Source organism: Henckelia pumila, chromosome 4 (assembly GCF_033568475.1).
Source record: "Henckelia pumila isolate YLH828 chromosome 4, ASM3356847v2, whole genome shotgun sequence".
Taxonomy (NCBI): Eukaryota; Viridiplantae; Streptophyta; class Magnoliopsida; order Lamiales; family Gesneriaceae; genus Henckelia; species Henckelia pumila.
The window spans coordinates 26,235,304-26,379,482 of NC_133123.1; the positions used below are offsets into that span (position 1 = coordinate 26,235,304).

A 144,179-nucleotide genomic window follows, 5' to 3' on the forward strand; every position below is an offset into this window, starting at 1 on the left:
TGTTCCCTACCAATGAAACGTGGTACTCCGCATCGCAAATGCTAGTCTCAAACTCGAGCGATCCTTATCCTTATTATCGGACGGCTCAATCGACTAGGAACGGTTTTAGAATATACAGTGACTATAAGATGTATTTCATGATAGACATCTCCATGTTCTACCACATCTTACATACACTATAGTATATTCAAGGTCTTTATCAAAACAACAATAGTATATCATAATATAACAATATGAAGTAATATAAAGTCATTGCCATAAAAGTGTAAATAATATTAAACAAAAGATTGTTTATACAAAGAGTCATCAAAACCCATAGCCACACAGTTGGCTCACTGGGCACCCACTCTTACAGTACCATATATCGTTATCTTGTGCATAAAGATGAGCTTGCATCCAGATTTTCCAGTCATCGAACTTTTCACGGGAGAAGATGGGAATCATACCGAAGGACGCCATTTGTTTCAGTAGTATGAGCTTCTCAAAGATGAGATAAACCCACTCTGATACCACTTGTTAGGATCGGTGTGGAGTGTTTTCGGGAAGGGGGGAGGGGGTGGGTCATAGGGATGGCAATTTCCTCTGAACCCGATGGGGAATTCGATATCCAACCCGAATGGAGGAGGGCATGGAGGCGTGTTTTTGACCCGATTAAATAAATGGGTAAATGGGTATGGGGATCTCGTATATGGGTATGGAGGAGGATGTAGTAATATCCTACTCATACCCGACCCGATACCCGATTATATTTATATATATATATATATACGCATATTGATTTATATTAATTAAATGCTAATTTAATTTTTTTGTTGAATTATGTTAGTTGGATGGAACAATGAAAATTATTCGTATAAATCTAATGTTATTTTGTAGGAGTTTTATTTTTTATACTCCCTTTGTCCCATATATGTTGTCTTGTTTTAGTTTTCACACGAATTAAGAAAAATTTATTGGAAAAGTAAATTTTATATAAACTTCATATTTTATCCATATTTAATGTATTAAAAAATGATTGCATAATTTTCAAAGTGTAGTTAATAGCGGTATATTAGTAAAGAAGTGTAAAAAAGTATTACTAAATATGATATATGACTATATATTTGGGACAAACAAAAAAAGAAATGTGGACACTATAATTAGGACGGAGAGAGTATAATTTTTAGGTTGTAGATTTTCTACTATGTTTCATTTTTTCTATTGTTCTCTTAAAAATTTTGATATAAAAATCTAGTAAATAAGTATAGTTTTATCAAAATAATTCAAATTTGAAAAAATGTATTTGTATGGAGTAGATATGATAAATGGGTATATGGGTAGGGTATGAATATCCGATCCTCCGACGGGTATGGGGATGGGGATGAAATTCAATACCCGAAGGGTATGGGTATGGGTATGGGTATGGGTATGGGGATGGGGATGGGGATGAATTTAACAAATGGGTATGGGGATGGAGATGCGATATCCTATCCATACCCAACCCATTGCCATCAATAGGCGGGAGGGTGACTGAACACTTCGAATTTATCCTCTCTTCGGGGGCCTGGTATTGGTTTTGGCATTTTTGCGTGTAAATCTCGTTCTAGATGACAAATCAGTAGTCTACGAATAACTAAGGATGGCAACGGGGCGGTCTGGAGTGGGTTTAGCTAAACCCGAGACCCGCCCCGCGAACCCGATGGGTCCAATCCGGGTTAGACCCGTTGGACCCGTCAAAAATTAAATATTTTTAAATTTATTAAATTAAAAAGTTTAAAAATTAAAAAAAATCATTAAATTAAATCTTAAATATATATTGATAATATTTAAGACATATTCTCACAAGTTAAAATTTATCAACTTGTAATTAATTAATAATTATTAGCCAAAAAATATTATAATTATATATTTTTATACTAAACATATCATAATAAAATAAATTCATTTCAATCCAATAATATTATATACTCAAATTATAGATAAAATATTAATATTTAGTATATAAATATAATTATACATTATTAATATTACATATATATTTTATATTTATATATATAAATGTATATTTTAAATATATATACATATATATATATATATATATATATATATATATATATATTATGGCGGGGCGGGTTTGGCCAAACCCGAGAACCGCCCCAGACCCGCTTGTGGACCCACCCCGTCTGGGCGGTTTTGATGCGGGGTCGGGTTTATACCCGACCCATTGTCATCCCTACAAATAATGTGTGAAACAGGCTACTGAAATTTGTTGAAGCTCGAGTACTGATAAAGTAAAACAGTAGCGAAGACATATATGTTTATGAAATTTCGAAAGATAAAACCTTCAATGTCTCACTTTCTTCTATTTTCAAAAGATATCACTAGAATATTTTATTTATACACTCACTTTTGGTACAAATGTATTCTGTAAGGCTTATCTACTGCTTACTGAAACTCCTAGTTCTCACAACACTTTTACAACTCACACACTTTTGAAAGAACTTCTTCCAAAAATTTATAACTCGTGTATTTTGATAACAACACAATGAACCAAATGCAAAAATGATCTTAACAGATCTGTTCTATAGATCCTGAGTGTGCAAGAGTGTTCTTTTCGAGGTAGAGTTCTTGAGACTGATGTATTTGACTTGAAAGTGGATTTCTCTGTAATCTCTCTTCACTCGAGCAAACCAATGATCTTTATAGCTTTTTGTTCCAACGTTAATAAACAACTCTTTAAATTTTTCATTTATTGTATCTATAAATTAGGAATGTGTCTGTCTTAGTACATCACATATTTCATGTTCAAAAGGGATATGCAAGCATTGTTTGGTTTGATGTATTATTAATCTATGTATAACTTATCCCAATCAATTTTCCTTTATTTTCGTCATATTATTTATCTATTTTTAATTAATAATTTTACATCAATTTAATCAAATAAATTATAATCTATCCGTCAAATCAAATAATGTATTAACTAATTTTTTTTATTTATTTTTAATTTACATTATATTACTTATCCATGGATTACTTATCCTATCACTCAAACCAAACGGTGCCCTGGGTGTACTATGAAAACACAACGACTAATAAATGATCAGGTGACTTTTTGTAAAGTAGTCAAATCTGTTTTCTGGTTTTAGCCTACTGGTTCTATCTACTAATGTATTTAAATTTCCAAGACTAAGTTTTTACTGGTTTCTATTGGCTACTGATATTGCTTGTGGTTTCTGTTTTACGTGAGCTTCTTATTACTACTAATGATTGTCTAATGCGAGTGTCCACTGCTACTCGTTTTTATCACAAAAATTAAGTTCCTTAACATCCTCTAACTAACCGTGCCCATCTCTGTGCACATCATTGAGGTGACACTTCATCACATCCAATAGATGAGTGTCACTTCAATGGTGGCCACATTAAATGAACACGGTAAAGGACATTATACCAAAATTATATATATATATATATATATATATATGTGTGTGTGTATAAAATTTTGTTATATTGCCCGCTTAGCGTGCCCCACCATGAGGTGACACTCAAGTATTGGATGTGATATTCAATACTTGAGTGTCACCTCATGATGAGCACGTTGGGTGAAAAACATAGCAAAACTATATATATATATATATATATATATATATATATATATAAATATATAATATAATATAATATAATTTTGATATCACGCACCCTAATATGCAGGATTTACGTGAGTAGTCCAAATAAAGTGGGTTTTAGTAATTTTTAAAAAATAACGAAACGCTAAAACCCACCAATAGGTCTTACAATAAATTGTAATTGGTTCATTTACTTCCATGTGAAGGTGTATCCTTTAAGTTTGTTCAACAATATATTTTTCACACAGAAAAAGAAATTTTAAATCAGATTTCTGAAGTCATGAATAACTTTAAATCTATATTTATTTTTAATGAATTCTATTTATGAATTATGTCATTCTAATTTTGATATGTGAGAGTCGTAGCATAGCAGGCTAGCAGCCAAAAAACTTCAACGACAACTATTAGGCTCCGTTTAGTACGTGTGACAGGATAACAGATGGATTGATAATTTAGTAGATAATGACAGGATAGTTTAAATATGTGATGTCTTTATTTGTTGTTTGGTGTGAATGATTAGGTGACTTGGATTATTTGTATCATGTTTGTTGCACATGATAATTTTATTGATAGATTTTAAAATAATGGAAAGTACCGAAAATACCCTTTGCGAATAAATCATTATTATCACTTTCTTTACATAAGGTTGGAAATAAAGTTGCAGGTCCCAAGATTCAACGGTGGAAAGCCCAATATAAAATCGTGGAAAACCCTTCTCCTCGGCATCCCGAATGCCCATTTCCTTCGGTTCAAAGAAGCTGAACGAAATCCTTGGGAGCGCAATTTGTTCTGTTCTTCGTGCTCTGTAAAAGGTAATCAATACTAATTTACTCCTGTCTTGGCCGTTAATTCAGCAAACTAATTTTTAATTTCATTTAATTAAAGTGTGAAAATTCCTTCCACAGATAGATATGATTTCGGAAGTTTTCTCATGCACTGATGTTAAATGTTTGAGTTTTTGTTCATATTGTGGATTTTTATGTATGTATATTTTGCTTTTTCGTTTTATTAGATTGGAAACGTCCAAATATATTCCCCAATTTGTTTTGACGTTGAAAATTTTTGGTTTCCACTATAGAATGTTTATATGACTAAAATTACTACTTCGTCAATACAGCTGATTATTTTATAGTGTTTTTTAATTGAAGTAAAATTTAGCATTGTGTTATGATGTTTAGCTACATATGGTTTGGAAGTGACCATTTCGTAGATGGTTACGACTACAGATCGTTCTTTTTTTGACATTTTTTCCTTTCATGTTCGTAGCTCTCAACCTGCAGTGGTTATTGGAAAGATGGTAACGTTTTCGTACCATTTGCAACCTTAAAATGCTGAGTTATATTTTATTGTGTATGCCGTGTATTTTCTTGCAATGTTTGTTTCCTTTTACAGGGCAAGACGTATGTGGTATTCAAAGGGCACAACCCAGGACTTTATAGTAATTGGCAGGACACGAAACTGGAAGTTACCAGATTCAGCGGGGCTTCGCACGCTTCCTTTCCCACTAGAAGTGAAGCATTGAAAGCTTTTACTAAATACACGGAGAAGAGGCAAGACACCGAAAGAACGTCTTTTCCAAATCAAGTGTAGTAGCCCGAACCCTAATTGAGTAATTAAAGGATTAATGCTAATCAAATAAATTGGGGATTGGACGGATCGGAAGCTCCGAAGGGACGATTGGAAGCTCCGATCGGGATCGGAAGCTCCGATGAAGATCGGAGGCACCGATGATATTACGTCATCCATGACGTGTGGCTGGATCGAAAGCTCCGATCAGGACCGGAGGCTCCGATCACCCCTATCCGGAGTCATCAAGTGATATTTTGACACGTGGCAGATCAGGATCTTCGGAAGCTCCGATGGCAGGATCGGACGTTCTGATCGAGGTTCGGACGTTCCGATCAAGGATCGGAAGTTCCGATCGTTGTCTATAAATAGAAGGCCGAGGCTTCATTTCTCCTTGCCAATTCCGGATTTCCTCTCTATTTCTAGTCATATTCGAGTTGTTCTAGCCTTCCTAGGCTTGAACCGGGAGTCGTCTAGATGTTCGGTAGTCGTAGCGGAGTTGTGCCCAAGTTCTGGAGGCATCGACATCAAAGGGCTAACGACGGACGAAGGTATAGCTTTTGCTTCCTATAAATATTTAGGAGTATGCTATAGCTTAGTTAAGGCTTTTAGGGCGCTATAATGATAGTAGTATCATTTCGCTGTGTAGACGGACTTTAGGCTTGGACTTAGAGCTGGTAGTGCCTACCTGGTATTTGAGGTACGAAAGTACTGTTCGAGATATCTTGACTGAGTATGCATGTATTATGTGACTGCATGATTTATATGCCATGATATTATGCTGCATTCATTTGCATCTTGCTGTATCTCCTTCGAGATGTCTGTTAGTAGGGTTGTACCCTATCCTGTTAGTGGATGGACTTCCATCGATTTGGGTCCGGCGTATCCACAGTTATCTCGGTATGGGAGCCACCTCCTGAAGCGACGGCACAGCGTGCTACATACCAGGGCCCGGTCTGTCTCTGTTATCTGATCCTTGACCTCGAGTCTATAGGGAGTTCACTTTGCATGCATGTATACTCATACTCTCGCACTGAGCGTTTTATGCTCACGTCTCGTACTCTGTATTTTCTGGACACCCTATTCCATGGGGCAGGTTTGCGATTGGACGAGGAGGGTGGATCCAGGAGGGGCTAGTCAGTGGTTGGCCAGCTGGAGCTTTGTCTAGGCTTTATTACTGTTGTTTTGGGTTTATACAGCTATTCGATTTGGTTGTATAATATTGGATAATTACAGATTCCTTTACTTGGGATTGTATAATGTTATTGGTTTCCACAGTTTTATTCTGATATCTGTTTTATTAAGTTAATTGCATGCCTAAGTTCTGTTTAGTAGGTGATCCAGGTAAGGGTCACTACATTTATGGTATCAGAGCATGCAAAAGATTTCTTGGGATTTAGTCTCATCTTGAGGTATTTTTGTAGATGTCAAATCGTGACGACCAGAGTTCTCATGGCAGTGTTGGTGGGCGTTGGGGTGATGCCGACCGGGAACCTCGTCGAGAACGGCGTCATCGTCACCATGACGACGAGCGTTTCACTGTGCGTCGATTCTTAGCTATGGGTCCTAAGCCCTTAGTTGGAGGTGAGTCTCCGGAGGATGCGGAGAACTGGTTAGACCGCATGGAGACGACTTTTCAGACTTTCCAATGCACCGATGAGCAGAAGGTAGAGACCCTTGGCTATCTTCTGGATGGGCGTGCGCGTAGGTGGTGGAGGTTTACTTCTGCACCTTTTGTTACGGCGAGAGGAGTGGCCACCTGGGCCGAGTTCCGCACAGCTTTCCAAAAGCGGTATTTTCCTCCTGCACTCCGATAGTCGAAGGCAGGCGAGCTACTGAGTCTGCGACAGGGAACCATGTCTATCGATGAGTATCAGCAGAGGTTCTTTGATCTGCTATCCTATTGCCCCGAGATTGCTGATAGCTCAGAGATGAAGTATAATCTGTTCCTTCAGGGCCTTAACCCTGAGATCCATGACCGTGTGGCGGTTGGTGACGACATGTCCTACGAGGGTTTGGTGAGTCGTTGTCATCAGGCAGAGAACAGCATTCGGCGGAACAGGTCTTTCCCTCAGTCGAGGCCTGCTAGTTCTTTGGGTCCCCGTGCCCAAACTTTCAAGAAGTCAGGATCTTCTTCTTCCTCTGGTTCTGGAGGTGTTGTCCGTTTCGGTAAGAAGGACAAGTGTGATCACTGTGGGAAGAACCATCCATCCGACAAGTGCCGCAGAGCTTCTGGAGCTTGTTTCCGTTGTGGAGTGCCTGTGAGCATTGTCAGCGATCGGGACCCCAGGTTTACTTCTAGATTCTGGGGGAGTGTTCAGCGTGCGATGGGTACTACTCTCAGTTTGAGTACAGCCTATCATCCGGAGACTGATGGTCAGTCAGAGCGCACCATCCGTACGTTAGAGGATATGCTTAGAGCGTGCGTCATGGATTTTGGTTCAGCCTGGCAGGATCATTTGCCGTTGATCGAGTTCGCTTACAATAACAGCTATCACACTAGTATTGGGATGGCACCTTTTGAAGCGTTGTATGGGCGACGTTGTCGTACTCCACTCTTCTGGGAAGAAGTGGGGGAGAGACAGGCTGAAGGACCGGAGTTTATCCAGCAGGCGATAGACATTGTTGATCAGATCAAGAAACGGATTAAGACTGCACAGGATCGTCAGGCCAGCTATGCCAATATTAAGCGTAGGCCTTTGCAGTTCGAGGTCGGGGAGAAAGTGTTTCTGAGAGTGTCACCTTTCCGCAAGATTCTCAGATTTGGCCTTAAGGGCAAGTTGTCTCCCAGATTTATCGGTCCGTTTGAGATCTTGGAGAGTATTGGCGATTTGGCTTATCGACTAGCATTGTCACCGCATCTATCCAGTATTCACGACGTGTTCCACGTATCTCTGTTGCGACGGTATGTGGCGGATGAATCTCATATTCTGCAGCGGTCTGAGGTTCAGGTAGACAAGGATTTGACTTATGTTGAGAAACCTCTTCGTATCCTTGATTATAAGGATAAGGTTTTACGGAACAAAGTCATTCCTTTGGTTTTAGTTCAGTGGCAGCGCCGAGGCACTGAAGAAGCTACTTGGGAGCTTGAGGACAGGATGCGTAAAGACCATCCTGAGTTGTTTTGATTTCATTCTTTAAGTTGTATTCAGTTGCAAACTCTGTAAACGTTTGATTTGAATAAATAATGTTTCTGATTTCTGTATTTGCATTCGGTACTTAAGATCTGTTTTCGAGGACGAAATATCTTAAGTGGGGGAGAATGTAGTAGCCCGAACCCTAATTGAGTAATTAAAGGATTAATGCTAATCAAATAAATTGGGGATTGGACGGATCGGAAGCTCCGAAGGGACGATCGGAAGCTCCGATCGGGATCGGAAGCTCCGATGAGGATCGGAGGCACCGATGATATTACGTCATCCATGACGTGTGGCTGGATCGGAAGCTCCGATCAGGACCGGAGGCTCCGATCACCCCTATCCGGAGTCATCAAGTGATATTTTGACACGTGGCAGATCAGGATCTTCGGAAGCTCCGATGGCAGGATTGGACGTTCCGATCGAGGTTCGGACGTTCCGATCAAGGATCGGAAGTTCCGATCGTTGTCTATAAATAGAAGGCCGAGGCTTCATTTCTCCTTGCCAATTCCGGATTTCCTCTCTATTTCTAGTCATATTCGAGTTGTTCTAGCCTTCCTAGGCTTGAACCGGGAGTCGTCTAGACGTTCGGTAGTCGTAGCGGAGTTGTGCCCAAGTTCTGGAGGCATCGACATCAAAGGGCTAACGACGGACGAAGGTATAGCTTTTGCTTCCTATAAATATTTAGGAGTATGCTATAGCTTAGTTAAGGCTTTTAGGGCGCTATAATGATAGTAGTATCATTTCGCTGTGTAGGCGGACTTTAGGCTTGGACTTAGAGCTGGTAGTGCCTACCTGGTATTTGAGGTACGAAAGTACTGTTCGAGATATCCTGACTGAGTATGCATGTATTATGTGACTGCATGATTTATATGCCATGATATTATGCTGCATTCATTTGCATCTTGCTGTATCTCCTTCGAGATGTCTGTTAGTAGGGTTGTACCCTATCCTGTTAGTGGATGAACTTCCATCGATTTGGGTCCGGCGTATCCACAGTTATCTCGGTATGGGAGCCATCTCCTGAAGCGACGGCACAGCGTGCTACATACCAGGGCCCGGTCTGTCTCTGTTATCTGATCCTTGACCTCGAGTCTATAGGGAGTTCACTTTGCATGCATGTATACTCATACTCTCGCACTGAGCGTTTTATGCTCACGTCTCGTACTCTGTATTTTCTGGACACCCTATTCCATGGGGCAGGTTTGCGATTGGACGAGGAGGGTGGATCCAGGAGGGGCTAGTCAGTGGTTGGCCAGCTGGAGCTTCGTCTAGGCTTTATTACTGTTGTTTTGGGTTTATACAGCTATTCGATTTGGTTGTATAATATTGGATAATTACAGATTCCTTTACTTGGGATTGTATAATGTTATTGGTTTCCGCAGTTTTATTCTGATATCTGTTTTATTAAGTTAATTGCATGCCTAAGTTCTGTTTAGTAGGTGATCCAGGTAAGGGTCACTACATCAAGCAAATTCGACTACAACAAATAATTCAACTTCCACAAGTACTTCAAGTTCACGACAACCCCTTGAATCTCTCAACTTAAGGCAACTTATAGATGCTCAGAGACAGTTGGAAAATGAGCAACGAAAACTTTCGATAAGGGTTGCTGAGATAGCCGAGGCAATGGAGAAGAAGTTGCGTTCGATGCGTTTAAGCGATGATATTATATAGAACAAATCCGGCCAATAAACACAAGGTTGTTATGGCCTAAGAATGTATCATTTTGTGTTGGTTTCTTTGTCCAGAAACTAACTGCTACTTATTATGTTATAAATTATCCTAAGTATTGTATGATGCTAATGTATTAAAATAGTAAGAAGTATGCTGGAAATGTAAGTGTTTCCTATATGGACCAGAATGTTCAATGTTTATAAACCTTGTAAGTTATCTCAATTAAATTATGTTTGATCATAGTTTTTTTTTTTATGTTATTCTTGTTTCAGTATGGTTATTGAGCATTAAAAATGGCCCACCTAACAAGCAACGACAACTTGAGATGAAGACTTAACCACAACATTGGAATTGACTAATTCTGCATCATGAATCTACTGCCAAAACTTTGATGGACATAAGACTGCAAATTATCATCCAAAAGATATTACAGCCTTATATTCTGATGCTTAGAATTTAATAGAAGAGATGGCCAACCACCATCCTGTATGGTCAACATTATTACGCAGAGAAATGCAATAATTCCCTTCCAGTTGAGATTGCTCCATGGTTGGTGAGATGACATTTATTTCTCTTAAAATTTCTACTATATATACCACGCATTCTTGTACAAGAATTTTCTCAGATGATAGAAGACACCTAAAAGCTACTTGCATTATCTATAGGATATGTCTAATTCCATCTCTGATTCGGCCTCCACCAAAGAATCAACCAAGAACACTGATGAAAACCCTCCTGATATATATGTTCTGTCCAGTGATGATGAGGATGAACATGTGGAGATTGTCTTAATATCTTCTGATGAGGATGATGGGCTGCCACCTCCTAATACAACTGCTGGCAGTGATCAATACATTGAATGGAAAAAACCAAATGGTGAGAATTTAAAGAATACACCACCAGAAATTGACAGGAACACTATAGAAGATGATGGAGGTCTTGAAAAATCAAATGACTCGGACGATGCAACCACCGAGACTACTGTTGTGATCATCGAAGATAGCAGTTCCGACTCCTACTATCCTCGTAGCTCTCAATCATCTAACTCAGTCTCTGATGTGTAGGGTGCAACTATGGAATGAACATCAACGTAAATAATGTTTGGTGAAGGAGACTCCTCTTTTGTGCCCCATGTTTTGATTGATTATGCATGTAGGTAATCAATATGTGAAGTAACTTTTGTAAGAAGCCTGTGATTTACTTTATGGGGCAGCAGTATATTGACCTTCTGTGAAATATCTGCTCAAGCCAGGCTTCTACTCATCTCAATGTCGAGCATCCAACACTTTTGTATATTTTAGTAAATAAATTACGTTGATGTATATTATATGTGTTGGTTTTTTGACTAAAGATTATGTTGTTATGTAGTCTATGAGATATTAGATGTGAGTAAATGTTGAGCCAAGAATATATATGCGTGACATAGCAAACCAAATATTCCATGCATGAATACAAACACTCAAAAGAGTTCATTGATGTGAATATTGGTACTGCCCGAGGCCTTTCAATATTTGTTTAAAACATTAACAGTGACATAATAGTCTACTGCATTGAAAATGTTAAATAACTCATATTTACTCACAAACCATAATATATAAACATTCTTGTTCAGCAAAACATACAGCATTACAATTCACATCCACTTGTTACAAACAAGTGGTGAACTACCTTAGGCAAGCTCAAACAAGCTTGATAAAGTTGCTGAGCCAAAACAATTGGCAGTGCTAGTTGCACAAGATAGTGCAGCACAAGTGCAGATACTACCATGGTTTTTTGCAATATCATGCATATATTACATAGGGTAGGCCAAAATACAAAATACAAATTCCAAGTATGTTAATCATGAAACTGAGGACGGCCTCCACCATCTTCAATCTTTGTGCAACAGCCTTTGAATCAAGCTAACTCTACCCTCTTCAGGCAGACGCAGAAAGAGGCCCAACTTACTTGGATTGTCCATCATCAACTCTGCCACCAACACTTTTTCATCCATGTTGAACTCTCTCATGTCTCCTAGTGCGTTAAATGCCTTGTCCAATAGTGCAGCCACCTTCTCGTCAGTCCCGAGTTGCTTTACGAGATCCGACATAGTGGACTTAGTAATGTCCGCTAAATTGTTGATAGCATTGACAATACCATCTTCATTTTCAACATTTTTCTTGCGTTTCTTAGAATTCAACTTCTTAGCACTAGTTGCATTGGACAGAGGACTTTGCGAAACTGAAACTGATTCACCTGCACCCTCCATAGTATTGAGAAACTCAGTGGACACATAATCGACATCGGGGCTTACATCATTGACCCTGCTCAGAATTTCTTGTACAGCAGTAATAAATGGCTCCACGTAATTGCCTGCTGCCCTATCGTTTCCAAATATCTCGCACCAGTCATTGAAATACGGCCACGATTTATTTCGCATGAGACGTGCATTACTACCCCTCTGTAAAATAAATGCACCAAATAATAACTCATCATGCATGAATATTGTTAACAAGCTTTAAAAGTTTCCATACCTTAATAATTTCTTCCCACGCATCGTTCGAAGCATCAATCATTTTCTCAGTTTCATTCCAACCTATACCACTGCGACTTAACATGGACATCAAGGAGCCATGTGTTTTCTTCCACACGTGAATTTTAGAGATTATGTGTGGGTTAGCCCGTATGTTTGAACCTGAAAACACTTTGGCGAGCTCAGTCTCCAAGAAAGACAAGTAGCCACAACGAAAACCATTCTCGCTTTTAAAACCTCGATGAACTGCTGTTTTCAAAGATTCGATAAGGGCTTCTTCCTCTCTGACGCTCCAAGTACGACGTGTTTTCTCAGATTTTGTGCCTCGTCCATTCGCATTGAAAGAGCTTGGACCAGAATCCATATCTTTGGACAGATGAAATGTGTGATCACCTGCAAATAAATTGTTTGTCAATAATGCTGACAGAAAAAAAAAAATTAAAGTGTAAATGTTAATCATGAGACTGAACATATATGGAGAATAACATCTAATACAACTAAAATTGGTCAAATATTAAAAACATTGAAAGCATGGATATATTACACATAATTAGTCAACAGACTATCATACACATACATGAGTTTAAACAGGACCCTAAACGTAACAATCATAAGGAATCCAAGACTTAGTCAATAATAGCACGCAATACAAGTCTCCATAATACGATTTAAGTCTACATTTGGTACATCCACATTGCTAAATTGTCTCTCCACGTGTCCCAAGCTTGAGAAGATGTCAAAGTTTCTATAAAGTCATCATTTTGGCCATGCGTTGGACTAATGTTGTCATCTTCTAGTTCTTCAACAGGATCATCGGGCATTTGATTTCGGATGAAATTATGCAATAAAATACAAGCCATTATCATTCTATTTTGAATTTTCAAGGGGTAAAATGAAGGTGATCGAAGCACAGCCCATCTCTTTTTAAGCATCCCGAATGCCCTTTCAATTACATTACGCGCACGACAGTGTTTTGCATTGAAACACTCCTTGTAATTTTCTGGCCCAGTAGATGAATTGGCCTAAGCATCCAAGTGATATCGCACTCTTTTATATGGTGTCAAGAACCCCTCTACGTTTGCATATCCACTGTCACAGAGATAATAGCATCCTGTGACATAACAATGAATGGATATTAGATTACTCAAGGGAACCGTAAAAAGTTCACGAATCTCATTTCTATTAAGACAGTATAACAAACTAAACATATTACCTCTTGGAACTTTGAAACCTTCATTTCTTGTTACAGCATCACGTAGGACCCTTGCATCAGCTGCTGATCCCTCCCAACCACAAAGCGCATAAATGAAATTCATATTATGATCACATACACCCAAAACATTTATGGCAATAGTACCCTTTCTTGTTCTGAATTTGGGTTGCTCATTTTTTGGAACATGCACACTAACATATGTACCATCCAATGCTCCGAGACAACCCTGAAAATTCATTCAAAATTTCAAAAAATAGTAACAAATAGTACGCAAGTGAGTGATGTTTCAAAGTAAACATTATTTAAAAGTTGTACTTTCCCAAAGAAGTGAAATATTATCTCTTACCTTAAACCATTTCCATGTTTCATTTGATGAGTCTTCTCGGATAGGAACTGACTTCACCAGAAGTATAGGATGTAGTTTCAATATTGAGGACAACACTTCGTGGAAATGATTGCTCACTATATGACCACTACGCATGTAATCATGCCCGGTTACTCGGTTTTTTTTATGATGTGCTAAAATAGATAGGAACATAGCAACCTTCTCCTCTACCTTCACATATCTAGATTCGACCAGCCCTCCGACATTACTTAGCAAGTAACACAATCGTGCGAATGCATTCCGATTCATTCGCAAATTCAAAACACACTGAGCATCGCCAATTTCAGTGATCCTATGTAAGTGGTTAATTTGTGCATTTAATCTTTGTGTCATATTGTAAGACACCTCCCTTCTATGTGTGACACGTCTTCGTTTGGCAATTACATGCTTGTAGTGTCGTGCTAAAACACATACCATCAACAAATTCCCCAACAACATACGGTGCACCAGAATGATAAGGATAATGTTTCTACGTCTTGTGTCCATTGGTTGAAGTACTTAAGAAAATATAAAAATCATTAGTTGAGCAGCCCAAGTACAAATTAGGAATACAAAGTTGACTTCATATCAAAACAGCTGCAAAAATAATGCTTCATGTAAGATGCTCATATATCCGAATATGTCTTCTGTAAATCGGTAAACCTTTTTTGTGATGAAGGATGCAGACAACCATCGATTCATTATGTGAATAGATGCGTAATGTAATCTCACAATAAATAATCTGAACAAAGGTGTTAACGTGTTGGAAAACCGACAACCAAAACATAAAACCTAAAGCCAAATTACTCAAAGTAATGAATTTGTCGACAGACAAATTGAAGTTTTCCCACGTAAACAGTGGGTAGATTTCACACGACACCTTTTAGATCGAGCCGGTCAAATATGTACTTTGTGCAGATATATATGTACGTATTTCATACCAAAATTGGAACCCAAATTTGGAACCATTACTCTCAAAGGGAATGTTCGTACCTTATGCAGCGACAAACTTTAAATCCTGCGCTGTTGGCTACGATCTTTGTCCACGGATCTCGTTATGAGTATACTCCATTATCTTTCGCTTTTTCAGATCTGGATCCGATAAGAATGACGACACAACTGGCTTATAAATTATGTTAAAATATTAAGGGGCAATTTGGTAATGTTGGCCTTCAATCTTGTTCACTGTAGACAAATGGATTCCTAAAACCAGCGTTCGGAATGGATTTGTTTTCCACACGTAACAGTAAAAAATCCCGGGGCTTCGAGATTGGAGGGAACGCCTAAATTACGAGAGAAACATAGGTTAAGGGATCAATCACAGCCTTATCATAGACACCGAACACAGCCTTAAAAAAAATATTTGGGTAATAATTAAAAATAATGTTAAAATAATAGTTCATTATTATGTTGTATTTCAAACTTTCAAAATCAAACTTTTAATTTAATCACAATAGCTGATATAAGTAAAAGATATTAGCTACCAATAAAAAGGTTATTTTAAACAAAATATTTATTTTCAATTGAAGTTAATATATTTTGATAATAAACATTTTTGTAACAAAAAAAAGTCTAAATTTATATGAAATGAATGATGTCATTGCGGTTATGCTTTTAATCTCTAAAATATGTATTAGATGATTTTAAAAAATATTCTAAAATAATAAAATATCTTCTTATTTTTTTTTATCTTAATTTAAATATATAAAAATTTAAATATCATAAATTAAAAATTTTGTAACACATTAGGTTTTTGTATTTTATATAAAAAAAACATCTAATAACATTTTGTATATCGTACAAAATAATGAAATATAATATAAATAATATTATTTTTTGAAGTCTAAGAAAATATTTTTTTGTTGTTTTATAATTTATTTGCATATGAAGAAAACCGTGACAATTTTTTAGATAATAAAATTTTACTTGTAGCAAACATAAGGATTATACTTGGGTTTTTTAAGGTGAATAGAAATTTTATTGTACAAGGAAAGTAACTAATTATGACAAAAACTTCTATGAGACGGTTTCAAGGGTTATTTTTTTTAAACAGGTCTTTTGTATGGGTTATCCATTAAAAAATATTAAATTTTATGCTAAAAATATTGCTTATTATTATAAATATGGGTAGAGTTGACCCATCTCACGGATGAAACCCGTCTCATGGAAATGTTACTCACTAATTAAAGGGTAATCTTGTCCATAAAAGAATTATATTAATAAGGTGGAGTATTATTAATATTTTTTAAAGTGTAAATAACATCTCCCTTAAATTATTTAAAACAAAATTTATTTTGGAAAATTAAATAAGTATTTACAAATAAATTTATACAATAAAAACATAAATTTAACTAAGTAAAGTTTCACCAATAATAGTTTTACTTTAATAAGATATTATGATATATCAGTTACAAAAATTATTAGTTTATTTATACAACACCCCAAAAAAAAGTAAAAACTCAAAATTTTAAATGGATGATTGGACACAAAATTTAAATAAGTTGAAATTTTTAATATCACATTTCATAAGATTAAGAATCACATCATTTAATTTTGTATATTAAAAGGGTTAACTTGATCCATATAATAAAGTCAAATAAGATAATCTACATAAAAGCATCATTGTCATCAATTATATTTCAGCACTGTTCTAAAAGGCGCTAGGCTGTTGCTCACCATCTTGCCTTTTTGTTAGACTATGCCTCTAGGCGTTTTCCGCCTAATCTCCCGCCTAGGCAGCGCCCAAGCCGCCTAGGCGGACAAAAATCCGCCTAGGCGGTTACTATTTTTTGCAAAAAAAATAAAATAATAAAAACTAAAAAAGAGAGTGACGATGCGAGAAACAATCACGGAAAGAAAGAAAAAGCGCAAAAAAAAAGTCAAACAAAAAATTAAATCTCATATTACATATGAATACTTGATATCTATTAATATCTATGTAATTGTTGTTGTTGTTATTATTATTATTATTAATAAAATTTTATAAGAGTTTCGGGGAAAATTAGCATTTTAGTCCTGTATGTTGGCTTCATTTTGGTTTTGGTCCTGTATATTGGCTTCTTTTGAAAAAGATCATGTAACTTTGTTTTTATTTTGGATTTAGTCCTACATGTTGATTGTTTTGGTTTTGGTTTTGGTCCTATAAGTTGACTTAAATTTTGATTTTGGTCCTATACAAAGTTATGTTTTGAAAAAAAGTACAGGAATTTGGATTGTTTTGGATTTGGTCCTATTAGTTGACTTGTTTTTTTTATTTTGGTCATGAAAAAGATACGGTTTTGACCAAATTAAGCGTGATAAAAATGAAACATACCTAAAAAGCTCTGCTTTCGAGAAAAGCGGAACAAAAAAAGTCAACCATAATTGAGAACGATAAAAAAATATATTAGAGTGTTACTTTTTAAAAGAACGAAAGTATGTTTTAAATATATTTTTAGTTTTTTTAGCTAATTTTGTTAATTTAGGTTGGAACTTATTTATATGATCATTAATAAGTGCTAACTGGGCGAACACTTAGTGCCAAATAAATAAAAAAATCGAAGTTACAGTTGAGAACGATATAAATAAATGTTTGTTTGTTACTTTTTAAAAGAACAAAAGTATGTTACATTTAATACATTAAATTAACATATTTTAGATTTTATTAAATTATTTAGATTAAAAAAAGTTTAAGCGTAAAAAAATATTTTTTTATTAGTTAGTTGTAATTATCTCAAACCAATAAGTAGATAAAACATGAAAGAATAAAAAATATTTATTACAAAAATAATTAGAGATCAACTTCTAAATTCTAAAACATGATAACATACAGGACGAAAACCAAAAAACAAACCAACTTACAGGACCAAAACCAAAATAAGCCAACATATAGGACTAAATCCAAAAAAAAATCAAGTTAAGGATCTTTTCCAAAACAAGCCAACATACATAACCAAAACAAAAAAAAAAGCCAACATACAGGACCAAAATGCTAATTTTCCCAAGAGTTTCATACAAAAACTGAAAAACATAAGACATAAAATTTATATTTTATAGTAAAACTCATGAATATTTCAAATTATTTATTATTTAGATTTAAAAATAAAAATCGCCTAGGCGGCTAGGCGCTAGGCGGTGGGTCGCCGCTCGCCTACCGCCTTACGATTTTTAGAACATTGTATTTCAGTGGTGGATAGACAACTATTAGGAAAAAAAAATATTTGGGTAATAACTATTTTTGCAATAAAATAAAATTTTCAAAATTTCTAATCTTTGCATTTTTGTTTGTGCTAACTAGAAAATTTTGATTAGACATGCGTATACGACGATTAAAAATAATTTCATAGCAAAATCAAACACAACATTCACGAAACACGTCACAGTTTCCAAATATAAAAACACCATGCGAGTAACAATTTTTCCTAAGAAGCAGATTTAGACACACATTCTAACAACGAGTTCATATAGATGATCCGTAGGAGTGGCATCTTTCTTGGTTGACATTCCCCCATCAGTTACCATTACTCGAAGAATCTGATTACTCGAGCAACATATAACAAACGAATAATTAGTTCAAAAACATTTACAACGAAAATTATCATCGCCAAATTCAATAAGAATATATATTAGGTGACTCCTTGCGCTTTGACTTAAGCATTATAGAACCTTGCGAACTAACCCAGAGGCCAATTTCATGATGTGTAGTGTAAAAAGTGGATGTTAATGGAACCATAATTATCAAACAAGAAACCAAAATGTGTGCACGCACCTGAAGTCCACCTAGCGCAACACAAATTATTACCAATACTATGGCATTGCTCCAATCTTTGAGTGAGGAATCTAGCAACTCAATGACTAATGCCATAAACTGCAGCCAACACAACTACAAACACAACACCGCCAGGAAAACTGCAGCCCGTCTGCCAAGAAGCAATCGATTATTATATTAGAATGAAATTCAAGATAATGAAAAAGCATACAATAAAGAATGCAGAATTTTCACGATAAAAAAGTTGGATCGGTTACAAATGAAACTAACCAGCAGTTGAGAACGTGAGAGCATAAAGAACATAATGTTCTAAACTTGAGACTGATATATTTAACACTGACTAAATGGAATTCCTTTCATATCCATGTCTAGCTACATCCAAAAATCAGCCCAACGGTTTCCCATCCAATTCTTCGGTGATCCTGTTTTCTCTCTTAGTCGGATCACCTCAGTACTAGCTAAAACAACTAGTTTCAACAGCTGTACTAGAATTATAAGAAAGAAAAGGGTTCTTTGAACACATGACAACACATACAAATTAGCAGATAAGGTTGTATACTGTACGCTAAGATCTCAACACTACAACCCAATAATCATTGAGAAAGCATGCACAAAGAAATATTGCCCGTGTTCATTCTACGGGACGAATAAAAGTACGGCAACGATCAGATATAAATGACAACCACAATGATAAGATTGAATCAACACATGTAGTAATATCAAAAGCATCATGTCCATGTTATTCAGAATTCCATATTCGTCACACAACAAAGCAGATGCCAAAATCAAACCTTGGCTTCCCAAGGAACTTCATATCCTTCAATAATAGTTAGAATCCCCTTTTTCACAGCAAATGGTTGGGTTGCATTATTCATTGAACTTTCATGTGCATTCATGAATATCTGTAGGAAGAGCAATAGAGGAGGAGGTTCAATTAGAATACTTAATATTTCTAATTTCTAACAGAAAAGTGAGGAACAAGAAAACAAAAATAGAAAAGAAACCAAAACGTACACAGACCTCAAGTCCAGCAAAAACAAACAAAATTAGTACAAGCATTCTTGCACCGAGCATTTTTGGGATCCAGTAACCTAACAACTCCATGTATACCGTCAGAGCTACAGACCATGCAATTGTGGCCATAGCTCTGCCAACGATTCCCGAGCGCATCTGCCCAGGAGAAACCAATTTATTTACAGAAATTTTCATTAGAATGAAGTTCATTATTGTAAAAAAATAATAATAATAATAAAGAGTTCAAATAATGAAAGGTGCACAAATTACAAGATGGAATTACATAGCAGTAGAGAACATGAAAAAATAAATAACACGTACAATGCTCTGACTTTGAAACGAAGTAATAAATTTAACAATGTGCTAAATGGAATTCCAATCCAAAAGCTCAAAAAGATGCGATTCATGGCATTCTACTGCTTTGGAGTTTTGAACTTTCTACATCACATAATGAAACACCAACAACAAAGTATGTGATTGTACGATAATGTGTCAGGTTAGAAAATTTGGAAGGTCCGAGTAACTTTAGATCTTGGTTGCTGATAGTCAAAGTACCATGATATAACAAGATTGCAGACATAAAAACAGTACTCAATCCCTTCACAAGAAGTTAAAAGGTGGAACATACCTTTCTTGTATTGAAAACGTCGTCTGTCTCCATGTTTTCCTGTATTTGCTGATCTAAACTGCATAAGACAATTAGATGGCCATGAAAAGTTACATGCCCATAAAAACAAAGAAAAAACTTGACATATGAACAAATTGAGGATGCATAAAATATCAAAGCAAAATAGTCGTGCCGCGCATAAATCCATGCTCGGAATAGAATGCACACCGACAGTTAACTCCATCAAATAACAAATGTAGAAACAAAAGCTCCGAGCCTAATTTGCACTTGAACTACTCCAAAAAAAATAAATTATGAACAACCAAATTGGAAAAATAAAATAAATATCATTTGTGGAGCACTTAATTGTCCAAGGACTTAGATCCTAACTCTAACTGACGCCATCTACTAACACTGTCAGAACATGCAAGTGGACCGAGTTGGGAAATTGTCAACCCAACCAAACAACTAGCGGCAACCCATCACTATTTGGGCAAGTTGGAAAATTGTCAACCGGCACACCTATTTTATGTGGTGAGGCGGGCGGGAAGGCCGTGGCCATATCCCATTTGGATAGTTCTATCAGCTACTATTAGGGATGTAAATGAGACGAACAGTTCGCGAACTCATCGGGTCTCGGCTCGTTAAAAGCTCGTTCGGGCTCGTTTAATGAGGCTCGCTAAGGCAAACGAACCAAGCTCGAGCTTTACAATATTCGGCTCGTTAGCTCGTGAACATGCTCGTTAACAGGCTCGTTAACAAGCTCGTAAGTCATCTCTTAGACGAAAAAATAATAGTATTGATATTTAATTTATAAATTTACACTTTAATTATGAAAAATATTGAAAAATCTATAAAAAATTAATTTATTAGAATAAAATTACCAATTTTAATAATAATATTATATATTTTTTAAATATATAATTTAGTTTTTAATTAATTTAATGAATATTTAAATTTATAATTTAAATATATTAAGCTCGTTTAGGGTCGATAAAAGCTCGAATAAGCTCGTGAGCCATGAATATATTCGTTAAATAAGCTCAGGCTCGGCTCGTTTATAAATGAACCGAGCTTCAACATTCAAAAACTCGGCTCGGCTCGTTTACATCCCTAGCTACTATGGGTAAAAAAAAATTTCCCAAAAATAACAATAGACATAAGAAATAGAAGCTCACCTCAAAAGGCGGAATATAAGTGCTACCAATGCTAAGACTGATCCATAAAAATTTAGGAAATTTACCACAAATTGGCCCATTCCTACAGGAGGAACCACTAATTCCAATGCTCTGCGAGAGATTCACTTCATTCAGTATGTTAGATGGTATCCAAGACATAGCTATGCCTCTAAGAGAACAACTAACCTGCATACAATGGTCCCTCCTGCCCTTGAAAAACAAGAACGTTGTAGATTATAAGAGGTTGTAGCATGGTATTTGCCACTCTTTTTAACATTATTATTGTTTTTCTGCAGAACAAGCTTGATATAAATATTAAATTAAAAAATTGAATAAAAAGCTAACCTTCAATATATCTCTTTATTCAATCAACAAATGAGGTAACCCACAAAATTATAAACAGAAATGTGTCGAAAACTAATTATGCAAAGATACATACGTTCCAAAACAAATTATGGCTTAGATGCACAACTGGGCCAAGTCCCCATAAAGTGAAAATAAGAATACCAGCTGTTGAAGCCAATTTGACCATAGCATGACTTCCTTGCCAATTCTTAAATGACCTGAAAAACCAGGAAATAATTGTTTTACAAAAAAAAAAAAAAAAAATTGTTTTACAAACTTGAATATTATTATAGTTCAAGACCAAGAATTTGGAGATGAACACAAGAGTCTCACGATCATTAACCTGTGAGGCTAATTGTGAACCATAGATAGTAAAATTAAACCATGACAAAATGACCACACATAGTTTACTCGATTTTAGAAAGATTCAACCTGATTCTCCAGTTCAGTAAACATGATCAAAACAACTTGTGGAAATGAGTAATTACCCTGGCAAATTTAGTACAGCGTTCTTCACAAAGGAGGTGTTCCAAACCCGGGCTTGGATTTAGAGAACACTTGCATTTGAACATATGAGATCTACGCGGGAAGTTGTAAGCCCGTTCAAGAAATCTCTCGGAACTATCTATACTCCAAGAATGCTGTTCCAGAAATGCATTTGAGAGACATTAACAATTTCCACCGAGAACAACACCAGCACTTGCTTTGTTTTATTTTTTTTGGGTATTATAGTTTTTTAAAAAATATTTTGTTTTAATGGCTCTCTATATTTAGTTTTGAATAAGTGTTTGCTAATCCTGAAATGTATTTAAGAGACAATGGCAACACCAGAACATTATTGATATTTCTTTTTTTTCAATATTGGGGCAGGGCAGGGCAGGGCAGGGCAGGGCAGGGCTACCAAAATTTTTGAATCCATTCAATACAATTCCACAATAACTTACTTTAACGAAAGCCAATAAACTTGGAAGAAAAAACAAGCAAAATGGTTTAAAATATGTTTGTAAACCATTTTAAAATGGTGTTTATGAATGCATGTTTAATGAAAAATTTGGAAATACGAAGTGAGTTTAATAAAATAATGATAACAGGATAAATTAATAATATTTTTAGAAAATAACTAATTAATGATAATAAATTTAAAATAAAAAATAAAAATTAATAAAACAAAAAATGTTTGCTAAATATTTATAATTGGATTTTATTAAAAATTATATATTATGGGTTGAATAGATTTAAAAATTATTTTCACAGTGCTCAAAAATGCATTTTTAATATTTTACAGAAGTATTTGGTGCAAAAAAAATCAAAATCTTTGTCCAATCGCATGAGGGGCATGTGCGCAACAATCACTCATCTGAAGGGGCGAGTGTGCTAATTTTTTAAAAGGTCAGGGTTGAAGATGCCTATTAAAATTTCATAAGGGAGAAGTGTGCAATTTCAATATTTCACAGGGGTTTTTGGTGCAATAATTTTCTCATATATTTTCTTTATGAGACTTGGTTTTTTATTTGTTCTTAAACTAAATACATTAGATACAATTGTTGGTGTATAGATATTTTTATAGGTGACAAATTGGGCATAGTATTGCACATTATTGATTGCAAGATGAATGTCAATGATTGATTATCTCTTTGTTTTTTTTTAAAAAAATTTATTTGCATTTATGTGTGTTATATATATGCGTGAATATAGGCTCCGTTTGGTACCGTTATTAATAATCTATGTATAAAATTTTCCGGTCTAATCACGCGTTCTTCTCATCATATTATTTATCCATCTATTAATTATAATTTCACATCAATCAAAACATTAATTATTTATCTTACATCAATCAAATCATTGAATTGAAATTACTATATTATCCGTTATAAATAATATTATTTATATTTTTTATTATTAAAAGAATAATATGGTAATTTACCATTTTTATATAAAATTTAATCAATCAAATCAAATAAACTATAATATATCAATCAAATCAAATCAAATATACACTATCCTTTCTTATTTATTTTTTATTACATTACATTACTTATATATATATATATATTTTTATGTCATCACTCATATCAAACTGAGCCTAAGTATGAAAATTTTGAAACTGAATGACATCATAATATATGACAATTATTTATGCCACAATAGAACATAAAATTATGGACATAAAAATGTCATGGTAAAACTCATATGAAGACATTTCAAAAAATCATTATAAATAACTGTTAATAATAATTTTTAATTTCTATATACATAAGTATAGAAGACATTTATAAGTGTCACTACAAATTGCATAACGAGACATTTTAAATTGACCTTATAAGCTATCTTTGTGACATTTTTTATTGTTAATATAAATAAAATACATGACACTTGTAATTGTCCTTTTAAATGATTTTAAAGAACACATAAATTTGTCATTATTAACATAATAATAAGCTAGACATATATAAATGTCCTTAAAACATGAGTTTTTCTGACATATCATATTATCATTATATTACTATTAGTAATATCGTGACAAGTTGACATTAATATCTTATAGTGACATTAAAAAATGTCAACAAGTTTATGACAACATTAGAATAGTGGACATTCATTGGAGGTGTCATTAAAACTTTAATGTCATTAAATGTTGAATATAATGACAATTATGAATGTCACTATAGACTTTTTTTCTTGTAGTGTACAAAAACTACATTATCTCTTGTTATGACACATTAATTTTCATCTATTTATATTTTTTAAAAAATTTAAATAAAATTATTGTTTTCAAAAAAAAAAATTAAAATTATTTGAATAAATGAATGGGAAATAACTAATACATTATATTATCTTTTAACTAATTATTATTCTTAACCCGAAAAACTTTATTTTTTTGCTACCATAAATTTATTAGATTTTTATTGAAATTAATTTTAATAAAAAAATCATTTTTTTTCACATACAATGGATGTGTGCAAATTATTAAAATATATTGGGCCATAACAAATTGTACTTGGGCCAATTAGTAAGCCCAATTAGTGTATGCTTTGTATTAGTATAAATACTAGAAGTTAGGCGGTTATTCAATTCATTCGAAACTCATTGTATCTTTTCTTCATCAATGAATATGAATTTTCTCTGTTTCGAGTTCTAATATGTATCAGAGCGCTAGAATTTTCTGCTGCTCTTCTTCTAATGGCGAGAGGTAATCTTCCGGCGCAAGCTCCGCCACAAGCGTCGCCTTCCAATGGTCGTCTATGTTCTGAAGACTCTAGTAGTCCATTTTATCTACAAAATGGTGATCATCCTGGTATAGTGTTGGTTTCTAAACAACTCACAGGTAATAATTATAATTCCTGGATTTGTGCAATGTCTATGGATTTAACAGTTAAGAATAAGCTTCAATTTGTTGATGGTTCACTTTTACGACCTAAGTCCGATGATTTGCTGTTTGGAGCTTGGGTGCGATGTAATAGCATGGTAATATCTTGGATTCTGAGTACTGTGAGCTATGAAATTGCTGATAGTTTGTTGTATTAGACTACTGCACATGAAATCTGGTCTGATTTACGAGATCGATTCCATCACAGTAATGCTCCGAGAATTTTCCAAATTAAGAAGCTATTGAACAGTTTACAGCAAGGATCTTTGGATATCGGTTTCTATTACACTAAACTGAGAATTTTGTGGGATGAGTTAAAGGATTTTCAGCCAGTTACTCAGTGTAGTTGTGGATCCCTAAAAGAGTGGATGAATTATCAAAATCAAGAATGTGTGATGCAATTTCTGATGGGATTGAATGATTCTTACACTCAAATTCGAGCTCAGATTCTGATGATGGAGAATATTCCAGTTATCTCAAAAGTATTTTCCTTAGTTGTACAAGAAGAACGACAACGTTCGATACACAAGAGCTTGTTAGAGACTGCTGTGGACATGCCAAAACATGTGTCATATTCTCCTCAGGTTGCTGCTGTTAAGAGTCCTTTGGGGTATCAGGGAAGTAAGAACATTCGCAACAAAGAAATTATATGTGCACATTGTCATTATACTGGTCATACAATTGACAAATGTTACAGGCTTCATGGATATCCGCCCAGTCACCCGAAGTATAAGCCTAAACAAATTGAAGAGAAACCACGTGCTAATCACACTCTTGCATCCATTGATGAGCATAGGAACAATGGAGCTGATTTTTTGAATCCTGATCAGTGTATACAACTCATTACTTTCCTGAGTTCCAAGCATCAGTCTGGTCTTGATAACACTATGGTTAAGGAGAAGCCTGAATCTTCTGTTTCTTGCTTCACTGGTATACTTTCTATGACTGTGACTAACTCCTCTCTTATTTGTTCTAGTTGGATATTAGATACTGGAGCAACACACCATATTTGTTGTTCCTTAGAGTCTTTCTTCAGTCACAAACCTATCTGCTCTCGAGTAACACTGCCAAACAATGATCAAGTCTTAGCAACACACATTGGGTCTGTGAAACTCTCGGAGAATTTAACCTTGCACAATGTTTTGTTTGTTCCTCAATTTCATCTTAACTTGATATCTGTTAGTTCCTTAACCGCCCAGATGTCCCGCTCAATTTCTTTTTCCTGTGATTCTTGCGTAATTTAGGATCCTTCAACGGGCAGGATGATTGGGATGGGTAAAAGAGTTGCTAAACTTTATATACTAAATGCTGAAAGTTTGATTCCCAAAATCTGTAATGTTTCCTTTACTGATTCAGTTCTTTGGCACTATAGATTAGGTCATCCTTCTTTTAAGAAACTTTCAGTTGTAAAACATGATTTGTGTCCAAAGTCGTTAAACGAAAGTGATCTACAACATTGTCATGTATGTCCTTTATCCAAACAGAAAAGATTGCCTTTTATTTCCCAGCACTTGTTATGTGATCAACCCTTTCAATTAGCTCATCTTGATGTATGGGGTCCTTTTCATCCTTTAAGTATTGAAGGTTTTAAGTATTTTCTTACCATTGTGGATGATCATTCTCGATTTACATGGGTATATTTCATGAGCTCTCGGTCAGATGTCATACATTTGTTTCCTACTTTTTGTACAATGGTTAACACTCAATTTGGTCTCAAAGTTAAATCTGTGCGCTCAGACAATGCCCCTGAATTTAATTTTTATGAGTTTTTTAAGAATGAAGGAATTCTGTAGTGACCCTTACCCAGATCACCTACTAAACAGAACTTAGACATGCAATTAACTTAATAAAACAGATATCAGAATAAAACTGCGGAAACCAATAACATTATACAATCCCAAGTAAAGGAATCTGTAAGTATCCAATAATATACAACCAAATCGAATAGCTGTATAAACCCAAACAACAGTAATAAAGCCTAGACGAAGCTCCAGCTGGCCAACCACTGACTAGCCTCTCCTGGATCCACCCTCCTCGTCCAATCGCAAACCTGCCCCATGGAATAGGGTGTCCAGAAAAATACAGAGTACGAGACGTGAGCATACAACGCTCAGTGCGAGAGTATGAGTATACATGCATGCAGAGTGAACTCCCTATAGACTCGAGGTCAAGGATCAGATAACAGAGACAGACCGGGCCCTGGTATGTAGCACGCTGTGCCGTCGCTTCAGGAGGTGGCTCCCATACCGAGATAACTGTGGATACGCCGGACCCAAATCGATGGAAGTCCATCCACTAACAGGATAGGGTACAACCCTACTACAGACATCTCGAAGGAGATACAGCAAGATGCAAATGAATGCAGCATAATATCATGGCATATAAATCATGCAGTCACGTAATACATGCATACTCAGTCAGGATATCTCGAACAGTACTTTCGTACCTCAAATACCAGGTAGGCACTACCAGCTCTAAGTCCAAGCCTAAAGTCCGCCTACACAGCGAAATGATACTACTATCATTACAGTGCTCTAAAAGCCTTAACTAAGATATTGCATACTCCTAAATATTTATAGGAAGCAAAAGCTATACCTGCGTCCGTCGTTAGCCCTTTGATGTCGATGCCTCCAGAACTTGGGCACAACTCCGCTACGACTATCGAACGTCTAGACGACTCCCGGTTCAAGCCTAGGAAGGCTAGAACAACTCGAATATGACTAGAAATAGAGAGGAAATCCGGAATTGGCAAGGAGAAATGAAGTCTCAGCCTTCTATTTATAGACAACGATCGGAGCCTCCGATCCTCGATCGGAACGTCTGATCCTGCCATCGGAGCTTCCGAAGATCCTGATCTGCCACATGTCAAAATATCATTTGATGACTCCGGATAGGGGTGATCGGAGCCTCCGGTCCTGATCGGAGCTTCCGATCCAGCCACACGTCATGGATGACGTAATATCATCGGTGCCTCCGATCCTCATCGGAGCTTCCGATCCCGATCGGAGCTTCCGATCGTCCCTTCGGAGCTTCCGATCCGTCCAATCCCCAATTTATTTAATTAGCATTAATCTTTTAATTACTCAATTAGGGTACGGGCTACTACATTCTCCCCCACTTAAGATATTTCGTCCTCGAAATCAGATCTTAAGTACCGAATGCAAATACAGAAATCAGAAACATTCTTTATTCAATCAAACGTTTACAGAGTTTGCAACTGAATACAACTTAAAGAATGAAATCAAAACAACTCAGGATGGTCTTTACGCATCCTGTCCTCAAGCTCCCAAGTAGCTTCCTCAGTGCCTCGGCGCTGCCACTGAACTAAAACCAAAGGAATGGCTTTGTTCCGTAAAACCTTATCCTTATAATCAAGGATGCGAAGAGGTTTCTCAACATAAGTCAAATCCTTGTCTACCTGAACCTCAGATCGCTGCAGAATATGAGATTCATCCGCCACATATCGTCGCAACAGAGATACGTGGAACACGTCGTGAATACTGGATAGATGCGGTGGCAAAGCTAGTCGATAAGCCAAATCGCCAATACTCTCCAAGATCTCAAACGGACCGATAAATCTGGGAGACAACTTGCCCTTAAGGCCAAATCTGAGAATCTTGCGGAAAGGTGACACTCTCAGAAACACTTTCTCCCCGACCTCGAACTGCAAAGGCCTACGCTTGATATTAGCATAACTGGTCTGACGATCCTGTGCAGTCTTAATCCGTTTCTTGATCTGATCAACAATATCTATCGCCTGCTGGATAAACTCCGGTCCCTCAGCCTGTCTCTCCCCCACTTCTTCCCAGAAGAGTGGAGTACGACAACGTCGCCCATACAACGCCTCAAAAGGTGCCATCCCAATACTAGTATGATAGCTGTTGTTGTAAGCGAACTCGATCAACGGCAAATGATCCTGCCAGGCTGAACCAAAATCCATGACGCACGCTCTAAGCATATCCTCTAACGTACGGATAGTGCGCTCGGACTGACCATCAGTCTCCGGATGATAGGCTGTACTCAAACTGAGAGTAGTACCCATCGCACGCTGAACACTCCCCCAGAATCTAGAAGTAAACCTGGGGTCCCGATCGCTGACAATGCTCACAGGCACTCCATGAAGTCGAACGATCTCCTGAATGTACATCCGTGCCATACGATCCACATTGTACTCCTGGCTATAGGCAATGAAATGCGCTGACTTGGTGAGTCGGTCCACCACAACCCAGATAGCATCACAGTTCCTCGGGGATACCGGCAAATGGGTCACAAAGTCCATAGTGATAAACTCCCATTTCCATTCAGGAATAGGCAGACTGTGAAGCAATCCTCCAGGTCGTCGGTGCTCTGCCTTGACCTGTTGACACACCAAACATCTCGAAACAAACTGATAAACACTGCGTTTCATTCCCTTCCACCAGAAACGAGTACGTAGATCCTTGTACATCTTGTTGCTCCCAGGATGAATACTCAACTTAGTGCGATGTGCCTGAGATAAAATCTCCTCTCGCAACTCTTCATCATGTGGAATCACAAGCCTACCAGACAAACACAGAAAGCCATCTGACTGATAATGAAATCCAGACGAGCTACCCTCGTTAGCTAGACGAGCTAAACGCTGGGTCTTCGAATCAGACATCTGAGCATCTCGGATCCGCGAATACAAAGCTGGCTCAGATAATATCGCAAACATCTGGATACTCTGCATACCTTTCTTATGCTTGAAGGTATAACCTGAAGTACAACAGTCACTGATCGCACTAGACATCGAACAAGTCTGAAGTGCGGATAGTCGCACCTTGCGACTCAAAGCATCAGCGGTGAGATTAGCAGCTCCCGGATGGTACTTAATCTCGCAATCATAGTCCTTAAGCAAATCCATCCAACGTCTCTGCCTCATGTTCAATTCTGCCTGAGTGAACAAATACTTGAGACTCTTATGGTCGGTGAAGATCTCAAATTTCTCGCCATAAAGATAATGATGCCAGATCTTCAAAGCGAACACAATGGCTGCTAACTCCAAATCATGGACTGGGTAGTTGTCCTCGTGAAGCTTCAGCTGTCTAGAAGCGTATGCGATCACATGCCCATTCTGAGTCAGGACACAACCTAACCCCTGAAGAGAAGCATCCGTGTAAACTACATACCCTCCAGATCCTGACGGTAATGCTAACACCGGCGCAGAAGTCAACCGCCGTCGAAGCTCACGGAAATTCTCCTCACACTCGGAGGACCACTCGAAATCCACACCCTTGCGGGTAAGCTGCGTCAACGGTCGAGCTAACTGAGAGAAGTTCAGAATGAAGCGACGATAATACCCTGCTAGACCCAGAAAACTACGGATCTCAGCAACTGTCGTCGGACGTGATCAATTAAGTACCGCTTCAATCTTGCTTGGATCAACAGAAATCCCCTCCCTGGATATGATATGGCCAAGAAAAACCACTCTATCCATCCAGAACTCACACTTGCTCAGCTTGGCGTACAATTGCTCATCTCGAAGAGTCTGCAGTACCAACCGTAAGTGAGAAACATGCTCTTCCGTATTACGCGAATACACCAAGATGTCGTCAATGAAGACCACGACAAACTTGTCCAAATACTCCCTGAAGACACGGTTCATCAGATCCATGAATATAGCCGGCGCATTGGTCAAACCAAATGGCATCACTAGGAACTCGTAATGCCCATAGCGAGTACGAAATGCAGTCTTGGCTACGTCCTGATCACGGACTCTCAACTGATGATACCCAGATCTCAAGTCAATCTTGGAGTAAATTGATGTGCCCTGCAGCTGATCAAACAAGTCATCAATGCAAGGCAACGGATACTTGTTCTTCACAGTGACTCGATTCAGCTGCCGATAGTCAATGCACAACCGCATCGACCCATCCTTCTTCTTTACGAAGAGAACAGGAGCTCCCCAAGGAGATACACTAGGACGAATGTACCCCTTGTCCAAAAGATCCTGTAGCTGATTCTTTAACTCACGCATCTCTGACGGAGCCAGACGATACGGTGCTCTAGAAATAGGCGAAGTACCCGGCATCAACTCTATGCCAAACTCGACTTCCCTAGCAGGAGAAAAACCCGAAATCTCATCAGGAAACACATCTGGAAATTCATCCACAACAGGAATGCTCTCTATCCCAATACTCTCAGCGGACAAATCAACTGCATAGATAAGGTAGCCTTCCCCGCCAGACTCTAGAGCTCGACAGGCTCTCAAAGCTGATACCAAAGGCATCGGGGGTCGCGCTCCCTCACCATAGAAAAACCAACTCTCACTCCCTTCCGGATGGAAGCGTACTAATCTCTGATAGCAGTCCACTGAAGCTCGATAGGTAGTCAGCACATCTATTTCCAGAATGCAATCAAAGTCGTCCATCGCCAGGACCATGAGATTCGCTAACAGAATGTTCCCTTCGAACTCTAAAGGGCAACCCATCACTAGACGCTTAGCCAAAGCAGATTGGCCCGTCGGAGTAGAAACAAACATCACTACGTCTAGTGCAATGCATGGTAACTTATGCCTCTTAACAAAACGTGCAGAAATGAAGGAATGAGATGCACCAGTGTCAATAAGTACAAGAGCAGGTATACCATAAAGCATAAATGTACCTGCGATGACTTTCTCATTCTCCTCCACAGCCTGATCATGTCTCAGGGCAAACACCTGGCCAGAAGCTCGTGGCCTCAAATGAGAACTCCCAGCAGACTGTCCCTGCGACCTCTGCTGTACGGTAGCCTGAGAACCCGATCCTGTACCAGAACCAGAACCGCCTCCCCCAGACAGTGGACAATCCCTCCGGATATGACCAGTCTCTCCACAACGGAAACAAGCTCCAGAAGCTCTGCGGCACTTGTCGGATGGATGGTTCTTCCCACAGTGATCACACTTGTCCTTCTTACCATAACGGACAACACCTCCAGAACCAGAGGAAGAAGAAGATCCAGACTTCTTGAAAGTTTGGGCACGGGGACCCAAAGAACTAGCAGGTCTCGACTGAGAGAAAGACCTGTTCCGCCGAATGCTGTCCTCCGCCTGGTGACAACGGCTCACCAAACCCTCGTAGGACATGTCATCACCAACCGCCACACGGTCATGGATCTCAGGGTTAAGGCCCTGAAGGAACAGATTATACTTCATCTCTGAGCTATCAGCAATCTCGGGGCAATAGGATAGCAGATCAAAGAACTTCTGCTGATACTCATCGATAGACATGGTTCCCTGTCGCAGACTCAGTAGCTCGCCTGCCTTCGACTGTCGGAGTGCAGGAGGAAAATACCGCTTTTGGAAAGCTGTGCGAAACTCGGCCCAGGTGGCCACTCCTCTCGCCGCAACAAAAGGTGCAGAAGTAAACCTCCACCACCTGCGCGCACGCCCATCCAGAAGATAGCCAAGGGTCTCCACCTTCTGCTCATCGGTGCATTGGAAAGTCTGAAAAGTCGTCTCCATGCGGTCTAACCAGTTCTCCGCATCCTCCGGAGACTCACCTCCAACTAAAGGCTTAGGACCCATAGCTAAGAATCGACGCACAGTGAAACTCTTGTCGTCATGGTGACGATGACGCCGTTCTCGACGAGGCTCCCGGTCGGCATCACCCCAACGCCCACCAACGCTGCCATGAGAACTCTGGTCGTCACGATTTGACATCTACAAAAATACCTCAAGATGAGACTAAATCCCAAGAAATCTTTTGCATGCTCTGATACCATAAATGTAGTGACCCTTACCCAGATCACCTACTAAACAGAACTTAGGCATGCAATTAACTTAATAAAACAGATATCAGAATAAAACTGCGGAAACCAATAACATTATACAATCCCAAGTAAAGGAATCTGTAAGTATCCAATAATATACAACCAAATCGAATAGCTGTATAAACCCAAACAACAGTAATAAAGCCTAGACGAAGCTCCAGCTGGCCAACCACTGACTAGCCTCTCCTGGATCCACCCTCCTCGTCCAATCGCAAACCTGCCCCATGGAATAGGGTGTCCAGAAAAATACAGAGTACGAGACGTGAGCATACAACGCTCAGTGCGAGAGTATGAGTATACATGCATGCAAAGTGAACTCCCTATAGACTCGAGGTCAAGGATCAGATAACAGAGACAGACCGGGCCCTGGTATGTAGCACGCTGTGCCATCGCTTCAGGAGGTGGCTCCCATACCGAGATAACTGTGGATACGCCGGACCCAAATCGATGGAAGTCCATCCACTAACAGGATAGGGTACAACCCTACTACAGACATCTCGAAGGAGATACAGCAAGATGCAAATGAATGCAGCATAATATCATGGCATATAAATCATGCAGTCACGTAATACATGCATACTCAGTCAGGATATCTCGAACAGTACTTTCGTACCTCAAATACCAGGTAGGCACTACCAGCTCTAAGTCCAAGCCTAAAGTCCGCCTACACAGCGAAATGATACTACTATCATTACAGTGCTCTAAAAGCCTTAACTAAGCTATTGCATACTCCTAAATATTTATAGGAAGCAAAAGCTATACCTGCGTCCGTCGTTAGCCCTTTGATGTCGATGCCTCCAGAACTTGGGCACAACTCCGCTACGACTATAGAACGTCTAGACGACTCCCGGTTCAAGCCTAGGAAGGCTAGAACAACTCGAATATGACTAGAAATAGAGAGGAAATCCGGAATTGGCAAGGAGAAATGAAGTCTCGGCCTTCTATTTATAGACAACGATCGGAGCCTCCGATCCTCGATCGGAACGTCCGAACCTCGATCGGAACGTCCGATCCTGCCATCGGAGCTTCCGAAGATCCTGATCTGCCACGTGTCAAAATATCATTTGATGACTCCGGATAGGGGTGATCGGAGCCTCCGGTCCTGATCGGAGCTTCCGATCCAGCCACACGTCATGGATGACGTAATATCATCGGTGCCTCCGATCCTCATCGGAGCTTCCGATCCCGATCGGAGCTTCCGATCGTCCCTTCGGAGCTTCCGATCCGTCCAATCCCCAATTTATTTAATTAGCATTAATCTTTTAATTACTCAATTAGGGTACGGGCTACTACAAATTCTTTCTTATCATTCTTGTGTTGAGAGACCACAACAAAACTCCGTGGTTGAACGAAAACATCAACATATCCTAAATGTGGTTCGAGCTTTGATGTTTCAATCACACATACCTCTCGAGTATTGGCCTGATTGTATTCTTACATCAGTCTACCTTATTAATCGGATTCCTTCACCTGTTTTATCTGATCAGAGTCCTTATTTTCGTTTATTCCACAAATATCCATCTTACAAACATCTCAAAGTTTTTGGTTGTTTATGTTATGGATCCACACTTCCCTCTCATCGTACCAAATTCTCTCCTAGGGCGCTCAAATCTTTGTTTCTTGGTTATCCTCCGGGTTACAAGGCCTATAAGTTGCTAAATTTGGAAACTAATGAGATTTATAACTCTCGAGATGTGGTTTTTCATGAAAGTGTTTTTCCCTTAAAAGACACTCCTTCTAATCCAGATTCTTTTTTTGAGTCTGTCCTTCCCACACAATTTTCTCCTTCATCTTCTGCCTTAGAACCAGCTCATTACACTACCAGATCTGTAGTAACCCAGGTTCCATTTTAAGATAATAATATGTTAAACATGATTAAGGGTTAGTAATTCCGGGATTCATTTGGACTTCGGAAGAGAATTTGGGCTTTTGACTTTGGGCCGAATTGGAAGCTCCGAACCCAGATCGGAAGTTCCGATCCCAGCCACTTTGGAAGCTCAGCGGAAGCACCAAGATCGGAAGCTCCGATCCTGGAACGGACGTTCCGATCTCCAGCTTCCAGCAATGCTCGATGACTCAGCCGCGAGTTTTGACAAGTGTTGGACGTAGAGCAGATCGGAAGCTCCGATCGGGCAATCGGAAGTTTCGATCCTGGCGTGTCACACATGCACGCAGTGAGCTGGATCGGAAGCTCCGATACCGAAATCGGAAGTTCCGATCCTGGCCGGGAATTTTGCCTATAAATAGGGCTTCTCAGATTCATTTCTGAAATACGAATTCCCGAGTTTCTTTCTTCAGTTATATAGTGTGAGTTATACACTTGAAGGCCCTATCGGTTATAATAGAGGTTCTGGAATAACCAAGGTGTGGTTATAGTCATCCGGGACTAGCAACTCCAAAGGACTAACTACGGACGAAGGTATGGTCCGGGAATCTATTTAAGTTTTGGGAGTACTTATTAGCTTAGTTAAGACTTATAGAATTTATGTAGTGATACGGTGAACTTTTGAATATAGGCTTGGAACCTAGGATCTTACTATACTTGAACTAGCCTAGAGGTACGTACACATTGACTGAGATTGCCAGCGAGTATACATGTTTATATGTTGCATTTATTTGGCATTATTATATGGCATGAGATATGATTTACCACTTTCTATATTCATATGTCATGTGCATATACACGTTGAGCCTATACCTTGTTATACCTGACTATAGAGCCGCTCAGCTCTATACTCGATAGTCTGTCACTGAGAATACCGCGATGGCGAGGGCATTTATGTCTGTCTACTCTGGTGTACTAGACGAGTGTGGTTGCACCCAGAGGTTGATCCGTGCGGTGGCAGCACTCATGTGGCGCCGGTTCTGAGCATGACTTTTCAGATGACCCTGTACCAGTCATCATGTTGCATGCATTATATACATATATTTACTAATGTCTATGTACTGGGCGTTAGCGCTCATGTCCTAGTTGTTATCTTGGACACCCTATTTCCATGGGGCAGATCGCAGGATGGACGGAGCTGGTAGTTCAAGGCAGGACTAGGGAGCAGGAGCCTTGAGGATTTTATTCTACAGCAGGATTCGATATAACTGAATACTGTTTAAGGTTTCGATTTGGTTGTATCACTACAGATTTAAGCCTGGATTATGTTACTAAGCTGATATGTAAATTATGATTTTGTTTCCTCACGTTTTACTCTGTTAAGTTATTTTGTTGTATTAACTTTAATACATGCTATTAGTTGCCAGTTAGTAGGTGATACCATGCAGGGTCACTACATTTTTGGTATCAGAGCATGCTTAGATTTTGGTATTAGTACTTGGGATTTAGTTTAGTCTTGAGTAATTCTTGCGCATTTGGGATTTTAATGTGCCATTCTTTTCAGGATATGGCTGACGAGAGTCACGGTAGTGTTGGCCAGGGAGGTGGTCATCATCATCGTCATCACCGCCATCATGATGATCAACATCGTCATCATGAGGGTAGACGTCGCTACTCTATCAATAAGTTCATGCAAGTAGGACCGAAACCCTTGATGGGAGGCGAGAATCCTGAACAGGCGAGGAGTTGGATGTCTAAACTCGATAGTACTTTTCGTGCTTTCGATTGTACTGAGGATCAGAAATTGAAAGTTCTAAAATTTGTTCTAGAGGATCGAGCACGTTTTTGGTGGGATGCCAAGGCTGCTCAGGCACGTACTGAGAGAGGACAGGTGACTTGGGGGGATTTCTGTCGGGAGTTCCAGAAATTGTATTTTCCTCCGGTTGTTCGCCAAGCACGATCTATGGAGTTTCTTACTCTGAGGCAAGGATCAATGACTATTGATCAATATCAGCAACGATTTCTTGATCTGCTACCTTTCAGTCCTCATATTAATGAGAGTGATGCATCGAAGTATGATCTCTTTCTACAAGGTTTGAACCAAGATATCTACTCACAGGTTGTCGTTTGTGATGACCCGGTATCTTTTGAGACTTTGGTGAACCGTTGCCATCTTGTGGAGACTAGCAACAGGCGGGCACAGCTGATGATGCCAGGACAGCCTAGTGGATCTTTTGAGCCTCGAGCTCAATCTGTTGTGCAATCTGGACCTACGTCTTCTTCTACTCCTAGTACTTTGTCTGGTTCTCATGGTTCACGAGGTATGTTCCATTTTGGGAAGAAGAAGAAGAAGGAGGAGTTTTGTAGTCACTGTGGAGGGAAGCATCCTGCAGCTTCATGTCGGAGAGCTACTGGTGCTTGTTATATTTGCGGTCAGCAGGGACATCTACAGAGAGATTGTCCTCAGCGCATGGGTTCTGCTAGTGGATCGGGATCACAGGTTGGATCTCAGGCTTCTATTGTTCCACGTCAGCAGCCAGCACCACAGAGTTCTTCTGGATATCGTCCACAAACTCAAGGGCAGGTGTTTGCTCTGTCTCAGGAACAGGCTACTGAGGGAAGCGATCACATGTTGGCAGGTACCTTTTTGTTATGTGGTATTCCTGCACTTGTATTAATTGATACTGGAGCATCGCATTCCTTTATTTCTAGTCGCTTTGTTAAGAGACATAGATTACCTTATGTATCATTAGATATGAATTTAGTTGTATCTACTCCGTTGGAGCAAGAGATAGTAACTAAGCGTCTAGTGATGGGTTGCCTTCTGGAGTTTGAAGGTAATGTGTTAGCGACTAATTTGATAATATTAGCAATGGCAGATTTTGATTGTATCTTGGGAATAGATATGCTGACTTTGTATCACTCTACTGTGGATTGTTATCAGCGTCTGGTACAGTTTCATCCGGTTGAGGGTGATAGCTGGTATTTTTATGGTGAGGGTGCGCGACCTCCGATGCCACTTGTTTCGGCTCTGAAGGCATGCCATGTCTTAGAGTCAGGTGGGGAGGGCTACCTCATCTATGCAGTTGATATATCCACGAGTAGTACGGGTATTGATCAGTTACCAGTTGTCAGCGAGTTTCCTGATGTATTCCCTGATGAGATTCCTGATTTTCCTCCGGTGCGAGAGGTTGAATTTGGTATTGATTTAGTACCAGGAACTATGCCTATATCCCAAGCACCTTATCGTCTGGAACCGTCAGAGATGAGGAAATTGAAACAGCAGTTACAGGATTTGCTTGATAAGGGATATATTCGTCCGAGTGTTTCTCCGTGGGGAGCACCTGTTTTATTTGTCAAGAAGAAAGATGGATCGATGCGATTATGTATTGATTACAGACAATTGAATCGTGTCACCATCAAGAATAAGTATCCTTTGCCGTGGATTGATGATCTATTTGATCAACTACAGGGTACTTCTGTTTACTCGAAGATAGATCTGAGATCTGGATACCACCAGATGCGGGTACGAGACTCAGATATATCTACGACTGCTTTCAGGACCAGATACGGGCATTATGAATTTCTGGTGATGCTATTCGGTTTGACGAATGCACCGACAGTCTTTATGAATCTGATGAATCAGATATTTCGAAAGTATCTGGATAGATTTGTCATCGTCTTCATTGATGATATTTTTGTCTATTCTCATGACAAGGATGAGCATGCACAGCATCTAAGAATTGTTTTACAGACGTTACGAGATAAACAGCTGTATGCGAAATTGAGCAAGTGTGAATTTTGGCTTGATCGGGTAGTGTCTCTCGGTCATGTGATTTCTAATGAAGGGATATCTGTTGATCCTAGTAAGATAGAGGCAGTGTTGAACTGGTCTCGTCCGACGACGGTTGCTGAGATTCGTAGTTTCTTGGGTCTAGCTGGATATTACCGTCGGTTCATCGAGAATTTTGCACAGTTAGAAAGGCCTTTGACTCAGCTTACTCGGAAAGATGTTGCCTTCATATGGTCCTCGGATTGTGAGGAGTCATTTCACGAGCTGCGTGGACGTCTTACTACTGCACCTGTGCTAGCTCTACCTTCTGGATCAGGAGGTTATGTTGTTTATATTGATGCCTCTGGTCAGGGGTTAGGATGTGTTCTGACACAGCATGGACATGTTATTGTCTATGCTTCTCGACAGTTGAAGACGCATGAGACTAACTATCCAGTGCATGATCTCGAGTTAGCCGCCATTGTATTTGCGCTCAAGATTTGGAGGCATTATCTTTATGGTGAGAAATTTGAGATATTCACGGATCACAAGAGTTTGAAGTATTTATTCACTCAGGCGGAGTTGAATATGCGACAGAGACGCTGGATGGATCTTCTGAAGGATTATGATTGTGAAATCAAATATCATCCAGGTTCTGTCAATCTTACTGCTGATGCCTTGAGTCGGCAGGTGAGACTTTCTGCACTTCAGACTAGTGAAGTATCTCATATGATTCAAGAGTGCTGTTCATTGAGTTTTACGCTCAAGCACAAGAAAGGGAGAAATGGGATTCGTTTGTATACTATTCTATCTGAGCCAGCATTGTATTCTCGGATCAGAGATGCTCAGATATCTGATGTTAAGACTCAGCGATTGGCACGTTTAGCCAATGGAGTTAATACATCTGGATTCCATTTTCAGGCAGATGGTTTATTGTGCTTATCTAATCGAGTGGTTGTACCTAATGATGCGGAGCTCAGGAACGATATTCTATCTCAAGCTCACAGGAGTCGATTATCAGTTCATCCTGGTAGCATGAAAATGTATAAGGACTAGCGAACTAGATTCTGGTGGAAAGGGATGAAAAGGAGTGTGTATCAATTTGTTTCTAGATGTTTCGTTTGTCAACAGGTCAAGGCTGAACACCGACGACCAGGTGGATTACTGCAGAATCTTGAGATTCCCGAATGAAAGTGGAGCACGTAACTATGGATTTTGTTACCCACTTGCCTATGACTATACGTCAGTGTGATGCTATCTGGGTTGTCGTTGACCGTTTGACAAAATCAGCACACTTTGTTCCTTACAACCGGGAGTATTCTTATGATCGCATGTCACGTTTATACATCCAAGAGATAGTGCGATTACATGGGATTCCAGTGAGCATAGTCAGTGATAGAGACCCGCGATTTACCTCACGTTTTTGGGGTAGTTTTCAGGAGGCGTTGGGTATCACTCTGAGTTTGAGCACTACATATCATCCGGAGACTGACGGACAGTCAGAACGGACGATTCGTACATTGGAGGATATGCTACGTTCTTCTGTCATGGATTTTGGCTTATCTTGGCAAGATCAGTTACCTTTGATCGAATTTGCCTACAATAACAGTTATCATCGTAGTATTGATATGGCACCTTTTGAGGCATTGTACGGTCGACGGTGTCGTACTCCGTTATTCTGGGATGAAGTCGGGGAACGAAAAGTCGAGGGTCCTGAATTGGTGCAGCAGATTGTAGACAAGGTAGATTTGATCAAGCATAGGATCAAAGTTGCTCAAGATAGACAAGCCAGTTATGCTAATATTCATCGCAGGCCACTTCAGTTTGAGCCTGGTGAATATGTGTTCCTTCGAGTATCACCTTTCAGGAAGGTGATGAGATTCGGCGTGAAAGGCAAGTTGTCTCCTCGTTTCATTGGGCCTTTCTAGATACTGGAAAAGATCGGAGATGTTGCATGTCGTTTGGCGTTACCGTCAAATCTTTCCAGTATACATAATGTTTTTCATGTGTCGTTGCTTCGATAGTATATAGCTGATGAATCTCATGTGATTCAGTCTACTGATATTCAGCTAGAGCCAGATCTGTCTTTTGTTGAACGACCAATCCGTATCCTAGACAAGAAGGAGAAAGTTCTTTGAAACAAGACTATACCACTTGTGATGGTACAGTGGCAGCGCCGAGGCGTTGAAGAAGCAACTTGGGAAACTGAGAGTCGTATGCAAGCGGAATATCCTGAGTTGTTTGCTTTGTACTTTTGATTTACCATGTAAGATGTAATTACAGTTGTTGTAATAAAACATGGTTTGATGTTTCATATTGTTATCTTGATTTGTCTTTAGATGTTATTTCGCGGACGAAATATCTAAAGGTGGGGAGAATGTAGTAACCCAGGTTCCATTTAAGATAATAATATGTCAAACATGATTAAGGGTTAGTAATTCCGGGATTCAATTGGACTTCGGAAGAGAATTTGGGCTTTTGACTTTGGGCCGAATCGGAAGCTCCGAACCCAGATCGGAAGTTTTGATCCCAGCCACTTCGGAAGCTCAACGGAAGCACCGAGATCGGAAGCTCCGATCCTGGAACGGACGTTCCGATCTCCAGCTGCCAGCAATGCTCGATGACTCAGCCGCGAGTTTTGACAAGTGTTGGACGTAGAGCAGATCGGAAGCTCCGATCGGGCGATCGGAAGTTCCGATCCTGGCGTGTCACACATGCACGCAGTGAGCTGGATCGGAAGCTCCGATCCCGAAATCGGAAGTTCCGATCCTGGCCGGGAATTTTGCCTATAAATAGGGCTTCTCAGATTTATTTCTGAAATACGAATTCCCGAGTTTCTTTCTTCAGTTATATAGTGTGAGTTATACACTTGAGGGCCCTATCGGTTATAATAGAGGTTCTGGAATAACCAAGGTGTGGTTATAGTCATCCGGGACTAGCAACTCCAAAGGGCTAACTACGGACGAAGGTATGGTCCGGGAATCTATTTAAGTTTTGGGAGTACTTATTAGCTTAGTTAAGGCTTATAGAATTTATGTAGTGATACGGTGAACTTTTGAATATAGGCTTGGAACCTAGAATCTTACTATACTTGAACTAGCCTAGAGGTACGTACACATTGACTGAGATTGCCAGCGAGTATACATGTTTATATGTTGCATTTATTTGACATTATTATATGTCATGAGATATGATTTACCGCTTTCTATATTCATATGTCATGTGCATATACACGTTGAGCCTATACCTTGTTATACCTGACTATAGAGCCGCTCAGCTCTATACTCGATAGTCTGTCACTGAGAGTACCGCGATGGCGGGGGCATTTATGTCTGTCTACTCTGGTGTACTAGACGAGTGTGGTTGCACCCAGAGGTTGATCCGTGCGGTGGCAGCACTCATGTGGCGCCGGTTCTGAGCATGACTTTTCAGATGACCCTGTACTAGTCATCATGTTGCATGCATTATATACATATGTTTACTCATGTCTATGTACTGGGCGTTAGTGCTCACGTCCTAGTTGTTATCTTGGACACCCTATTTCCATGGGGCAGATCGCAGGATGGACGGAGCTGGTAGTTCAAGGCAGTACTAGGGAGCAGGAGCCTTGAGGATTTTATTCTACAGCAGGATTCGATATAACTGAATACTGTTTAAGGTTTTGATTTGGTTGTATCACTACAGATTTAAGCCTGGATTATGTTACTAAGCTGATATGTAAATTATGGTTTTGTTTCCGCACGTTTTACTCTGTTAAGTTATTTTGTTGTATTAACTTTAATGCATGCTATTAGTTGCCAGTTAGTAGGTGATACCATGCAGGGTTCACTACAAGATCACTTTGCACTTCATCTAAACCAGCTCATTTGCGTGATTATCACTGTTATACTATTGTATCTTCTCCATCCTCCGCTGCTCATCCTCTCATATCTGTTCTTAGTCCTCATCGGTTATCCCCTTCTTATCTTACCTTTATTAATAATGTCTCATCCTTTACTGAACCTCATACCTTTTCTCAAGCTGCTACTCGGCCAGAATGGTGTCAGGCTATGACTGATGAGCTTCGGGCTCTTGAACATAATGGGACTTGGTCTATTGTTTCTTTACCTCCAACTAAATCTGTTATTGGTTGTCGTTGGGTTTATAAGGTAAAGATCAAAGCTGATGGTTCTTTGGAACGCTATAAGGCACGACTTGTGGCCAAAGGATACACCCAACAAGAAGGAATTGATTTTCTCGAAACCTTTTCCCCTGTCGCTAAGCTTGTTACAGTTCGTACTTTACTTGCTTTGGCTTCTATTAAGGGATGGTTTTTATTTCAACTTGATGTTAACAATGCCTTTTTACATGGGGAGCTTTCTGAGGAAGTTTATATGTCTCTTATTCCGGGTTATCAACGAAAGGGGGAGTCTTTTCCAGATAATGCGGTGTGTAGATTACACAAGTCAATTTTTGGGCTTAAACAAGCCTCAAGACAGTGGTTTTCCAAGTTTTCTTCTACATTAGTGCGTATTGGATTTCAGCCATCTTATGCTGACAGTTCCTTGTTTGTAAGGAAACGAGGGAACATCTTTATAGCCCTATTGGTATATGTAGATGATATTATCATCGCCACCAATGATGCACAAGAAGCTGAAGACTTAAAGGTGTTCTTAGACAACAAGTTTAAACTCAAAGATTTGGGAGATTTGAGATATTTCTTAGGCATAGAGGTGACACGTTCACAGCGTGGTATTTCCATTTGTCAACGTCATTATGCTCTACAAATATTGACTGAATTTGGAATGCTTGGTTGTAAACCACGGAGTACTCCTATGTATGTTAACTCAAAACTTAGTTGTGATGAAGGAGAGTTGATTGCTGATCCAATTGTGTATCGTAAACTTGTTGGACAATTACTATATCTTACTGTCACAAGGCCTGACTTGTCTTATGCGGTGAATAAATTGAGTCAGTTCGTTGCTAACCCAAGGGATACGCATCTTCAGGCAGCGTATTCGGTGTTAAAATATGTCAAAGGCACAGCTGGACAAGGCTTGTTCTATAGTTCTTCTTCTTCTTTGAAGGTCTCTTGTTTCTCGAATTCAGATTGGGCATCTTGTCCAGATTCGAGACGATCTGTTACTGGTTTTTATGTACTCATTGGCGAGTCTTTGATATCTTGGAAGTCCAAGAAACAACAAACAGTCTCACGATCATCTGCAGAAGCCGAATATCGGTCCATGGCCAATGCTACTTGTGAAGTAGTCTGGTTGTTTTCTCTTCTCAAGGAGCTACATATTTCTCATTCTCAGCCTGCTTTGTTATTCTGTGATAATCAGGCAGCAATTCATATTGCCTCTAATCCAGTCTATCATGAGAGAACCAAGCATATTGAGATAGATTGTCACGTTGTACGAGAGAGGATACAACAAAACATCATCAAGGTTCTTCATGTTTCTTCGAATCTTCAGCTTGCAGATTTGCTTACCAAGGCTCTACTGCCAGTTCAATTTCGGAATTTGTTAGTCAAGATGGGAGTGCATAATATATACTCTCCATCTTATATTAAAACATATTGGGCCATAACAAATTGTACTTGAGTCAATTAGTAAGCCCAATTAGTGTATGCTTTGTATTAGTATAATAACTAGAAGCTAGACGGTTATTCAATTCATTCGAAACTCATTGTATCTTTTCTTCATCAATGAATATGAATTTCCTCTGTTTCGAGTTCTAATACAAATACGCTAGTATTATATATATAGTTGAGATTAATACTTTTAAAATATATATATTTTTTTCAAATTGACATTATATTATCTTTCAAATTCTGTAAAATGTAATTGAATAACAAAAATTTCTAACCAAATCGGTATTCAATCAAAAGATAAAAGGAATGATTTGAATTATATCTGGAGCGCTTTATTTATGCAAATGGAACTATGGAAGTTATTTCAAGCAACATTATGAACTAAAGTACTCGTGGTTTTGATTTGAGATATGAAAATGTTTTATAGATATTGAAACATGATGTTTTGACTTGCTTCTCTATTAACTATTAATTAATGCATCTCTATTAATTTAATATATGTAAATTTAACTTAAAATTATTATTTTTTATGAGTATATTATGTAATATATGTTGATCGACCTATTTTATAGATATTTTGTTTGGCCATATATTGCACCACCTTTACTTTCCATATATAATTGCTTCTTTCAACGCGTTTTTCGCTATAATAATTTTTCAATTAACTAAATACACAATACAGATTATTTTAATACTTAATATAGTTATATGTGTTTATATATATATATATATATATATATATATGTTATTTAACTTTCATGATCACTATCACATGCAATACGTACGTGTACGTCGACGTCCCTAATATATATAGCTTGCGACCTGCCTGTGTAAATACACGCACACCAATTACATTCGTTTACTAAAAAACAAAATATGAAGTGTTAATTTGTTATCTTTTTTTAAAAAAAAAATTCAAATTTTGTTATCTTTTTAGAACTATAAATTCTTATATTTGGAAACTTGTGAGCATAAGAAGAGCCGCAGAGACTTCGGTGTGGTATCCTTTGGCATCTTGCCTGTGTCCATGCCGTACTGAAAGTGGGAAAATGAGGCTTCGATATATGCTACAGTGAGGGTTAGCTCATAGCTGTGTGGCTATCAAGTGACCACATATGTTTCTTGTTTTTATATTATTTAATTGAGTAATTATAAGATAATCATTAATATATATATATATATATAATTATATTATGAACTAATTATGATAGCTTTGCTATTTTATGTTGTAATTTTATTGCATAATTAATGAGATGATAACACGAGAAAAAAATGCGATGATTAATTTGTACGTACTTAATTTGACATTAAATTTTCAAGTTTTATAAGATGTTTTGTGTAGTGCAGTGACGGAGTCACATTGATGGCAGTCTGAATAACCAATTTGTAAATTAATTTTGAAATAATTTGATATTGATCCGATAATTTAATTCAAAAAATTTAAAAATTCCATAGCTTAAAATTATATTCCGGTGTAAAATGTCAAAAGTGAAAATAAAGATAAATAGATATAAATAGAAAAGTTTTGGCCGCATATTTTCTTCATACTAATCACGAGTTATTAATCATGTGGATTTTAAAAATTCCTAGTAACAGTGATATATAGCTTCCGACAATCATTGAAGGACTTCGATATAATGTGTTTTTTTTTAAGAAAATAAATAAATATTTTGTGCTTTTTATTTTTAACTTGTCTTTTTTTTTTTCCCAAACGTATTTGATCCTATCGTTTTGGAAAGAAAAATGAAAAAAAAATCGTAAAAAATTTCATGTTTTCTTTAGAACAGTACTACTCTTAAAATGTATTTACAGATAAATATTTATCTTCAAATATGTGAGACACTCAAATATATATATATATATATATATATATATATATATATAGAGTTTTGCTATCTTGCTCATCCACCGTGCCCATCTAATGTGCCCACTATGAGGTGACACTCAACTATTGGACGCACAATTCATCACATCAAATAGTTGAGTGCCACCTCATGATGGGCACATTAGGTGGGCACGGTGAGTGAACAGGATAGCAAAATTGTATATATATATATATATATATATATATATATATATATATATATATGATATATTCATCTTCTTTTTTCACAGTTAGGACACTGGTGCAGACGAAAATTATATGGGTCCAAATATATTTTTTGGTTACGTTAGCTCAAATCATTTGTTCCATTTTTTGTTCTCTTTTTTAAATTATAATATCATATATCAATTTGTTCGGTAAGATTCATTGAAACACCGGAACATGCGCTGTCTACTCATTCATTTAAAAATGACCAAACAAGAAACTCCAATAAAAAAAAAATATAATTAATAATGCTCAATTTTAACTTATCTCAATTAATTTCGCCTTATTTTCGTCATATTACTTATCTATTTATTAATTAATAATTTTATATCAATTACTTATCCTATCATCCAAATCAAACGGTGCCTAATATTTAAAATTTCACTTCAATTCCATATTTCTTTGTACCATCTATCTAAATTATATATCCTTTATATATGATTGAGTGACCCCAACCACCATTATAAATTATTAGTAATCATTTGCATGTGGATAGATATTTTTTTTGTTACATTATTTTTTGGTATTAAACATATTGTATATAAAATATTTAAACATTATATTCAAAATTAAGGAATTTCATAATGCTTTTTAATAGTTTTTGATACATTTTTTAATACAATTATTTAGACAGGATTGTTTTTTTTGGGGTCAATTTTGAATGATGTCTTATAATATTAATATATATTGATTTTATAGATTAGGATTGATCTGATTATTCCGTGAAAACCTTGTTATTATTAAAATATTTATTTATTTCGTTACTCTCGTTTTTTTATGAGAAATATCTGACTTTGCTACCCGATGATAGAGAAAAAAAAAACTTCATCACATATAATAAAAAATATTTATTCGAGTATAAATAATTTATTAGAGTTTGGTAGTCAATCATACGGTTCCAAATCAAGATATTATTAATTTCATTTTCCTCGTATTCTTAAAAAATAATTGTATTGTATTTTTAAGAATTATTTATTTCCTTGCAACATATTTAAGCAGTGGAACTGCAAGAGCAGTGCCATTTCGATCATTTTATCCATTTTTATTGCTCTGTTGATTGGATTTTCAGATTTTCTTCTCTCATTCTTAATTCTTTCTTCCTCAAACAGATCAGATTTCTGCACAGCTCTTAGGATTTGACCGCCGGATTATCAGATTCAGAACGTTTGTTCTGGAGTTTGTCCGGTGCTCTTCGAGCTCCTTCACCGGATCCTCCGCGTACAGGTTTGATCTAGTTCTGTGTTATTTCGGATTGTTTCAGCTACGGTTGATCTGGGTTTCTGATTTTGAATGATTTCGCTGAGTTCTTGTTCGATTGCTTTTAGTTTTTCTGATTTTCTGAATCCCCATCCCGAAATTCTATGTGGGCCTTTGATCGCCGGTAGTTCCTAGACTTCTTGCTGGTAGCTAGTGTGGAGTTCGTTGGATTGTTGATTACAAATGAAGAAGCATTCCGATTTTGAGCTAATATGTTTGAGACTCTGAGTCAGAGAAAATTCATTCTCACGTACTTTGTGACAATGATGTTTGGGTAAATGCTATCCACTCGGCCGCCCCAAATAAATTATTCAAATGATTTAATAATTGAATTCCATGCGACAAATCATTAAAGCATCAATATTGTGTGGAACACTTTGAACAAGCTGCCCCTTTCCAAATTTTTTTCTCAAACTTAGCTGGAAGAAGCCGTCAACCAAGCGTAGGTTTGATCCAGCAAAAGTGGGTAGAACTAGTTTTTAAAGTTCTGGAGTCCTTAATCTGGTAATTGAGTCTTAACAGAGAAGTGAACTAGACCCTTTTTTAAAAAAAATCTTTTCTTGTTAGAAAAGCCTGAAAGAAGGTGCTTTCAGTTTGGACATGAATGCTGATATGCTATGTCCATCACTTCGGACATGAATGCTCTATTGTAAATTTGTAGTATTGAGGGGATATTGAAGCAATACATCAGATACATTAGTATTTTAAATTGATTCTGCACAATTTTGAGTTTACAATGTAGAAGACTTGTCATGAAATTCTCAATGATGGAATACAAGTGATGATTTAAATGTTAATATATAAAACAAAAGTTTTGGGGGTTTGGGACTTGAACTCACTCATGCTCGAGGACATCTTGGATGTTCATCCAGTAGTTAGGGCATATAATTATTATTATTTTCTTTCTCGATGTTTATTCGAGCTTCAATTCCTCAATGTAAACACTCGATATAAATGTTAATATATAAAACAAAAGTTTCACAACAATACTAATGTTTAGTTTCGTTTTCGGCGATGAGGTTCTGGAAATAAATTAAACATAACCTTCAATAATACTTCACTTTTTATAACAAGTAATACACATGAATAAAATTATTAAATTAATGAACTTATTGAAGCTTATCCATTTTGAAAACTAGCTTATCCATTTTGAAAACTTTCCTTGTTGAACTGATATTTAAATTGCAAAATTGCATCATTTCATATTTCGAATAAATAATTTAAGACAGGACTATTGCATAATGAATTTTTCATGCCCCTGTTTTTCAAATCATCATACTTCTTCCTCCTTTTCATTTAATAACCACCCAGCATTGTTTCACAACGTATCGACTTTCAAAATCCACATCTGAAAACAATTTCAAAGGTATTACACAAAGTATTGCCAAAGCCTTTTTATTATTATGTGCTGAAAGTGATATAAAGCCATTTCACATAAACATTTCTGCCCATATCTGATCTGGAGTTAAAATGATTGGACAGGGATAATTTTTTCATCATCGTTCCCAAAATCATTGGAGCAATTTAGATTAAATCATCCCACAAGAAGGAAATAGCTAGTTTTTGGATTTGCTGTATAGATGGCATCAGTGTTTTTGTACCATGTCGTGGGAGATCTTACAGTGGGAAAGCCTGAGCTATGCGAGTTTGCTGATACGGAGACATTGGAAGCTGCCATGGGCGCCATTGGGGAATCATCGGAAGGAGGCATTCTGGTGTGGAAGAAGAAATCACAAAAGAGTGTGATGGAGAATGCTGAAATAAGGCAACAAAGGTTTGTTGGCATCCTCAATGCCCTGGATATTGTGGCATTCTTGTCCAGAGAAGATTCTTTGTCTGATCAGGATAAAGCCATTAAAACCCCTGTTTCCCAGGTTGTGGTCCCCAACAATGCTGCTCTCAAGGTTGTTGATCCTGGCACAAGGTTGGTCACCTCTCCCCTTACTTCTCCGTTTCATTTTATAATCAACTTCCTGTCCAATCTCCTTTTCCCTTCTTCTTCTCAGCAATCCAGTGATGTGAAAGATATGTTGATTCTTTTAATTCCTGTTGTCAGTTTCCCTGCTCAATTGCGACCATAAGGCTTAAATATCATCCTTTCTTACTGTGTAAAACCTTATGGTTTTCAAATATACGGTTATTCTGGCATGCGTAAGAATTGAAAATTTTTAGTTGCTTTGATTCCACGAGTCAAATTTTCTTGGGTTTTCATGTTGTGCTGTATTTTTCACTGCTTCACGCATCAAAAGGGTACACATACATGAATCCAAATCTTGCATATTTGTTTTGAACAACATCATAAAAGATTAGACGTAAACTTTTATGCCTGTAAAACTTCATGTGGAAGTCCAGAAGTGAGAAAATCTCCAGTGGTTCCTTGTTTTCCAGATTAATAGATGTGTTGGAGATGATGAAACAAGGTGTGAAGCGAGTCCTTGTCCCCAAAAGTTTAGTGTGGAGAGGAATGAGCAAGCGCTTTTCCATTCTTTACAATGGAAAGTGGCTAAAAAATGTAGATCCTTCCACAGGCAACAGTTTGAACGCTGTTGGTAATGCCACTCGACCATCAGCTTCAACATCCTCCATCCAGGACAAATTTTGCTGCCTATCAAGAGAAGATGTGCTTCGCTTCCTCATTGGTTGCCTTGGCGCCTTGGCCCCTTTACCTCTTTCTTCTATTTCCACCCTCAGAGCAGTCAACCCAAACTATATCAGCATCGAAGCATCGTGCCCAGCAATTGATTCCACCAAAAAGCTTCCCCGTGAACCTTGTGCTGTGGCAGTTGTGGAGCAAACACTAGACGGCCAACAAAAGATCATTGGTGAAATATCGTCATCTAGACTATGGAAATGTGATTACTTGGCTGCTGCTTGGGCACTGGCTAATTTATCAGCTGGACAGTTTGTTATGGGAGTTGAAGATAACATGCATTCGAAATCGCTTCCCTTGCTTAATGAAATGGCTGCTCAGACCGATCTAACCAATGGTGGTGAGGCAACTAAGTCGAGAATATTCAGTAGCAGAAGTATGGGGTTTGTTAATAATTCGTCCAATCCAAATTTCGGAGTTGGTAGGAGCATGTACCGTGGTAGAACTGCTCCTTTGACCTGTAAGGTGACGAGCTCATTGGCTGCTGTCATGGCACAAATGTTGTCGCACCGTGCAACCCATGTGTGGGTAACCGAGGCGGAAATAGAAGATAGTTTAGTTGGTGTGGTTGGATATGCTGATATCTTGGCTGCAGTGACCAGACAACCTGGGACAGTCGTTTCTGAAACCCACCCCACATCATGAGCAGCACTCGTTTTCGAGTCATACTGTGATATACATCATTTCAAGCTGGTAAGTCTCCCGACTTTGGGACACTTGAAATGGATAAGTTTTGCATTGTTGATGTTTATATTTCCTCCTTGTTTGTAGAAGTGAGTTGAGTCATTGAATTTGTTTTATTTGTTCCATGGGATGACAACTTTTTAGTCTTCATTATTTTGGACCAAAAGTGTGTTAATTTCTCTTGTTTGATGCTATGTGCTAAAAAGGTTCGTTGGCTTTTGATTTATTTTGACGTTTTTGGTTCTCGACATTAATTTATCATAAAAACTAAGCTAAAAGGGTATGTTGCTTACATGCATTATCCCAGCTCAATTTCTCACCAAAATTTGGTACTTTTTTTGAGTCGAAACCAATTTGATCTAATATTGGGTTCGCATGAGTTCGCGCATTAGTTTTTTTAACGATGAATTAATGTCGGGATCAAAAACATTTTAAAATGCTTTATTCAAGGTACCTTTTTGGCAAATGGCAAACAAGAGAAGCCAAAACAGTTTGGATCCAAATAATAAGAATGAAAATTGGAATCATCCCTTTTGTATGTTGACCGGAAAAATAAAGATTGGTTGCATTATTGTGTATTTTTCTTTTTCTTTTATTTTTTTGTTCAAACATTCAGACTTGAAAGTCTTGAGGGATGTACATTGTGGAAATTAAGTATTGAAATATATCATGAAATTTCACATCTATTCATTTTAAATAAGCAGAATTCTACTTTTAACGGTTGCCTCATTATAATGACTAATGTGGCGCTATATGCTTTGTTCAACCGAAAATTTGGTCTTGAAATATATAAAATCTGAGGAACATCTCACGTGAAAAATATACAAGGCATGTTGATCTATCATTTTCATCAATGATTGAGAAAGAATTCATCTGGCAATTCAGTTTGGTTTTTGGTTTTTCCAGTTTCGATTTAAGGTTTTTCCAGCTTTAACCAAAATTTGATCACCCCTAAAATCAATCGTCTAAAAAAATCAGAAGCTCCAAAGTCTTAAAAAATTTCTTTCTGTGGTCAAAAAGATTAATCCAAGCAACAACATATTTGTTATTGAACGAGAATATTTCAATTCAACTGTAGAAAATATGCTGCCACTTATGAAATCATACATCAAAGTTCTTATCCCGACAGGCCACAAACAAATGGCATCTCAGAAAGGAGAAATTGTCACCCTTTAGGTGTGGCTAGGTATCTCATGTTTCAGAATAAACACCCGTTTGCACCCACAAGTATCCTTGCAAGGTGGTGAAAACCACATCTTTTTTTCGTCTTTTTTTCTCGTTTGATATTGGACTAACTCGAAAAAAACTCATGTAAGTTCCCTTATCATCAACCGTTAGATTAAATGTTTAGGCACTGTGAAGGTGGAACAGGTCTGTATTTTGTACACAAATATCGTTCTCACACTCTTCAAGGTCTGTCTCTAGGAATGTTACCTTCTTTGAATCTGAGCCTTATTTTCCCCCCAACTCAACTTTAGAGGGAAAATGCATGACAGCATATATGAGAAGATGAGTATATGGGTACATCTTTAAGTTCTAACCATAACCCCCCTTCTCCAAATGTTCCTGTAGCTATATTATATCTCTCAAAATCATTCGCGACACTACGCCGGTCAAAATTTATGATTTGGAAAAACAGAGAAGTAAGCTCTATAAAAGATTGCACTGAACTGCTTGTTAATTCTAAGAGATGTCCTTATTCATCTAAAGTGAACACATCCAAGCCAGACTGTGCATTGCCAAGAGTTTAACCAGAATATTTACTCCAACAGGGTGAACAGAATAATACATTTATACAACATATGAATCTGCAAGTACATTTCTCCTCCCACATTTGTACAACAAAACAACTTGATGTGATGCAAAGTTCAACCTTTTAAAGAGACAAAATCAACTGCAACCACAACATGAGTTTTTATATGCATAAAATCAACCGTGTGATAACACATTATAAACAATACCGCTAACGCATTCTCCATGACATCGTGTAAGTTTTCTATATGTGCCCATGCACCATAATACAAGAAGTTTCCTAGGCTAAATTAGACCGAGAAAATTAAAAACAAAAGGTACTCAAATACAAACATCATAGGAACTACCATTTGCAAAATTGTGAAGGAAAACAAACGCGAAAAAGAAAGAGGCACTCTTTCAAGTTCCAATAGCTTGGTTGGTTCACTTCTAATCCAATATCCGAGAACCCAGTCCCGCCATTTTAGCATCATCATTCTCCAATTCATCAACCTTATGTCATGTTTTTGCACAACTCACTTCACCTCAGATATCAGCCAAACGTCACTGCACCAGAAATCTAGAGCACAAACCAAGACTTGCGATTCTTTACTCGTTGCACATCCGGCTATACACATTTTGAATAGAAACAAAGTTCTTCCACCAGCACTCATCAGGCCAATTTACACACTCTCACCATTAACTTCATAACCCCGTCGACTAAATTGTCTCGACGTCGAACTAAACGAAGGTAGCAAGCCACTCCTCCGACTCACTCTAGAACCCAAACTAGAATTAGAGGATCCACCTCGACCGAAACAAGCAAACAAATTATGCAAAACCCTCCTCAATCCACTTCTCTCCCTTGGCACGGTTCCTCTAGACCCCCACGAAATTCTCCTTGAAACCCCATTATTATTAAAACCACCATCCATTTCTGTGTAAACCACAGGTAACTCCCTCTCTCCACCTCCTCTTCTCCCTCCAGAAAATCTTCCAACAGCAAACCCTCCACCTGGTAATCTCCAAATAGTCAGTCCCACGGTCTCATCATCATTCGCCACTTCATTCGCACCCCTGTCCCCTCCCGCCACATCATGATTTCCGTTGACGTTCTCATTATCAGTGGGCAACTCATGTCTACAGACAGGACACGAATTTTTCAAGGAAAGCCAGGGCAAAATACAATCTTGATGGTATAAATGATTACAGGGCATTTCACGAGCTTCAACCCCCAGCTCAAAGGACTCTTTACAAACTGCGCAGTGTGATTCAAGCGCTATGTGCTGCCCAATTATCTCGACTGTGGGCATAGATTCAATGGCAGCTTTAGAAGCAGGCGGGTTTCGATCGATTCTAGCAATCCCATTAGACTCAATTTGTGCGAGTTGTTCGAGCAATCTGTCAAAACCCGACCCAAGTAAGAACTCCGATATACTGGCAGGCAACGGCCTTAAACCCAACCCAGCTCCATCATCATAATACAGCTCGAATCCAGCCCCGCCATCATTAAGACCACGGAGAACTATAACCGGATTGAACGGCGACCTATCTCCTCCGCTCCTACGGCTCCGTCTCAACCTCGAGCTCAAAGCCGGCTCTGCAGCAGAGCTCGAATCGGGGTTTCGCATCACGTCCAAGGAATCAGCAGGAAGAGGGTGTCTCCTCGAGTCGCCGGAGAGCGGAGATCGAGTGGGAGTGTCGATCACTTCGACGAATTCGCCGTTGCAGTGAGTGCAAGCGACGGAATCTTGGGTCAAAACCCTAACGAAGCGATTGCATCTATAACACCAGAAATTCGAAGACATGGACAGCTACAGGTAGTCTTCTTAAGTTTCAAAATCCGTGTCTCAGATCTGAAAAAATTCGAACTTTGCTCCAAAATATGATTGAAATCGAAGAAAACTCAGAGAGAGAGAGAGAGAGAGAGAGAGAGAGAGAGAGAAAAGTGATAAATAAAACTCCAGCGAGAATGAAAGGATATGCGTGGAATAAAACTGCGTACGCTATACTGTGTTGTGTTAGTTGACGACAACATATGCCTTCTCATGGAATCTGTTCATGCTATGAATTTGACACATAATGAGTACGAACCACGAGGGAACTATATGTATGGACCTTGTTCAACCGAATAGATCGGATCTATTCGGCTCATCCCATTTTGATCCACCTCCCACGGGTTGCTAAAATCATGACCCGACTTGCATTTTTTTTTAATGATGGACATATAGGATTGGCTAGATAAAAATTGACATTTCTACACGTGTAATATTGGATTTTATTTAAAAACAAACAAACAAAAAATTATGAACGTACGTTGGACAATACGAGTATTAACTCAATGATAGGGTCGACCTTACCGTCATGTACCATGTTTTTGGGAGTAATGTGGGCTAATTGCATGGGTGCCCCCTATGAAATTTTTAATAGGCATAAAATTCCCTATGAATATTTAATTAGCTATTAAGCCCTCTTCCTTTTGAATTAATAGCTCACGTGCCCCAATCTCAGTTCTATTATATTTGTAATTATCAAATGACATTTATACCCTTCATATATAAAGGTGAGAATGCAGTCATTTTCCTCACTTTACGCAAACCCTATCTCCCCAAATCGAGAGTGAATGAGACGAAAACCTAACTGAATGCTACCACTTTTTCTCCATCAACTGTTCGTGGTCAATATTTGATAATCTCTGTATGAAAAAGTTCTCAGTGAGTTTTATTCTCGTTCTTGCTTTATTTTTCTATTCGTATGGATTTGTCCAAGAAGTTCGAGGTCTGGTATGGAGGTAGGTTTGAGTTAAACAAGAAAGCTTCGTATCCAAAGATAATTTATAATGGTGGTTCGAAGCATGTGTTTGAAAATGTGAACTTTGATAAGTTTAATTTTAGAGATTTTCACGGTCTTTATCTCCTATGTGGTGGTAACAAAGTGAATGTGAAGTATTTTTTTAGAATTCCTGATATTGTAATAGAGCATGGCCTAGTAGAAATATTCGGAGATAAAGAATTAGCAGATTTGTATACATATTGCAAAGATTCTGATTTTGTGAAAATCTGGATTGAGGAGTCAATGACACCACCTCTTGAAGTACGAGACCCCAATGGGAACTCAGTAAGGGTAGAAGAATTTTTGAATTTAGGACCTATAGGCTATATTGAATATTCTAGTCATGATAATCATGAAGTTTATGATAAATCTGGTCCTGAAATTTGTGATAAATCTGGTCCTGATGTTTATGATAAATCCGGTCCTGAATTTTGTGATAAATCTAGTCCTGATGTTTCTGATAAATCTGAGTCTCATCCAGATTTTGAACATAATGAATGGGAATGGGGATTCATTGGGTCTAGTGAGTTTGATGACTCATCAGATGAAAACTACATCATGTCAGATGATGAAGGTAGTGTTGATAGTGGTTTATTTGCTGAAAATGAGGGAACTCGATTGGCAGGGTCAAGTCAAGGGAGAAATAAAGATAAGAAAAAAAAGTAAAAAGGGTAAGAAAGCTGGACTGACAGGATCAATTCAGGGGAGAAATGCAGATAAGGGGAAGAGTAAGGTAAGTGGGAAGAGAAAGGTAGATGAAAATGATAAGGGAAAGAGTAATGTAGGTGAGAAAAGAAAGATAGATGAAAATGATATTGATTTACAGTGGGATAGTGAAGTTGGTGGGGAATATGAGCTACTAAGTGTTGGGAGTTCAGATAATGAGGGCCCTAAGCATCCTATTTATAGTGAAGGACAAAGTATGAAGAATTTTGATCTTGTTGTGGGAATGAAATTCAAAAATGCTCATGAGTTTAGAGAAGTTCTTAGAGACTACAGTGTTAGGGAGGGTTATGAGTTGACACTAAAGAAAAATGAGTCTTATAGGGTGACAGCTGTCTGTAAAAAGGGTTGTGATTGGAGGATTCATGCATCTTCAGTCATGGGAGGCCCCACTTTCCAAATTAAAACAATTAATGGTGAACACAATTGTGCAAAATCTGACACCAACAAATTTGCTAACTACAAGTATTTGGGGAAAAGGGTTGAGAAGATTGTTAGAGATAACCCAGATATCAACATTGATCAACTGAAAAATACAATTACGAGGAAATGTGAAGTGGAATGTAGCAAATGGAAAGTTTTAAGGGCAAAGAATTATGCTATGCAGAAAATAAGGGGTGTTGATAGCCTTCAGTATCACCTACTGTGGGATTATTGTGAGACAGTGAGGAAGTACAATCCAGGTTCGAAGTTTATACTTAGGAAGAAGGAAGACTTTGAAACACCAACTTTTGAAAAGTTGTATTTCAGTTTGAATGCCATGAAAAATGCCTTTTTAGAAGGGTGTAAACCTATAATAGGTTTGGATGGTGTTTTCTCAAGACAATACATGGTGGACAGATGTTGGTAGCCATAGGGAAGGATGGGAATGAAAACATGGTTCCAATTGCATTAGCTGTAGTGCAAGTGGAGAATAGAGAAAATTGGACTTGGTTTTTAAGAGAGTTACTGGAAGACATAGGAGGGTTGGGAGATGGAAGATGGACATTCATATCTGATAGACAAAAAGGCTTGGTTGAGGCTGTGAAAGATCTGGCACCGGATTCAGAACACAGATTCTGTTTAAGACATATGTACCAAAACTATAAAAAGAAATATAGGGGGCTGAAGTTAAAAAGACCTATTTTGGAAGGTTGCTACTACAGGGAATAAGAATGAATTTGAGGTTCACATGAACTACATATCAAAGGTAGATCCTAAGGTTAATGCTACTTATGAGACAGCTTGTGAGTGGCTGCAAAAAATTCCACCAAACCATTGGGCCAGAAGTCATTTTCAAACTACTTGTCAATCAGATGTTGTAGTCAATAATTTATGTGAGTCCTTTAACAGTTATATTCTTCATGCTAGGGATAAGCCCATTATAACAATGCTAGAGCGTATTAGGAACAAATTGCTCGAAAGAATACAGAAAAAAAGGCAGGAATGAAGAAATATATGAGAGAAATATGCCCAAACATAATGAAGAAGATCAATAGGAATAAAAAGTTTTCTAGATTATTTGTTGCTTTGTACTGCGGGGAGTCTGAATATCAGATTCAATGTTTGTCTGTCCAAGGAAATCTGAGTCAGTATGTGGTTGATTTGTCGAAGAAAACATGCACATGTGGAATGTTTCAGCTCTGTGACAGAAAGGAAGACCTGCAAGATTGAGAAGGAAAGATGTTGATGAGGGCAGTAGAGTTTCCACAAGGAAAGGACTTACACATAAATGCAAAAAATTTTTGGAACTTGGCCACAATATCACAACATGTATCAATCCAATTCACTCAAGATCTAATTTATACAAGGTAAATACTAAGAATAACACTTAAACATATTTGATGAAATGTTTTTTTTTTAACTTGGCCACAATATCTGTTTTGACCATTATAACTTCTAAAATTGCAGGGGAATGAAGATGAACGATGCAGCATGCAATTTGATGATCAAGATTCACATCCATTTTCTAGTGCTTCCAAGAAAACAAATCGTGCAACGATTAGACAATCAAAACATGGTTCAAGTAGAGCTCAACATGAATATTCTAATGCATCTCACTCAATTCCTGAGGTAATTCTTCAATTGGATTATATATTTTTTAATATATGTTAGATTTATCAAACTGGAACAAAAACTTGAGGGCTCAGTATTCACAGGATTTGGATAATGTTGGGAGAAGAGTGCAGATGCACCAATTGTCCAGGGAAAATGACAATGTAATGACAAATGGAATTGGAAGTATAAGAACAAAAAGTGCTACAATTGAAGGTGAAAATTCAAGTGTAGATAAAGTCTTCACATCGGCAGCAGTTAATGAAGCTACAATGCAAAGCGCTAATGCAATAGCTCATAAAGCTGGGATTGGAAGTGCAGTAGCATCTCCAAAGATAAACTAAGGGAATGTAGCAATTTCTGCTATTTTGTATTTTGTCATTAAATGGATTGCCTTGATTTTGAGTACCAAAAATTAAACTGGTAGTAAGATGTGCATGAAAAATGCTTATTTTTTAGTGTGTCCCTTGATGTTAGTTATCAAACATTAAGTTGAATGTTGAGATATATGTGAATTATGTTTCTTTTGTACCTTTTCATTCATTTATTTCTTACAAACCCATCGATTATTTTTCATGAATACGCTAAATAAAAACCAACTGATATACTTTTAAATTGAAATAATACACACAAACGTTATACAATACTCACAATCCAAATGAAATTCACACAAAGAAAACCACTGTCATCTTCATTAATACAAAAGCCAAATGAAATTTCATACAACAAAAACCATCATCATCTTCATTAATACAGAGGAGTGCACTTATTAGAAGATTACATACTGCATATACCCAACAATTCACTTAATCAGTAGAACAACTAGCACAAGAAGAAAGAAAACACAAGAAACCCAAGCAACAGGAATATATCCAGTCGCAAAATAGCCATGTATTGGCACCGATCCACTGGACATAACTTCTCCTTCTTCATGAGCTTTCTTCTGGTTATCAAAACCCCCATAGCTGTAGTGAGAGGCATCTTTGAATTCACTGTAAGATTCTTCTTTGCTGCCATTAGGTATCACATTATAGTTCTCGGGCTTGCACCAACGAAAAAATCCACATTGATTTGTTGAGCAACTGTAATATAGCATGTCTTTGGACTTCTTCTTCTCCGACATAACAACCCTAATTTCGGCCATCATTTTGCAGGAACACAATGGAGGTGTCGGGTACCTAACATCAAAGCTCGAATTCATAGCTGATTTCCGCCATTTGCATTGAGAATCCATTAAAGTATCACTTCTCCAAATATTTCTTCAACCTACGAAATAATTGAAATGAGAGCAAGTGACAATAATTCAATAGGTTTATCAAGGGCAAATAAGGTAGTTCACGTGAAAAAATCATCATAAAATGATAAACACACGCATATACAACCCGTGTATTCACAACTTCAACAGAAGGGGTCACGTGAGCTATTAATTCAAAAGGAAGAGGGCTTAATAGCTAATTAAATATTCATAGGGGGTTTTACGCCTATTAAAAATTTCATAGGGGGCACCTATGCAATTAGCCCGGAGTAATGTTCACATTGTCTTCTTTTCTTTCTTTGCGTAGAGTTGAACATGATTCTCACGGATTTTGGTCCAATGCGAAATTGCTAACCATTTGATCTAGGAAGGAGATTATACCCAGCATCGAACAATCCAACCCAACCCAACTCAACTCAAGTCCAATTAATTTGATTGCAAAAGTTTACGCCGCCGCCAAAATTGGTCGATAGTATTTTTCACACGTAATATTTGTGTTTATTACATTATAATATTAGGCACCGTTTGTTTCGAGAATATGATAAGTAATATTTGGATAAGTAATATAATGTAATATAAAATAAATAGAAAATGATAGTTAATTTAATATTTAATTTGATTGATAGATTATAGTTTATTTGATTTGATTGGTTGAATTTTATATTAAAAATATAAATTACCATTTTGTTCTTTTGAGAATAAATAAAATATGAATAATATTATTTATAAGAGTAATATATTAATTTAAATTCAATGATTTGATTGATGTATGATAAATGATTAATGATTTGATTGATGTAAAATAAATGATTAATAGATGGATAAATAATATGACGAGAATAACGCAGGATTGAATAAGATAAGTTGTACAAGTACTAATTTTAAAATATGAATAATATTATTTATAAGGGTAATATAGTAATTTAAATTCAATGATTTGATTGATATAAAGTAAATGATTAATGATTTAATTAATGTAAAATAAATAATTAATAGATAAATAAATAGTATAACGAGAAGAAGAAAGGATTAAATATGACAAGTTATACAAGTATTATTTGTACTTGTACCAAACAAGCCCTAAAAGATAATCTACATGTAAAAAATTGTCAATTATGTTATTAAAAAAGTAACCAACTTCAAGCAATTAAACATGGTGAGAGTTAATTATAGTTTTTCTGCATTATGTCATGTTTATCATGCCATCAGGCATCAGAAATATGATTTTTTTTATTTTTCTAATTGAAAGGTTCCTCTTATTTACCGATTTATTTGATCCTATCCTCGAGCTAGCTAATACACTTTCTATTGATCCAATGAATGTAAAGGGAACATGTATGTAAAGCTGTCACTTTAGATATGCACAACTCTACTGCCCGTATAATTATGCTTAATTAGGAGCTATTTGCTTTATTCAACTCGAAATTTGACCTTGAAATAATTAGAAATTGTAGAAGACATCTCTTATTCATAAAAAATCTCACCTCAAGCATCATTTTAGATGCAAATTTAATGTCAGCTTTTGTGGCCAGTGAACCTTGAGAAGATTCAAATCAGAAGCTCCCAAAGTTCAAATTTTCATTCAATGGTAAACAAAGATTAATCCTAACCACAACACTTTTCAAATGGACACTGGCCGAGAATATTTGAATTTAACCATGGAAGAATATTTAACGACTTGCGAAATCTTAGTCAAAGTTCTTGTCGGGACGCACCACAAGCAAATGGCATCTCAGAAAGGAAAAATTGTCACCTTTTTAGGTGTTGCTAGGTCTCTCATGTTCCAGAATAAATATCCCCAAGCATCTTCGCAAAGTAGTGGGTAACCCTCTCCTCCTTTCTCATCAATCAAATGCCTTTCAAAGTTCTTAAATTTCCCAACTAATTTAAGTGTTCTAAAACAAGCCTTATCGTCCATTCGCTCCTTGTCCTCGTTTCCAAAGTTCTTAAATTTCCCAACTAATTTAAGTGTTCAAAAACAAGCCTTGTCGTCCATTCGCTCCTCGTCCTCGACACGAGAAGTATTTGGTTGTGAAGCGTGCATTCATTCTCGCAATCCAACTCAACCCAAACTTCATCCCCCAGTAAACAAATGTGTCTTTATCAGTTATTCTATTTTGGGATAGTTCAATGTTAACATGTAGGCGGTACCCTAACAGATATTCGAACAAATGTGTCCTTTCAGTTATTCTATTTTGGGGATAGTTCAACGTTAACATGAGTACAGTACCCTAACGGATTTTAGATCTCACATAGGACATCGTATTCCCCTCTTTTTTACTACTATCCCAGGCACTTCAGAAAATATTTCAAAACTTAACCTACAAGACCATTTATAATACATTTCTACTATAGATAAATCTGCAAGAACATTTCTCCTCCCACATTTGTACTCAAAACAAAGTGATGTGATGATCCAAAATTCAACCTTTTAAAGAGATGAAATCAACTGCAACTACAACTACAACTACAACTACAACTACAACTACAACTACAACTACAACAACTACAACTACAACTACAACTACAACACAAGTTTTTATCTATAGAAAATCAACCGTGAGATAACACAATACATACAAATAGGCATCCTCCACAACAATGTACAAGTTTTCTATATGTGAAGCCGCCAATAACTTTGCCCATACACCATAATACAACAAGCTTTCTGCCTAAATTAGACCGAGAAAATTAGAAACAAAGGTACTCAAATAGAAACATCAAAGAAACTACCATTTGCAAAATTGTGAAGGAAAACAAATATGAAAAAAGAAAGAGGCACTCTTTCAAGTTCCAATAGCTTGGTTGGTTACCTTCTATTCCGATATCCGATAACCAAGTCCTGCCATTTTAGTATTATCGTCCTCCGATTTGTCAACTTCATTTCATGATTTTGCACAACTCACTTCATCTCATATATCAGCCAAATATCACCGCATCAGAAATCAAGAGCACAAAACAAAACTTGAGATTCTTTACTCAGTTGTAAATCCAGCTATACAGATTTTGAATAGAAACAGGGTTCTTCCACAAGCACTCATCAGGCCAATTTATGCACTCTCACCATTAGCTTCGTAACCCCATCTACTAAGTTGTCTGGAAGTCGAGCCAAATGAAGATAGCAAGCCATTGCTCCGACTTGTTCTAGAATCCAAACTAGAATTAGAGGATCCACCTAGACCGAAACAAGAAAACAAATTATGCAAAACCCTCCTCAATCCACTTCTATTCCTCGACACGATTCCTCCAGAACCCCACGAAATTCTCCTTGAAACCCCATTGTTATTAAAATCACCATCCATTTCTGTGAAAACCACAGGTAACTCCCTCTCTCCACCTCCTCTTCTCCCTCCAGAAAATCTTCCAACAGCAAACCCTCCACCTGGTAATCTCCAAATAGTCAGTCCCACGGTCTCATCATCATTCGCCACTTCATTCGCACCCCTGTTCACTTCTGCGGCATCATGATTTATGCTAACGTTCTCATTATCAGTCGGCAACTCATGTCTACAGACAGGACACGAATTTTTCAAGGAAAGCCAAGGTAAAATACAATCTTGATGATACAAATGATTGCAAGGCATTTCACGAGCTTCAACCCCCAGCTCAAAGGACTCTTTACAAACTGCGCAGTGCGATTCAAGCGCTATGTGCTGCCCACTTATCTCAACTGTGGGCATAGATTCAATGGCAGCTTTAGAAGCAGGCGGGTTTCGCTCAATTCTAGCAATCCCATTAGCCTCAATTTGTGCGAGCTGATCGAGCAATCTGTCAAAACCCGACCCAAGTAAGAACTCCGATATGCTGGCTGGCAACGGCCTTAAACCCAACCCAGCTCCATCATCATAATACAGCTCGAATCCAGCAGCAGCTTCTCTTCCAGCCCCGCCATCGTTAAGACCACGAAGAACTATAACCGGATTGAACGGCGACCTATCTCCTCGGCTCCTACGGCTCCGTCTCAACCTCGGACTCAAAGCCGGCCCTGCACCAGAGCTCGAATCGGGGTCTCGCATCACGTGCACGGAAGCTGCAGGCAAAGGGTGTCTCCTGGAGTCGTCGGAGAGCGGAGATCGAGTGGGAGTGTCGATCACTTCGACGAATCCGCCGTTGCAGTGGGTGCAAGTGACGGAATCTTGGGTCAAAACCCTAACGAACCGGCTGCATCTGTAACACCAGAAATTCGAAGACATCGACATCTACTGGTCTTGTTATTTCCAAAATTCTTGTTTCAGATCTGAAAAAATCCAAACTATCTTAGTGAATTGAAGAAAACTCATACACATATATCTACTTTGTTTCGAGAAAATGATAGATGGAAAAGAACGGAAATTGGATACGGCTGCGTATAGGAGTGGACGACTTGAAGTTGACAAATGCAATCATATGGGCAAGCCGCCGTCTATGTTGATGGTATTATTATCGATTTGGTTTTCAATTTATGAAAAATGTAATTTCAGACGTTTTATTTTGTTTTGGTTTAGTTTTATAATATAATGAACCGGTTTATAATGTTCGGTTTGATTGCTTGATTAATAATACATAACACAATAAAATATAGAGATGTTCATCGGCCGATTCGATTTCGTTTTTGGTTTTTTATTTTGTTTATTTCGGTTTTAGTTTTAGAAATATATAATCCGATATTCGAACAATTTTGCTTCGTTTCGGTTCGATTTTCTATCAAAACGGTTCGATTATTTCGATCAATTATTTCGGTTTTAATACGATTATTAAAATTAATAATATAATTATATTGTAAAATATATATAATATGTTGTTTTTAAAATGATTTCTTAGTAAAAATTTTAAAAATAAAATTTAAATGAATTACATAAACAAAAATGAATTAAAAATTACATTAAATAATCATCAATTAATTAACTATAAATTACAAAAACAGCTATGAATTACATAACAAACAATCAACTAAGAATTATTCAAAATGATTATTAATTCACTAAATATCATCTCAGTTATATAAATTCAAATATAAAAAAATTTTAATTTAATGAAAATTCGATTTTGACATATATAATCCAAAATCGAACCAAATAAACTTCGATTTTAAGATTTATATCCGAATTACATAATACAATCAGTTCGATGTTTGATTTTTTCGATTTGAATTTACGATTTTTTTTTTTGTTTTATCCGAAATCTGAACACCCTTACTTACCTGGACATTGGCTAGCATCCACACTATTACGTTAGTTCAAGTTAAATGTGTAACACCCGGTATTTTTAATTACTTAAATTCGCCTGCATAATTAGGATATTTAATTATTTAAATTTATGATTTATGAGTTAAATAATTATGTGAATTATTTATGCATGATTTAATTTATTTTTAAGCATTTAACCCATAATTAGTGATTTTTATGATTTTTAGTATTTTTATTATTTAATCGCGTAGACGGGACCGTGGACGGACGAGATGACAACTTTCCACCCAAATTATTTTGTGAGCCTTTTTAGAGCCCAAAAATATTATTTTGAGTTTTATTATCCCAAAATTTTAAGTATTTAATTTTATTTAATTTTAGGGGTCATTTTTTATCCAAAATTAGTCAAAATATTAACTTTTTAGTATTTTTAAAATTCCCCTAAAATTATATTTCGGGATTTATTTTATGTTTCAGATTTTTTTAAGGTTTCTTTTAGAGTTTTAGTAAGTTATATTTTATATATATATTATATCCTTAATTATATAATTAATTACCCTATTTCTATTAAAATAAAACCTAAATCTACCCAACCCCACCCAAAAACCTCACGTCACTCTCAATTTCAGCCGCCACCCCCACTCACTTTCTTCATCCTCTCGACCCAGCAAACCCAGGAAGCCATAGCCAAGGATCGTGAAGCTCCAAAAGTCCCGTATTTGCGTCCCGTCGTCCCGGAACCGCCCCACGCTCGTGTTTTCTCGTCATCTTCGGTGAAAGGCATGATTCCTTCGCATATTTTCGTACCATATCAGTTATTATTCGTGTGTGTAGTGTTATGCATCAGAAAATTTCTTGAAACTACAGGGAATTGTTACGGGTTGCTTGTTTATGCATTATCTTCCTTTGTTTCTTGAATCATGGCCACGTTTTTGGTTCACCATGGATGACAGGGCGGCTGGTCAGGGTCCTAAGGGGTATGTGGTCGGCCTGGACTCGTGTGGCTCGAAGAGCTCGAGCCAAACGAGCCCAGGGTAGTAGGTTCAGTCATGCGGCCGAGAAGGATGCAGGTTAGGGTTTGGGATGAAGTGGCTTCGGGTTCGACGTGCAGTCGTGCATGGGGCTGGGACTGGGCACAGGTTAGGTCCGCCCGGACGTGGGCTACGTCCGGGCGGCGGCGCTCCGGCCAGGGGCGGCCGGAGCCGGCCGGCAGCAGGCCAAGAGGGCCTGCTGCTCACGGCCGAGGGACTATGGGAGAGGGGGGATCGGGTTGGGCTAGGTTGGGGGTCTGGGTCGGGTCTGGGTGGTCCGGGTCGGGTCGGTTAGGTAGTGGGTTGGGTTAGTGAGTCCGGGTCCGAGTTTGGTGGGCCGGGCTCGAGTATTTTATTTTTAAAGTATTTTACGAAATTATGTGTTTTTGAGTCAAATAAATTGAAATAAAATTATTTGGACTCCCAAATAATTTTATTTGAAATTTTTAAAATTTTAATTAAGTTAGTCCATTAATTTCATGGGTTTTTGAGCCCATAAAAGTTATTGGGCCAGTCTATGGGTTTTTGGGCCCATTGGGCCAGTTTAAGTGTTATTGGGCTTAGCAAAATATTAATGGGCTTAATTAATTTAATTGGGCTTAGAATAATTGTTGGGCTTAAGTATGTTAATGGGCCAGATTTAAGTTAATGGGCTTTAGTGTTAGGGCCAGCAGTCCAGAACCATCCATGAGAAAAATTTCGTGTCCTGATTATATATTTAATTATTTTTATGCATTTAAGTTATTTTAATATATATGTTAGTAAGAAAATTAAATTAAATATATATGAAGGACACACAATTTATTTAAGTACATGCATTCATGAAATAAATTTTATGCTATGATTGAATTTCTATGGTTGAGCAAATAAAATATTTTAGGTGGAAATTGAAGTAGTGTGGCCATTTATGTATGGGCAGTTTCTGCCATTTATGTATGGGCAGTTTTCTGCCATTTATGTATGGGTGGTTCGCCACCAGCCTCGTACGATGGTTTCCTAGACTGATCAGTCGCACTATGGGTCACACTTACGGATAGGACCATACGATGTTCAGAAAACAAATGCTCAACAACTTATGTATGTATGATATTATGTATGTTTATTTATGAAATTTATGTTATTAATTTTTAAGCATGCTCATTCATGTATACGTATGTATTAGTAGTAAATTGATTTAAATTATTTTAAACCCTTGTTAGTATGCATGTTGGGCCTCTAGGCTCACTACACTGATATGGTGCAGGTGAGTACGTAGAGGAGCAGGTTACTCCTACCGGTGGTGAGGATCTATGAGCTGTGCTACAGTAGCCCCGTGACCGTGTCAGCTTCTGAGTCACCGTGCTTGAGTGTCATGAAACCTTTTATTATTTTTAGTGGTTGAGGTTTATGGAAATATTTCATTAAATATTTTTAGTGCATGCACATTGCTATTTATTTTATTTATGCAGTATATTTTTAATTCTAGGGTTGACTCAGTTGTTTAATTATTTTAAAGAATGCATTTTTATTTAAGTATTTAAATTGTTTATTTATTTAGTCATGAATTTATTTTTAGTATTTTTATTTGGTGCATATATGTATGGGCATATATGTACTTATATTTAGTTAGTAGTATAAAAAAAAAAAAAAAATTCCGCATATTTATTTATTAGAGAGTTAGGGTTGTTTCAGTTGGTATCAAAGCACGGTCCTTGGAGGGGTCACTACTGCTTTGCGAGCTCAGAAATCCACGCTACCGGTCTGTAAGTTTTAAATCTTTATAGTATGATTTAAATTTCTAGAATTTAAGTTAGCCTTAATTTTAAACACTTAGTTATGCAAGGCGATTTACGTTAATAAATATGTGGTGGTGCAGAATGCCTCCCAGACAGGTGAATCGACGTGGGAGACCTCCACCTCCACCTCCACCTCCACCGCCACCTCAGCAGCACCCCATGACAGCACTGGAGCAGGCCAGTGCCACGATGATGGCGGGTATTACTGCCTTGCTGGAGCAGCAGGCTGCCCGTCCCAGACTGTCCCACGAGGAGGACGTCGCAGAGAGGTTCCAGAAGAAGGGGCCTAAGGAGTTTGTGGGGACCACCGATCCGTTGGTGGCTGAGGGATGGATTCGCTCTCTTGAGTCCATCTTCGATTATATGGGGATCACAGACACCGACAGGGTGAGCTGTGCGACGTACATGATGCGAGGCGATGCAGCCCTTTGGTGGGAGGGTGCAGTCAGAGGAGTCCATCTACCTACACTGACGTGGGCTGAGTTCAGGCGTATCTTCTACGCCAAGTACTTCACCGAGGATGTGCGCAGTCGCATGATCCGAGAGTTCATGAGTCTCCGTTAGGGGGACAGATCTGTTGTGGAGTATGTGAGCCAGTTTGAGAGGGGCTGTCACTTTGTGCCCATGATTGCTGATAGTCCGCAGGAGAAGCTGCGACAGTTTGTTGAGGGCCTGAAGGCTGAGATCAGGCATGACGTACGTATGGCAGACGTCTTTACATATGAGTCTGCAGTCAGCAGGGCCTTGCGTTCCGAGGAGGGACGGAGGGAGATACAGAGAGAGCAGCAGGGTAAGAGGCAGTTTGTGCAGTCAGGGTATCAGCGACCATCTTCGCAGCCACCTGCGAAGAAACAGTCTACAGGGCCATCTAAGGGCCCGAATCAGCAGAGGCCTCAGGGGAAGCCACAGCAGCAGACTAGGGGCGGGGCCCCTACTCCAGGGAGATATCCAGTGTGTCCGAAGTGTCAGAAGATGCATTCCGGGCAGTGTCTTATGGGAGCAGGAGTCTGCTATCGTTGCAAGGAGCCAGGGCATCAGATTGCCAACTGCCCGCAGAGGCAGAATGTCAGTGGGCGAGTTTATGTGATGCAGGCTGAGGAGGCAGACCCAGATACCTCCTTGATCACCGGTATACCTAACCCCTAGAACTTTTTCAATTCTTTGCTTTTGTTTAAATTGCGATTATATCTGAATGCCTGTTACATGAGTTTAATTATCAGCATGCTAGAATAAGAATTTTGTTTCTTTGTGATTAGAATTAAGGATTTTAGTGTTTTAACCTTGGGAGCATAGTGGTGTGAATTGTTGGGAATCTTCTGCGTGCAGGGAGAATTCTAGTTGGAGGCAACTCCACGTTTGCGTTGCTAGATTCAGGAGCCACGCATTCGTTTATCTCCCGAGATTTTATCAGACGGATAGGCATTTCACCGGAGGTTGTAGACAGTGGTTACGATGTTACCATGCCATCCGGACAGATTATCACTACCACTAGTGTCATCAGGGATCTGGCATTGGAGTTGCAGGGACACTCCATTCGAGCAGATCTAGTGGTTCTTCCATTGACTGGGTTTGACTTGATTTTGGGTATGGACTGGCTATCAGTTAATGGAGCTTCGATTGATTTCCGACGTAGGACAGTGTCAGTGAAGCCAGCAGGAGGTGAGATGTTTACTTTCTTTGCATCTCAGTCTAGCAGTATTCCTCAGATGATATCACTTGTTCGTGCGAGGAAACTGTTGCGCAATGGATGTCAGGGTTTTCTTGCTAGTGTGGTCACTACCTCAGATGTTTCTAGCAGATCTTTATCAGATATAGAGGTGGTACGTGACTATCCAGATGTTTTTCCTGACGATGTTGCAGGAGTTCCACCAGTGAGAGAGGTGGAGTTCAGTATTGAGTTGTTTCCGGATACTGTGCCTATCTCTAAGGCACCGTATCGACTTGCTCCTACAGAGATGAGAGAGTTGAAGGAGCAGATTCAGGAGCTGTTGGAGAAGGGCTTTGTTCGTCCTAGCTTTTCTCCATGGGGAGCTCCAGTGTTGTTTGTGAAGAAGAAGGACGGCAGCATGAGATTGTGCATTGACTACCGAGAGCTCAACAGAGTCACAGTGAAGAATAAGTATCCGCTACCGAGGATAGAGGATTTATTCGATCAGTTGCAGGGAGCTTCGGTATTCTCCAAGATCGATTTGCGATCTGGCTACCATCAGTTGAGAGTCAGAGATTCAGACGTGTCTAAGACTGCCTTTAGGACACGATATGGGCACTATGAGTTCTTGGTGATGCCCTTTGGGTTGACCAATGCTCCAGCAGTTTTTATGGATCTCATGCATCGTGTTTTCCAGCCGTATCTAGATCAGTTTGTCATTGTATTCATTGATGACATATTGATCTACTCGAGGAGCATTGAGGAGCATACACAGCATTTGCATACAGCCTTGCAGACTTTGAGGGAGCATCGACTGTTTGCAAAGTTCAGTAAGTGTGAGTTTTGGTTGGAGCAGGTGGCGTTTCTAGGCCACATTATTTCTAGGGATGGGATTGCAGTGGATCAGTCCAAGGTGCAGGCAGTGAGGGATTGGGGGATTCCAAAGAATGCTTCGGAGATTCGTAGCTTCTTGGGTTTAGCAGGATACTATAGGAAGTTCATCAAGGGTTTTTCCTCTATTGCAGTACCCTTGACTTCCTTGACCAAGAAGAACGCGAAGTATAGTTGGAGTCCAGATTGTCAGAGGAGCTTTGATCAGCTGAAGGATGCACTTACTTCAGCACCTGTGTTAGCTATGACAATGCCACATGAGGAGTTAGTGGTGTACACCGACGCGTCCAAGCTTGGTTTGGGCGCAGTACTTATGCAGAGTGGCAGAGTTATCGCATATGCGTCGCGACAGTTGAAGATTCATGAGCAGAACTATCCGACGCATGATTTGGAGCTTGCAGCAGTGGTATTTGCGTTGAAAATCTGGAGGCACTATCTTTACGGCGAGAAGTGCAAGATTTTCACCGACCATAAGAGCCTCAAGTACTTCTTCACCCAGAAGGAGTTGAACATGAGGCAGCGCAGATGGCTTGAGCTTGTTAAGGACTATGACTGTGACATTAGCTACCATCCGGGTAAGGCTAATGTAGTAGCAGATGCTTTGAGTCGGAAGTCGTCAGTGGTATCATGTTTGACTGTACAGTTACCACTACAGACCGAGATTCAGAGATTTGGTTTGGAGTGCTATCCGAGTGGCCATGCACCGAGCTTGTCAGTGTTGACGGTGCAGCCAGTTCTGCGAGATCGGATTAGAGAGGGACAGTCTACTGATGAGGAGCTACAGCGATGGAGACAGGGAGATGAGGCCAGAGGTAATCTCTTGTATACAATGGAGGATGGCATCGTTCAGTACCGTGGGAGGATGTGGGTACCGAACGTTGATCAGTTGAGAGCCGAGATTCTAGCAGAGGCCCATGCATCTCCGTACTCCATTCACCCCGGAAGTACGAAGATGTACCGAGATTTGCAGTTATTGTATTGGTGGCCTGGGATGAAGAGTGACATCGGGAGAGTGGTGTCAGAGTGCTTGACTTGTCAGCAAGTCAAAGCAGAGCATCAGCGTCCAGCAGGACTTCTTAGACCTCTCCCTATTCCGGAATGGAAGTGGGAGAATATTACGATGGACTTTGTGGTTGGCTTGCCGAGGAGTGCCAGAGGTTGCACAGCGATTTGGGTGATTGTGGATAGACTCACCAAGTCAGCTCATTTCTTGCCGGTGAGGACTAACTATACTTTGACACAGTATGCAGAGCTTTACATTAGAGAGATTGTTAGACTGCATGGCATACCAGTGTCTATTGTGTCAGACAGAGATCCGAGATTCACATCTGCGTTTTGGAAGAGTCTGCACACGGCTATGGGGACTAGGCTTCTGTTCAGTACAGCATTTCATCCCCAGACAGATGGTCAGTCCGAGAGAGTGATCCAGGTTCTCGAGGATCTTTTGAGAGCTTGTGTCATCGATTTTCGAGGATCTTGGGAGACTAGACTGCTATTAGTGGAGTTTACCTATAACAACAGTTTTCAGTCGTCTATAGGTATGGCTCCATATGCAGCACTTTATGGGAGGAGATGCAGATCTCCGGTGCATTGGGATGAGGTTGGTGAGCGGATTTTGTTGGGACCGGAGATTGTGCAGCAGACAGCTGACATCGTGACGCAGATTCGAGATAGGATGAGGACTGCGCAGAGTCGGCAGAAGAGTTATGCAGATGCCAGACGACGCGATTTGGAGTTCGCAGTAGGTGATCACGTATTCTTGAAGGTGTCACCTATGAAGGGAGTAGCGCGTTTTGGACGGAGAGGCAAGCTTAATCCGAGATATATAGGGTCATTCGAGATCTTGGAGCGAGTTGGCACGTTGGCCTATCGTTTAGCTCTACCTCCAGGGCTAGCGGCAGTGCACAACGTTTTCCATGTATCCATGCTTCGGAGATATGTCTCCAACCCGTCGCATGTGTTGGATTTCGAGCCCTTACAGTTGCCACCAGATCTTGTGTACGAGGAGAGACCAGTGCGGATTTTGGCTAGAGAGGAGCGGAGGCTTAGGACGCGGGTCATACCGATGGTCAGAGTCCAGTGGCTGAATCACTCGGAGGAGGAAGCTACTTGGGAGACCGAGGAGGATATGAGGACTCGCTACCCGGAGATGTTCGGGTAAGTACTTTAATTTCGAGGACGAAATTCAATTTAAGGGGGGGAGAATTGTAACACCCGGTATTTTTAATTAACTATAAATTACAAAAACAGCTATGAATTACATAACAAACAATCAACTAAGAATTATTCAAAATGATTATTAATTCACTAAATATCATCTCAGTTATATAAATTCAAATATAAAAAAATTTTAATTTAATGAAAATTCGATTTTGACATATATAATCCAAAATCGAACCAAATAAACTTCGATTTTAAGATTTATATCCGAATTACATAATACAATCAGTTCGATGTTTGATTTTTTCGATTTGAATTTACGATTTTTTTTTTGTTTTATCCGAAATCTGAACACCCTTACTTACCTGGACATTGGCTAGCATCCACACTATTACGTTAGTTCAAGTTAAATGTGTAACACCCGGTATTTTTAATTACTTAAATTCGCCTGCATAATTAGGATATTTAATTATTTAAATTTATGATTTATGGGTTAAATAATTATGTGAATTATTTATGCATGATTTAATTTATTTTTAAGCATTTAACCCATAATTAGTGATTTTTATGATTTTTAGTATTTTTATTATTTAATCGCGTAGACGGGACCGTGGACGGACGAGATGACAACTTTCCACCCAAATTATTTTGTGAGCCTTTTTAGAGCCCAAAAATATTATTTTGAGTTTTATTATCCCAAAATTTTAAGTATTTAATTTTATTTAATTTTAGGGGTCATTTTTTATCCAAAATTAGTCAAAATATTAACTTTTTAGTATTTTTAAAATTCCCCTAAAATTATATTTCGGGATTTATTTTATGTTTCAGATTTTTTAAGGTTTCTTTTAGAGTTTTAGTAAGTTATATTTTATATATATATTATATCCTTAATTATATAATTAATTACCCTATTTCTATTAAAATAAAACCTAAATCTACCCAACCCCACCCAAAAACCTCACGTCACTCTCAATTTCAGCCGCCACCCCCACTCACTTTCTTCATCCTCTCGACCCAGCAAACCCAGGAAGCCATAGCCAAGGATCGTGAAGCTCCAAAAGTCCCGTATTTGCGTCCCGTCGTCCCGGAACCGCCCCACGCTCGTGTTTTCTCGTCATCTTCGGTGAAAGGCATGATTCCTTCGCATATTTTCGTACCATATCAGTTATTATTCGTGTGTGTAGTGTTATGCATCAGAAAATTTCTTGAAACTACAGGGAATTGTTACGGGTTGCTTGTTTATGCATTATCTTCCTTTGTTTCTTGAATCATGGCCACGTTTTTGGTTCACCATGGATGACAGGGCGGCTGGTCAGGGTCCTAAGGGGTATGTGGTCGGCCTGGACTCGTGTGGCTCGAAGAGCTCGAGCCAAACGAGCCCAGGGTAGTAGGTTCAGTCATGCGGCCGAGAAGGATGCAGGTTAGGGTTTGGGATGAAGTGGCTTCGGGTTCGACGTGCAGTCGTGCATGGGGCTGGGACTGGGCACAGGTTAGGTCCGCCCGGACGTGGGCTACGTCCGGGCGGCGGCGCTCCGGCCAGGGGCGGCCGGAGCCGGCCGGCAGCAGGCCAAGAGGGCCTGCTGCTCACGGCCGAGGGACTATGGGAGAGGGGGGATCGGGTTGGGCTAGGTTGGGGGTCTGGGTCGGGTCTGGGTGGTCCGGGTCGGGTCGGTTAGGTAGTGGGTTGGGTTAGTGAGTCCGGGTCCGAGTTTGGTGGGCCGGGCTCGAGTATTTTATTTTTAAAGTATTTTTCGAAATTATGTGTTTTTGAGTCAAATAAATTGAAATAAAATTATTTGGACTCCCAAATAATTTTATTTGAAATTTTTAAAATTTTAATTAAGTTAGTCCATTAATTTCATGGGTTTTTGAGCCCATAAAAGTTATTGGGCCAGTCTATGGGTTTTTGGGCCCATTGGGCCAGTTTAAGTGTTATTGGGCTTAGCAAAATATTAATGGGCTTAATTAATTTAATTGGGCTTAGAATAATTGTTGGGCTTAAGTATGTTAATGGGCCAGATTTAAGTTAATGGGCTTTAGTGTTAGGGCCAGCAGTCCAGAACCATCCATGAGAAAAATTTCATGTGTCCTGATTATATATTTAATTATTTTTATGCATTTAAGTTATTTTAATATATATATGTTAGTAAGAAAATTAAATTAAATATATATGAAGGACACACAATTTATTTAAGTACATGCATTCATGAAATAAATTTTATGCTATGATTGAATTTCTATGGTTGAGCAAATAAAATATTTTAGGTGGAAATTGAAGTAGTGTGGCCATTTATGTATGGGCAGTTTCTGCCATTTATGTATGGGCAGTTTTCTGCCATTTATGTATGGGTGGTTCGCCACCAGCCTCGTACGATGGTTTCCTAGACTGATCAGTCGCACTATGGGTCACACTTACGGATAGGACCATACGATGTTCAGAAAACAAATGCTCAACAACTTATGTATGTATGATATTATGTATGTTTATTTATGAAATTTATGTTATTAATTTTTAAGCATGCTCATTCATGTATACGTATGTATTAGTAGTAAATTGATTTAAATTATTTTAAACCCTTGTTAGTATGCATGTTGGGCCTCTAGGCTCACTACACTGATATGGTGCAGGTGAGTACGTAGAGGAGCAGGTTACTCCTACCGGTGGTGAGGATCTATGAGCTGTGCTACAGTAGCCCCGTGACCGTGTCAGCTTCTGAGTCACCGTGCTTGAGTGTCATGAAACCTTTTATTATTTTTAGTGGTTGAGGTTTATGGAAATATTTCATTAAATATTTTTAGTGCATGCACATTGCTATTTATTTTATTTATGCAGTATATTTTTAATTCTAGGGTTGACTCAGTTGTTTAATTATTTTAAAGAATGCATTTTTATTTAAGTATTTAAATTGTTTATTTATTTAGTCATGAATTTATTTTTAGTATTTTTATTTGGTGCATATATGTATGGGCATATATGTACTTATATTTAGTTAGTAGTATAAAAAAAAAAAAAAATTTCCGCATATTTATTTATTAGAAAGTTAGGGTTGTTTCAAAATGAGCATGTCAAAGGTAACGATAGTAATAAATCATGAAATGTATTTATTTTTTCATGTGTGCACATATATTTTGAGTCACATATAAAATTAGAAAGATCTTTTCACACTAGCTTTATAAAACGCAATGAATAAGTTTTGTGTGACAAATTCGTTCGAACAAGTCATGGTATAGAGAATCAAACTATTTATTGTACACATATCTATAATCTATGTAGAAATGTCAAAATGAGTTAGATTCATCGGTTGACACATCCCATCATATATTATAGGCGGGTTGAGTTGATAATTTACCAACCCACCAAATGGCGGGTCAGGGGTGTAGGTTATTGCGGGTCAGCCCGTCCTAAGCCATCAAATTACACGTAAACTCGTCGAGTTGGCATGTTCCGTCACCTAAAATAAGTAGGTTGTGTTTTGCTAACCCGCCTAAAAGGTGAATCACCCCACCTAATAGTGGGTTGTGGCTGATTATGGGCCGACCCACCTCGCTAGCTTATTTTGACACATCTTATGTTCACTTACTTCACATATTCCAATAACTTTGGAAGCACAATTTTATGTGTTTTATATTGATAGTGTGTGTCCTTGATTCCAGAATCGTATAGCATTACATTTAATGATAATATTCATTTACTTTAAATTTCTTTAATAACACATTTTGTAATTGATGATATTGATCATATAAGTACAATAATTTTATTTTTAAAAATTTATTATTATATCAAATTCAAAATAAATAATCTAATTTTTTTTTATAAAAAAAAAAGTGAATAACTGATGTAATCAAAAAGTTGGTCGAGTAAAATGATAAAATTAATCATACAAGTGATTGGCATAGTGGAAGGGAAAAAAATGAATATTAATAATCTAAAATTCTTAACTAAAATATATTATAATTTGTAAACAAATCTGAAAGGAAATTAATAAATTAGCCCCAATTGAGGAATGAATTCATAGGTAACGGCTAGTTGTCTTAAGCAAGGAGCCTACCAGCTCACTAAAGAGAGTGGGTGACCGTTGCAGCTGAGCTTATTCAAACTCCTTCCGCCATTGCCATTCTCTTTCAACAGCTATTCAAGAAAAGAGAGAGACCTCTCTATCTCAAAGGAGGGGCCTTTCTCGCACACCCAATTTTGTTAAGAAATCAACAGCCCGCCAATTATCTAAGCTCAAAAGCAATCAAGAAAAAAAAAAAGGCAAAAATGGATACAGCGCAGAGAAGAAAGAGTGGCATTAATCTGCCGGCGTCTATGTCCGGAACATGTTTACGCCTGGAAACCTTTTCCAGTTCTTCTATAAACCTCTCGTCCCCGATAAAATCGATGTCACCGAGGACTATATCGAATTTATCGGCGTCCTCTTCGCCTTCCAAGTCCACTTCTTTGTGCAGTGACAGGTTCATTCCGTGCAGATCTTCGTCGAGACTGCATACGTTTGGGCTGATGGAGAAGGCGTCCCCGGTGAAGGAGGGAGGAGGAGGAGGGGGAGGGGGAAGTGAAGCGTACTCCAGGTTGTTGAAAACCGAGCTTTTTGGAACTGATTTTGGGTGTGATTTTGCTGCAGGTACTGTGAAAGGAAGGTCTCCCATGAGTCCGAGCAAGAACATGCTGAGGTTCAGGACAGAGCAGCATTCTTCTGGGCCGAATTCTCCGTTTTCGCCTTCGATTTTGGGGCAGGAAAATGGGCTTTCCAGTGAGGTTTCTACACCTCCAAAGCCACCTAGGAAGGTTCCCAAGACTCCTCACAAGGTACATTTTGTTTGATTAGTTTTCCCATGGAGGATTTTATTGATTGAAGAAACCTGATAGATTCAGATGACACGAATCAGTGCTTAGATGCAAGAATAATGAGCAATTAGCATAGGTTCTGAAACGCATTAAATTGATGGAAAAATTTAATTATAGATTTCACCTTTTATGGATCAAGTTTACTTATGAAAGAAAGGACAGATCTAGCTTAGGCTAGTTTAAGATTTCATCCCACCTCAATTTTGTTTTCTTTATAAGTTTTTAGCTTAACCCGCCGAAGGCCACCCTTTCTACACCCAAAGTTCATAACTCGTTCATTTTAGTGCACAATTTCATTGGATAGCAGCACTTTTTGTAATAATATATAACTTATTACATTAAGTTCAAGTTCACCACAACTCTAGTTCATGTATCCGTCCTTCTGCGAAAGCTAATGCCAATAATGATTATGTTATGATCTACGCATTGGGTTAGCACTAATATAGAAAAATTAATTAACCAAAACAAAGTAGTTGATACTTGATCGAGAGGGGGAACCTGACTTCAGTAACAAGATTAGATTTAAACCTTGAATTTTTTGTCCTCATAATCAAGAAACCCAGTCTTCCGCCACAAATTCATACTGGTAACTAAAAATATGTGTGCAACCAAAAAAACTTCGCAAGGATTCATGATAATATATGGTTGATATAAGCAGTGCACATTTGCAGGTTCTTGATGCACCTTCCCTTCAAGATGATTTCTATCTCAATGTGGTAGATTGGTCTTCTCAGAATGTCCTTGCTGTTGGATTAGGAACTTGTGTTTATTTATGGAGTGCTTCAAACAGTAAAGTGAGTTCTTTCTGTTCCCCCAACTTATTTTTTCAAATAAATTTATTATCCCTATCATATAGTTGAATTGTGTATTAATCATCGAATCTTGATACCATTTATCGATTCATAGGTCACAAAGTTGTGTGACTTGGGACCTAATGACAGTGTCAGTTCGGTCCAATGGACACGAGAGGGGTCTTATGTATCGATTGGCACAAATCTTGGTCAAGTTCAGGTAAATTCTCAATCCTTTGTGAGCATAGCTCTTGCTTAGGTGCTTTTTGCTTACTGGCATTGAGTTTTTTTTCCGGGCTATAGGTCTGGGATGGAACTCAGTGCAAGAGATTACGAACTATGGGAGGACATCAAACAAGAACCGGAGTGTTGGCTTGGAGCTCACGCATATTATCCTCTGGAAGCAGAGATAGAACCATACTTCAGCACGATCTTCGTGTCCCAAGTGATTATATTTCCAAGCTCGTGGGACACAAATCTGAGGTGAAAACTGCAGCATTCCATTCATTGATAATTAAGCATTTGGCATTATACTGCTTGAAGCTAAGGCTGATGTTTGTCTTCAATTATTGTAGATATGTGGGCTGAAATGGTCACATGATGACAGAGAACTTGCATCTGGTGGCAATGACAATCAGGTAATAATCATCAGGATTGCAATTTGTCAAAAATCCGAACCTACAAATATTTTATAACTTGGTTCCTATGTGATATTGTGGATTCAGCTATTAGTGTGGAATCAGCATTCGCAGCAGCCAATCTTGAAGCTGACGGAACATACTGCAGCTGTGAAGGCCATCGCATGGTCACCACACCAAAATAGCATTCTGGCATCTGGAGGAGGAACTGCTGATCGGTGCATTCGATTTTGGAATACAACCACCGGCAACCAACTAAATAGTGTAGATACCGGAAGCCAGGTTCGTTCTTAATACCATATGCATATGTGTAAATAACATGAAGATCCCAGGTGTTGCAACATTCTAAATAATATTCTTGACTTGAGAATCCACCCACAAAATGTTGAATCTAACCATTCACCAATGATTTTCATGGCTTTTTTATGTTTCTTGCTGGGATTATTCTGTCTTTTAGGTATGCAATCTAATGTGGAGTAAAAACGTGAACGAACTAGTGAGCACACATGGATATTCTCAGAATCAAATAATGGTGTGGAAGTATCCATCCATGGCAAAGGTAAAAATAAAACCGACGTTTTCATTTCATCTTACTCCATGTTTCTTGCAAAAACTCATCCAATCTTGTTTTTTCTCCCTTGATAGGTTGCAACACTTACCGGACATAGTTTGCGTGTACTTTACCTAGCAATGTCTCCTGATGGTCAGGTAAATCAGTCACTGTCTCCTTCGCGGCACGAACACATAGTACAGCGAGTTTCTTAACTTCAATCTTTTAAAATGTATATATAAAATTCTCAACTTAACTTCTGCAGACAATAGTAACTGGAGCAGGAGATGAAACTCTCAGATTTTGGAATGTTTTTCCATCGGTTAAAACGCCAGTAAGTGCCAATTTTTTTGTGTGTTCATCATATATATCATGTGTGGCTCTTGTCTGATTCTTGAATCCAAAACTATGTTGCTCATGCTGCCGCGTTTTGTGTATTTCAGACACCGGTGAAGGACACCGGCCTTTGGTCTCTAGGAAGAACTCAAATCCGATGACTGATGAGTGATGCTGCTTGTAACTCCAAAATTGTATAGTGATTCTTTATTTGATTCGTCAACATGAGGCGCCTGATTCATGTTTTTTTTTACCCTTCAATAAGGATTTCAGAATGTCACACAGGTTGTTGAAAACCAAGCTCATGAGCTATTTTTGTGGAACATAAAAAACATATAGAATTATATTTTCGGTTTTGGTAGATTATAATTTATAGATGGATCAGTTAAGTATAATGCAAAATATTAGAATAAATATCAAATTTATTTGAAAATAACAACGTAGCGTCTTTCAAATATAAATATAACGAAGTTGGCTTTTTTTTTTTATCGGGTAATCAAGAATTTGAATTTAAAGTTTCAATTTTAAGAGAAGACAGCTTTGTAACAAAAAAAATAGTCACGTAATCCCAACTTTAAGAAATAGAAGTGTGGAATCCCAACTAATTAAAATCAAATGTTCCTGCTTGCAAAAGTAACGGAAATGAGAAGACAGCTTTGTAACAAAAAAACAGTCACGTAATCACTTTTTTTGCGAACGAGAAAATTCGATGCTACCTCTACTTGATATATCTAAAGAGTATCCGAAGCTCAGCATCGAATGTTTCCTATGACGACGAGATCTCACGATAACCCTCATTTTTTTCTTTATAGCCTTCATAAAATAAAGCTCAGAAAAGAATGTTAATTTTTCCCCCTTCCATTTCAATATGTTTATTATGTGCATAATATAATTTAATATAACCAGTTCGATGTTGCCAAATTCTGCGTGACTTTTTATGAAATTTGCCAAACTCGATAATTATTTTTCTCGTGTGGAAAAGTTAAAGTTCCTTAATGACTAATTGCCTAAATTATGCAAAAAAATTTCCCTGGTTTTACGCTTTGTTTGGTCAAGTAATCCAAAGGTTTAATTTAGTCCTTGGCCGCCTAATAAATGTTCGAAGACGAGACATTTGACCAAACTAAATTTCTGGGGGAAAATTTTTCTTCAAAGCACCCAATTTAAAACTATTTAATATGGAATTTCATTATACGTAAGTAATATTATTGGATCCAATAGTTCATAATTTTACGAAAACCTATAATTAGTGTTAATAGTACAGTTTTAACTTTTAAACTTTAAACAATTGCAAAATATCTCTCTTTCACATATTAATTTTATGTGATTAATCTCTAATCGAACCCAACCGAACCCATAAAAAGTATTGTTTTTTATGTTAAAAAAATTACTTTTCATTGATATATAAACCGGATCGATCCGTCTCACGAATATAGATGTGTGAGACTGTCTGACAAAAAACTTATTCTTGAATAGTATGATAGTTTAAACACCAAATTTCATAATTTCCAACACTCTCCCGGTTAGTTCGATCCGAAAAATTCGATGCTACGTGTCAGTTTTTTATTGGCCACTTTTATGGGACCCATGTGTGGGTTTCACATGAGTGGCCAATAATAAACTGACACGCCACCCTGAGAGTACTACCCTCAGGGTGACATCGACATATCCGTTCGATCCTACCACCTAGTGGAAATATGTGATTGGTACAAATCATGTGGGTCCCACATAATCATGTGGGGCCCACATAATTTGCACCAATCACAAAAGGCCACATCACCCGTGGGGGGTAATATGCCATGGGTAGGACCAAATTATCCCCAAATAACTATGCTAGTCCAATAATAATGATGATGACAACTTAATTGGTGAGGTTTTTATTTTTAAACATTTATATATATAATTTAGAATTTTAACCAATCTTTATACAATGACGAGTGGAAATTTGTTCTACTGGACAAGACCCCGAACTCGAAACATTTTTTTTGCAATTGAGAGCTCAACATGTATGTATGTATGTATCTAAAATAAAATTAAATACACATTTTCACAACATTTATTAATATATAAAAGTAACTGATACATAATCTTCAATCAATTAATTGCTTTTAAGAGAAATTTTTTAAAATTAAAATTCTTTATGATTTTATGCATGAACACAGTTACACACATGACGGGCGCAACCAAGACATTGTGGTTGATTTAATTAGAAGTGCAAATCCTCAGGTAAATGATGCATTTATTTACAAAAGCTATACCCATATTCTAATTAAGTTTTAAAAAAGCTCATATTCTAATTGAGTTAATAAATTATTTGCACAATCAAATTTTTATGTAATCATAGCATGAGCAAAATTGATGATACTCAATTAAAATGTAACAGCATATCTATAATAATAAAATATTTTAATTAAGTTAATTAATTATCTGAGAGTATCATAACTTAAAGCAGTGTTTTTTGAACCGGATCGGACTGACCGATTCGACCGAAAACCGGTCGCCGATCCGGTCCGAAACTTCACCAAGAATCTGTTGGACCGGTCAATAACCAGAAAACTGGTTCAACCGTTTGAACCAGTTTTTCGAATTTTTTTTAAAATTTTAATTTTTTTTAAAACTTTAAATTTAATTTTTTTTAATATATATACATGATTATTTGGAATGTATACTTCATTAAAAAAATTATTTTAATAATTATTGGTTTTAAGTTTTTTAAAATTCAAAATATATTATTTATTATATTATATTATATAAGCGATTTTTCGGTTCGACCGTCCGGTTGAAACGGCCTGATCGGTTGGATCATTTTTTTAGGTAGACCGGTTTGATCACCAGTCCGATTATGAAAACACTGTCTTAAAGCATAAGATATTTATCGATATACATATATATTTGTTTCATCAAATATTTGACTTAAATTCTACAAAAAAATTAAAATTATAAGTAATTGTGTTATCCATATATATATTTTGTCAAACAAAAAAAATGTCATCCATATATTATAATTATATCTTACGAGTCAAATAATGTCTAAAAGTATTTTTATTATTATTACGCTAAAAAATATTTTAATTGTTATTACAATTAAAATATTTTTTAGACGTATATTTTGTAGGACTGAGGCTTGTCGCTTGGAACAACTCAAATTTGGTTCAATGGTTCTACAAAGTCGGGACAATTGTACCCAACAATCTCCCTTTCAATAATTGCACTTCTTGCAATCAATGAAAATTGAACTTGTGACTTTAATTCTGATATCAATTGTAGGATCGAACGCTTGCCCCTTTACCAAAAATTAGCTATAGCTAGTGGTAATGATGCAACTCAAATATTTTAAAACACATAGCAGCCCAAATATCATGATTCAATATCTCTACCAAATAAATACAATTATTGCATCAACATATTTTATAATCAAAATACTGGAAGTTAAGATTTCGTGACCTGACCAAGGTCCCGAAATTTTTAATTTATCGCTTCAGTCTAAAATATAGTTTCCACAAAAGTATATTATAAAATTTTACATTAGTATTATTAATAATTTATTGCGCATTTAACGAGAAAATTGGAATTTAATTTATGGACAAATACAAGAATTTATTAACGTGAATTTCCTCATAAATCAATGCCGGATTTGGGGCGGCCAATGGGATTTGATGGGCCCTTTCCCTCGTCAAAAAATGGTATTCATAATTAAATACCAATTATAATATAATATAGGACAAAACTCGAAGAATTATATTGTGCCATATATATTTATCATCTGGAATCTGGATTCCATTTCGAAAAAATTATGAATCATTTTATGAAAATTAATTAATCTCCAAAGCAAATGATTATGTTTCTTTTAAATTAAAATTATGTCACGTCTATATTAACCAACAAATATATAAAAAATTTTTTTGAAGATACAAATATATAAGTTTTTAAAATAAGTTCCATTAGCCTCCACTTTCTTAATCAAGAAGATCTTTCGACCATTTATAAAGATATAGAAATAATTATAATAATGGTACTTGTATTTCGTTAATACAATTGAAATAAGGGCGTTTTAGGAAATAAATTTCAAAATAATCATTGTTTCTTAATTCAAAAGAGATCTTCAATGTCCGTAAATTAAAAAAAAAAAGAAAGAGAGATCCTCAATGATTCTAAATTCAAGAGTTATCTAAATTGGTATATTGAAATGGATTAAGAATATTTTTCTTGTGAGAACAAAAATTAACATTTTTATTAATTAGATTGAATCGAACAAGAAATTTATCTTATAAAATTAATTTGTGAGACTGTTTCATATATATTATTGTGATTTTTTAAGATCAAATCTTTTGTTCCAAACACACTTGGACGCAAAATTTTTTGATAATTGAAGGGATCAAACATGGCATTTAAGTAAAGCTATTAAAGGTTCAAAAAGAATATAAAGAGAATTGAAAATCTTGGAAATTTAAAATGGCACAACTTGATATTCAAGCAAAGCGGCGGAAACCGTTTCATATTATTATACACAAATGGCCCATTGAGTAAATATGTTTCCTATGGCAACACATCTTTTACTTCCCTTTAATACCCCTTCAAAAACACCTCAATCCCATCTCTCTTATCAAAACAATTCTTCATATCCAAGGGCAAATCTGTCATCGACTCGTCGAAGAATCCCCTAGGGTTGGATATTCAAAAGGCATACGCATTAATTTAGGCAAAACATTGATTGTGGTATTTTTCTCCTCAATAAGTAGCAGCATTCCTCACACTTGAACAATCTATGTTACATGTTAGAAACCTAAGACTAAAGACTGTCCCCACAAAAAAAAAAAAAATGGATTTACTTTGTGTTTCAACTATCATTTCTAATACCCTTTTCCTCATACTAGCATCGAACATCGTCGAAGGCCGGATCCCCGGTGTCTACACCGGCTCGTCGACGTGGCAGACCGCTCACGCTACGTTTTACGGCGGCAGCGATGCCTCAGGGACAATGGGTATGTCTATTAGGATTCGTAAAAACATTCATATTTATTAATGGTGACACATGCGATGTGTGTTATTAGGGGGTGCTTGCGGGTATGGGAACTTGTACAGTCAGGGGTATGGAGTGAAGAATGCGGCGCTGAGCACGGCGCTATTCAACGAAGGATTCAGGTGCGGCGCTTGCTTCGAGATCAAATGCAGGGATGAGCCTCAGTGGAAGTGGTGCCACCCTGGGAGGCCTTCCATATTCATCACCGCCACCAACTTCTGCCCCCCCAACTGGGCCCTGCCCAACGACAACGGCGGCTGGTGCAACCCCCCGCGCCCTCACTTCGATCTAGCCATGCCCATGTTCCTCAAGATTGCCGAGTACAGGGCAGGGATTGTCCCTGTTTCCTATCGAAGGTCAGTTTATATCATTATGTCATCAAAGACGATTTCCACGATCGTTATGTTATAGTATATTGAACCTATGCCAACTTAATTCTTGAATTTTGAATGGGTCATGAGCAGGGTGCCATGTCACAAAAAAGGGGGAATAAGGTTCACAATAAATGGGTTCAAGTACTTCAATCTGATACTGATCACAAACGTGGCCGGAGCCGGTGACATCGCGAATGCTTGGATCAAAGGGTCGAAAACCGGGTGGATGGCGTTGAGCCGAAACTGGGGCCAGAATTGGCAATCCAACTCCATCTTGGTGGGACAGTCGCTCTCGTTTCGCGTAAGAGGAAGCGACCAAAGGACCTCCACCTCGTGGAACATCGTACCCTCTAATTGGCAATTTGGCCAGACCTTTACCGGCAAGAATTTTAGAGTTTGATGATTTTAATATATAAGATATATATATGGTCCCCATTTATTTAGGATATATATATGGAGAAGGACAAAGGAACACAAATCATTTGGTGTTTTGGTCAATTTTTGGTTATTGTGCTTTTGCTGTATTTCTCATAAAGGGGATTCGTGAAATGTGATTAAAGTATATTAAAAAAAAGTAGTTGTTTGGGGGCTTGAAGTGGCTGCAAAGTGGAGTTGGCCCTCACCTCATTTTCTCTCTTTTGTTTTCTTCATCGGTATATTGAATACTGCTTCCGTCCCACTAATTTAAGCTTTGTGTGTTTTAACCTGGATTAAGAAGATGATTAGAAATGTAAATTTTATAAAGTAATTTTTCCGTTTTTCCCTTATTACGAAGATTTTAATATGATTAAAAAAATTGTATTAATAATTAATGATGTTAATTTAAAAAGGCTAAAAAAACTGATAAAAGAGTTGAAAAAAAAGATTAAATATGAAAATTGGACTATGTACTCGGGGCAGATATATAAACGGAATGGAAGGAATATTATTTCTATCAAGAGTGTATGGCTTTGATCATTAAACAAACAATAGTGTCGCGAATCGCGATACACACACTCAGATGTGCTGTGGTAGAATTTTATTTTTGTTAATTCAATTTTTATGTAAAAAATCGACACATTATTATAGAAAAAAGATAGTATGATAATGAATGATTAAAATCGTCGGAAGGTCGATACAGTTATAAATAGATAGATAGATAGTATACAAAATATTGAAATTACTATGTCATATTCTTTGCCTCGCGCATAGGTTGTTAACAATCATACCCTACAACAATTCCATTTTCTTTAAATTTCCATGGAAAAAGTTGAATAGAACGATTAAATAGCAACAAATATAAATTTATTATTAACAAATAATTCTTGAATTTATTTAAAAATTTCGATTAAATCCAGAGAATCGAAATCAACAAAATATAACAATAATTGAAGAATTACACATATTCTACAGTCTCTCCACCAGACTATTGCTTATGATCAGTGTCTTCCTGTAAAGGCCAAAAAAAAAAAAAAGTAAAATTAATTATATAACTAAAAAATTATTTAAATTGAAAACATTTATTTATTCGATTAATTAACCTTTGTTGTAAAAGTGATTCCAACTTTGATTTCACCGTGATAAGTTTGATTGGCAGAAATAACTCTGTACTTGTGAGTGCCCATCTCTGCCTTGCCATCTTCCATCCCAATTTCAAACATTTCCTTCAAATAGATGCTGCATTTTTGGATTTGTAACTAGTATAAATAAATATACAATGTGGTATCTCGATTCAGGATTTGGATCCCCTACCATGTATTTGATGCATGTATACCATTTTTTTTAAAACATAAATTCGAATATCAGATAGTTGACCTTATCTTTAATGGCGAGTTTGGATATTAAAGTTGTAATGTAAAAAAAAAAAAAAAACTTATATTAGTCCATATTTTTTTGTGTGTTTTTGACCTTAGGATAAATGAAAACAAATTGGAATTTCGGCGTTTGGATAAATGCGAAAAATTGAAAAAATGGACCTGGTTAACCATTATTTTTTTATAAAAAAAATTGACTTTCCTAGTAATTTAAAACGGAGACGAAACTATGATTTTTATTCACTGTAGGAAAAAATATACCATAATTAATAAATAAAAAAAACAATGGTTAATCGATAGATGAAATAATATTTCCTAAGTGAATAAATCAACAGGTGCTAATGATTATGAATATATATATATATATATATATATATATATATATATATTAAAGTGAATAAAATCACTATCGAAAATTTGAGTTATAATAAAAATTAAGCTACATATTAAAAAAAATTATAGAAAATAAATAATGAATTAATCATAAAAAATAATTATTGTTATTTTCAATTTATGATCAATAAAATATTATAATTTTTTATCGTGTATTATAATATTTATTTAAAAATTTTATGATTTTAAATATCGTGAGGTTTTATAATTAAAATTCGAAAAATTATGAATGTTAAAATTTTTTATTTTATTTTAGAAATAGAAAAATATGTTTGTATATATATTATTTTTAATATAATAAGTATGTATGAGACTAGTATTATAGAATATTTTATAAAAATGAAAAAAAGTGTGTAGATTGAAATGTCAATCCAAATCTTTAGGTTGAACCAAAGACAATTATTGATTTTTTATTGTTGTACCTTAGGCTTTAATTATTATACTTAATAGAATTTCATAAACTTTTTAAAAGTCTATTGACATTTTGAATATCTCTAGACTTTTATAGAGTTTTTAAAAGTCAAATTTGAATACCACATGACTTTTTTAAAACTCATCTTGAATACCACTAAACTTTTATGGAGATATAAAAGTCTAAATTGAATACCTCTAGACTCTTAAACTCCACAAAAGTCATTAAAAGTTTAGAACCAATACACTTCCCAAAATAACATAAATTAGGATTTTCCCGGCTCTTTTATTCCATCTTCTCTCTTTTGTAATGAAACGTTTTTAATATTTGACAAATTAACCCAAATGCATCCTTGACCTAAACATCGGGGAAAATATGCGAAAAACAACTATTTTCCATTATTTTCAAAGATATCAATATTACAAGATCTATTATTTTATTTCATCGCAGCATAGTTAGATGAAATTTTATTAAGAAAAAAACGAGAATTATTTTTTAGAAGTTCACTACCTAATAATCTAGTCTTAAAATGAAATTTTATAGCTTGTAATTAAGTTTGTAAAATAATCATTTGATTTGGTTGGTAGGACTAGGGTCGGTGATTAATATATGGCAGTACTGAGGGGGAGCAATTATTCTTGTTTGGTGGGGAGGAAGCTAAGTAATTTAGAAACTCAAAACACGTGAATTATTAGTTCATGAAAATCATTTCTTAAAATAATAATATAAAAATATTAAGAAAAAATTTGTAACTAGGGTAGGTGTCGCCTCTGTGAGGGCTAATTGCATTCACACCCCAGTGAAAAGTCTAAAAGACATAAAACACCCTGTGTAAAATTAATAGTATGTTAGACCCTTATTTTAAAAAAATTAGCATAAAAACCCCTATGAAAGGGTATAAATGTGCCCGAGTTTGTATAACATAGGGGTGAAATGTGCTACATTTTAAAAAACTGAGGGATGTATTAGCCTATTAATATTTTTTAGGGGGTTTTATGTCTTTTAGACTTTTCACAGGGGGTGTGAATGCAATTAGCCCCTGTGATCAAAAATATGTATTGAAAATTAGGATGTGAAGAAATGTTTTTTTTTTAAAATATATATATATATATATATATATATATATATATATATATTTTAATATAGATTTCAAGAAAGTACAATATATGACTAAGTTATAAGCATTTTTTTGGGGTAAAAATAATTATAATATATAATATAGGTACCATTTATTAATTATTAATATTAAGTGTAAGAAATTCAATGATTCTAATATACTTATTTCTCGTCATAATTCGGGAAAAAAAAAAGTTCGTGTTATCTTTCAATTTATTATCATGATATATATTATACATATTTTTTTATATATCTTCTCGTCCCACGAATCGTAACTATAAGTTAAGATTCTTACGTTGCTTGGCCAAGAAAGCCATCAGGTGTGAAGAATATGCAACGGTCCATTAACTTGAAGACAAGCTTGGGGTGTTCGTGTTCGTTCCCTTTGTTGGGAAATTCTACTTTAAACCTGAACTTCTCATTCCACAGTACTGGATGATTGCCATGTCCTGGTACATATAATTACTTATTTGGCAAGAAAATAAATAAATAGGTTGCAGATTTTTTAAAAAAATAAAAAAAATTAGTTTAATTAGAGCCTTTTTTATATGTTAAAATTCTATAAAATATCATATATATATATATATATATATTTATTATTGATCATCTCTAATGAAATGTTTGTACCTCGAACAGTACAACTCTTCTGCTCTTGATCCTGGTACTGAACCAAAACATATGGATCTATTTTACCTGTGAAATGAAATATATATTGTGTATTATGCACCAAACAAAATCGATTTCAAACAGTCGTGCGCGGACTTGTACGTAGTCCAAATCACATAGATATATACTATCTCTGTTTTTTTTGAAAAAAAAAAAAAAAAAATGGATATAGAACACTACATATAAATAACAGTACGTACCACCGAAACAGTCTGTATTTTTTAGATCTCGAGCTCCCACGAGAGTGACCTCCATTGTCCCGATTGTCATCTCTGTATCAATTGGAACTATATAGAAATTAATATCGACAAAGAAATTTTGGAAGATAGATGATATATATATGTGATGCAATAAAAAAGATTGATAGAAATTATGTTTTTCTATCAATAATGTCTTGTTATTTACAAAATGTTTGTATGTGGTTTACTTTTCAATGGAAGGATTTATGAAGGAGATGATAGCATCCGTATGTTTGAGGCCTAATATTTATATGGAAGAGATACTGTGCGTAAACACGATTATTTCAATGTTATCTCAATTAAAAAAATGTGTATATATATATAGACCATTTAAAAACATGAAGTCAAATTTGGACCAAGCTAGCTTGACGCGTCGGTATTTGAACTTTTTTCTAAGTTCATTTGGAACATTCCATAGACCATACTCTAGGTGATCAAATTCATCTCATAAATTATAAAGAAATAAAGAGAAAATTACATTTGGTCACGTCTATTTGTTTTTTTTTTTTTTTATGAATTTTTTTTTTGTAATATATGTCATGAAATTTTAGTTTTAGTAGGTATTTAATCATTTTTCATCGAAAATACTGATGTAACATTAAACATGTCGGTGTTGTATTGGACCACACTTGACACCTCGGCATACGGTGCAACTCTGCATGTACTTGTGAGTGCTCGTCTCTGCCTTGGCATCTTCCATCCCATTTTAAACATTTCCTTCAAATAGGGTTTTGTTCATGTCGTCCGATGTGTAACCCTATAATTGATTAAAATCAGTGGGGCCCACTGATATTAACCAATCAAAATCCGCCACGCTACCCATAGGGCACTACCCTGTGGGTGGCATCGACTTAAATAGTGAAAGGAATTTTAATTCCTTGAGATTCTCGGCCTTAACTATATTGAATATAATGTGATTTTGCTTTCTAACTAGACAAATAATTTAATTTGGTAAATATATTAAGTATAATTCGATATATATGAGAATTATATTTATCATGCTTAAATTATATCTTGATAAGGAAAAACTTTGATATATTTGATATTATCAAGATATGATTTGATTTGATAGCGTTTTATTCCTACTTAAAATTGTTTTTCCATTCTTGTAGGACTATATCTAAGGAAATCTTCAAGACTTGGATTCCAATCTATAAAAAAGGGTTTTCTTCGCACAAGAAAAGAGAGCTTCAAACGTCAATTCTCATAGCACTTATTGGAAAATTCTGATCGAAGAGTTGAAGGTTTCTGAAGACGTTTTGTAAGCATCGTTATTGCTTGTTTCCGTGTTGTCGTTGGAGTTGAAGACATCTTAGACAACACTGTGGGAATAGTGTTGTTCGAAAATATTTGTTGTTCTTTAAATTTAGGCTACGGGAGTTGCATCTATTTGTTTTAATCTGATTTATTTATGATGCAAATTTGATTTCTCAACTATTTGTTGTTCTTCAAATTTAGGCTACGGGAGTTGCATCTATTTGTTTTAATCTGATTTATTTATGATGCAAATTTGATTTCTCAACTTGTTGAGAAATTTAGGATTTATTGACTTTTCGTAAAATCACTAGTATTGTTTTGAGACTGATCTTACTTTTTCTAGTGATATTTAGCCCTAAGACAGCCGCACGAGTTTTTATACCCATGCAAAATTATATACTTGTGTTTTATTTACGCATTAATTTCCGCTGCACTGTGTTGTCTCTCATGTTGTAATACCAAAGTACAACACTGCCTGTTTTACATACAAACTGCGTACACCCCGTATTTCAAATAGAGTTATTTGCACCAAACACTCCTGTGAAATATTGAAAATATACACTTATCCCTGTGAAATTTTAATAGACATCTTCAACCTTCAATATACACTTATACCCTGTGAAATTTTAGTAGGCATCTTCAACCCTGACATTTTATAAAATTAGCACACGTGCCCCTTCATATGAACGATTGTTGCGCACGCGTAATTTTTTTCTAAAAAAAATATTATTACATTATTTTGATATCATTATTTTATTAAATCACTTCGTGTTTCCAACTTCTCCATTAAAAATGCATTTATAAACAAGGATTTAAAACCTAAAAATACCAAAATGATAAGTTCATGCATATTACTTTTTCAATTCAAGAATATATATATTGAACCAAATTCTAAATTTTTCGAGAATGTGTATTGCACAATTTGAAGTAAATAATAAAAAAGAATAAAGTAGTTATATAATGAAAAAATTTACTATTAAAATATATTTTTCGTATACCTAATACTAAGATAAAATAATAATATTTTTCATAGTTATTTAATTAAAAATATTATTTTATTCAATTAAATATATAATTAATAGTAAATTTTATCATTATATAACTATTTTATTTTTTTAGTATTTATTACAAATTTTGCAATGCATCTTTTCAAAAATTTAGATTTTGGTTCAATAATATATAGTCGTAAATCGAAAAATTAATATGCTTGAACTTATCATTTTAATTAGTTCAATATTTTGGTACTTTTACGTATTTAAATCCTTGTTTATGAATGCATATTTAATGAAAAATTTGGAAGCATGAAGTGAGTTTAATAAAATAATGATATCAAAATAAAGTAATAATATTTTTTTAGAAAAAAATAATAATAAATTTGAAATAAAAATAAAAATTCATAAAATGTAAATGTTTGATAAATATTTTATAATTGGATCTTATAGGTTGAATAGATTTAAAAATTATACTTTCAATGGGTCAAATATGTAACTTTAATATTTCACAGGGGTATTTGGTGCCAAAAAATATCAAAATATTAACACATTCACATGATGGACGCGTGCGCAACAATCGTTCATATGAAGGGGCACGTGTGCTAATTTCATAAAAGGTCAGAGTTGATGATTCGTATTAAAATTTCAATAAAAAAAATGCATATTTTTAATATTTCACGGGAATATTTGGTGTAAATAACTCTAAAAAATATACAACGTGGAATCGATATCATTTGACATCATTTTTTAAAACCAGAAATTTTACTAGTTATATGGGTACTAATATCAGATAGTTGATCTCATTTTTTTTTTGAACGAAGTTGATCTCATTGTTAAACAAGCATTAATTAAGGGTGAGTTTGGATATAAAATTTTTAATTTTAAAAAAAAATACTTAAATAAATCTAGATTTTTTGTGTTTTATTAAAAAAAAAATAAAAGCAGTTTTTGTGTTTGGATAAATGGAAAAAATTGGAAAAATGGGTGTCAACCATTTTTTTTAAATGACCTCTCAAAGTAATTTGAAATACAATATCAAGGAAAAAAAATTTTACGTTATAGGAGGCCAATTTTTTTTAAATTTTTTTTTAAAAAAGCATATATTAAAAAAAATACACCGGACAAATTTTGAAATGATTTTTTTTTATTTTTAAATTGGAAAAAAAGCTCAAGAGCCAAAATTATAGCTTCTAATTTTCTAACAAACAATACTCTTTATAAGAAAAGAACTTATTTTCTAAAAAAATAAAAATATTTTTAGTTAATTAATTTCTCCAACCAAATGGACTTTAATAAATCACAATAAATTGGGGATTTCCTCGGTTCGTTCATTCCCTCCTCTCTTTTGTAATGAAATCGTTTTTAATATTTGACAAATTAACCCTAATGCATCCTTGACCTAACATCGCGAAAAAAATAACTAGTTTCCATTATTTTCACAACATCATATTATAGTTATGATGATAAAAAAGAAAAAAAAAAAAACTATTTGCGTTTACTTGCCTTGATAAATGAGGGATAACATAATTAATACCGACTAATTCTATGTTTAGTTGCAAGATTGAAAATCATTATAAATCCTTAAGCCTGTTGTTAATAATGAGATTTACGAATGATTCTTATTCTTAAATTTTAGAAGGGATTATAAATCTTTTACATGGTGAAAAGAGAAAAAAAAATCAAACCCAAATTTAATCCGTCAAACTAAACATATTATTATTTTTCCATAACCACTTCATATCCTATCAAATTATATTAATAATCATATTTTAATCTATACTTGCAAAATTTCATCTCTTAAAGTAATCGTGATACCCCGATAAGATAGCCCGGATTATCTTAAAGACCCGGGTGATTGTTTTATAATCCGGGTGGTAAAATGCTCACCAGGTGCTCGTGAGAAGTCGGGACAGTCGGTCTTTGGTACAATAGACTGGGTCGGTGGAAGAAGGCCGAGGACCAGGAAGGTAATAAATCCCGAATTTGGCAGCAAGACCCGGGTTTTATATTTTCAGAGGCTAAGAAGAGGCCGCGTCTACCTTGCGTGTATTGACTTTTATTACGGATAAAGGCATCAGTAACCACGTGTTGGGGATCGATATCGTGTGTAGGGGGGGGGGGGGGTGTGAATACACAATAATGATAGTGTTTAAAATCTAATGCAATATGGTTGAGTAAATGTTAGTTCACTCGACCAGTTTTCTTTTAGCCTGCTAGAGATATAAGAGCAACTAAGATTAGTGCGGAAATAGCTCTCAATATGCTAGATGATATCCATGGAATGATGCATTGCAATAACGTAAGTAGACACAGATATGTTTCTTGGATGTTCGGAGCTCAATCTCCTAAGTCACCCCTTCTTCCACCTCGGAAGGATTCACTAGAAGACTTTGATTATTACAACGTCTTGCAATACACCGGATCCAAGTTAGGACTTATCCAATGCCTAATATGGAACTCCTAGATTCATATTGATAAGATTTAAATCTCTTATCAAACTTTTCTTCAGATGGTGATGATGATTATCTTAGTATCTCGAGGACTTAAGACTTCTCAAATCCTTGTATCAGGTAGCGTTCTTCAAACGATATCTGGATTTGAGCAACCCTTGAAAAGATCTCTTCGAAGATCAGATAAGGCTGTTTAAGCTAAGGGTTTTCTCTTTGAGCGGTCGAGTATTCAAGATAGGTTCGAGAGCTCAGATAGACAGATTCTCAATAAACGTTGTTGTGTCGTGTGTTCTGTCTACAGAGGCTTTGATATATATAGCATTTGTCTTCAACGTCTTTATTCTTTTGTCCAACGGTAGGATTGCCCTACTGATAAAGCTTTCTGAATATTTCGTACTGGGAGCGCCTTTAATTGTCTATTCAATGTGTCGCTCACATTAAATGCTATTTAAGGCTTTCTTACTTTATCAGATGAATCCTTAAATGCTTCGTCCTTTGCTTTTCAGTTTTCTTGTCACTTTCTGAGATCTGGAAAACTGTAACTTCAAAATGTAGCGTGTAGCTTTCTGTATTTGAAGTTCGGTAGATATCTCAGTCGGTAGATATGTCTTTGTTCGGTTGACGTACAACTGTTTTGCATTATTCGTTGGTTGACAAGCTTTAGCTGACGTCGGTAGATGAGTTCTTTGTTCGGTTGACGTACAACTGCTTTGCATCCTTTGGCTGACGTCGGTAGATATGTCTTTGTTCGGTTGACGTACAACTGCTTTGCATGCTTTGGCTGACGTCGGTAGATATGTCTTTGTTCGGTTGACGTAGCTGCTTATACAAATAAATGGCGACTAAACAACAAAGTATTGTTTTGTTATCACCAAAATTCAGGATTCAACAATTTCTCCCTTTTTGGTGATGACAAAACCTAGGCCCCAAAAATCATTTAAAGAAGATAGTAGACGAAATGAATTCATTGCGAAGATGAATTGCATTGAACAATTAATGTTACAAGCAATCATTGATAAGTAGCAGTGAAAACCTATTACACTACATTGCGTTAAGTAAATAAAATGTACATAAAATGTACCTTACTTCCTTTGCATTCTCTGTGGAGAGGTGTCAACTGATTTTCTGGATACTTCCCCCCTTTTTGACATCACCACGGGTGAGATGAGAGATGATCTCTCCTAGTTGAGCACCGACAGTGGTTTGAAAAGTGTCAATATGGGAGTCGATATGAGCGGTTAAGTCAGCCTGAAGAACTGAGATTTGCGTTGAAGTATGCTCATTCGTGCGATGAACAGTTTGAGAGACCTGTTCGACAATAGTACCCATAGCTTGAAGATTGCGTTCTTTGTAGTTTTCAGTTCAGTGACGCATCTGCCGAGTTCAGAAGACAAACTGTTAAGACGAGACATAATCGCTGATCTTGTGTTGTCAATGCCTGCGTCTTGTCCTTGTATGCGATTGCTGAGTCGCCGTGTGGTCACGCGAAGATCTTCTACGATGCGTTCCAAAGCATAATTCGCTGGTTCAGAGTCAGCAACTGAAGTTGAAGCAAGTGTGGCAGTTTGATCTTTTGGAGGCGAGACTTTGGTGGTCTCGATCGATGAACGGACATCGATTCCAATCACCTGATCTGTTTGGTGAATTGGACTGGAGGGCTGCGAGCCGTCAGTCATCGATTGAGGCGAGTATTCAGAATGGATCTCCAGAAGAGGAGATGTTGGTTGTACATCATCAAAAATTGATTGCATAACATCTGAGACTGATGTGAGTGAGATCTCAGGAAGATTATCACCAGCAACTGTTGTGATTGGGTCAATCAGTCGAGGGTCTGTGATGAGATCAGCACTTGAAGTAGGTTCAGCGGCTGATGAGGAAGCAAACGGAAAATATGTCAAGGGACATTCGTCTTGTGCCGCAATAAATTCCTGTTCCTCTGCTGAGAATGCGAAGTCAAATGCTTCCGAGTTATCATGAGAATCTAGAAGAGGGATCATGGCCTGAACTCCGTTGTTATACTCCTGTATGTATTCATCGTCCGGTAGTGGGATGGAATATTTGATCCGATATTCTCGTAAAAAGGTGTCAGTGACATCAACTGACTGCTTAAGACGTAAGATGACTTCAGTGTCATTTTTGACAGTTTTGCTCATCGGCTGATAGTGCTTTCTCTTTTGGCAAGAATATATCGGGCGAGACTATCACGGAGCTGAACGTCCACCAACTTATATCTGCCGAGTGCTGTTTCAAGTCTTGATGTGGCAGTGAGAATGAACATCTTGTCTTTTAATTTAAAAAGGTATTCCAGTTTATTCTCAAGCAAGATCTGAGAATATGAAGCATTCAGACGATAGTGCACCCATTCATCAAATTCTTGTAGTTTGAACCGCACAGCCCGAAGAATGCTAAAAATAATGATAAGAACCTCCATTTTCCCTACCGATTGAGCTTTTTGAAATGGGATGAGAGGTGCTTTTCCTTTGCCCTAAGGGTCGATTGAAGTTGTGGTCAGTACAGAAACGAGGGTTCCTGGATAGTGATTCCTTTTGGTGGAGGAATCTGGGTCTTCACAACCAACTCTTGTGTTCTCAAGATTTGCTGACTGATGACGGCAGCAATATCAACTGATGAAGTCGGTGAGGATAGAGAAATGGGTAATGTGTTAACAATGGTGCTGTAAATTGGTTCGAAAGTTATTTGGGGAATTTGGATTGGGTGAGTAGGTAGTGTTTCAGATGTTGAGACTTCAGTGGTTGTTGTGGCCAGTTGAGACGTTGGGGTGTGAACTGTAGATATCAACTTGATCCTCTTTGTTTCGGGTGATATGGCTTGGGAGCCATTTTTGCCTTTTGGGATGGAGAGGGGTGAGCGAATACTTGAACTAAGGGAGCATTGTCACTAACCTCATCCTCCAGATCAGAGTTCACTTGAATAGGTTGTCTGATCGGTCGAGTACACTTGACTTGGGGAGCTGCAGTGCTTTTGGCAGTTTGTTGATCTGCCCCAATTTCTCATTTGATAGTCCTGAGCTGGTCAGAAGTCACCTGATTCTTGTTTAAGAACAGAGGGATTGTGACTGCATTTAACCATTTGGCTGCATGAAGGACTTCATAGTCTGAGGAGTCAACGTCTAGAGCTGCAAGTAGATAACATATCTGTAGTGCAAAACCTTCCGATTGTCCTTTGCCTCTAATCATTTCACATAAAGTAGAGTAGAGAATCGAAGACCAGTTAAAGTTCAACTGGGAGGCAATGGAGGCCATGTACTGAAGCTTTTCGAGAGTAATCTTGTCGTAGGAGCCAACATTGGCTAAAAGAGTTTTTGCGACTATGTTAGCCAATAGTCGGTATGCTGGATTCACGCTTTGTTTGAGGTCATTAACCTTAATGGGTGAGCCATCAAGTGTGAATTGAGCTGCCCAGTGGATTGCATTACCGTCAGGTAAGTCTGCGCATTTCATCAAATCGGTTGTGAGCAAGTTAAAAGTATCGCCGAAGAAACATTGATTGAACTCGATCTTCCGTCCTCTGATGATACATATGATGCTTCCATGATGTAGTTGGGCGGATTCAAAGAATTCCTTGACCAGATCATAGTTGACCGTTGATCCAGAGCTAAGAAATTTGCGAAGTCCTGAAGCTTCAATCATGTTGAACATGGCTGAAATTTCCGCATTCTGGATGGAATGGATTTCATCGAAATTAATAGCCAGAAAAGTCTTTTGGATAGACATCCTTGAGTTTTTCTGCAAAAAAAATATTTGATCAATAGTTTGTGAAGAATGCAGATGCAAAAAGTGAATATGAGTTCGATTTGCAAGACAAGTTTGTATGAGACGTGTGAAATGATCGGTAAATATGGTGCCACATCACCTAAAATTTTGAATTTTAAAATGGAGAGAGAGTGAAAGATACGCGGTAAATTAAAGTAAGTACGATAAATATAATATAATAAAATATAATATAAGGCGGTTGGATTCGAATTTCAATGACTGTAATCATTCTTGATTGTCTGACATCACGATATGTGATGTCTTGGACACGCCGTCGATTTTCAGATTAATGATTTGATGCGTGATCCTTTCAGTAGACGATTGATATCACCCGACGTTTCAGCTTCTCTTTTTATGCCTATAAATATGAAGTGAATATATCAGTCGTGTAGCAATAAGAAATCATTCAATAAATCAGAAAACAATATGCCGGGTTCGGGAGGTGATTTGGCAAAAGAATTCGCCGCTGTTCTGATGAGAGTAAGGTCTCGAGAGTACGAAGATGCTATGTTCTTCCAGGTTGTTGAAGAAATGGAGACGATTGAAGAGCTGTGTCTGTTTCTCTCAACTGGCCATCCTCGCGATTCTGAGAGAGACTATGCTGCCCTTGTGCAGCAATATGAAGACAAGCTGGGGTCTTCTGACCCAATGTTGGTCTTCAGTCTTGAGGGTCTGTTGCTCCTCTTGCTCTACAAAGAGCTAGAAGGATTGGAGCGCATCCGGTCGGATGATCTCGGCTACATTCGCTCTCTTACCAGGGAGCTTACGTTCTTCATGCTCCCTTGGAAGAGTGAGGTGGAGAAGGAGATCGGTAGGGCTCTTGAAGCCTTTAGGGCTCTCATGTAATATGTCCTTATCTTTTTCTTGAAATAAACAAATTTATTTTGTGCATTATCTGCTTTTATGAATCAGTAAGCAATAAGCAATAAAGTTATGTCACATCACACATTAAACGAGATATCATCGAGAAAGAAAACAGATATTAATAATGACAAATCACTGTTGCAAATAATAACTATTTTAAGCTTTTAAATAAATGCAAGAGTGCACAAATATCGATAATATAGGCTTATCAAAAGTCTGAGCCAGTATCTCTTCCAGATTTTCTCGAAGATAAATCTGTGGGTAACTGTTGGCATTCATGACCTTTGGCCTTCGGTATTATTCGCCTATAAATACTGTGATGTAAACAAGTAAATAGATCAGCTTAGTTGAAACAATAACAAATAAAAAACAAAAATGGATGAATCTGATTTCGAAAGACGAAAGTCCATCTACAGAAGCAGAGTCGTGGAAAGAGGCATGAGCGTGTGGCATATGATGGAAGCCATTCGCCATCAATATCGTTCAGGTGTTATGCCTCTTAGTCCAGGCCTTGCTGCATGGTTGCTATGGTACAAGCGTTGCTTGTGAACCCAGAGCACTGGTGTGGTGCTAAGGCCATCTGCTATTTGGCTCATGATGCTGTTGGCAGAAAGAGACGAGATGCATAACATCTATTTTGAGGATGACATCTGCAATGGTCAAGGTTCTCTCTCCGTCTGGATGATAGAGTGGAGTCATGAAATGAGAAGCAGAATTTCTGCGGCTTATGCTGACTTCATATTCACTAGGGGTTAGGGTTAAGCACTCCATGTAATGAAAGTATTTTGTGCTTTAAATGAAATAAACGATTATTCCCCCTAAACTCATGCTTGTCTTAATTTAAATCAATTAAACCAAGAATATTGCGAAAATAAGAAAACTTAGCGTTCGACAATGGCTTGGTGAAAATATCTGCTGCCTGCTGGTCAGTAGATACGTAGATCATTTGAATATCCTTTTTGAGTACGTGTTCACGAATGAAATGATGGCGCACATCAATGTGCTTGGTTCTGGAATGCATCGCTGGATTTTGAGTGATTGCAATAGCACTCGTGTTGTCAAAAATATAGGAGCTTCATTTGACTTGATTCCATAGTCCCTAAGCTGTTGTTGTATCCACATTATTTGAGCACAGCAACTGCCAGCTGCAAGGTATTCTGCTTTAGCAGTAGAGGTGGCAATTGATGTTTGCTTCTTACTGAACCATGAAATAAGTCTATCTCCCAAAAATTGACATGATCCGCTAGTGCTTTTTCTGTCAATATTGCAACCTGCATAATCTGCATCTGAATAACCAACAAGGTTAAATTCCGAGTCTTTGGAATACCAAAGACCCACATTTGTAGTGCGTTTAAGATATTTAATAATCCTTTTGGCTGCAATGTAATGCAATTGCTTGGGTGCTGCTTGAAATCTTGCACATAAACATACATCAGACATAATATATGGTCTACTGGCCGTAAGATAAAGTAATGAACCGATTAGACCTCGATACATAGTTACCTCAACTGGTGCTCCTGCTTCATCTTTGTCAAGTTTAATAGAAACACTCATAGGGGTAGAAATGACAGAGCAATTCTTCATACCAAACTTCTTGATAATTTCTTTGGTGTACTTAGTTTGATTTATGAAGATGCCATTATCCAGCTGCTTGACTTGTAGTCCGAGGAAGAAATTTAATTCTCCCATCATGCTCATTTCAAACTGTTCCTGCATCATCTTAGAGAATTTCTCGCATAGACAAGGATTAGTTGATCCAAATATAATATCATCTACATATATTTGAACGAGTAAGATGTGATCTCCTTTAACAAACTTAAAAAGAGTCTTATCGACTGTTCCTATAGTAAAGGCATGATCCAATAGGAATTGTGATAACATATCATACAATGCACGCGGTGCTTGTTTTAAGCCATAAAGAGCTTTATCAAGCTTAAAAACAAAATTAGGAGTTAAAGAGTTGATAAAACCTGGTGGTTGTTTAACATATACTTTTTTTTGAAGTAGACCATTGAGAAAAGCTGACTTGATATCCATTTGATATACTTTGAAGTTTTTGTAAGCAGCATAGGCAAGGAATATTCTGATAGCCTCAAGCCTTGCTACTAGAGCGAATGATTCGTCAAAGTCAATGTCTTCCTCTTGTCTGAATCCTTGAGCAACCAGTCGGGCTTTATTTCTTACCACTGTCCCATCCTCATTCAATTTGTTGCGAAAAACCCATCAGGTGCCTATGATGTTTTGATTTGTCGGTCGAGGGACTAGATTCCACACTTTGTTTCTAGTGAACTGATTTAGTTCTTCTTGCATTGCTTCAATCCAGCTAGCATCTTGTAATGCTTCATCTATGTGTTTGGGCTCTAGCTGTGAAATGAAAGCTGCATGCAATAGCTCATCAATCAGTTGATTGCGTGTATGAATAGGTGCAGTAGGGTTACCGATGACCATATCAGGTGGGTGATTTTTACTCCACCGAAGATTTGGTCCGATAGGATTTGCACTTGTTTGAGTGTCTTCCTCATCCCTGATTGCGTTGTTAGGTTCAATAGCACCCTCTCCGATTATCTGTTCATCATTGATGTGATCTACTCCTCCTTTATTGGGTTGAATAATCTCTTCTGCTTGCTCATCTCTTGTGTCAGGAGGGTCATCACTATCACTTTCATCCTGTAGAACGGTTGAATTCAGCCTGCTGGCAAAATCTTGAATGTTAGTTTGAGACTTTCCTGCACATACAGTAGTTTCATCAAAAATAACATGAATGGATTCCTCTATAGTCAGTGATCTTTTGTTGAACACTCTGTAAGCTCGGCTGATTGAGGAAAATCCAACAAATATGTCTTCATCTGCTTTTGCATCAAAAACTGTCAGGCGATGTTTTCCATTATCATGAATATAACAAACACAACCAAATACTTTAAAATACGAGACATCAGGTTTTGTGTCATTCCAGATCTCATATGGTGTTTTGTTGTGTCTCTTGTTAATCATAGATATGTTTTAAGTGTGCTGTGTTAATTGCTTCTACCCAGAGTATTTGAGATACATTGGAATCAACAATCATAGTTCTAGCTGCATCCTTAAGAGTTCGATTTCTTCGTTCAGCAACCCCATTTTGTTGTAGGGTTCGAGCAGCAGATAACTCATGCTTGATGCCCTGGTCATCTAGATAGGATTCAAGGGTTTTGTTTAAAAACTCAGTGCCTCTATCACTCCTGATCCTGTCTATCCTAGTATGTTTCTCATTTTGCATACGTTTGAAAATTTTTATCAGGTGAGTAACAGTTTGATCTTTGGATGATAAGAAAATTACCCAAGTAAACCGAGAGTAATCATCCACAATCACTAAGGTATATCTCATTCCCCCTAAGCTCCTGATCGGTATAGGACCAAACAGATCCATATGTAACAGATCCAAGCATTTGGAAGAAGATGAGCATCCTTTGTTTTTAAAAGTGGCTCTCACCTGTTTGCCCTGCTAACAAGCGGAACAAACTCTATCTATTTTAAAATCACCTTTGGGCAAGCCAAGAACCAACTCATGTTTACTCAGATGCTTAATGAACTTGAAATTTAAATGGTTGAGCCGTTTATGCCATAACCACTGCTTATCATTCTGAGCAACAAAACAAGTAGGAACTATCGGTTGTTTACTTTGCCAATTCAGCCTATACGTGTTTTGTTCTCTTAGTCCGGTTAGCATAATATCGCCGTTGCTAGATTTGATCAAGCAAGAATGTTTAAGAAATTCAACAATATAACCATTGTCACATAGTTGACTGATGTTGATCAGATTATAACATAAGTTATCAACGAGCAATACGTCATTAATGATAAAGTTACCATGAGTAATCTTACCCTTACCCACAGTCTTACCCTTCGAGTTATCGCCAAAATTAATCTTAGACCCTTTGTATTGTATGATATCGGATAGTAAATCTTTGTTTCCATTCATGTGTCTGGAGCATACGCTATCAATATACCACGTTGACCATTCTGTTGCACTATTCTTCTCGATTGATTTTACTGATAGTACCTGTAAGAGGAATGTACAACCATGGTACCATTATCTATTTGGGTCCGAATTGGATTAAACCTTTTGGAACCCACACCTGAATTACTCTAACGGTTTTACCCGTGTGAGTGTTTTTTTAAGGTGAGTCGGTCGAGGTACGCGATGTGAATTTGTGTGTGATCTAGGCTTTACAGTGTACTGTTTGAACTTCTGATCTGTGTTATTCAGTCTATATTATTTTTGAATAGGCTTACAATTGAAGTGTTGGTTATGTGTCACCCGATGATTCATGTGCTTGAGTTGACTTGGTTCAAACCTTGATTGTTTGAACTTAGTTTGGTTTCCCATTCTTTGTTCATTCAATCTTGGTTTATTCCATGTATCTTCTTTCCTTGGGATCTTAGGTTTCACATATCCTAGTCCTTCGTGCTTACCTTTTTCATAGCGACTTGGCTGTTTAACATCTATATCTGGTTCAACGTGTTCATATATCGTACTAGATCGAACAAATCTCATCACATTGGGATTGTTCCCAATAGAGTACGATTGAGTATTTTTTTTTGAGCCAGTACATTCATTTGATCCATATCCAAGACCGGTTTTATCACCTGCTTGTTTCTGGTTCTCATGTATCTTATCCAAAGAGACAGAAGCCTTATTCCAAGCATTGATTGTTTTAAGCAACTTTTTATTTTCAAATAAAGTAGCTTGGAATACTCGTTTCATATTATCATTCTCAGTAGCTAACAGATTTAGCTTAGTCTTTAGACCATCAAGTTCTTTTTGCTGTAAACAGCTAGATTCCCTTGATTTATCAATGAGACATGCTTTTTCTGTTTTTGCTTCCTCGAATGATATAGAAAGCTTCTTATACTCAGTGGCCATCTCATTCAGTGCCTGAATGAGTTCCTCTTGTGTAAAGTCAGATGAGTTGAAGTCAAATACCTCAATGTCGTCTTCTTCATGTATGGAGTTAGCCATGAGACATTGAACTTGCTCTTCCTCGCTTTCCTCGGATGAGCTATCTGTATCGGTTGAGTCAGATTCTGTTTCAGCCCATTTGCTTTTCCCTTCGTCTGCAACTAGTACCTTTTGCTCCTTCTTCTTTCGATATGTTCTTCTTTTTTCTTTGCCTTTCATCTTCTCATAGTGCTGCTTTCTTTCTTAATTCTTAGGTTTAGTACAATCTGCAATAAAATGGCCTTGCTTGCCACAGTTAAAGCATGCGGGACCATCCTCTGTATGGTCTTATTTGTAGTAAGGTTTAAACTTTTTATTATTACGCAAAAAATTCCCAAACCTTTTGATGAAGAGAGACATAGCTTCTCCACTCATTTGTTCAGCTGTCTTCTTTGTTGTATCCTCGATCGGTTGAGATAGGATAGTTGTCGTTAGTGCCTTGGTGGGGTTTGAAGCTGATGGTTCTTCCTCTGTTCGGATTCCAAGTTCAAACTCATATGCTTTGAGATCTGCAAACAGATCATGAAGCTCTAGCTTGTTCAGATCTTTTGATTCCCTCATGGCTATGGTCTTGACATCCCATTCTCTGGGTAGTGCTCGCATAACCTTCAAAGCAATTTCACAATTAGTGTAAATCTTTTCAAGAGCAATTAATTCACAAAGAATATTGCTGAATCTTTCGTCAAACTCAGTCATTGTTTTTCCTGGTTTCATCTTGACGTTGTCAAACATCTGTATTGCTACAGTGAATTTGTTTTCTTTGGTTTGGTCATTCCCTTCGCACAGTTGAGTGAGTTTCTCCCAAATTTCTTTGGCGGTTGAGCACGCCTTGATTTTGCTAAACATATTTTTGTCCAACGTCTTGTACAGTATATCTTTGGCTACGTTATCAAGATTTTCTTTCTTCTTATCCTCAGTAGTCCACTCCATTCTGGGTTTCTCGACCATCTGTGATTCTCCTCCTGTTATGGCTACAACATTGTTGACTTTGAGAATCTTCATGGGTCCGTCAGTGATAACGTACCACATGTCATCTCGAGCAGAAAGATGTATCTGCATACGAATTTTCCAGTCATCATAATCTTCTTTAGAGAACATAGAAATTTTATTTAAAGAAGTCATGATGAATATCAATAGCTAAATAGAAAAACCCTCTCTGATACCATTTGTTGGGGATCGATATCGTGTGTAGAGGAGGGGGGGTGAATACACAATAATGATAGTCTTTAAAATCTAATGCAATATGGTTGAGTAAATGTTAGTTCACTCTACCGATTTTCTTTTAGCCTGCTAGAGATATAAGAGCAACTAAGATTAGTGCAGAAATAGCTCTCAATATGCTAGATGATATCCATGGAATGATGCAATGCAATAACATAAGTAGACACAGATATGTTTCTTGGATGTTTGAAGATCAATCTCCTACGTCATCCCTTCTTCCACCTCGGAAGGATTTACTAGAAAACTTTGGTCATTACAACGTCTTGCAATACACCCAATCCAAGTTAGGACTTATCCAATGCCTAATATGGAACTCCTAGATTCATAGTGATAAGATTTAAAGCTCTTATCAAAATTTTCTTCAGATGGTGATGATGATTGTCTTAGTCTCTCGAGGACTTAAGACCTCTCAAATCCTTGTATCAGGTAGCGTTCTTCAAACGATATCTGGATTTGAGCAACCCTTGAAAAGATCTCTTCGAAGATCGGATAAAGCTGTTTAAGCTAATGGTTTTCTCTTTGAGCGGTCGAGTATTCAAGATAGGTTCGAGAGCTCAGATAGACAGATTCTCAATAAGAGTTGTTGTGTCGTGTGTTCTGTCTAGAGAGGCTTTGATATATATAGCCTTTGTCTTCAACATCTTTCTTCTTTTGTCCAACGGTAGGATTGCCCTACTGATAAAGCTTTCTGAAAATTTCGTATTGGGAGCGCCTTTAATTGTCTATTCAATGTGTCGCTCACATTAAATGCTATTTAAGGCTTTCTTACTTTATCAGATGAATCCTTAAATGCTTCGTCCTTTGCTTTTCAGTTGTCTTGTCACTTTCTGAGATCTGGGAAACTGTTACTTCGAAATGTAGCATGTAGCTTTCTGTATTTGAAGTTCGGTAGATATCTCAGTCGGTAGATATGTCTTTGTTCGGTTGACGTACAACTGTTTTGCATTATTCGTTGGTTGACAAGCTTTAGCTGACGTCGGTAGATGAGTTCTTTGTTCGGTTGACGTACAACTGTTTTGCATGCTTTGGCTGACGTCGATAGATATGTCTTTGTTCGGTTGACGTACAACTGTTTTGCATGCTTTGGCTGACGTTGGTAGATATGTCTTTGTTCGGTTGACGTAGCTTCTTATACAAATAAATGGCGGCCAACTAAACAACAAAGTATTGTTTTGTTATCACCAAAAGTCAGGATTCAACACCACGTTACAACGATATGGTTTCTCCAAAGATTACGGAAAACATCTAGTCGTATTTAATGTTATCTCATCACATTTAGTAATAGGTGAGCCCATTATCACCTTTCACAAATATTTACACATACTCACTTTCTCAAAAATTATTAATCCCACTCCACACATCTTAGTCTGACTTAAGCATCGGAGTGACGACGCCGAAAACCCTTCCGGCTCCCCACTTACGAGTTTTTCTTGTTCTGGTGTGTAGATTTCATCTTCAAGAAAACGAGTAAACTTGCTGATTCACTGCACGGGTTCATACACACCACCCGGAAATCACTTTTATGATCTTTGCATCAAAACGCATGGACTAATAGTCTAGCTTTAAAATGAAATTTTATGGCTTGTAATTAAGTTGGTAAAATAATCTACAAGGTATGGAAAAAAAATCATGTGATTCGGTTGGTAGGGTCCGTGAATTATGCGTGAATTTGTAAAAATAATTTTATACAAAACACGTGAATTATTTGTTCATGAAAATCATTTCCTAAAACAATAATATAAAAATATTAAGAATTATTTTTTTAACAAGGGTAGGTGCCGCCTCTGTGATCAAGAATATGTATTGAAAATTAGGCATGTGAAGAAAATGTCTTTTTTAAAATATATATATATTGTTATAAATCATAATAGAAACAGAGATGAGTAAAGAGAATTTATGACATGAGAGAGAATTCATATGAGTCAATACTCAGATAAAATTTTCATTGAACTCAATCACCCTTATTTATAGGGAAAGATTACAACATACAAATATTTACAAATATTATTTTGACATATTTATCTTGATCACATATCTTTAATAAGATAATCATCTATAATAATAATATATTTATAACACTCCCCCTTAGATGATTATTTGCGCAAGCAACCAATTCTTCAAAATCTCCATTAGGCAAGATGGATGCTCGGGACTTCATCGGAACTCGAGTGATGCCTCGTTAAAACCTTGACAGTAAAACCCCGTGGAAAAAATCTGAACGAAGGAAAAAGAGTACATCAACATGTACTTTCTTTGGATGTCATCCCGACAATAGATGCGCTTCGTTAAAACCTTATCAGGAAAAACCCAGTGTGACAAAATCCTAATGAAGAAAAAAGAGTACGACATCTCGCGATATATGTTAATTGCCTCATTAAAAACCTTGTTATGAAAAATCACGTGGAAAAAATCATAAACAAGGGAAAAAAAGTACAACTTTAATTGCTCCCCCTCTTGCAAGCATCACTTTCAATTATTAACTCTTAATATTTTAATCTTATGCACTGATTTGTCAAAAATTGATTCAGATGCTGATTTTGTCATAGGTATGGTACTTCAAGATCAAATATCTTTTATTCTTCAAGTTTGGCAAAAATAATATTTTGAGCATAAAATTCTTCGATGATGTTTCTATATATTGCACCGTCAAAACAGTGTATTCATGACAAGTGCAAATATTTTCTCATAATCCGCTTGACTATTTTGAGAAACTTTACTAAAATTTGCTCATATTGCCACATATCATTTTTATTGAAAATTTTAACAAATTGTAGTTCAAAATAATCATCATTTTGCATAATAGCAAAACACACGAATGATTATATCATTTCGATCCCAAATAATTTGTGAAATCTCACCTTTCAATATACTAATTATTCTTTCACGAATAAAATTATCCAAATTGGATTCATTGAAATAATTGGTCGTTCACGCTTCTAGCGTCCTTTTTCATTTACTTGCAAATAATATAAGATATGGTCCTGCAGGATGTCGATTTATTTCATAACGACCAGCCTCCATTGTTCTTTTCACATTCAGATGTTCACACATTTTCTTTAAAGAGGTTTCGTCACTAAAGACGGTTTATATATATTGTTCAACTTGAACATAAATGAAGCTAAACGATCTTATACACAAGATCAAATAATGTATTTGAGATTTAAACTTTGAAAATCATGTTCACTTTATATTTCATTGGGATCGATCTCAAATATTCTTGTAGCTTCTATTTCCTCTCCCTCACTGTTGGAAACAGTGTTTTACAAGAATAATTAATGAAAATTTCGCGTCATAAAATCTCATTTCTCAAAATAATTGATCATAAGATTCAATTTATTTTCAACATATTTACAATCCCTTCAAGAGATTTATTGTACTGCATTTCACACACAAGCATTAACTTTCAGTACATGAGCATTTGGCATAATATTTATAATATATCTTTCAGATATCCCCAAATATGACGCATTTATTTTCATGGTTTAATAGTTGATTTGAAGCAAAATAAATCAATTAAACCAACATATTTATAATCATAAAATTGATATGCATATCCTCTTTTGATCAAGCTTGTCTTGATTATATATTCTGGAAGTTTTTCTCAATACTTATTTTCGCAAACATTATTTTGCATTTCGTGGGCCCACGTTATTTATTCATTCCAGATAATATGAAGATTCTCTACCAATTTGAGCTAATGATAGTGATATCAAATTTGATAAGCCAATAAGAATTCATAAAATCTTCTCGATTTTTGATTCAAAAACATTCACATTTATCGATCCAGGAACTTTTGGCTTATTCATTAACAATTTTGTGCACTATCAATAGTTTTTCAACTATTTAAATAATTTGAATGATCAATTCAATCCATTATGCCAAACTCTTAAATTATTTGTATCAATGATATTTTTGGATCTCTTTAGCTCTTCTAGAAATATTGATTTGTAATATACTATTTAAACCAAATCAATATCTACTAGATTAAAAAATCCATATACGTCAATATTGTATATCACTATTTTATAATATCAAGCACATCATATCAATTTTTTTCATCGTCAATCAAACGATCTTCAAGATCTTTCATACATTCATATCAACATACGATGAAACATATAATTTGGATAGACATCAACGGTCTCTACAAACTTTTATATCTTGCTTGATAGATATCAATAAAATATCTTTACGTACTTCATGTATACTAGTGATACAAAATACCGATGTACATTTAGTACAATACTTGATTGTGACGTATATCTCAATATTTTGTGCCGAATACAAAATTCATATCTCGCTTCATACGAGATAGCATATTCTTCCTTGAAGAATTAAACTACAGTGTATCAACTGTGTTCATTGACATTGTCACATTCTCTTAAAAGAACGGACAACATTAATCAGACATCTTTCATAATTGTTTTCCTTGAACAAAATATCATAAATAAGATATTACAAGAATTGAAATTGAAAAAACAAGTGTACCTTTTTTCAAATTATTGTATGCACCAAATTGAGCTTTTACTTTCAACAATAACATTCGATCTATCACGAATATCATTTCACATTGAATTTGTATTCCTACATTTGCAAAATATGTAAGATAATATTTTATCATTCATTTAAAGAGTAATAGCTTAATCAAATTTTGAAAGAGTTCAAAATTTATATCCACAATCAAAATTGAGTAATTTAAATTCATTATCAAATTTTATGGAATAAATATTTAACAACGCAATATATTTTGAAAATATAAAAATTAGAAAATTAGAAAATTTTTCACCAAATTGCATATTCAATTAATACAATAACTCATGCAATATATTGATAGAATTTATAATTTATAATCAAAAGTTTATATAATATCTAAAATATATATAATCAATACATTAGGATTCATACTCCGAACCAAAAATTTAAACATGAATCAACCAAATAATAAAATCAAATATGGAATATAAGATAAGATATAAACACGATGCATTTATGACATGATATATAATTATTATCATTGAATATCAAATCACTTCATATGATTTGAATCGATATTTATTCAATATCTTTTGATATATATCTCGTATATTTAATAACTTTACTTGTGGATATTCACAATTTTAAATCAGATATCGATATTTTATTTACGAAATTTCTATGAATTTCTTTATTTATAAGATCCTACAAAAAACATTCAACCAAAGTTAATTTAATATTCTTCAAGAATATGGCTAAATCTTGGATCTTATATTAATATTTTTCATGAATATTATAAAATCTTGCATATCAGATATCAATCGAGATTTCTTCATTTTCTCGATATACAAAATCATATATCACATCCTTATAATGAATCTATTCAGATTCTCAATATATTATATTATAACTATGAATCTCTTTAGATTCTTAATATATTTGATCTTATATCAGATCTTAATCTTGAATATCTCAATATTCAATATATTATATAATGAATTCATGAATATTTTTCGATATTTCAAAATTGTAATCATCAATCTCTCAAAATTCTCAATATATTATATCATGATCATAAATTTTTTTAAATTCTCAATATAAAATCATGTTGTGCTACTTTATAGTCATCAACATATTCATGATATTTCATGGGCACCAATATATCAAAATTTTCATTGTGCTACTTCTAGAGCACCAATGAATATATCTCTCATAAAATTGAGTATCGACAACACGTTGTGCTATTCCAATAGCATCAATAAAACAAAAATTATTTTCATTCTCAAATATTTGTTACAACATCGTGCTGATAACGCGTTATAAATCATAATAAAAACAGAGAGACGAATAGAGAGAATTTTTGACATGAGAGAAAATTCACATGAGTGAATACTCAGGTGAAATTTTCATTGAACTCAATCACCCCTATTTATAGGAAAAAATTATAAGATACAAATCCTTACAAATATTATCTTGACATATTTAGCTTGATCACATATCTTTAATAAGATAATCATCTATAATAATAATATATTTATAACATATATATATATATATATATATATATATATTCTTAATATAGATTTCAAGAAAGTACAATATATGACCAAGTTATAAGCATTTTTTTTGGTAAAAATAATTATAATATGTAATATAGGTACCATTTATTAATTATTAATATGAAGAGTAAGAAATTACATTTGGTCACGTCTAACTTTTGATACTCACACTATCAACTATGTATTTATATAATTATTATTACATTTTAAATATTTTGTATCAAAAATAATTTATCTTATTAAAATATGACTGCTTGAAAATTTATGTAAGATTAATAAGACAAATTTTGCAAAAAATAAAATGACAACATTTGCATAAATGCATAAAATGCATTAAAAAATTATGGAAATGGAAATTATAAAAAAATAAATTTTTTTAAAAAAATTGTAGGAGTTTTTTTTTTCGAAATAAAAAATTATAGGAGTTAAGCTATCTCAAATACTACTTTAATCATATTGACAATTACTTAATGGGTTTCAAACACTGTTCTAAAAGGCAACGTTTAGGCGCTAGGCGTTGACGCGTCATCCACTGCCCCAATTTTAGATAGTGTTTGAAAGAGCTTCTAAGATGCACTTCTCAGTTTTTTTTCACAAAATTTTAAAGTTTTGTGAAATTTTGTGAACGAAAAGCTGAAAAGTGCTTCCTAAAAGTTCTTTCAAACACTACCTTAGATCGATGATGCTTTTGGGTTCTATTTCACTAATCTGCCACTTATTTGCTGCTTAGGCAGCTCAAAATCCGCGCCTAGGTGACCCCCTAGATTAATATATATATATATATATATATATATATATATATATATATTAAATTTTAAACTTTTAAAAATGATTGTTTGACATATTTTTTGATCAATTTGTATAAGATGCAGAGTATCTGTTGAATTTTGAATTCATTAAATAGTAATTATTGGAGAAATATCAAGATTAACAAAAAAAATTAGATATTAGTCCAAAAAAAAATTTAAGGAGAATTAGATATTTAGGCTAAAAACCATCTAGGTGAATTAGATATTTAGGTTAAAAAGAAAAAAAATTCTATGACCTGCCTTGTGGCTGCCTAAGCATCTAGGTGGTAGGTGATCGCCGCCCGCCTACCATTTTTTTTCAAATTAATTGATCTGTATTTTTCTGACCAAACAATATATGTGTTAAATTATAAAGTTTAACTAGTTGAGAAAATTGAAATTTTGGTCTTGCATGTTTGCTTATTTATGATTTGGTTTTCTATATTATCGAAATTTAGTTTTAGCATTATATTTTTGTTTTTGGTAATTTAGTCATTTTTCAATTGCAGTACTCATAATTGATATGGCAGTTGGGGTGTCAAAACTCAACCCAACTCGTCAACCCGACACGAGTTGATCCAAAAATTATCGGGTTAGGGTTGAGGGTTTTTGGGTTTGGGTCGAATCGGGTTGACCCGAAAGATACCCGAAAAAATTAATCGGGTTCGGGTCAACCCCCGAAGATTTTTATTATTTTTATTTTTGTATAAAAGTAGGAAATATTTGCTACATTTTTATAAATTATATGTTTGAAATTTTTTTTATTGTGTATTAATATAATAGATTTCGTTATTTAATGTGCATTTTTATAATTTTTATTTTTTGTAATACGTATACTTTAAATTTTTTACACCTAGATTTTCAAAATTAAATTATATATAAGCTTAGATTTTGTTATTATGTGATTAAATTAAATATTACTATTATTATTGTGTATTTTGAATTTTTATTTAATTAATTTGTTAAAAAAAAATCGGGTTGCTTCGGGTTGATCGAGTTAGTCGGGTTAGCCGGGTTCGGGTTGATAAGTTTTGGGTTGGTTTGGGTTCGGGTCGAGAATTTTTTTAAAATTATTTTTGTCAACCCAACCCATCCAAAATAAATTGACACCCCTACATGACAGTACACACACCGCGTGAGCTCCGTTCGCCACAAATTATTTTCGTTAGAATTTCACGGTGGGGGATTTATAAAGGGAACGGTACTTAAAATGCAATGCAATAGATATACAATCTTCATTAATAAAAATGTTTACAACTTTAATATGGGTTAAATTACATAATAATTTGCACAATATGTTACAAAAGACAAATAAAAAAAATTAAAGAATTACATTTTTTTTTGAAGTCAAGAATTACATTTTCTACAGTCTTAAACAAATCGAACTATATAAATAGATTAAAATATGCTTTCCTTCCATCCACCAAAGTCTTGCTCATTATCAGTTTCTCCCTGTACAAGAATTTTTTTTTTTTTTTTTCATAAGTAAAAAATATTTTATATTTATTTAATTTAAACATTATAGAAGTCATGAATAAAAAATTACCTGTGCAGTAAAAGTGATTCCAACACTAACTTCACCACGGTAAGTTTGATTAGCAGAAACAACTCTATACTTCTGAGTACTAAGCTCAGCCTTGCCATCCTCCATCCCCATCTCAAAGAGTTCCTTCAAATAAATGCTGCATTTTGGAATTTTCAACTAATTATAACACTACAACAAATATGAGTTTTCACGACGCAGAATCAACAACTGCGCACATTAAAAAATATTCACGCATGTAATTAATTAATGTGAGATTAATCTTACGTCGTTTGGCCAAGAAAATCATCGCGAGTAAATTTGTCGCGGTCCATGATTTTGAGAACAAGCTTGTGCTGCTCAATCTTCCCTTTGTTTGGAAATTCAACCTTGAATCTGAACTTTTCATTCCACAGCGGTGCATTGCCTTGCCCTGATTATTTTTCAATTCATTGGTTTTAAAATATATATATCTTTCTATCTTTTTATTCTTTCTATATTATAATAGCTCCATGCCTTAGAATAACTGTTTGGTCTTTATATGTTATGACTGAATTACCCTTAAACCACTTCACCCATTTTCTCCCCCCAATCCCCCACTACACGTTATATTTGCTTTTTAATTTTTAAACTTTTATGTCTCATTTATTATATATATATATATACATATATTAAAAATTCAAATATTTAAAAATAAAATTTAAAGATATGTGTGTTACACACGCAAAACGTATGCCAGATGGCTAGTATATATAAGTTTTGATATATTTAACTATATGTTATAATTATAATATATTAATTGGTAGTACTATTTATAATTCTGTTGGAGGGAGGGACAATAGGAGTTTACCACTAGCCGTACGGCTCTTCTGCTCTTGGTTTTTGTATTGAATCAAAACATATGGATCTATTTTGCCTGTCAAAATTATATTGTTACTACAATGCAATAATTAAAAAATAAACAAATTTAAAAAAAAGGACCATCAATTACAACATGGGATATTAGTTAATGTCTTCCACCCCTTAAGCTTGTACATTTGAACTTATAAATTAATGTAAGAAAAATGGGATGACAAAAGTGTGCTATGAAACAATTAACGATATATTTGAATAATCAACAGAATAACTGAAACAGCGAGGAAGTTTAACTTTTCTTGAATGCTAATTTATATATTTTTCACCCATTTCGACATATAGGATTTAAAGTTTTACATAGCCTAATAAAAATTTGTTCAAACACGCCCTCACACGAGGCATACATGTAATGATGTAACTATATATAGAGGTGTAATTATAACCCGAAAAACGAATTCGATAAGCTCGACCGAAGAACTCTCATATATATAGTAATGACATAAATATACATACCTAAGAAGTCTGTATTTTTTAGACCTCGAGCTCCCACGAGAGTCACGTCCATGATTCCAATCGACATCTTCGGAACCGGATATGGGGAAATTTGGATGCTAAAAATTACAAGTCTAAGCTCTCAAAAATCTTATTGATCGTATTGAAAGATGTGTGAAGGATATTATGAAGAAAGAAATTTGAGGCGCAGTGTTTATATAGAAGAGAGATCTCATGTTAATTCAATTTTGTCATAATCAATATTATAATATGGAAGTGGTCAATATTGGACCGTGCATGGTTGATACACCCGCGCGTTTGGACATTTTCTTATGCTCCTTTCATGAAGAAAGTTCCATGTACCTACATGATTAATCAATGTATATATATATACACACACACATATAATTGGAATCAAAAGTCGTCAAATAAGTATTAATTATAATTTAATCACTCAATTTTATGATTATTGTAAAATTTATTGTGTGGTATTGCATTGATAATCAGTTCTACTTGCCCACTACTTGTATACAACTATATCATAATATGTGTCTCTCTGTGTCGCAAGATGTTCATGTGAATATCGTGTAAGCATTTAATGTAGAACACGTTTGAAACTAAGAAAAATGTATTAGAAAATGACTGATGTGACATTCCATAATATGTTCGTGTGAACATCTCACAATATCCATGATGAGATACCCAACAACGGAACACTCATAATGTCATATGTGTGTGTTTTTGGATAAAAAATCAGTGGAAGATGGAGGTTTGGCAGGACATTTAGCCGCCTTTGGCAGTATATAACTTAACTATATATTATTTCCAATTGCCTAAAACATTTTCCAGATTGGCGTACGATGGCTATACTCTATTATGGAGAATAGTTTCACACATGGATTAGGTAGTTCTTATTTAAATACTAAATTAAAAAGCAAGTATATTGTAAAAAAGTACATTAAATTTTGTTGATTTTCGGCCAATTTATTATCAATAATAGAGTTAGCGCTTATCATGTTTTGTGATATGTTGTTGTTCGTCGTAAAAAAAAATCGACACTTTTAAAAAAATGTTATAAATTATAGTTCTTTTAGCGTGAATATAAAGGCATAACTTTGCACAAAGAAACATCACTACAAAAATAAGTAGCAGTAGAATGTAAGATGCAACAACTAAATAATACAAGTATATATATAGATTCAATGTTAAATTTGTGCTTAGTTCAAAAAAAAAAAAAAGTTAAATTTGTGCATATTTCTTTCTTTTTCCTTCCCCCTTTTTCGGGAAAATTCTACTAGATAAGCTTAATGTGATGCGGGGCAATCTCTCGAACAATTTTGCATTTCCAACTTGTAAGTTAGGTCGTCTTCAATTCATTATTTTATCTTTTAATGCAGGTATTGCACCAAAATAACACAATCTCTATATCAAATATAAAGCACATATACAACCCATCTACTACGTTCGCAATTCTAAAAATAATATTTTCGAAATATTCTTTATATTTTGTTTATAACATTATTTAATTCCATAAAATGTTTATTTAAATATTTATTAACATAATACATTAAATTTACACTTAATCTTTAAAATAATATTCAAGGCTAATTAATCTCATTATTTTTTATTAAATTAATAAATTGCTCAAATTTAATGTCCCAAATTTAAAACGATCTAATTAATTTTAAAACTCGAACATAAATTATATCTCAATTAGCAATTAAACATAAATAAATCAAAGAAAAAAATAAAAAAGGGATGAAAGGAAGAAAATCACCAACAAATATTCGAGCGCCAGAGCAGAAGGATTTAAGTTCTGTCAAATGTCAATAATTACATAACAGTTAAATACTAAAAGACTATTGTTGGTTAGATAACAAAAAGGAAGCAGACAAGCCAAGATCTTGAAATACAATGGTCTACCAGGATTAAAATGCGCAACAGATCCGATGTGTTGAAGGAGATGGATTTGAAATTCATGGATTTCGATTATAGTATTATTATTTACAATATGAATGTTAAAACCACAACAAAGTAAAATGAATTTCAAATAAAACTGTTATTCGATTAATTGGAAATCCATCCTAATTAACATTTAAATACTATGTAGACATGTCGGGAGCGAATTTTAAGTTCATTGATTTACTTCTTCTCTAATCCACCAAAATACATATAAAATCCATGAATTTGAAATTTATCGTTCCAAATGCAACCTAAGTGATCCAAGAAGAGATACATAAATATGGGCGCATCCAAAACATAAATTATGCAATGTTTTCTAAACCAGTTAGCTAGCCTAAACCTTTAGCACACTCCAAATTCCACCACAATTTATTAAGCCTCTGAAATATCAGGTTGACAACCAGATTCTCAAGCTATGTTTCAACAACCAAGAAACCATCACTATAGAAATGTTAACCAAGAAACCATCACTAATTTCAGTAGAAATGTTATAGAATCAACATAGTAGCTACCAATACATGATAAAGCTAGTGCTGAGATACCAGTGAAGCCCGCACAGGGCACTGAAAACATGCAACTACTCGAATTTCTTTATAAGAGAGAGGTCATTCAACATTTTCTCAATCGCCTCATCATCATGTGCACGTCCTCTTGTCTTGATTGAGGGAACCATATTTATAGCCTCCTCTACTGTTTCTGGGCAGAGGTTCCCAAGCACACACAGCTCAAATTCAGCCAGCTGATATCGACTAAGAATTTCTCGAACTTGTCTGACAGCATCAGGATTTTTATACCGGCTGAAGCGCTTCACATATTGGAGTGATTTCTCAAAAACCTGTGACATCTGATTCATTGGGTCCTCGGATGTCTGCTGAAGCTGCTCATACTTGTGCTCAAGAATCAGGGAAACTTCACAATTCATTAGGCATTTGGCTTTCAAAAATTCGTCTGGTATCTTTAGTTCAGCGGCGTTTTCTTCTTCTTCTCCAGACATAGTTCAATCTAATTTCAATCTGGACCTGTATCTCCCTGCAAATTCCACTTATATTCAGTTTAATATGAGTAGCCCAAGGGTTTCTAAGCTGAAATCGACCATTTTCTCGAATCTAATTTATCAACTTATAAAACACATAATCACAACCATAACATTGTGGTATCATCCCAAAACTTTAAGATTTAAGCAGGTCCCAAAATCCATTCAGTTCATCGCTTTAACAGAAAGCGCCCTAAATCCAAGAATTTAACGTAAGCCAAAAAAATAATCAAATTAAGACATAAAAGCGCTTTCTGTTAAAGCGATGAATTGACCGAATTAGCTAATTCCTCTCGAATATATGATGTAACTCTCGCATCCGAATTGCTAATTCCTCTCGAATATATGATGTAACTCATTTATCAATTGAATTCGATACATAAATTTTTTAACTATCAATTGAAAAACTACAGATCACAGACCAAAAAATCATTATGATATACTCCAGGAGGATTAATTACACACAAATAAGAGAATTTCATAAACGAACGAAGAGAACCTCATAGAACCCTAGACGTTTGAAGAATTTCATACCTTTGGATGGAAGAAGTCGAGAAGCGGTGGAGAGAAAAGAATCCGTAGAACCCTAGACGTTTGAAAAATCTGGTGTATTCAAGATTAACTTGTCACTTTTATACGCGGATTTTAAAAGTTTGGGTATTCAACCTGAACTTTTATAACAGCTCCAAATAATCGAGAATTAGAAAGTTATATACTGGGGTGGTTTGGTACCATATATCGCATACCGTATCGAATATTACATATGGCTTTGTCAATGCTAGTACATGGACAGTGCTCATGTGCTATTAAGGGTGTAAACGAGTCGAGCTACTCGTGAATAGCTCGGTCAAAACTCGACTCGAGCTCGATTTGACCGAGTTCGAGCTCGAGCTCGAGAACATACAATCGAGCTCGAACTCGAAATATATGCGTTCGAGTAGCTCGCGAGCTATTCGATGACATATATAAATATAAAATATAATATAAATATATATATAAATATAATGTATATAATATTTTATTTATTTATTTATTCATATAATTATATATAATTTTCGAGCTCGAGCTCGAGTAGCTCGAGATATAGACGAGCTCGAGCTCGAGTACGAAATTAACTACTCGATCGAGCTCGAGCTCGAGCTCGAGTAGCTAAATATGACTCGAGCTCGAGCTCGAGTAGTGTGCTACTCGACTCGTCTCGGCTCGACTACACCCTTATGTACTACATCCAATGGCTCATGTTTTTTTGGATTTGATTTAATCTCATTTCATCAAATCTAAAAAAACATAGACCGTTGGATCCCCATTCGGGCACTATCCGAATAGGGTAGCATAAACCCCGCATACCATATCAAAAATTTCGATATCGAAATTTTCGATACCGATACCGATATCGTATCGAAAATTTCGGTATGACATAAATCCATACCGATACCGAAAATTTGAAAATCTTATACCGATATTGATACCGAAATTTTCGGTATATACGGTTTTTTTGGGTACGGTAAAGTGGTATGACGACATTTCGTTATTTCTCGTCAGCCCTAGTTATATAGAATAGCTTTTCAAACATTTTCTTAATTATTTTTAATTATAAAATCGTTTTTTTTTTTTAATAACTGTCCAAACCAATTTGAACTCTAAAAGTGGTTTCATAAAATAAATTGTAAAAAAACAAATTTATTCTTAAACAATTTTTAAAACTTTTATAAAAAAATATTTTTTAAAAAAACACTTCAATTATAGAAAATCAAATATATCAGAATAAAACTTAGTGTTATATAACATAAAATACCAAAATACCAAAACAACAAATTTAGTGTAGTTTTCTCAAATAAAAAAAGATATCAATCTCCTTCTGTAAAATTAATGGCTTTTTTTAATAATGTGCTTTTAGAAACTAGGCTTATCCCTTGCGAAAAAATATATTTAACTTGCATATTTACCAATCCTTATTTTTAAAAACATGATATTTTAATTTGTCAAAAAAAACATGATATTTTAAATGCTCGTTGCTCGTTGATTTTGTGGAAGAGTTTTTCGTTTTGTTTTGTTTTTTCAACCTTCATGGCACTGTGATTCGGTTTCCCCAAATTATAAGGATTAAGGGGACAATGTTTTGCACCTTCGGTCTTCGGACTTTGGTCGATGCGGAGCGGAACAACTCATCCATTTACCTATCTGACTACTAATACTTAACAATGTACTAGCCACACCGCACACGCATTGTATGTGTAATATTGTTATATACAAATATTATGTTTTGTGTGTATATAATATAAATTTATTTTTTTTGAAGTATTTGATTTGATTTGATTTTTTTTGTTTTGTTTTGCAAGTTGATAATTTTGTGGGGTTTTTTTTTAAAAAAAAAATTAAAATTAAAATTGAGCATACCAAAAGACTACTAAAATGCTCTTGCTTTATATATAGTATAGATATTCAAAAATGTTTTGGGATAAATTCTAATTTTTCCTTGTTAAAGTCTTTCGTTTTTTAGTTTAAATTTTTTGTGCTAGGGGAATGGAATATTAAAATTGGATTTTAAACTTGAAACATTGTCATAAGGGCAATGCTATGATCCTACTGTCAGACAAACTACAAATAATTATTTCTCTCTTAAATAATGGGCAAAAACTCCGGATCAAACAAATATACAAAACATATCTAGTAATAATTTCGATTTTCAATACTTCTCATGATTATTTAAAAGTTACTGGAAGGGCCTCAATACATTAAATCCCGTACTTGTAAACCATTAAAAGTATTTGTGACCAAATCCATACGTAAAATAAGATTAATAAACTAAAACAAGTTTGTGTGCGGAAAGATTATTAATGCGAGACACAGACGAATGTGCTTCATTAATTATTATGCGAAAAACCTAACACATAACACAGAAATATAATAAGACATGCAGCAGTGCCATGAGAAGAAATGATTTTCAGCTAGAATAGAACAGTACGCTTATTTGCCGACAGTGAACGTACATTTCACAAAAATAAGTTTCAAGGACAACTTGAACCGCTGCTGGCAAATAGCATTTGGAATGTGACTTGCAACTTAACTTGATGGGGTGGAAACATGTAATATCTCCCCCTCTTAATTTCAATGAACCGACTCAGGTATAAACAGAAGGCAGTTGCAGTAGAAAGACCACGAATCTCACCGTTCTCTTCACTGTTTGCTTAAGTGACGAATGACATACTGGAGAATCCCTCCATGGTCAAAATATGCCAACTCAACCTGCAGAGAAAAATAAAATTGGTTACAGGGTCTCCGCTCACGCTTATATTTTCACCAAATCGATTGATCACATCTCGACATAGTTTATCTATTCCATCCAAATACAAGAAATTACAGTTTCAAAAAACTTGAAAGGCAGAAACTGATCACATGCATCAACAAGAAACTAAAATCATGGTAGTGTCGAGTGAGTACCTCTGTGTCAAAACGCAAGGTGCACGTGAAAGATTTTCCACCATCAGTCGTCACGGTAATATCTTGTCCAGGTCTTATATCACTCGTTTTTGTTGGAAGGTCTATGGTGTAACGCTCGTGCCCAGTCAAACTTAGGGTATCCGCATCCTCGCCAGGCTTGAAGCAAAGTGGGATAATACCCATACCAACCAAGTTGCTGCGGTGGATCCTCTCAAAACTTTTAGAAATGACTGCTTTTACACCCTGAATTGACAAATGAAAATAATGCACAACTTGAGTTTAATACTTTAATTCATACTGATAGGACTTTAAGGAATTGTTAAATATGACTCACCTGGAGCATTGGTCCTTTTGCAGCCCAGTCTCGAGAGCTACCACTTCCATATTCTGCACCAGCAATAACAATGGTATCTTGTCCAGCTGAGGCATATCTCTGGTATGAGAAAAAACAGTCAAGTGTTTTAATAGTGATTGATGAATGTTGTTTCGCACAAGATCTACTACTGCCAATGTTTTGTACCACTGCATGTTAAAAACAGGTAGATCAGAACTAAAATATCATGCTAAACCATCAAGCTTACCATCGCTGCGTCATAAACATAAAGTTTCTCCCCCGTGGGAATGTGAATTGTCTTCGGTCCCACTTCTCCATTTAATAATTTGTTTACAATTCGAATGTTTGCAAAGGTACCCCTGGCCATAACCTCATCATTGCCACGACGACTACCATAAGAATTGAAATCCCTACGGTCAACCCCACGCTCAATCAAGAACTTTGCAGCTGGACTGTCCTTGTGTATACTTCCGGCAGGAGAGATATGATCAGTAGTGATACTGTCGCCAAACAGCAACAAGCAATAAGCATCCTTCACTCCACGGGGACCAGGCGGGTCCATTGTCATGCCACTGAAATACGGAGGTTTGTGGATGTAAGTTGAGCTTGAGTCCCATGCATAAAGGCTTGACGAAGGTACTGTTAATTGATTCCATAATTGGTTGCCCTTCGTGATGGCTTCATAAGTGCTCTTAAACATTTCAGGAAGTACACTTGATTGAACAACCTACGTGATACGCTTTTAAATATTATAAATGTGTCCAAGAAAAGTCATGATTAAAGGTCACATAAATCATGGAAACTCAAACTACCTCAGCAATTTCTTCGCTAGTAGGCCAGATATCCTTGAAGTACACACTTTTCCCATTTTTCCCAGTACCAATTGGTTCCTTCTCAAAGTCAATGTCAACCTGCAAAAATCAGCGGAAAATTGTTAACTGATAAAAAGAAAGCTCACCACCATATAACTTGGCAGCATATCATAGATAGAAATGAGCCTCACAAAAGTTCCTCAGCATACCGTGCCAGCAAGTGCATAGGCAACAACCAGTGGAGGTGAAGCAAGATAATTAGCTCTTGTTAGTGGATGAACACGGCCTTCAAAGTTCCTATTACCAGAGAGCACGGCAGCAGCAACAAGATCTGCAGTACAAGTTGGAACAATGACGATTGACGATAGAACCACAAAAACACAAGGAAAATGGGAAAGCCAGTGGGCAGGTACCATTATCGGAAATTGCAGAAGCAACAGATTCATCGAGATCCCCAGAATTTCCAATGCAAGTTGTGCAGCCATAGCCAACGATGTTGAACCCTTGTTGGTTCAAGTATTTTTGCAGGCCACTATTGGAGGTCATAAATAAAATTCATTATCAAACACAAGAAAATGTAAATGAAATCTCTCTCTATACCTCTTGAGCAAATATTTTGTTACAACTCCAGAACCCGGGGCAAGACTTGTTTTTACCCATGGTTTAACCTATCCAAACAGTTATCATGCAACATGTCAGGAAAAGTTGAGATGTCTTGCAAAATATGAAAATGAACCACAATAGAATCCAAATAGATAATCCTGAGAGACCAATACTAACCTCTAAACCCAATTCACATGCTTTCTTTGCCACAAGGCCAGCTCCAAGCATCACACTAGGGTTTGATGTATTTGTACAACTTGTAATGGCTGCTATAACGACACTCCCATGCTTGAGTTCTGAAGGCTGCCCATGGAATGTGAAGTTTACTACTTTCTCCTGTTGTTCCTTTGGCACCGCAAAACCCTGTAAAACATGGAGGAAGCTAAGTTAATCAACACAATTCTTCTTTGCATCTATTACAATGGTTTCCTACTAGTTTCCAGATATTTCGATCATCCGTATATTTTCATTCTTGTTCAGACCTCAAGTTAGTTACTGATAGATTATGGACTATGGTCCATGTGCTCTGACATACATTGTATTATTCAACAATCAGTCTTAAATATGGTCCACATCATAATTCAGATGAATGACATTAGAATAAGATCATTCCTAGACCAGAATGACAAGATCCACGCAATTCTAATCTACAGATAATAAAAATAGCTTGAAATTTCCTTTTCTAATAATGAAATTAAGGTAATAGTAAATTATGATGAAAAATACAAAATATTTAAATCAAATATGTTATTGCTTCAAGTAATGCGACATTTGGTTTCTAATTATTAAAATACAAGCAAGCGAAAATTGGAATGCAAACATTGACATGTAATATCAATGTCATTTCATACCTAGTTTTCAAAAGATAATTAGTTTGCATTAGGTTCAAATTAACTATACAAAACTAGGAGATTTCCATTCACAGAGTATAAACAATAGAGATTTGGATGGTATGCTTGTTAGATGATAGATAACACAATTTAACAGTAAAGCATCTTGGTTTAGTGTGTCATTCTTCATCTTGGTTTAGTGTGTCATTCTTCTCTTCTATTTTGAGTGCATTCGGTAGCAGGGTTCAAAAAACAAAAATTTCTATGAGTGCAAAAAATAACAATAATAACAGAACTTTGCATCTACCTTGAAACCAACTTTACTGTCGAGACATGAATGCCAATCAACCTTCATATCTTTTATTGGAACCCGATCATGAGGCCTAATTTCACATTGCAGCAACTTATTAACCCAAGTAAAATATAATTTCCAATAACTAATAACGTTGAATGGTGGAAGTAACCGCACTTCAATTTGCCAATTCCCCTAAATAAACATTATTAAGTACGATACCTTTTAGGTCCAGAAATACATGGTTCTACATCAGTAAGATCTAACTCCAGATAAGACGAGTACACTCTTTCTTGTTGAGGCTGTAAATGCATTCACCAGAGTAAGTTCGATTTAATTGTGCAACTTGATGGGCCACATGAAAAATAACAAACAAGAACTCAGACCATTACCTCATTGTAGTCAACAAACATCTTATTTGCACGTAGATATGCTTCAATCATTGCTACCTGCCCAGTTAAAGCATTCGAAAAACTTACATAATAATCATAAGCCTTTTATATGATATATGCATTTAAAAAATGTTGCAGCTTACCGTTTCATCACTTCTTCCAGTCAATTTCAGGTATTGCAGGGTGACATGATCCACAGGGAAGAAACCCATGGTTGCTCCATATTCAGGAGACATATTTGCGATAGTTGCTCTGTCTGCTAATGATAACTTACCCATGCCTTCACCTATCAAATTTTAAGAGGTAGAACAAATATCAGCCACTGCAACATAAGAGAAGATACAACAAGAGAACTTTGCAAACATTATGACTACAAGAGTGTTACCATAAAATTCAACAAACTTGCCAACAACGCCATGCTTTCTCAACATTTGTGTCACAGTCAAAACCAAATCTGTTGCAGTAACCCCATCACGCAATTTTCCAGACAATTTAAAACCAACAACGCCGGGAAGAACCATGCTCATGGGCTGCCAAATTTGCAGGAGAGCCAAATATTTATGCTCAACACACCGAGAATTTTGATAAATGCAATGAAGAAAACAGAGCAAAATATTATAGGAGATAACGTAAGTATTGCAAAATAACATGCAACCAAGAGATGGATTTTAAGTATAGGATGCTTTAACTTGAAGTGAAATCCCATATTCGAGTCTCAAACGAATGATAGTTAAAAGTTTCGTACTATTTTTCAATTAACCGGTAACACATTATCCTGCAAGCAAGAGCACTAATAACAAAGCAAACTAGAACTACACCAAATAGAATGAGAAGCTTCACATAGATATGTGAGTAAAATAGGACAAGTACCTGGCCAAGCATTGTTGCCTCTGCTTCAATTCCTCCAACTCCCCATCCTGCAACACCCAATCCATCAATCATGGTTGTATGAGAATCAGTTCCAACAACACTGTCCGGATACAATATGCCATCTGTGTTAAAGACAACCCGCCCAAGATACTCCAGATTCACCTAAAAATCAATCATATCATTTTCATGAACTCGTGTTGCATCAAGCAGGATACCCAAAAATAAAATTGTTATACATCCAGTCCTAAATTATACCTGATGAACAATACCAGAACCAGGAGGAACAACAAGCATGTTGCGGAAGGCGGTGGATCCCCATTTAAGAAAAGCAAACCTCTCATTGTTTCTCTTAAACTCTAAGTCCATGTTAGCCTGCACAGCATTTTCTGATCTGGCCACGTCAACCTGAACAGAGTGATCGATTACAAGATCCACGGGAACCTGTATGAAACAAGTGAAAATCAAGAAGAAGTCCAAATATTGAAATATGAACATTCACAGAATGTTCAAGCAAGAAGATCACCATATTGCAGCTTTTCCCTCATAACCATACAATTCTCAACGTGTTCCAAAATGTGCCTACTTGGATATGTCTTTTTTAAGATGAATTGTAGCAAGAAAAGCATAATATACAAAATGATCAAATAAAATATACATACATACCATGGAAAATTAATACAACAGTCATCACATGCAATACGATTATGCTTCTGCAAAACTATTTAACTGCAGCTAAGCATACATCAGGCAGGTTGTTTATTGCAAATAGGAAATGCAGCATACCAATGGGTTGATTTTGTCTGGGTTACTACCAAGATCCTTGATTGCTTCTCGCATAGAAGCAAGGTCAACCACAGCTGGAACTCCAGTAAAATCCTATGAGTAGAAACAAAAAATATATGTGAACCTGTTATACGCATATTATCTATCTCCAACCAAAACTATCTGTCACCTGCAACAAAACACGAGCAGGCTTAAAGGGAATTTCAACTTGCTTCGGAGCAGATTTTTCCCAATCAACAATCTTCTCCACATCCTCCTTAGTGACTTGAAAGTTGTCACAATTTCTTATAGCTGATTCTAGAAGTATTCTGATAGAATATGGAAGCTTGTCTGCAAGTAAACATTAGCAATGAAAGGGAAGAAAACAATGGATAAACAAGAGCATAAACAAAACCACTGACTCGACAAGAATATTCAGTAAGAAGATGAAGGATTGGCCAGACAATCCTTTAAAATGCCAAACAAACACTGCAGTTATAGTTTGACTAATTCAACAAGTGTGCATGGTGAATAAACCAGAAAAATGCATGGAATATAAAATGTTTTAGGAGAAAAAATTCCATACCAATTCTTGGATCATTCAAAGCAGGAAGGCTGTAAAATTTTCCAAATTCCCCTCCTCCTGGTTTGGGAAGACCAGACAAAATTCCACTGAAAGGATGCTCAGCAGCTGCATGACATTTACAAATCTTACCATCAGAAATAGTTAAAGAAACGTCTACCTTCTTAAGTAAGAAGTGTGAGATAGCAAATACTAAAATAAATCTCATCCCTAGTACAATCACGGAACGTTCAAGCCAAAACGGCCGGTTGGCCATGAAGGGAATACAACAAATTCAAGTAGGCGATTGAAAAATGTAGAATTGATTAAAATGTAAATGAAGATCAATTCAACTTACGATCAAACTAAAGGAGTGACACGGAAAAACAAAGGTAATCCACATACCAAAACGGATCCAATTTAAAAACAAGACAGAATACAATTCAAAGTCCACCCATGATCCAACACATTGTATTGTATAAAAAAAAAAAGAGGAGAGAAGCGTCGGAATGGAAATGGACGATCAACACACCTCAGCTCCATCCAAAAATCCAGTACATTTCACCAATCACTTCCCAACTCAACCAATTCAATCCAATCCAAAATGCCAAACAAACACACACACACACAAAACAACACACAAGTCAGCACTAAACCAATCAGAACTCATCACATCATACCCATGGTCGCGATCTTGCGCTCGAACCGATCGAGAACCGGAGAGGATGCCCTGATCTGAGCTTTAAGACTAACCGGCGATCGAGAGCCGACTCCGCAACTCCACCGGGGTACAGAACACCGCCGCGATCGCAACGCGGACGAGAAATTCAAGGATCGGCGGTAACTGACCGAAGAACAAGCCTTGTTGACGGCGACTCGAGACGGCGGCGGCGCACAGAGATGAGCCGGAGAAGAGACGCTGGAAGCGAAGCGGAACCTGCAAGCTCGGAGAATCGAAGACGAGGATGATGGTGCTGATGGAGAATAGCAAGAGGATAAATACATGTCGTACTAGTACTAGTATTATTATTATTGAATAGTCAGTCAGAGAACCCTAGAGATCAGTACAACTACCAGACTCAGTAAACGGTATATATTTTTTATTAATTACCTTTTCATATACGTATACGTGGATGAGGGGGAGTTTGGACCGTAGGATCTCTGGCGACGGTGGAGATTCAGCGGCGGCCCTTGGTGAGAGTTACGTATTTCGTTTGACTTCTTTACCTGGGTCGCGTGGCAGCCACGTGATCGTGAGCTGGAACGCTGTCGTATTGGTTCTATCTCTAATGATGTAGAGATAATTTTTTTTGGATCAAGGGTCCCCGCTGCTGTAAACCCCACCACATGTGACTCGTTGAATGTCTGTCCACCTACCCCTTAGATTTTTTTTTTTAATTATCTATAATTCTATGTTTCTATAAGGTTTAGGTGGGGGAGACGTCCAATATTCGATGTTACCTTTTCGGGTATTAAAGGTCAAGAGTTTGATCACATATATCCCAACTTTTTTGGATTAGAGCAGGACCTTTGATGCAAGTAAGTGGATCGACCATCTGTTGATGGGACTTGATCATTGAGTTGTGAAAGAGTCTCACAAGATATAAATTTTGTTAAAAAGTATATTGTATCAAGTCGTAAATCAAACATATTGTTGTGATAATATCACAAGATATAAATTTTGTTAAAGGATAATATTTTATCAAGTCGCAAATCAAACATATTGTTGATCCACGAAATCAAGCAAATATTATTGGTTTGGTTTGGTTAGATCCAGGCCGAACCTGTAGTGAATTAAATGAGACAAGCAACTCGGGCCCAAAAAATTTTAGGCACCAAAATCATAAATATATATATATATATATATAGGTTCAAAAGCTCATTTTTAAGAAGATCGTGAATAATAGTTGATAACCCATGAATGATAAAGCCTTATTTTTTCAAAAAAAAATTTGAACTTATGATAAGTCCTATTTTAATTTGTATAAAAAGTAAAAATAAAGCCCTACTTTAATTTTAAACGTGATTAGATAGAAAGCAAATTGGCAAGATTCAACATCCAGATGAACAAAGGAGATGAAATCAACAGATTCAACAAATTTTAACATGCTGAAGAGAGGGAGAAGACAAAGTCATTTAAATACTCGAGAGAGGCCAAATAAAACGGCGCAATTGAAAAATAAAAAATCTCTTCTCCTTCCACAGCTCAAGCATATTTGGATTTTGTTTTTTCAATCCCTCACATTTTTAAAATTGGGTATTTCTTATCTACTTTGAATATTTGCAAAAATATTTTGAATTTGAAGGGATATTGTTTGAACTTGAATGCTTGCAGAAATATTTTGAATTTGAATGATAATGAAAAATAATCATAAATCAAATATTTCGATGAACCTTTCAGATGCTTTGAGAGTCTAGTTTGTTCCCATAATTTATGTTTAATTTTGTGTAATAATATGTTGAATTTATTAAAATTAATGAATTATTAGATTGTTCTTAATTTGTTTCTCTGTTTGAGAATTGGGGGATTTTATAATTTTATTTGCAAGAATATCATTTTATGAAAAGTCTAAATGAAGTTAGCTATGTTATCTATCGAGAAAAAAATTGTTGAGAAAATAAATTATGCAAACTTAATCAATACTTTCGCTTCAAAAACTGCGAGATGAGCAATATTCAAATGACTATGTACTAATTCGGAACATGATTTTTATATTTTGTTTGGATCTTCTTATTTTTTTTAGTATTTGCTTATGACATATTCTTTTGGATGATATATTTGGTTTATATTTTATTTCTAGAATTCATGTTACAAATATTATTATATTTATGTCGATAAAACATATATGAATATTAAACTTTGAGAGCACCATTTTTTTATGCTCGCCTCAGGCCTCAAAATCTCAGGTCTGGCACTGAGTTAGGTTTGGTTTGATTTGTATCGGTTTGGTAATTAGTTTTAGATTTTGATTCTTTTCAATTAAATAGTTTGATTATTTGAAAAATAATTAAAAAATATTCTTTAAGTTATTTAGATGCTAGTATTTCACCTATACGATGTGCGGATCTCATTTTACATAATTATCGATCAAAATTAGTAGATATGACCGAATATATTCGATATGGATTATAGATCGTTCAATTAGAAACAAAGAAAATTATTCTACAAATTATTTTGAAAATATCCTCTAAATACAATATTTATGGTTGAATTTTTTTGGTTGTTGCCACTGTTACGGATCAAATGTCAATATCTATTACTATTAATAAACCAAAAGCAGGTTATACTAACTATTTTTAGCATTTTTAAGTGTTCTGACAAAATTGACCTTCTTCCAAAATTATAGTTACATGCATTGCTAACTAAAAAAAATAAAAATATTTAATACACATACCTAAATTAGTCCTAAAATTCCACATGTCCACTTCTAAATTCACACACGTGCGTACCCACTAACATACCCACTAACTAACTTCCATTTTTTTTTATAGTTCATAGTATTTGCTCTTTAAAATAGAGTGCATGATTATCTAAAAAAATTTGCCATATTAAAATTTTAAAATAATATATATTTCAATTTTTAAAAATATAATTTTTTATATACGCAATGCCTGTACTTTGTGTCGTTCAAATAAAAAGGGAACTATCCGATACGTTTGGTAATTACAAAGTTTAGTGTATATCCGAAATTACTATTTATATCACATATATATCTAAAAAGAGAAATGCTACGTGCATACATTGAGTTACACAATGCATATGAAATAACAAAATTATTCCTCCAATTTATTTGAAAAAATTCTTTTCCAAATAAATTAAGGATATTTATGTAATTTCAGGTGCAACGTGTAACCTAACGTGTAACCTTCCGTGTACATGTAACATCACCCATCTAAAAATGGTAAAGAGAAATTAAATAATTTTTTTTTCTAAATAATGATAAAATCCAATTACCATAGGCAATAGCTACTTTTACATGGAAGATACACATATAACATTATCATCTAGCCGTATCAATTTCTATAATCAATCGGACAAGTTCTTAATTACTGATCCACGACAAAAATACTTTTTAGAAGCCTCAAGGGGGTGTTTCAAGTTGGTGGAGTAGGTGAATTCTTGATCACCCTGCCAACACTTTCTTCGACTAGCTTGTCACACAATGTTTGCCCAGTGTGGTTTACGTGACTAGCGTAGTTTGCAGACTATTGCGTTAGTCCGAGGGTTTACCCAGAGCGCACCGAAAAGTAGCGGCTGCGGGTTTCCATGTCAAAAAAAAATTTAGAATTATTTTTTGTTCTCACGTCACAAAAAAAATATTTTTAGAAGAGTAAGTCTTTATCCATGTATATAATAAAAAAATAATATTTTTTATGAATCGAATTGTATAGATAATCCATTTTACAAAAATAGTGAGACAACGAAAATTTTTGTGTTATCATAACTACAATGATATTAATAACCAATGCAAATTTGACGATAATAAATCCAAAAGCAGTATCCCCTGATATTTATTTTATCTTTAAAAGATCGAATTATGTTTATACATTACATATTACTTGATTCTATTCAACCTCAATATGAACAAAATGTCTTATCTGTGTAACCCAAAACCAAAATATGCACGAAAGCTTATTTGGAGGGATTATTATAATTCAAGATATTTGACAAGCACCTTAGTATCAATTTGTATTATCCGATGTCCATGTCAAACATCAACTGTATAATCCTCGAGACCTTCAATGGTACAAGTGTAATCGACGAGAAATTAAATTGATGCATATTGTAGCTACTGTCTAGGTATTTTTATCTATAATTCTATGTTTTTAGGTAGTGTTTGCAACCTCTAAAAATAAGTGATTATGGAAATTTTTTTAACAAATTTGTTAAAAAAATCTCCATAATCATTTATCTTTAGAGGTTGCAAACACTACCTTATAAGGTTAGATTGGTTATATATATAATTATCTCTATTATCTATAATAGTTGTGTTCCTTATAGAGAGAGCATGAGCAGATGAGAAGTACGGACAAAAATGGGCAATTGCCCGGCAGGATCTTTTGACCAAAAAGTTTAGGTGGTCTAGCCCAATAAAAATATATTCAAAAAAGAACTATCAAATTCTAAGTTAACATCAAACATGTTACTAATTTTTTTAGTTATTTTTCACCTTATGTCCTCAGTACTTAGTGATGCATTTCATTTTCGTACATACTTTTAATAATATAGCTAGTTTTTGCAATTTCGAATTGGACTTGAGAATGATATTTGATTTTATAGCTTTCTTTGTCTTGTACGTGGTTTTCGCTGGTTTGAAGAGAGTTTTATTTTGGTGCGAACATTTGTTATGTGTTGAATGATTGAAATTGAAACTACTCAATAAAAGTTTTGCATGAATTTCGTGTCAAGCGTTTGCAATATGAGGGTCTTTGTTTAGCTTAAAATTTTTCACATTGCTGAAATAAAACCATGTAATTTTATGGTCTTGTAGCTGATCATATGAGCTAATGATTGGAATGAACAAAAAAGAATATTTCTATTTTTTTTGGATTTTATTTTGCGAATTGATTATATGTTTCAAAGTTTTTTTTGGCAAAAAATAAAAGATTTATACTATTTTCAAATTTGATTTAAAAACATATGTTTTGATTTGTAAACCAAAAGTAAAAATCCTAATAGTTGAGGATTTAAATTGAATATAAGTTATCTTTTTAATTCCACAAAATTATTTATATTTTTTTTTTACAGATACATAATTTTATTAGCATCTTGATTATGATAATTTTTCTCATCATTTTCTATTTATAGAAATCATAAAGAAATCCTTTTTAGATGTATGAATTGTCGAGACTTTGTCGAGAAAAAATTTGTCCACCTGATGAAAAACTTTTGGCTACGCCCCTGGAGAGGACACCGAACATTTTTTTCCCAAAAATGCCTTATACTAAATAAATATGTAACTTTGATTTTATATGTACACATTTTTCGTATTTTTTCTCAACTAACAATTATAAATAAGATGAATAACTTTTAAATTTATTCATACATTACTTTAAAAATAAAAAAAAATCATAATTAAATTAATTAATGAAAAAAAAATATAATATTTATATATAACATATAATAATAATAAAAAAATTTATACACACGCATGCATGTGCCCACTTATGCTAATACTTCTAATAAATACATTTTAAATAGTAAGCAATCCAAGTTTGACGATAATGAATACAAAAGTTGCATCCAATACTCTGCTGGATTATATGTTATGTTCATTGGGCCTTTTCAATTCAAGGGAATGAAAATTAGATACGTAGTACATGGGCTTATGAAATGATTCATTTATTAAGTGGATGGTACGAGTGTAATATGACGGGTTTGTCTCACATAGGAAAATATAGTTCTTTTTAAGTCAACTTATAAGTTATATACATTGAGTATTTGAGTTATACTTTATAAAAGTATAAAATTTGTTTGTCATGAGACTCTCTCACTCGTTCCTCTGTGCTGGATCCAAATCATGTGACTCAATTTGAATTGAAAAAGGTTTGACTCGTGTGCAAGTATACTAACGTGATGTGATTATGGATAGCCCGCATGTGGATTGAGTGACAAGGGGAGTTTGAGATCCATTTGAATTGCGAGGGCCAATAAAGAGGAGCCGAACTAACAAATTCAAGAAGACACTTCAAATGTTGATGTTAAATTACCAAGATGGAGTTGGAGCACTTGAAGATCAATTTGAAAGTTGCCTATGCGTCCTTGAAGTGTTAGAAGTTGAAAAGAGTGAAGAAAATACATTTGGGGCAGAAGACATCTTGCCCGAATTCCAATGGCCAATAAAGAGGAGCCGAACTAACAAATTCAAGAAGACACTTCAAATGTTGATGTTAAATTACCAAGATGGAGTTGGAGCACTTGAAGATCAATTTGGGAGTTGCCTATGCGTCCTTGAAGTGTTAGAAGTTGAAAAGAGTGAAGAAAATACATTTGGGGCAGAAGACATCTCGCCCGAGCGCAACCTTCGTTCGCTCGAGCGAGCGCCTTAAGATTTTTCGGGCAGAGTGTTTCTCGCTCGATTATATGTTTGTCGACATCGTCAATCGTACAAGGGTCATCATCAACTAAAATAGATGTTTACAGGAATGGAACCAAGATTTCATCATTGGGAGAGCTAAATTTTATGTGAAAAACTTCGTTAATGAAAATTTGAATATAATTTTTTATATTGTTTATATCATTTTTATTACATAAGTATACGTTTTAAAATAAAATTCATCTTAATATAAAATCATATGGATGAAAATAATAACAAATCCATTGTTGAAATAGTAAAACTGAGATAAAATATTTATATTGAGTTTGATTGTAATGCTATATCAAACATTCTTCAAAAAAAAATTGTTATATCAACCAATTTCATTGATTTAAATATCAACCAATTTATTCATAATAAAATTAATTTAATTGATAATATCTATTTCTATTTCTATTTCGAGTAATTAAATAATCATATTTTTAAATAAAATATAATTATTTATTTTATATATATATATATATATATATATATGAAATCTTAGTACAGGATTATAAAATGAGCGATATAATCATCTACTTATAGATTTTAATATTATAAAATTGTATAATTTTATCCATACTTTTAATAACCATAGACAAGCTCAAATTAAAATATAAAGCCCAACAAAAAATAACTTAGATGGATAATTTAGCAACTAAAGCAGATTGGTTTGAAAAAAAAAACTAAAATCCATTAATACTAAAATGAGACTCAAAATATAAAATATATAGTCTATATGGGTAGCGCATGGGGAAAAAAAAAATTAAAGCCCACTGATATTAAATTGAGACTCAAAATATAAAATATATGACCAATATGGATAGTATCAGGGCTGGGCTGGACTTCAAAATATATTACCTATATGGATAGGGCCGAGGCTTGACTGGGCTGAAACCTAGTCGAGCCCCTCATATAGGTCCGTCCCTAGATGTTCATCTACCATTAATACTCCAATCGACTATGGACATCATTTATAATATCATCCTCACTTATCTCTCGCTGCTCATTCTACTGAAACAGAAATACGTACGATGTTAATAATTTTCAGTAAAAAATCACATGAGACGGTTTCATTGATCATCTTTGTGATATGAATATCTTATTTTGGTCATCAATGAAAAATATTATCGTTTATATCAAAAGTATAAATTTTTTTTATGATGTGGGCACCCGCACCCACTACCTTTCGGTGCACACTGGATAAACCTCCGGATTAACGCAATAGCCTATAAACTACGTTAGTGAGGTACCACACTAAGCAAGCCCTGTGTAACAAGTTAGTCCAAGAAGGTGTTGATATGAGAAATTGAACTCCTGACCTCTAGCCAAAAGTTCACATACTCTACTAAAATCATCGATCGATAATATAAAAATAAATAAAATGGCTGAAGTTCAAGTGGAGTTCAAGTCAATTATAACTCTACAAGGAAAGAAAATGGCTGGAGTTCGAGTCAACTATGACTCTATATTTTGGTGGTGAATGTAGATAGTGATTAGAAATACTTAAAAATGTTATATATTATGTAGTTTTTTTTTACAAAATTATAATGTAGATAGTGATTAGAAATACTTAAAAATGTTATATATTAAGTAGTTTTTTTTTTTACAAAATTATAATTTTTTGTAAAGAAAAGTTCATGACATTTGCAAACACTACGTTGAAAAGTTCGGGGGACTCGGTGCCTAGTTTAATTCAAATCTATTCTAATGTCTATGTATAGAATAGTGAATTTTAGATGATAGTTTTTAGAAAGCATTTTTCAGCTTTTCTAATTTTATGAAATTTTAAAATTTTGTAAAGGAAATAATAAAAATTATTTTTAAAAGTTTTCTCAAACACTATTGATAGGTTACACCTAAAAATTCAACTGGGCCTGAGCTCAATCATGAAGGTCCACTCCAAATATTTTTGAGGCCCAAGCTTATTTAAATATTATATATATTTAATTCAAGCAGGCCCTGAATTCTACAAAAGCCCATAAGAGGCTCAAGCCCGTGAAACTCTTCGAATATCTATAAATAGCTTAAGTCACCTCATTATTAAGGTACACTTTTTCTTTAGCACTATATTGCTCTACTCTTGATTATTATTCCTTGAGTAATAACTGACTTGAGCGTCGGAGTGCCTTCGCCGGGAACCCTCCCGGCTCCTCTAATTTTGTTTTGTGACGTAAGAACAACCCACTGAAGATCTCCACCGGGAACATACAAGGATCCGTTGATACTCCAAACTTTGCGGAAGCAACGTGTCATATATAAGTGATTTTTGGCTACATCAGCTTGGCGCCGTCTGTGGGAACCCGTTCACTACGTCATTGAGAACACATATTACTTCAAAAATGTCTCAAGGAAATATTAACAATGGAAACGCACCGCCGAGTATTACTCTCACCCGTAAAGACTTGACTGCGCTAATGGAAAACACAGCCGCACTCGCAGCAAAAGATGCAGTTGCTCAGTACCTAGAAACCCGCAAGCGCAAAAGCAGCAAGAAAAAGGCTCAGACTGAAGGCTCGTCATCTCTTGACCCTAATAACGGAGACCCAAATAAAGATAAATCTAAAGTGAATGATAAAGATCAAGGGGGGACCAAGAAAAATACTACTCAAAAAGACGGTGAAGCAAGTGTTCACACAGTTCATGACATTTCTGGCGAAAACAAGATCACTAATCCAGCTCGAAAGGATGGATCTCGCACACATGTAACTGGAGAGAATATGTCCGCAATTTTGCCGTCACGCCGAAGCCCCTTCACTGATGACATATTATCTGAAGCATTACCAAAGGGAGTCAAAATCCCCAGCTTACCTGAGTTCGATGGAATGAGTGACCCCCAAGACCATATTGACAAATTCTACGCGAAAGCGGATTTGTATGATATCACAGATGCTGCATACTGTGAAATTTTCCGAACAACATTATCAGGAAGAGCACTCACATGGTTCAACAAGTTACCCTCTGGATCTATTGCCAATTTGGAGCAACTTACTGACTGCTTCATCCAGCAATTCTCAATTAACAAAAAATACCCAAAAACAGCGGCATATTTGTTCACAGTCATTCAAAAAGAAGGAGAATGTTTGAGGGACTATGTTCGGCGATTTACTCATGCGGTGCACGAAGTTTTACACGTGAACCATGATTTGTTAGCTGGAATAATGCAACAAAACTTGCGCCATCGGAAGTTCAAAGAATCAATAGCGGGAAGGCCGCCCAAAAACTTAGAGGAATTACTGGAAAGAGCTGAGAAATACATTCGGGTTGAAGAATCTATTGAACCACACTACCTGAATAAAAGAAAGAGAGAAGAAGATAAACCAGATATTAGAAAGCGAGACGAGAAGCGAACAGCACAGAGCCCCCGTCTCCAGAATACACCCCTCAATGCACGTCTGACCGATATATACTGGTAGTGGCTGAAAAACAAGGATTGTTGCGACCCCCTCGCCCAATGCAGAATAACCCAAAGCGCCTACGTTCGGAAAAGTATTGTCATTTTCATAAAGATAAAGGCCATACTACAGAAGATTGCTTCAGTTTGCGAGCAGAAATTGAAAAACTCATAAAGCGCGGACATTTGGGAAATTTCGTGGACAAGTCCCGCGGTGAAAAACGAGATGACAGGCGTCGGGACGAACAACCAAAACATGACTATCAAAAGCGCCATGACGAAACTGGAAAACAGCATGAACGAGCGGATGAAAATTTGCCCTCGGGAGGGGTAATCGCCGTAATCACTGGGGGACCTGCTTGTGGCGACTCGAACAATGCAAGAAAAGCTCTTCTGCGAGCAGCAAAAGGAACCAACAATTTATCCAGCCCCACATCCTTGTCAATATGTGAAGTTGGAACCATCCAAGATGGATTGTCATTCAGTGACAAAGATCTGGAGAACCCTCGGGGTACCCATAATGATGCTTTAATCATCTCAGCCACAATCTCCAATTTTTGGGTAAAGAAAATTCTAGTGGATTCAGGAAGTTCGGCCGACAAAATTTTTCATGATGCATTCGTCAAGTTGGGTATTAGTAATGCACAGTTAACTCCAGTCAACACTCCACTAGTCGGATTTTCCGGAGAAATAGTTGAAGCTTTGGGAGAGGTAACGCTTCCTCTATCCTTGGGTTCTTACCCCAAGCGGTCTACTAAGATGGTGAAATTCCTTGTGGTAAAAGCTTCATCGGCGTACAATGTGATATTGGGACGACCAAGTCTCAATATATTCCAAGCCATCGGATCGACATATCATATGAAGTTGAAGTTTCCGACTCCAGGAGGAGTAGGAGAAGCCCTTGGTGATCATCGTCTAGCTAGAGAGTGTCATGTAGTGACTCTGCGGGGTTCGTCAGAAAATCGGAAAAAGACAAGTCTCTAGTGAGGAAAAACCACCAAAACCCGGAAAGCTTTTGCGTGAAAATGGAATACATTTGGTGGATGAAGAAGCTGAGAGCAAAGAGAGAATAACAGCAACCGAAACTCTGAAACATGTGGCAATCATTCCAACTGATCCCAAGAAAACCCTAAAGATCGGGACCGAATTACCTCCTGAGTTGGAAGAGAAGTTGAAAAATTTTCTTGGTCGCAATTTGGACGTGTTTGCTTGGGGTGATGAGCATCTGCCAGGAATACCTCATAAATATGCGCTTCATCACCTCCGTGTTGATCCGAAAATGAGACCGATGAAGCAAAAGAAAAGAGCATTTGGTCCAGAGAAAAATCGGCATATAGCCGCGGAAGTGGAGAAACTCTTAGTGGCAAAGTACATCAGGCCAGTTTCATACCCAGATTGGCTTGCAAATGTGGTTTTAGTACCGAAACCTGGAGGAAAGTGGCGTTTGTGTATAGATTTCACTGATCTCAACAAAGCATGCCCCAAAGATCCGTTTCCACTCCCTCGAATTGACTTGTTAGTCGATTCGACAGCAGGATGCGAGCTGCTCACTTTTCTTGATGCATATCAAGGATACAATCAGATCGGCCTAGCGCCAGAAGACCAGGAAAAAGCAAGTTTCATCACTGATCGAGGAATTTATTGTTATGATGTAATGCCGTTTGGTTTGAAAAATGCTGGAGCTACCTATCAGCGTCTGGTAAATACCATGTTCGAACACTTGATCGGGCGTAACATGGAAGTTTATATAGATGACATGCTCGTCAAAAGTATTCAAGCATCTAATCATTTGGAAGATCTTGAGGAATGTTTCAGTATACTCAGAAAATACAGGATGAAACTTAATCCGGATAAATGCACTTTTGGTGTACGAGGAGGCAAATTTCTCGGTTATATGGTGTCAGAACGAGGAATAGAGGCCAACCCTGAAAAAATCAAAGCAATTTTAAACATGAATCCTCCGAAGAGTGTAAAAGGCATCCAAGAATTGACAGGACGTTTGGCCGCCCTCAACCGATTTATCTCAAGATTCGCAGACAAGGGTTTACCATTTTTCAAAATGTTGAGGAGTGGGAAGGGTTTTCAATGGACAGAAGAGTGTCAGCAAGCATTTGACGAGTTGAAAGTGTATCTGACCTCTCCGCCGTTGTTGGTAAAACCAAACGAAGGTGACACCCTGTTGATTTATCTGGCAATATCTGCGGAGGCGGTAAGTGCAGTATTGGTCTCTGAAGTAGGACGTGAGCACAAACCAGTTTATTATATCAGTCGAACTTTACACGGAGCAGAATTAAGATATACAAAAATCGAGAAACTGGCACTGGCTTTGGTAATTGCAGCGAGAAAATTACGTCCTTACTTTCACTCTCATCCAATAATTGTACTCACCAATCATCCTCTCAAACAAATTATCTCGAGTCCTGAAGCATCAGGAAGAATGGTTAAGCGGGCTGTTGATCTGAGCCAATATGGAATTGAATATCGCCCGCGTCCAGCGATTAAAGCACAAATTCTGGCTGATTTTCTAGTAGAAATGACAGTAACTCAAGAAGAAAGCTCCACCCAAACATGGATGGTTTATGTCGACGGGTCATCAACCTCTACAGGAAGCGGTGCAGGTATAGTTGTGGAGAGCCCACAAGGAGATAAATTTCAATATGCCGTCAAATTTCTATTCCCTGCAACGAATAATGAGGCAGAATATTAAGCTTTCATCATGGGAATTAAATTGGCCCTGTCGGTCGGAGCAAAAAGACTGACGATACACAGTGACTCCCAACTTATCGTCAGTCAGGTTAATGGAAATTATGAAGCGAAGGAAGATAAAATGTTTGAATACCTCACTCAAGTGAATGAGCTTCTCTCGCGTTTAGACAACTATGATATAAAGCAGATACCTAGAGGGGAAAATGATTCAGCAGACCGCCTTGCCAAGTTAGCAAGCTCCTTGGCCAACATTGATAATAGGAAAATTACATTCCTAACTTATGGCAAGGAAAAAACTGATGGAAGTGATGTTACAATCTTCTGTGCTGACAGCGAAGAGCCTAGTTGGAAAGATGAAATAATCGACTATTTGAAGCAAGAAAAACTACCTGTTAACCAAGTCGAAGCTCGAAAACTTAGAGTGAGAGCTGCTCGGTTCACGATCATTGACGGAGAACTGTACAAAAGAGGTTTCTCTTCACCTTACCTAAAGTGTCTAACGCCAGCTAAGAGAAACTATGTGCTCCGTGAAATTCATGAAGGAATATGTGGAAATCACTTAGCTGGCAGAGCTCTCGCGGGGAAAGCATTGCGCCAAGGGTACTTTTGGCCAACGATGAAGCAAGACGCTATTGAGTTAGCAAAACATTGTCACGCATGTCAAGAGCATGCTAACTTCCATCACCAGCCGGCTACAATCTTACAGCCCCTGGAAAGTCCTCTACCTTTTGCTCAATGGGGAATGGATTTGGTAGGTCCTTTTCCTCCTGCTACCGGACAAAGAAAATTTCTGATAGTAGCTGTGGATTATTTCACCAAATGGGTCGAAGCTGAACCATTGGCCAAAATATCCGAGAGAGATGTAATCAATTTCTTATGGAAGAATATAATATGAAGATTTGGCATTCCTCAAACCTTGGTTTCAGACAATGGAACTCAATTCTCTGGAGCGAAGATAAAAGACTGGTGCAAAGGACTCTCTATCAGGCAGTTCTTCACTTCTGTAGGGAATCCTCAAGCAAATGGGCAAACCGAGGTCACCAACCGGACCATCCTACAACACCTCAAAACACGCCTAGGCAATGCCAAAGGAAAATGGGTGGATGAGTTGCCAAGTGTTCTATGGGCATATCGAACCACTCCACGCTCTTCAACTGGAGAATCTCCTTTCAACCTGGCCTACGGAGCGGAAGCTGTGGCTCCTGCCGAAATCGGAGAGCAATCATGGCGAGTGAAACAGTACACTTCATCTGGGAATGACCAAGCCCTACGAATTTCATTGGACTTGGTGGATGAACTGAGAGATGAAGCTTCGACACGAGCCGAGAGATATCGAGCTTGTATGACTAAAGCATACAATGACAGAGTCAAACCAAGATCTTTCCAAGTAGGAGACCTGGTCTTGAGAAAATCCGACATCTTGAAGTCTGTGGGTAAATTAGACCCAAAATGGGAAGGCCCGTACAAAGTAATTGAGATTGTGAAGATGGGAACATATCGCCTCCAACATTCAGATGGAAGAATACTCCCCAGACCTTGGAACGTGGCCAACCTGAAGAAGTTTTATGCATAAACTGCAACTCTCGCCAATAATAGGCTAAATTTACCTTTTTTGCTATTAGCATATTTTTCTTATGTTTTCATACTACAAGTTTGTGATACATTTTTCAACTAATTTGATTATTTTGTTATACAAGCAGATATTTTGTCGAAAGCTTATCATATCTCCTCTCCTATACCAACGCTTACTTATGATATAAACGTCATAGACCCTAGCAATCATAAAAAAATTCTCAATAATAAAAGGCTTGGCCAGCCCCATGGGACATTTGAACTTATGACACTGTAAGAGGTCAGGACGACATAATAATATTATAAGTCCCGGGATACCTCACCACGTACTAAGTGGGTTTAGGACTTCCCCATGAGACAAAATCTTGGGAGACTGATCCCCTTCCAAGTACTCCAATATTAAAGCGTTAGTATTTTATTCATCAAACAAGTATGCAATAGCAACTTCAGAAAACAAAGAGATATGATAACTGACAAAATTGAATATATATAAAAAAAGGGGAAATAATTGTTTTTTCTTTGCTCCTCCACCAACTGCTTACGCACTCAAAAAGAGCAAACAAAATATAAGACTTCAAAGTCTTTATTACAAATAAAAAATATTGCCCAAAAGTGGCAAGAAATAATAAACTAAACTGCTCCACGGCTCCTAAGAGTACTATCCATGTAGATTCGACATGCACCCGTCGTCGTTATTCAAGCTAGAAGTTCGAACGTAAAGCTTCGATCATCTCCTCGTCACCCAGACCTCCCAATAAATTGCCTAAGGGAGGATCCGAGTCATCCTCAACTCTTGCAGTTCTAGGCTCCGGAATTTTAGGGTGAATCATCATAATAATTTCCTCCGGAACTAGTTGAGTATCCCGTAGTTCTTTGCGACAATCCACGACAACTTCGTCATGAATAACAATCGCCCGCTGAATCACTTCATCTCTAAAAGCTGTGGATGCTTGATAGCCTTCAATTGCTTTTTCTCCGGTACTTCGCAAGAGATTCTTGCCTATTGATGAATTGAGAAAAGTCTCACCGGTCTCCGATTCATGGGAATATTTTCCCCTAAGTAGCTCCATATCCTTGCACATTGCATCATACTTTTTGGATTTCTCTTCAAGCTCCTTTTGCGACTTGAGAAAATCATCTCGTGCCTTAGTAGCTTCCTCGCCGAGTCTTTTGCACTCTCCCCTTAATGACGTTACTTCTTCATCCAATCTCTTATCAGAATTTTGGGATCTCTCTTCTCGAAATTGAAAAGTTTGGGCAAGCGATAAAATCTGCAAACACCCATAGATAAAGAATATTATTTACTACATAAAAATCATAAAAAGTAACAAACATATAATAATATACCTGGAAGGCAGACGAGGCAAGAGACCGAGTTAATACTTCGATAGGCTGAGGCAGCAGATGCAACCTGTCATGATCTCCAATTAGATTAGCTCCGATTCTCCAACCAATCTCTGGATCCTTCAAATCCCAAAAAGAACCAGCATTATTCTTATGATTCACACCCTCCAAGAACAAGTGACGACCCTCACGAGTGTCGGGAGGAATTGTTCGTTCATCATCACGTCTTCTTTTTGGATTTATTCTACCATTAGCATTCTCCCTAATACGGGTATCACGGTCAGCATCATTTCTTTTACCACCATTCCTTCGGTCACGAGTGTCAGTATTTTTAGATGGAGGACCAGAACGATTGACACGGTCGGATGGCCCGGGAGAATTCCTCCTCCTTGGAATCCCTTGGGAATTGTGATTACCTCGATCCACTGGTGACTCTTTTCTCGAGGTCTTTGACGGAGTTTTCTCGTTTTTCTTTATGCAAGCGCGAACCTCCGCCAAACTTATTTTGTCACCTACAAACAAACACAAAGAGAAGAGGGACAATGATCAGTGAATAAATTTAATAAATTTTAAATTAACACGAGTAGAAGAATCCAAAGAAGACGCAAAATACAGTTATCAAAATTCAATTTGAACAAAGCATTACCGGCAGGAATCAAACTTTTTGGGTCAAACAACTTCTTGAAGAGGCCTAAGGAACGACATTCAAGTTGCAATTCACGGTGGATTTTGCTAAAAATAATTTTCCTATGGCCCGGACTCCAAACTATGGGAACCTCCCAACCATAATCCCAGACATAAACAAATTTTTTTCTCCAATCACTTTTCGGAGATGGACAACGAGATAAAAACTTACAATCTCCCCGAGGTAGAAAATAAGTATAGGAACCCGGCATGGAGCGACGCACCGAGAAAAGCGCATAAAATAAGTCTATAGTCGGGGACATTTTAATTTCACTCACTCTACGTAGGAAACACGTAAAGAGAAGAATCGCACTTGGTGTTAATTGACTTAAACTCACCCCGAGACTATCTACAATTTCTATCAAAAGGGCATGAGGAGGAAGCGAGAAACCAAAATTAAAGTACTCCAGATATACAGTAAAATATCCCGGAGGCGGTTCATGGCAAGGATCTCCATTTTTGGGAATCTTAAGGATATTTCTAGAGGATAAGTCAAATTTTTGACTTGGACTTAAAATCTCCGACTCGTCCAAAAGACGCTCGCTCACTCCTCCCGAAGACTCTTCAGAACCACTATTATCGCAAGAATTCGGGTTACTATCAATTTTTAAACAAGGTGATCTCCTCATATCACGAGATACCACCGTTTTCAAATCACTCAAAGAAAATAGGCCTTCTTCAATTTCACTATCATCGCCAGACTCCGCTGGCGAAGGAGAATAAGTATCTCGGTTAGCAACCAATACCGAAAATACTTTACCTCGTGAAGGGCACCCTGCAACGATTTTTTTTTTTTTTTAAAAAAAAGACACATATAAAAAACAAATTTTACCAAAAAGTAATAACACATAAGTTAATTAAAAATAATAAAGCAAATAATAGCATCAAATACGTGGTAATTGATTATATATGTTTATTAATATGA

General features: G+C 36.3%; 13 protein-coding genes and 2 long non-coding RNA genes across 17 annotated transcripts; 6 read left to right on the plus strand and 9 right to left on the minus strand.

Moving 5' to 3' along the window:
* Positions 1-11,849: 11,849 nt before the first annotated feature.
* LOC140867813 (uncharacterized) lies at positions 11,850-15,183 on the minus strand. Its single transcript, XM_073272869.1, has 3 exons — positions 15,065-15,183; positions 12,496-12,887; positions 11,850-12,422 (listed from the first exon to the last, which is right to left on the minus strand). Exons 2-3 carry the CDS (start codon positions 12,856-12,858, stop codon positions 11,853-11,855), a joined length of 933 nt encoding a protein of 310 aa, XP_073128970.1. The 5' UTR covers positions 12,859-12,887; positions 15,065-15,183; the 3' UTR covers positions 11,850-11,852.
* On the minus strand, positions 13,517-14,469 carry LOC140860712 (uncharacterized). Its single transcript, XM_073263718.1, has 3 exons — positions 14,054-14,469; positions 13,708-13,933; positions 13,517-13,605 (listed from the first exon to the last, which is right to left on the minus strand). Exons 1-3 carry the CDS (start codon positions 14,423-14,425, stop codon positions 13,517-13,519), a joined length of 687 nt encoding a protein of 228 aa, XP_073119819.1. The 5' UTR covers positions 14,426-14,469.
* A 3,272-nt stretch (positions 15,184-18,455) lies between the features above and the next one.
* Positions 18,456-22,626, minus strand: LOC140894338 (mechanosensitive ion channel protein 2, chloroplastic-like). Of its 2 annotated transcripts, XR_012153789.1 has the most exons (9): positions 22,451-22,626; positions 22,057-22,180; positions 21,804-21,907; positions 21,618-21,728; positions 20,461-20,518; positions 19,839-19,988; positions 19,610-19,720; positions 18,819-18,969; positions 18,456-18,583 (listed from the first exon to the last, which is right to left on the minus strand). XR_012153789.1 is itself a non-coding variant. In XM_073302833.1 (8 exons), the coding sequence occupies exons 2-8, from the start codon at positions 22,147-22,149 to the stop codon at positions 18,898-18,900; spliced, it is 699 nt and encodes a 232-aa protein (XP_073158934.1). In that variant the 5' UTR covers positions 22,150-22,180; positions 22,451-22,626; the 3' UTR covers positions 18,691-18,897. The 2 variants fall into 2 exon arrangements, 1 of the variants encoding a protein (XP_073158934.1); XM_073302833.1 differs by lacking the exon at positions 18,456-18,583 and having other exon boundaries at positions 18,691-18,969.
* Positions 22,627-25,142: 2,516 nt separating this feature from the next.
* Positions 25,143-44,275, plus strand: LOC140860713 (uncharacterized). Its single transcript, XM_073263719.1, has 5 exons — positions 25,143-25,287; positions 25,336-25,427; positions 25,488-26,507; positions 26,574-26,913; positions 42,516-44,275. The coding sequence occupies exons 1-5, from the start codon at positions 25,143-25,145 to the stop codon at positions 44,273-44,275; spliced, it is 3,357 nt and encodes a 1,118-aa protein (XP_073119820.1).
* Positions 44,276-47,288: 3,013 nt separating this feature from the next.
* LOC140864669 (CBS domain-containing protein CBSX6) lies at positions 47,289-51,574 on the plus strand. The gene is made up of 3 exons (XM_073268963.1): positions 47,289-47,578; positions 49,094-49,535; positions 50,000-51,574. The coding sequence occupies exons 2-3, from the start codon at positions 49,192-49,194 to the stop codon at positions 50,904-50,906; spliced, it is 1,251 nt and encodes a 416-aa protein (XP_073125064.1). The 5' UTR covers positions 47,289-47,578; positions 49,094-49,191; the 3' UTR covers positions 50,907-51,574.
* Positions 51,575-52,786: 1,212 nt separating this feature from the next.
* LOC140864876 (probable E3 ubiquitin-protein ligase RHC2A) lies at positions 52,787-54,713 on the minus strand. Its single transcript, XM_073269274.1, has one exon. The coding sequence runs from the start codon at positions 54,482-54,484 to the stop codon at positions 53,360-53,362; it is 1,125 nt and encodes a 374-aa protein (XP_073125375.1). The 5' UTR covers positions 54,485-54,713; the 3' UTR covers positions 52,787-53,359.
* Positions 54,714-58,945: 4,232 nt separating this feature from the next.
* LOC140863427 (probable E3 ubiquitin-protein ligase RHC2A) lies at positions 58,946-63,902 on the minus strand. Its single transcript, XM_073266857.1, has 2 exons — positions 62,334-63,902; positions 58,946-59,531 (listed from the first exon to the last, which is right to left on the minus strand). Exon 1 carries the CDS (start codon positions 63,717-63,719, stop codon positions 62,571-62,573), a length of 1,149 nt encoding a protein of 382 aa, XP_073122958.1. The 5' UTR covers positions 63,720-63,902; the 3' UTR covers positions 58,946-59,531; positions 62,334-62,570.
* A 1,389-nt stretch (positions 63,903-65,291) lies between these two features.
* LOC140867761 (uncharacterized) lies at positions 65,292-67,203 on the plus strand. The gene is made up of 2 exons (XR_012145259.1): positions 65,292-65,465; positions 66,960-67,203. It is a non-coding gene; the product is annotated as an uncharacterized lncRNA (long non-coding RNA).
* Positions 67,204-73,146: 5,943 nt separating this feature from the next.
* Positions 73,147-75,062, plus strand: LOC140867618 (uncharacterized). Its single transcript, XR_012145204.1, has 2 exons — positions 73,147-73,320; positions 74,819-75,062. It is a non-coding gene; the product is annotated as an uncharacterized lncRNA (long non-coding RNA).
* A 1,219-nt stretch (positions 75,063-76,281) lies between these two features.
* LOC140865216 (protein FIZZY-RELATED 3) lies at positions 76,282-79,662 on the plus strand. Its single transcript, XM_073269781.1, has 10 exons — positions 76,282-76,997; positions 77,708-77,830; positions 77,943-78,047; positions 78,131-78,310; positions 78,403-78,465; positions 78,553-78,747; positions 78,923-79,024; positions 79,111-79,173; positions 79,281-79,349; positions 79,459-79,662. The coding sequence occupies exons 1-10, from the start codon at positions 76,452-76,454 to the stop codon at positions 79,510-79,512; spliced, it is 1,500 nt and encodes a 499-aa protein (XP_073125882.1). The 5' UTR covers positions 76,282-76,451; the 3' UTR covers positions 79,513-79,662.
* Positions 79,663-84,133: 4,471 nt separating this feature from the next.
* Positions 84,134-85,314, plus strand: LOC140894751 (expansin-A4-like). Its single transcript, XM_073303349.1, has 3 exons — positions 84,134-84,333; positions 84,403-84,727; positions 84,836-85,314. The coding sequence occupies exons 1-3, from the start codon at positions 84,171-84,173 to the stop codon at positions 85,143-85,145; spliced, it is 798 nt and encodes a 265-aa protein (XP_073159450.1). The 5' UTR covers positions 84,134-84,170; the 3' UTR covers positions 85,146-85,314.
* A 654-nt stretch (positions 85,315-85,968) lies between these two features.
* On the minus strand, positions 85,969-89,624 carry LOC140866112 (elicitor-responsive protein 1-like). 2 transcript variants are annotated; one of them, XM_073271010.1, is made up of 6 exons: positions 89,553-89,624; positions 89,326-89,397; positions 89,087-89,152; positions 88,755-88,908; positions 86,266-86,401; positions 85,969-86,174 (listed from the first exon to the last, which is right to left on the minus strand). In XM_073271010.1, the coding sequence occupies exons 2-6, from the start codon at positions 89,393-89,395 to the stop codon at positions 86,151-86,153; spliced, it is 450 nt and encodes a 149-aa protein (XP_073127111.1). In that variant the 5' UTR covers positions 89,396-89,397; positions 89,553-89,624; the 3' UTR covers positions 85,969-86,150. The 2 variants fall into 2 exon arrangements, with proteins under 2 accessions (XP_073127111.1, XP_073127110.1); XM_073271009.1 differs by having other exon boundaries at positions 89,326-89,588.
* A 23,297-nt stretch (positions 89,625-112,921) lies between these two features.
* On the minus strand, positions 112,922-114,811 carry LOC140865712 (16 kDa phloem protein 1-like). Its single transcript, XM_073270438.1, has 5 exons — positions 114,607-114,811; positions 114,089-114,154; positions 113,527-113,671; positions 113,263-113,398; positions 112,922-113,168 (listed from the first exon to the last, which is right to left on the minus strand). The coding sequence occupies exons 1-5, from the start codon at positions 114,671-114,673 to the stop codon at positions 113,115-113,117; spliced, it is 468 nt and encodes a 155-aa protein (XP_073126539.1). The 5' UTR covers positions 114,674-114,811; the 3' UTR covers positions 112,922-113,114.
* A 2,186-nt stretch (positions 114,812-116,997) lies between these two features.
* On the minus strand, positions 116,998-118,243 carry LOC140866256 (DNA-directed RNA polymerase II subunit 4). Its single transcript, XM_073271207.1, has 2 exons — positions 118,115-118,243; positions 116,998-117,576 (listed from the first exon to the last, which is right to left on the minus strand). The coding sequence occupies exon 2, from the start codon at positions 117,539-117,541 to the stop codon at positions 117,125-117,127; it is 417 nt and encodes a 138-aa protein (XP_073127308.1). The 5' UTR covers positions 117,542-117,576; positions 118,115-118,243; the 3' UTR covers positions 116,998-117,124.
* Positions 118,244-120,423: 2,180 nt separating this feature from the next.
* LOC140867326 (putative aconitate hydratase, cytoplasmic) lies at positions 120,424-127,533 on the minus strand. The gene is made up of 20 exons (XM_073272403.1): positions 127,159-127,533; positions 126,503-126,607; positions 126,107-126,267; positions 125,938-126,030; positions 125,410-125,595; positions 125,155-125,316; positions 124,670-124,814; positions 124,428-124,570; positions 124,285-124,341; positions 124,115-124,194; positions 123,908-123,983; positions 122,948-123,133; positions 122,768-122,835; positions 122,581-122,699; positions 122,377-122,498; positions 122,168-122,266; positions 121,603-122,082; positions 121,356-121,454; positions 121,022-121,264; positions 120,424-120,826 (listed from the first exon to the last, which is right to left on the minus strand). Exons 1-20 carry the CDS (start codon positions 127,481-127,483, stop codon positions 120,758-120,760), a joined length of 3,018 nt encoding a protein of 1,005 aa, XP_073128504.1. The 5' UTR covers positions 127,484-127,533; the 3' UTR covers positions 120,424-120,757.
* Positions 127,534-144,179: the final 16,646 nt, after the last annotated feature.

Excerpts from the sequence above, each read along its gene's own strand:
- LOC140867813 (XM_073272869.1), bottom strand. The coding sequence starts at position 12,858 with ATGGATTCTGGTCCAAGCTCTTTCAATGCGAATGGACGAGGCACAAAA. Across the intron at positions 12,423-12,495 it reads CGTGGGAAGAAATTATTAAG|AGGGGTAGTAATGCACGTCT; the intron begins GTATGGAAACTT and ends TTTATTTTACAG.
- LOC140860712 (XM_073263718.1), bottom strand. The coding sequence starts at position 14,425 with ATGACACAAAGATTAAATGCACAAATTAACCACTTACATAGGATCACT. Across the intron at positions 13,934-14,053 it reads AAACATGGAAATGGTTTAAG|GGTTGTCTCGGAGCATTGGA; the intron begins GTAAGAGATAAT and ends ATGAATTTTCAG. Across the intron at positions 13,606-13,707 it reads AGGTTTCAAAGTTCCAAGAG|GATGCTATTATCTCTGTGAC; the intron begins GTAATATGTTTA and ends GTTATGTCACAG.
- LOC140894338 (XM_073302833.1), bottom strand. The coding sequence starts at position 22,149 with ATGGTCAAATTGGCTTCAACAGCTGGTATTCTTATTTTCACTTTATGG. Across the intron at positions 21,729-21,803 it reads GGAGGGACCATTGTATGCAG|AGCATTGGAATTAGTGGTTC; the intron begins GTTAGTTGTTCT and ends AATCTCTCGCAG. Across the intron at positions 20,519-21,617 it reads CTTATATTCCGCCTTTTGAG|TTTAGATCAGCAAATACAGG; the intron begins GTGAGCTTCTAT and ends TGTCTTATGCAG.
- LOC140860713 (XM_073263719.1), top strand. The coding sequence starts at position 25,143 with ATGGCGAGAGGTAATCTTCCGGCGCAAGCTCCGCCACAAGCGTCGCCT. Across the intron at positions 26,508-26,573 it reads TTCATCTTAACTTGATATCT|GATCCTTCAACGGGCAGGAT; the intron begins GTTAGTTCCTTA and ends TGCGTAATTTAG. Across the intron at positions 26,914-42,515 it reads TCATCCTTTAAGTATTGAAG|GGTTCACTACAAGATCACTT; the intron begins GTTTTAAGTATT and ends GATACCATGCAG.
- LOC140864669 (XM_073268963.1), top strand. The coding sequence starts at position 49,192 with ATGGCATCAGTGTTTTTGTACCATGTCGTGGGAGATCTTACAGTGGGA. Across the intron at positions 49,536-49,999 it reads GTTGTTGATCCTGGCACAAG|ATTAATAGATGTGTTGGAGA; the intron begins GTTGGTCACCTC and ends CTTGTTTTCCAG.
- LOC140864876 (XM_073269274.1), bottom strand. The coding sequence starts at position 54,484 with ATGTCTTCGAATTTCTGGTGTTATAGATGCAATCGCTTCGTTAGGGTT.
- LOC140863427 (XM_073266857.1), bottom strand. The coding sequence starts at position 63,719 with ATGTCGATGTCTTCGAATTTCTGGTGTTACAGATGCAGCCGGTTCGTT.
- LOC140865216 (XM_073269781.1), top strand. The coding sequence starts at position 76,452 with ATGGATACAGCGCAGAGAAGAAAGAGTGGCATTAATCTGCCGGCGTCT. Across the intron at positions 79,025-79,110 it reads AGTATCCATCCATGGCAAAG|GTTGCAACACTTACCGGACA; the intron begins GTAAAAATAAAA and ends CTCCCTTGATAG. Across the intron at positions 79,350-79,458 it reads TTCCATCGGTTAAAACGCCA|ACACCGGTGAAGGACACCGG; the intron begins GTAAGTGCCAAT and ends TGTGTATTTCAG.
- LOC140894751 (XM_073303349.1), top strand. The coding sequence starts at position 84,171 with ATGGATTTACTTTGTGTTTCAACTATCATTTCTAATACCCTTTTCCTC. Across the intron at positions 84,334-84,402 it reads CGATGCCTCAGGGACAATGG|GGGGTGCTTGCGGGTATGGG; the intron begins GTATGTCTATTA and ends GTGTGTTATTAG. Across the intron at positions 84,728-84,835 it reads GTCCCTGTTTCCTATCGAAG|GGTGCCATGTCACAAAAAAG; the intron begins GTCAGTTTATAT and ends GGTCATGAGCAG.
- LOC140866112 (XM_073271010.1), bottom strand. The coding sequence starts at position 89,395 with ATGACAATCGGGACAATGGAGGTCACTCTCGTGGGAGCTCGAGATCTA. Across the intron at positions 88,909-89,086 it reads GAAGAGTTGTACTGTTCGAG|GACATGGCAATCATCCAGTA; the intron begins GTACAAACATTT and ends TATATGTACCAG. Across the intron at positions 86,402-88,754 it reads GGCTTTCTTGGCCAAGCAAC|CATCTATTTGAAGGAAATGT; the intron begins GTAAGAATCTTA and ends CCAAAAATGCAG.
- LOC140865712 (XM_073270438.1), bottom strand. The coding sequence starts at position 114,673 with ATGTCGATTGGAATCATGGACGTGACTCTCGTGGGAGCTCGAGGTCTA. Across the intron at positions 113,399-113,526 it reads GATTTTCTTGGCCAAACGAC|CATTTATTTGAAGGAACTCT; the intron begins GTAAGATTAATC and ends TCCAAAATGCAG. Across the intron at positions 113,169-113,262 it reads GAATCACTTTTACTGCACAG|GGAGAAACTGATAATGAGCA; the intron begins GTAATTTTTTAT and ends ATTCTTGTACAG.
- LOC140866256 (XM_073271207.1), bottom strand. The coding sequence starts at position 117,541 with ATGTCTGGAGAAGAAGAAGAAAACGCCGCTGAACTAAAGATACCAGAC.
- LOC140867326 (XM_073272403.1), bottom strand. The coding sequence starts at position 127,483 with ATGTATTTATCCTCTTGCTATTCTCCATCAGCACCATCATCCTCGTCT. Across the intron at positions 123,134-123,907 it reads ACAGTAAAGTTGGTTTCAAG|GGTTTTGCGGTGCCAAAGGA; the intron begins GTAGATGCAAAG and ends CATGTTTTACAG. Across the intron at positions 122,083-122,167 it reads CTAGCGAAGAAATTGCTGAG|GTTGTTCAATCAAGTGTACT; the intron begins GTAGTTTGAGTT and ends CGTATCACGTAG.